Here is a 128,218-nt window from a genome sequence, read left to right on the forward strand (position 1 = left end):
GTGTAGGTGTCACCGAAACAGTTTTCTGTGATGTACTACTTTCCAACAAGGGAGCAGGTACAGTTACACATCAAGTTCTACTTTCCTCCCACTCACTTCTTTCGAGAGAAACTCCTTCTCTAGAAAGTTTCCGAATTTAGTAACAAAAGTCTTGCCTTCGGATCTGTGATAGAAGGTGTATCCAATAGTTTCCTTTGGATATCCTATGAAGACACATTTCTCCGATTTGGGTTCGAGCTTATCAGGTTGAAGCTTTTTCAGATAAGCATCGCAGCCCCAAACTTTCAGAAACGACAACTTTGGTTTCTTGCCAAACCACAGTTCATAAGGCGTCGTCTCAACGGATTTTGATGGTGCCCTATTTAACGTGAATGTGGCCGTCTCTAGAGCGTATCCCCAAAACGATAGCGGTAAATCAGTAAGAGACATCATAGATCACACCATATCTAGTAAAGTACGATTACGACGTTCGGACACACCATTACGCTGAGGTGTTCCGGGTGGCGTGAGTTGCGAAACTATTCCACAATTTTTCAAATGTACACCAAACTCGTAACTCAAATATTCTCCTCCACGATCAGATCGTAGAAACTTTATTTTCTTGTTACGATGATTTTCAACTTCACTCTGAAATTCTTTGAACTTTTCAAATGTTTCAGACTTATGTTTCATTAAGTAGATATACCCATATCTGCTTAAGTCATCTGTGAAGGTGAGAAAATAACGATATCCGCCACGAGCCTCAATGTTCATCGGACCACATACATCTGTATGTATGATCTCCAACAAATCTGTTGCTCTCTCCAAAGTACCGGAGAACGGTGTTTTGGTCATCTTGCCCATGAGGCACGGTTCGCAAGTACCAAGTGATTCATAATCAAGTGGTTCCAAAAGTCCATCAGTATGGAGTTTCTTCATGCACTTTACACCGATATGACCTAAACGGCAGTGCCACAAATAAGTTGCACTCTCATTATCAACTCTGCATCATTTGGCTTCAACATTATGAATATGTGTGTTACTACTATCGAGATTCAACAAGAATAGACCACTCTTCAAGGGTGCATGACCATAAAAGATATTACTCATATAAATAGAACAACCATTATTCTCTGATTTAAATGAATAACCGTCTCGCATTAAACAAGATCCAGATATAATGTTCATGCTCAACGCTGGCACCAAATAACAATTATTTAGGTCTAATATTAATCCCGAAGGTAGATGTAGAGGTAGCGTGCGACCGCGATCACATCGACTTTGGAACCGTTTCCCACGCGCATCGTCACCTCGTCCTTAGCCAATCTTCGCTTAATCCGCAGCCCCTGTTTCGAGTTGCAAATATTAGCAACAGAACCAGTATCAAATACCCAGGTGCTACTGTGAGCTTTAGTAAGGTACACATCAATAACATGTATATCACATATACCTTTGTTCACCTTGCCATCCTTCTTATCCGCCAAATACTTGGGGCAGTTCCGCTTCCAGTGACCAGTCTGCTTGCAATAGAAGCACTCAGTTTCAGGCTTAGGTCCAGGTTTGGGTTTCTTCTCTTGAGTAGCAACTTGCTTGCCGTTCTTTTTGAAGTTCCCCTTCTTCTTCCCTTTGCCCTTTTTCTTGAAACTAGTGGTCTTGTTGACCATCAACACTTGATGCTCCTTCTTGATTTCTACCTCCGCAGCTTTCAGCATCGCGAAGAGCTCGGGAATAGTCTTGTTCATCCCTTGCATATTATAGTTCATCACGAAGCTCTTGTAGCTTGGTGGCAGTGATTGAAGAATTCTGTCAATGACGCAATCATCTGGAAGATTAACTCCCAATTGAATCAAGTGATTATTATACCCAGACATTTTGAGTATATGCTCACTGACAGAACTGTTCTCCTCCATCTTGCAGCTATAGAACTTATTGGAGACTTCATATCTCTCAATCTGGGCATTTGCTTGAAATATTAACCTCAACTCCTGGAACATCTCATATGCTCCATGACGTTCAAAACGTCGTTGAAGTCCCGATTCTAAGCCGTAAAGCATGGCACACTGAACTATCGAGTAGTCATCAGCTTTGCTCTGCCAGACATTCATAACATCCGGCGTTGCTCCTGCAGCAGGCCTGGCACCCAGCGGTGCTTCCAGGATGTAATTCTTCTGTGCAGCAATGAGGATAATCCTCAAGTTACGGACCCAGTCCGTGTAATTGCTACCATCATCTTTCAACTTTGCTTTCTCAAGGAACGCATTAAAATTCAACGGAACAACAGCACGAGCCATCTATCTACAATCAAACATAAACAAGCAAGATACTAATCAGGTACTAAGTTTCATGATAAATTTAAGTTTAGTTAATCAAATTAATTAAAGAACTCCCACTTAGATAGACATCCCTCTAATCCTCTAAGTGATTACGTGATCCAAATCAACTAAACCATAACCGATCATCACGTGAGATGGAGTAGTTTTCAATGGTGAACATCGTTATGTTGATCATATCTACTATATGATTCACGCTCGACCTTTCGGTCTCCGTGTTCCGAGGCCATATCTGTATATTCTTGGCTCGTCAAGTATAACCTGAGTATTCCGCGTGTGCAACTGTTTTGCACCTATTGTATTTGAACATAGAACCTATCACACCCGATCATCACGTGGTGTCTCAGCACGAAGAACTTTCGCAACGGTGCATACTCAGGGAGAACACTTCTTGATAATTTAGTGAGAGATCATCTTATAATGCTACCGTCAATCAAAGCAAGATAAGATGCATAAAAGGATAAACATCACATGCAATCAATATAAGTGATATGATATGGCCATCATCATCTTGTGCTTGTGATCTCCATCTCCGAAGCACCGTCGTGATCACCATCGTCACTGGCGTGACACCTTGATCTCCATCGTAGCATCGTTGTCATCTCGCCAAACTTGTGCTTCCACGACTATTACTACAGTTTAGTAATAAAGTAAAGCATTACATCGCGATTTCATTGCATACAATAAAACGACAACCATAAGACTCCTGCCAGTTGCCGATAACTCGGTTACAAAACATGATCATCTCATACAATAAAATTCAGCATCATGTCTTGACCATATCACATCACAACATGCCCTGCAAAAACAAGTTAGACGTCCTCTACTTTGTTGTTGCAAGTTTTACGTGGCTGCTACGGGCTTAAGCAAGAACCAATCTTACCTACGCATCAAAACCACAACGATAGTTTGTGAAATAGACTCCGTTTTAACCTTCGCAAGGACCGGGCGTAGCCATACTTGGTTCAACTAAAGTTGGAGAGACAGTCGCCCGCAAGCCACCTATGTGCAAAGCACGTCGGGGGAACCGGTCTCGCGTAAGCGTACGCGTAATGTTGGTCCGGGTCGTCTCGTCCAACAATGCCGCCGAACCAAAGTATGACATGCTGGTAGGCAGTATGACTTATATCGCCCACAACTCACTTGTGTTCTACTCGTGCATATAACATCAACCTAGGCTCGGATGCCACTGATGGGTTTCGTAGTAATTTCAAAAAATTTCCTACGCACACGCAAGATCATGTGATGCATAGCAACGAGATGGGAGAGTGTTGTCTACGTACCCACGCAGACTGACTGCGGAAGCGTTGACGCAACGTAGAGGAAGTAGTCGTACGTCTTCACGATCCAACCGATCAAGCAGCGAAACTACAGCACCTCCGAGTTCGAGCACACGTTCAGCTCGATGACGATCCCCGGACTCCGATCCAGCAAAGTGTCAGGGAAGAGTTCCGTCAGCACGACGGCGTGGTGACGATCTTGATGCACTACGGTAGCAGGGCTTCGCCTAAACTCCGCTACAGTATTATCGAGGATTATGGTGGCTGGGGGCACCGCACACGGCTAAGGAATAGATCACGTGGATCAACTTGTGTGTTCTAGGGTGCCTCTACCTCAGTATATAAAGGACCAAAGGGGGGAGGCTGGCCGGCCACAAGGGGTGCGCCAGGAGAGTCCTACTCCCTCTGGGAGTAGGATTGCCCCCCCCCCCCCAATCCTAGTTGGAATAGGATTCGCGGAGGGGGAAAAGAGAGAGAGGGGGCCGGCCACCTCTCCTAGTCCTACTAGGACTAGGGGAAGGGGGAGGCACACAGCCCATGTAGGGCTGCCTCTTCGCTTTTCCACTAAGGCCCATCATGGCCCATTTAGCTCCCGGGGGGTTCCGGTAACCTTCCCGGTACTCCGGTAAAATCCCGATTTCACCCGGAACACTTCCGATATCCAAACATAGGCTTCCAATATATCAATCTTTACGTCTCGACCATTTCGAGACTCCTCGTCATGTCCGTGATCACATCCGGGACTCCGAACAACCTTTGGTACATCAAAATGCATAAACTCATAATATAACTGTCATCGTAACCTTAAGCGTGCGGACCCTACGGGTTCGAGAACAATGTAGACATGACCGAGACACGTCTCCGGTCAATAACCAAATAGCGGGACCTGGATGCCCATATTGGCTCCTACATATTCTATGAAGATCTTTATCGGTCAGACCGCATAACAACATACGTTGTTCCCTTTGTCATCGGTATGTTACTTGCCCGAGATTCGATCGTCGGTATCCAATACCTAGTTCAATCTCATTACTGGCAAGTCTCTTTACTCGTTCCGTAATACATCATCTCACAACTAACATATTTAGTTGTAATGCTTGCAAGGCTTATGTGATGTGCATTACCGAGAGGGCCCAGAGATACCTCTCCGACAATCGGAGTGACAAATCCTAATCTCGAAATACGCCAACCCAACATGTACCTTTGGAGACACCTGTAGTACTCCTTTATAATCACCCAGTTACGTTGTGACGTTTGGTAGTACCCAAAGTGTTCCTCCGGTAAACGGGAGTTGCATAATCTCATAGTTATAGGAACATGTATAAGTCATGAAGAAAGCAATAGCAACATACTAAACGATCGGGTGCTAAGCCAATGGAATGGGTCATGTCAATCAGATCATTCTCTTAATGATGTGATCCTGTTAATCAAACAACAACTCATTGTTCATGGTTAGGAAACATAACCATCTTTGATCAACGAGCTAGTCAAGTAGAGGCATACTAGTGACACTTTGTTTGTCTATGTATTCACACATGTATTATGTTTCCGGTTAATACAATTCTAGCATGAATAATAAACTTTTATCATGATTATAAGGAAATAAATAATAACTTTATTATTGCTTCTAGGGCATATTTCCTTCATTTGACACCGACATTGGTGCTTTCATTGAGAGTTCCACTGTGCCGGCACCGCAAGGAAGGATGCCTCTGAAGGAAATATGCCCTAGAGGCAATAATAAAGTTATTATTTATTTCCTTATATCATGATAAAAGTTTATTATTCATGCTAGAATTGTATTAACCGGAAACATAATACATGTGTGAATACATAGACAAACAGAGTGTCACTAGTATGCCTCTACTTGACTAGCTCGTTAATCAAAGATGGTTATGTTTCCTAACCATGAACAAAGAGTTGTTATTTGATTAACGGGATCACATCATTAGGTGAATGATCTGATTGACATGACCCATTCCATTAGCTTAGCACCCGATCATTTAGTATGTTGCTATTGCTTTCTTCATGACTTATACATGTTCCTATGACTATGAGATTATGCAACTCCCGTTTACCAGAGGAACACTTTGTGTGCTACCAAACGTCACAATGTAACTGGGTGATTATAAAGGAGCTCTACAGGTGTCTCCAAAGGTACATGTTGGGTTGGCGTATTTCGAGATTAGGATTTGTCACTCCGATTGTCGGAGAGGTATCTCTGGGCCCTCTCGGTAATGCACATCACTTAAGCCTTGCAAGCATTGCAACTAATGAGTTAGTTGCGGGATGATGTATTACGGAACGAGTAAAGAGACTTGCCGGTAACGAGATTGAACTATGTATTGGATACCGACGATCGAATCTCGGGCAAGTAACATACCGATGACAAAGGGAACAACGTATGTTGTTATGCGGTCTGACCGATAAAGATCTTCGTAGAATATGTAGGATCCAATATGGGCATCCAGGTCCCGCTATTGGTTATTGACCGGAGACACGTCTCGGTCATGTCTACATTGTTCTCGAACCCGTAGGGTCCGCACGCTTAAGGTTTCGATGACAGTTACATTATGAGTTTATACGTTTTGATGTACCGAAGGATGTTCGGAGTCCCGGATGAGATCACGGACATGACGAGGAATCTCAAAATGGTTGAGACATAAAGATTGATATATTGGAAGCCTATGTTTGGATATCGGAAGTGTTCCGGGTGAAATCGGGATTTTACCGGAGTACCGGGAAGTTACCGGAACCACCCGGGAGCTATATGGGCCTTAGTGGGCCTTAGTGGAAGAAGAGGAGAGGCGGCCAGGGCTGGGCCGCGCGTCCCTCCCCCCTAGTCCGAATAGGACAAGGAGAGAGGGGGCCGGCGCCCCCCTCCTTCTCTCTCTCTCTTTTCCACCTCGCGAATCCTATTCCAACTAGGATTGGGGGGGGGGGGGAGTCCTACTCCCGGAGGGAGTAGGACTCCTCCTGGCGCGCCTCTCCTGGCCGGCCGCACCCCCCCCCTTGAGCCTTTATATACAGAGGCAGGGGCACCCTAGAGACAGAACAAGTTGATCCACGTGATCATATTCTTAGCCTTGTGCGGCGCCCCCTGCCACCATAGTCCTCGATAATATTGTAGTGGTGCTTAGGCGAAGCCCTGCGACAGTAGTGCATCAAGATCGTCACCACGCCGTCGTGCTGACGGAACTCTTCCCCGACACTTTGCTGGATCGGAGTCCGGGGATCGTCATCGAGCTGAACGTGTGCTAGAACTCGGAGGTGCCGTAGTTTCGGTGCTTGATCGGTCGGGCCGTGGAGACGTACGACTACATCAACCAAACGCTTCCGTTGTCGATCTACAAGGGTACGTAGATCACACTCTCCCCTCTCGTTGCTATGCATCACCATGATCTTGCGTGTGCGTAGGAAATTTTTTGAAATTACTACGTTCCCCAATAGTGGTATCAAAGCCTTGGTTTTATGTGTTGATGTTATATGCACGAGTAGAACACAAGTGAGTTGTGGGCAATATAAGTCATACTGCTTACCAGCATGTCATATTTTGGTTCGGCGGTATTGTTGGACGAAGCGGCCCGGACCGACATTACGCGTACGCTTACGCGAGACCGGTTCTCCCGACGTGCTTTGCACATAGGTGGCTTGCGGGTGACAGTTTCTCCAACTTTAGTTGAACCAAGTGTGGCTACGCCCGGTCCTTGCGAAGGTTAAAACAGCACCAACTTGACAAACTATCGTTGTGGTTTTGATGCGTAGGGTAAGATTGGTTCTTGCTTAAGCCCGTAGCAGCCACGTAAAACTTGCAACAACAAAGTAGAGGACGTCTAACTTGTTTTTGCAGGGCATGTTGTGATGTGATATGGTCAAGACATGATGCTGAATTTTATTGTATGAGATGATCATGTTTTGTAACCGAGTTATCGGCAACTGGCAGGAGCCATATGGTTGTCGCTTTATTGTATGCAATGCAATCGCGCTGTAATGCTTTACTTTATCACTAAGCGGTAGCGATAGTCGTGGAAGCATAAGATTGGCGAGACGACAACGATGCTACGATGGAGATCAAGGTGTCGCGCCGGTGACGATGGTGATCATGACGGTGCTTCAGAGATGGAGATCACAGGCACAAGATGATGATAGCCATATCGTGTCACTTATATTGATTGCATGTGATGTTTATCCTTTATGCATCTTATCTTGCTTTGATTGACGGTAGCATTATAAGATGATATCTCACTAAAATTATCAAGAAGTGTTCTCCCTGAGTATGCACCGTTGCGAAAGTTCTTCGTGCTGAGACACCACGTGATGATCGGGTGTGATAGGCTCTACGTTCATATACAACGGGTCCAAAACAGTTGCACACGCGGAAAACTCAGGTTATACTTGACGAGCCAAGCATATGCAGATATGGCCTCGGAACACAGAGACCGAAAGGTCGAGCGTGAATCATATAGTAGATATGATGAACATAGTGATGTTCACCAATGAAACTACTCCATCTCACGTGATGATCGGACATGGTTTAGTTGATTTGGATCACGTGATCACTTAGAGGATTAGAGAGATGTCTATCTAAGTGGGAGTTCTTAAGTAATATGATTAATTGAACTTAAATTTATCATGAACTTAGTACCTGATAGTATCTTGCTTATGTATGTTTGATTGTAGATAGATGGCCCGTGCTGTTGTTCCGTTGAATTTTAATGCGTTCCTTGAGAAAGCAAAGTTGAAAGATGATGGCCCATGCTGTTGTTCCGAGCTGCAACAAGAGTAAAAGCATGTATGCAATGCTGTGTACCAGACTTGATGTGTGCCTTGCTATAAGTCTAGTAGGGAGGTACCAAAGTAATCCAGGAGTGGATCACTGGACAGCGGTCAAGAACATCCTGAAATACCTGAAAAGGACTAAGGATATGTTTCTCGTATATGGAGGTGACAAAGAGCTCATCGTAAACGGTTACGTTGATGCAAGCTTTGACACTGATCCGGACGATTCTAAATCGCAAACCGGATACGTGTTTACATTAAATGGTGGAGCTATCAGTTGGTGCAGTTCTAAACAAAGCGTCGTGGCGGGATCTACATGTGAAGCGGAGTACATAGCTGCTTCGGAAGCAGCAAACGAAGGAGTCTGGATGAAGGAGTTCATATCCGATCTAGGTGTCATACCTAGTGCATCGGGTTCAATGAAAATCTTTTGTGACAATACTGGTGCAATTGCCTTGGCAAAGGAATCCAGATTTTACAAAAGAACCAAGCACATCAAGAGACGCTTCAATTCCATCCGGGATCTAGTCCAGGTGGGAGACATAGAGATTTGCAAGATACATACGGATCTGAATGTGGCAGACCCGTTGACTAAGCCTCTTCCACGAGCAAAACATGATCAGCACCAAGGCTCCATGGGTGTTAGAATCATTACTGTATAATCTAGATTATTGACTCTAGTGCAAGTGGGAGACTACGAGAAGTTCAGAGTGCACCAATTGGACTCTAGCATCTCGTATGAATAAGGGTTAAGGCCGCTGATCCAAAACTAGAGCGAGGAGAAGGCAAAAAAGGTTGACAATATAATCCAGAATAATTATCTGGGAGTTGAAGAGGTAAAATGTCAGCACATTGCCTGGATTATGTAACATATATATTTTCTAAATCATACTAATGACACTAAATTGCAGTATGTTGAGGACCTGATGAGGCCTTTCATTCCAGCATGAGATGGTACGCTGGCCAAACCGAAGACTGGCGCTCAGGTAAATGAGTTACATAAGGCACAAATATATATTGTAACATTCCAACTAGTATGCAGTTATATGATTCTAACTGTTTCAAAGTCTCAGATTAAGGTACTCGTCGGACATGTATTGACTGATTTGCAAGAAGTTGCCTCCCTCGTGCGGGAGTCCGGTATAGAACAAAACCATAGGATGTGCACCCTTGAAAAGAAAATGGATGAGTGCCTTAGGCGTACCCGTACAAATGGCAAGCTCACGGAGGACCTCATCAAAGAATTGAAGGTAAGCCTAGAATTATGAGATTAGTATATATAATTGGAAATTTACATGTAAAAGTTTTTTTTCTAATTTAGTTTACTATCAAAACACCCTAGACTAACATGTATTTTTTAAAGAAAAAACACGATGGAATATTTCCAGGAGTGGACGACATACATCTATCTGACCTCGGGGCACCTTCACACCCAATGGAGGCCTCTGTTGAGAATGCTGAGTAGGCTTCTGACCAGGGGAAACAAAAGGATGTCACGGAGGTCGATGCTAAGCACGATTGTAAGCAGGGAATAAAAAATGATGACATGGAGCCCCCCATGAATAACCTTGATGAAGATTTTGACGTACGCATGTTAACTTAATTATGAAACAATCATTGTCGTTTCAGAAATAACATTTGATCTTCCACGTACAGGATGAAGCATTCGGAAGAGCTGCTTCAAATATCAAACAGGATCTCAGTGGTATTCATAAGCTTTTGAAAGAGGCGGATGATATCCAGGGAGCTCCTAGTTTTGATAACCAAATGCATTCCCAAGCCACCACAAGCCTTGAAGATTTCCAGGTGATGCACATTTTACCTATAATTGAGCAAGAATCTGCTAAAGGCTAACACACGGTTTATTTCATCTGACAAAATCCGTTCAACTGACGGAGTAAGCAGCACTCTATGAAGGCTACGGGATCGCGAGATCCTGAGGAGTCCCGTGCCTTCACAGATGATGACAGCCATGATGAATCCTTTGAAAAGCAGCAACAAGTAAGTGTGGTTGGATCGACGCCACCAAATCATGGGGGCGAAAAGAAAAGGGTGGTATTGCAATTATTTAAGGATGACGAGTATGCTTCGTATGACACTGAGAAGAAAAAAGAAAAAAAAAAGACTCCATCAGAGTGTACAAATGATTCCGAGGACACAAACAATAAAAAGAGGAAAATCGGCTCTAGCAACTTAAAAAAGAGGTCAGAAGTTCCTGAAACCCAGAGGGACCAGCTGAACGTGGTTCGAAAGGATTTCGTGGCGTCACTAATCAACACTACAAATCGTGAAAATCAAATGGTGTTAGTTGATGACATTGCCGTGCTATCAAAGCATTTGCAATGCCTCACCCATAAAGATGAATCTGAAGATGGCGTATGGTTGGGTACGAAGTAAGATAGTATTTCACAAATTTGTTTATGAAGTTCCATTTTTGTACAATACAATTAACTTGATTATTGTTGTAGGTGGTTGATGCTACGATCTAGCTCATGCGTAATGATCAACCAATTGACACAAGGGACGGCCAACTGGTTTACATTGAGAGGGTGGCCGGCGTCGCTAAGCTCGAAAGAGATGGTAGGATAGAGGAGTGCTACGAGGACTCTTTGGCAGGTATTCCTGGAACAACACAAGGAACCACCTACCTGAAACATGATATGGTATATTAAGCTAACGTAGAACAGATTTTTTTATTACTATGCATGTTGATCTAATTATCTATGCACTCGAAGTTTTCCTACATACGAAAAGTTTATACACCCACTGGTTCCTTGTGGTCGTAAACCCCATAAGGAAGGAGATTCAGGTTCTTGATTCACTTTTCTACTGTATGATACCCAAAGAAGTAAATAACGTGGTGAGAATTTCAACATATTTAACTATAAGAAAGGATTTAACATCGTATGGCCAATACGGAATATTAGTGTGCCAAAATCCGATGAGACGTCAGTCAACAATATTAGCTTTTGTTTTTGTTTTACATTGTTAATATCTGAAATGCTGATCTAACAACATAAAATGTTGCAGTTCTTGTAGTGCACTGTACATGCTGAAGAACATCGAATTATTTATGGGAGTAAAACTAAGGTTGCAATATGACGAAGTATGTAAAGTAACACCTCAAATTTTGTCATTTTCTGAAACATATGGAACGATACTAACATATCCTCGCATGCAGGCCTACATCGACAAATTCAGAAGAGAGCTACCTGTTGTGCTTGTCGATTCACCCTACAACAAAATGAAATACGGGACTAGGTTCAGGCAGTACCATGCTAGGCAATCGGATGCAGCTGCGGTTGAAGACGACGAGGATGCAAGCAGTTAGCCCAGCATTGTGGTTCATTCTTACATGTGGAGTGTACATTTGGCCATAAAGCGATAGAGTAAGGTGTGGTTGGGTTTTAGTCCCGAAGAAGGTTTCCTAGCCGTGTTATTAGTCCATTGCACATGAGTCAAGTTGTAAAACTTCAATAATATTGGTTACTATATTTTGCTTGAAATAAATTTGGTCTCTATGGGATCTCGTAGAAATCTATATTTGCTTTTTACTACCATGTGACAATAATGGTGCCGGGGGCAACCCTAGAAGAATAATGGATTATGATATGTCTATTTTCATACGAGAGAAAAATTTATTAAAGCATGAGCATAGCCTCACAAAAGAAGTCAAAAATACTGCCTGATTCAACACGCAATCCCAGCTATGTCTTGTAGGCAGGCCGCAAAGCCAAAAAAAATAGAGCATAGGATAACAAGAGTAAAAGCACGTACCATAGGAGCTGCAACGCTGCAAAGCTATGAATTGTTTATAGTACATTCCAAAATTAATAGCTTATCATCTCCATTGATCTCAAAATCTCACCTATCAGCCAAATTGAAAGAATACATGTTGAATGCAACGATTGAACGTTCGTAGATCAAGCAGTCGGGGGTGGACGAATGGGGCTGGCCGTCGAGGCCGGCGGCCGGCTTCATCTAGTCCCGCAGAACATGATCCATACCCAACCATCCTGCCATCGGACGAGATGCATGGCCAGATAGAAGCTGCAGCCATGGCTGAGAAATGATATGTAGAGGACGCAAACACCCAATTGGGGTGTGGGAAAGAGGTTGCCTATAACCTTGTGGCTATAGGCACCCGCATGGAGAACTGGGAGGTGGGATGGCGCCGACTCTTCGCCGGCGGCCACCGCAGGGAGGGCAGTGGGCCTCCTCTCGTGTTCGTTGAAAATGCGGTGCGAGATCGCGAGGGAATTGGGGTGGAGGAAGGGAAGGGCCGCGACGCGCGGCTAGATCCTGCCGGCGATGAGGGAGGGAGGGGCCGCGACGAGTGGCTAGATCCTGCCGGCGAGGATCATAACCGTAGTGGCGGCGAGGCATAAACCCTAGCGAACGGGATAAATATCGAACCGAAAATAGCCCTCAAATTCATACCGAGAATACCCTCGAAATATTTGGGAGGGAAAAACAGATCAGTTCGGAATATTTTTCTTCCGAAAATGCCCCTCGGGGTCTGATATAATACACGTAACATCAGTGTATTGCATCGGATCTGGACCGTCGGTTTTGCTCCGACGGACGGTCCATATCGTCCGGATGCACTGTAAAATGACTCTTTTTTTGCATATCACCGTTTTTAGAGTCTCTTTTTAAAAAAACTTTCATCATAACTTGGTTTGGATGCAAGTATATACTCGGTCCACTGCACACATACGAAATACTACAAGCAGCGTGATACTCTCTATCTTCAGCAACAATTGCTCGTGGCTCGCAGTAGCATTTCGTTAGAACTGTTGGGTTTAGTCCCACATCGATTGGGGGGAGACATAACACGATGGCAAGGATGTTCCCTCCTAACAGGCTAATCTTTTGGGAGGAGAAGGCCCAAGGCCTCTCATAAGTCGATATTGCTTCCTAGTTGGGTCTGGTTGAGGCATGTGGGTCGGAACGTTGGTGCTAGCGGATCCGGGATTGCAACAAGAATGAAGAAATAATAGCACACTAAGCCACCGCTTGAATGAGTGAGACATCTTCTTTCTTTTCCAGGAAATGAGTGAGACATCTAATCGATCGATCATACATAAGGACAAGGGGTAATGGGATACTACTAATCAAACGTTGGGACTTTGACTGGGTTTGATCGGCCCGACCACATTGATTGTTTGATCTTGATCGATATCCATCGCCGGACCGCCGTCAAATCCGCTGTTGCCGGAAGGGATCAAGCAACATTCCCCGCACTAGCTACGTACGTACCTACGTTTTCAACATGCCGGCTATATTTTGTTCTGGATAAGCCACCCACCATCTATGAGATCGGGGAGGTACATCTTCCCAACAGATCATAGAGCATGGAAGAAATGGACAGATAGTGGCTTTGCATGCGTACACGTGAGGACCGAATGTGTTGGCAGCACTCATCAAACCCTGGCGGTGGCCACCGCCAGAACCTTCAAGCTGATCCGCAAAACCTGCACAGTTTAGCTGGAATCCATGATTAATGATTTGTTCAGTGTATAGTTAGCTAAAGATTTGGTGTTGAAAACGGAAGCACGTCGTCCACAAAATGGCCAAGGCCGACGTGCCAACGAGACGATCCATGGTTGGAATTTCCAGGGGCAGGAGATGCGGCACTTGTAGCCGCCATATCCCACGACTCGTTGCGTGGTCGGAGTAGCCTGGTAGACCCATTGGTCATTCAGTCACTGAGTGCAGGTAGGCGTCAACAAGATCACAAGGCGCTATAGAACCATCGAGTAGTTGCTGCTGGCAAGAAGTGTGAACTGTGAAGGCTTTCTCTCTTTTTTTAGGGGAAGTGAAGCCTTTCTCGATCTATTTTTTCTAGGTTCCGAAGTATTAACTTTTTGTAAAGGTTAACACAAAATGGCGCTTCCCTAGAAATATAACCCCGTTGCAGGCCGGCTGTTGGCAAGGGAGGCCCGGATCACCCCGCAACGATGGCGGCGGCCACGCCTGGCCGCTGGAAGAGAACAACCACAGTGAGGACAACCATCCCGCACCTTGAGGAAACCACAACACATTGTACCAGCCCCCCGCCCCGTGTTAGATGACACGGGGGACTTCTCATGTCCACATAGTATGGTTTCTTTACATGAACACCTAAATGATCACATAAAATAAAACCTTCATGAAATGAACGTTTTTACTTTTATGTTTTATTTGATATCCCGTTGAGCGCCTTCTCAATGGGTTCTCAAAAATTTAAGATAGAGTACAAGAGTAAGACTGCAAAGCCTATACAAATCTAAATTAGCAGCTGCACAACTGCACATTTAGTAGTGAATCGCAAAGCACCAATTATGACAGAAAATTGTGCTTCCGGTAAAGCCGAAGTCGCATCACGAGTAGGCTCCAATAAAGTACAACTACGAAAATGAAAAGAAAAGCCCCATGAGGCCACTAAAAACAGAAATGTGCAAGCATGCAATAGGACATACCCTGTTTCTAGTAGTCACCCTATCACTTCACATACAAACTAGAAAAAGAAAAGTGAAAGCACACAATTGGACATATCATGCTTGTAGTAGTCAAGAGCAACTCCAACCCGCCCCTGCGTAACCCTCTCGGTATTTTTACATTTTCATTCACAGGCGTAACCCTGAGCGACCGAGGGGGCAACCCTAGCCGCTGACGCCTCAGCCCCCCCCCCCCCTCTCTTCTCCCCTCGCCGCCGCCGGTCCGCGCAGCCGGGCAGAGCCCGGTAGGCGCTGGCGGCGGCGGGGCCCCACCTCCTCCTCGCGCGAGGGCTCGGCGCGGGCGAGCGTCCTCGGGCGGCGGTGACGCGTTCATCCGAGGCGCAGCTGCGCGCGGGCAGATCCGGCGGCGGTGCTGCAGTGCCTCGTCCTGTGCGTGGATGGCCGGACACGGCGGGGGCTGCGGGATCACCCAGAGGCGACAAGGGCGACAATGGCGTTGGATCCGCGAGCAGCAGGTAGGGCAGCGTCCCTTGCTTATGCGGCGGCGGCCAGATCCATGGCCGGCATGGTACTCTTCCCCTCGGTGGAGTCTATGTCTGGAGTGAAGGAAATATGCCCTAGAGGCAATAATAAAGATATTATTTATTTCCTTATATCATGATAAATGTTTATTATTCATGCTAGAATTGTATTAACCGGAAACATAATACATGTGTGAATACATAGACAAACAAAGTGTCACTAGTATGCCTCTACTTGACTAGCTCGTTAATCAAAGATGGTTATGTTTCCTAACCATGGACAAAGAGTTGTCATTTGATTAATGGGATCACATCATTAGTTGAACGATCTGATTGACATGACCCATTCCACTAGCTTAGCACCCGATCGTTTAGTATGTTGCTATTGCTTTCTTCATGACTTATACATGTTCCTATGACTATGAGATTATGTAACTCCCGTGTGCCGGAGGAACACTTTTTGTGCTACCAAACGTCACAACGTAACTGGGTGATTATAAAGGTGCTCTACAGGTGTCTCCAAAGGTACATGTTGGGTTAACGTATTTCTAGATTAGGATTTGTCACTCCGATCGTCGGAGAGGTATCTCTGGGCCCTCTTGGTAATGCACATCACTTAAGCCTTGCAAGCATTGCAACTAATGAGTTAGTTGCGGGATGATGTATTACGGAACGAGTAAAGAGACTTGCTGGTAACGAGATTGAACTAGGTATTGGATACCGACAATCGAATCTCGGGCAAGTAACATACCGATGACAAAGGGAACGACGTATGTTGTTATGCGGTCTGACCAATAAAGATCTTCGTAGAATATGTAGGAGCCAATATGGGCATCCAGGTCCCGCTATTGGTTATTGACCAGAGATGTGTCTCGGTCATGTCTACATTGTTCTCGAACCGTAGGGTCCGCACGCTTAAAGTTACGATGACAGTTTCATTATGAGTTTATGTATTTTTGATGTACCGAAGGTTGTTCGAAGTCCCGGATGTGATCATGGACATGACGAGGAGTCTCGAAATGGTCGAGACATAAAGATCGATATATTGGACGACTATATTCGGACACCGGAATTGTTTCGGGTGATTTCGGATAAAACCGGAGTGCTGGAGGGGTTACCGGAACCCCCCGGGGAAGTAATGGGCCTTAGTGGGCCTGAGGGGAGAGAGAGGGCAGCAGCCCAGGAGGTGGCGCGCCCCCCCTCATGGGAGTCCGAATTGGACTAGGAGGGGGGCGTGGCCCCCCTTTCCCTCTCCCTCTCCCTCTCTTTCCTTCCCCCTCTCTATTCCTAGTTGGACTAGGAAAGGGGAGTCCTACTCCCACTAGGAGGAGGACTCCCCCCCTCTCCTTGGCGCGCCCCAAGGGCCGGCCGGCCTCCCCCTTGCTCCTTTATATACGGGGCAGGGGGCACCCTAGAACACACAAGTTGATCATCGCGATCGTTCCTTAGCAGCGTGCGGTGCCCCCCTCCACCATATTCCACCTCGGTCATATTGTAGCAGCGCTTAGGCAAAGCCCTGCGACGGTAGAACATCAAGATCGTCACCACCCCGTCGTGCTGACGGAACTCATCCCCGAAGCTTTGCTGGATCGGATCCCGGGGAGCGTCATCGAGCTGTACGTGTGCCAAGAACTCGGAGGTGCCGGAGTAATGGTGCTTGGATCGGTCGGACCGGGAAGACGTACGACTACTTCCTCTATGTTGCGTCAACGCTTCCGCTTCGGTCTACGAGGGTACGTAGACAACACTCTCCCCTCTCGTTGCTATGCATCACCATGATCTTGCGTGTGCGTAGGAATTTTTTTGAAATTACTGTGTTCCCCAACAGTGGTATCAGAGCCAAGTTTTATGGTTTGATGTTATATGCACGAGTAGAACACAAGTGAGTTGTGGGCGATATAAGTCATACTGCCTACCAGCATGTCATACTTTGGTTCGGCGGTATTGTTGGATGAAGCGGCCTGGACTGACATTACGCGTACGCTTACGCGAGACTGGTTCTACCGCCGTGCTTTGCACACAGGTGGCTGGCGGGTGTCAGTTTCTCCAACTTTAGTTGAACCGAGTGTGGCTACGCCCGGTCCTTGCGAAGGTTAAAACGGCATCAACTTGAACAACTATCGTTGTGGTTTTGATGCGTAGGTAAGATTGGTTCTTGCTTAAGCCCGTAGCAGCCACGTAAAACTTGCAACAAACAAAGTAGAGGACGTCTAACTTGTTTTTGCAGGGCATGTTGTGATGTGATATGGTCAAGACATGATGCTAAATTTTATTGTATGAGATGATCATGTTTTGTAACTGAGTTATCGGCAACTCACGGGAGCCATATGGTTGTCGCTTTATTGCATGCAATGCAATCGCACTGTAATGCTTTACTTTATCACTAAGCGGTAGCGATAGTCGTGGAAGCATAAGATTGGCGAGACGACAACGATGCTACGATGGAGATCAAGGCGTCGCGCCGGTGACGATGGTGATCATGAAGGTGCTTCGGAGATGGAGATCACAAGCACAAGATGATGATGGCCATATCATATCACTTATATTGATTGCATGTGATGTTTATCTTTTATGCATCTTATCTTGCTTTGATTGACGGTAGCATTATAAGATGATCTCTCACTGAATTATCAAGAAGTGTTCTCCCTGAGTATGCACCGTTGCGAAAGTTCTTCGTGCCCAGACACCACGTGATGATCGGGTGTTATAAGCTCTACGTCCATCTACAACGGGTGCAAGCCAGTTTTGCACACGCAGAATACTCAGGTTAAACTTGACGAGCCTAGCATATGCAGATATGGCCTCGGAACATGGAGACCGAAAGGTCGAGCATGAATCATATAGTAGATATGATCAACATAATGATGTTCACCATTGAAAACTAATCCATTTCACGTGATGATCGGTTGTGGTTTAGTTGATTTGGATCACGTGATCACTTAGAGGATTAGAGAGATGTCTATCTAAGTGGGAGTTCTTAAGTAATATGATTAATTGAACTTAAATTTATCATGAACTTAGTACCTGATAGTATCTTGCTTATGTATGTTTGATTGTAGATAGATGGCCCGTGCTGTTGTTCCGTTGAATTTTAATGCGTTCCTTGAGAAAGCAAAGTTGAAAGATGATGGTAGCAATTACACGGACTGGGTCCGTAACTTGAGGATTATCCTCATTGCTGCACAGAAGAATTACGTCCTGGAAGCACCGCTGGGTGCCAGGCCTGCTTCTGGAGAAACACTAGATGTTATGAACGTCTGGTAGAGAAAAGCTGATGACTACTCGATAGTTCAGTGTGCCATGCTTTATGGCTTAGAATCGGGACTTCAACGACGTTTTGAACGTCATGGAGCATATGAGATGTTCCAGGAGTTGAAGTTAATATTTTAAGAAAATGCCCGAATTGAGAGATATGAAGTCTCCAATAAGTTCTATAGCTGCAAGATGGAGGAGAACAGTTCTGTCAGTGAGCAAATACTCAAAATGTCTGGGTATAATAATCACTTGATTCAGATGGGAGTTAATCTTCCAGATGATTGCGTCATTGACAGAATTCTCCAATCACTGCCACCAAGCTACAAGAGCTTCGTGATGAACTATAATTTGCAAGGAATGAATAAGACTATTCCTGAGCTCTTCGCAATGCTGAAAGCTGTGGAGGTAGAAATCAAAAAGTAGCATCAAGTGTTGATGGTCAACAAGACCACTGGTTTCAAGAAAAGGGGCAAAAGGAAGAAGAAGGGGAACTTCAAGAAGAACAGCAAGCAAGTTGCTGCTCAAGAGAAGAAACCCAAGTCTGGACCTAAGCCTGAAACTGAGTGCTTCTACTGCAAGCAGACTGGTCATTAGAAGCGGAACTGCCCCAAGTATTTGGCGGATAAGAAGGATGGCAAGGTGAACAAAGGTATATGTGATATACATGTTATTGATGTGTACCTTACTAGAGCTCGCAGTAGCACCTGGGTATTTGATACTGGTTCTATTGCTAATATTTGCAACTCGAAACAGGGACTACGGATTAAGCGAACACTGGCAAAGGACGAGGTGACGATGCGCGTGGGAAATGGTTCCAAAGTCGATGTGATCGCGGTCGGCATGCTACCTCTACATCTACCTTCGGGATTAGTATTAGACTTAAATAATTGTTATTCGGTGCCAGCGTTAAGCATGAACATTATATCTGGATCTTGTTTGATGCGAGACGGTTATTCATTTAAATCAGAGAATAATGGTTGCTCTATTTATATGAGTAATATCTTTTATGGTCATGCACCCTTGAAGAGTGGTCTATTTCTAATGAATCTCGATAGTAGTGATAGACATGTTCATAATGTTGAAACCAAAAGATGCAGAGTTGGTAATGATAGTGCAAATTATTTGTGGCACTGCCGTTTAGGTCATATCGGTGTAAAGCGCATGAAGAAACTCCATACTGATGGACTTTTGGAACCACTTGATTATGAATCACTTGGTACTTGCGAACCGTGCCTCATGGGCAAGATGACTAAAACACCATTCTCCGGTACTATGGAGAGAGCAACAGATCTGTTGGAAATCATACATACAGATGTATGTGGTCCGATGAATATTGAGGCTCGTGGCGGATATCGTTATTTTCTCACCTTCACAGATGACTTAAGCAGATATGGGTATATCTACTTAATGAAACATAAGTCTGAAACATTTGAAAAGTTCAAAGAATTTCAGAGTGAAGTTGAAAATCATCGTAACAAGAAAATAAAGTTTCTACGATCTGATCGTGGAGGAGAATATTTGAGTTACGAGTTTGGTATACATTTGAAACAATGCGGAATAGTTTCGCAACTCACGCCACCCGGAACACCACAGCGTAATGGTGTGTCCGAACGTCGTAATCGTACTTTACTAGATATGGTGCGATCTATGATGTCTCTTACTGATTTACCGCTATCGTTCTGGGGTTATGCTTTAGAGACGGCCACATTCACGTTAAATAGGGCACCATCAAAATCCGTTGAGACGACGCCTTATGAACTATGGTTTGGCAAGAAACCAAAGTTGTCGTTTCTGAAAGTTTGGGGCTGCGATGCTTATGTGAAAAAACTTCAACCTGATAAGCTCGAATCCAAATCGGAGAAATGTGTCTTCATAGGATATCCAAAGGAAACTATTGGATACACCTTCTATCACAGATCCGAAGGCAAGACTTTTGTTGCTAAGTTCGGAAACTTTCTGGAGAAGGAGATTCTCTCGAAAGATGTGAGTGGGAGGAAAGTAGAACTTGATGAGGTAACTGTACCTGCTCCCTTATTGGAAAGTAGTACATCACAGAAAACTGTTTCTGCGACACCTACACCAATTAGTGAGGAAGCTAATGATAATGATCATGAAACTTCAGGACAAGATACTACTGAACCTCGTAGATCAACCAGAGTAAGATCCGCGCCAGAGTGGTACGGTAATCCTGTTCTGGAAATCATGCTACTAGATCATGATAAACCTACGAACTATGAAGAAGTGATGGTGAGCCCAGATTCCGCAAAATGGCTTGAAGCCATGAAATCTGAGATGGGATCCATGTATGAGAACAAAGTATGGACTTTGGTTGACTTGCCCAATGATCGGCAAGCAATTGAGAATAAATGGATCTTCAAGAAGAAGACTGACGCCGACGGTAATATTACTGTCTACAAAGCTCGACTTGTCGCAAAAGGTTTTCGACAAGTTCAAGGGGTTGAGTACGAGGAGACCTTCTCACCCGTAGCGATGCTTAAGTCTGTCCGAATCTTGTTAGCAATTGCCGCATTTTATGATTATGAAATTTGGCAGATGGATGTCAAAACTGCATTCCTGAATGGATTTCTGGAAGAAGAGTTGTATATGATGCAACCGGAAGGTTTTGTCGATCCAAAGGGAGCTAACAGAGTGTGCAAGCTCCAGCGATCCATTTATGGACTGGTGCAAGCTTCTCGGAGTTGGAATAAATGCTTTGATAGTGTGATCAAAGCATTTGGTTTTATACAGACTTTCGGAGAAGCCTGTATTTATAAGAAAGTGAGTGGGAGCTCTGTAGCATTTCTGATATTATATGTGGATGACATATTACTGATTGGAAATAATATAGAATTTCTGGATAGCATAAAGGGATACTTGAATAAGAGTTTTTCAATGAAAGACCTCGGTGAGGCTGCTTACACATTAGGCATAAAGATCTATAGAGATAGATCAAGACGCTTAATAGGACTTTCACAAAGCACATACCTTGACAAGATTTTGAAGAAGTTCAAAATGGATCAAGCAAAGAAAGGGTTCTTGCTTGTATTACAAGGTGTGTAGTTGAGTCAGACTCAATGCCCGACCACTGCAGAAGATAGAGAGAAAATAAAATATGTTCCCTATGCTTCAGCCATAGGCTCTATCATGTATGCAATGATGTGTACCAGACCTGATGTGTGCCTTGCTATAAGTTTAGCAGGGAGGTACCAAAGTAATCCAGGAGTGGATCACTGGACAGCGGTCAAGAACATCCTGAAGTACCAGAAAAGGACCAAGGATATGTTTCTCGTATATGGAGGTGACAAAGAGCTCATCGTAAACGGTTACGTTGATGCAAGCTTTACACTGATCCGGACGATTCTAAATCGCAAACCGGATCTGTGTTTACATTAAACGGTGGACCTGTCAGTTGGTGCAGTTCTAAACAAAGCGTCGTGGCGGGATGTGTTGGGTTTCATAGTAATTTCAAAAAAATTCCTACGCTCACGCAAGATCATAGTGATGCATAGCAACGAGAGGGGGAGAGTGTGATCTACGTACCCTTGTAGATGGACAACGGAAGCGTTTGGTTGATGTAGTCGTATGTCTCCACGGCCCGACCGATCAAGCACCGAAACTACGGCACCTCCGAGTTCTAGCACACGTTCAGCTCGATGACGATCCCCGGACTCCGATCCAGCAAAGTGTCGGGGAAGAGTTCCGTCAGCACGACGGCGTGGTGACGATCTTGATGTACTACTGCCGCAGGGCTTCGCCTAAGCACCGCTACAATATTATCGAGGACTATGGTGGAAGGGGGCACCGCACACGGCTAAGAATATGATCACGTGAATCAACTTGTGTGTCTATGGGGTGCCCCCTGCCCCCGTATATAAAGGAGTGGAGGAGGGGAGGGCCGGCCCTCTCTATGGCGCACCTAGGGGAGTCCTACTCCCACCGGGAGTAGGATTCCCCTTTCCTAGTCCAACTAGGAGTCCTTTCATGTAGTAGGAGTAGGAAACAAGGAAGGTGCGCAGCCCCTCCCCCTATTCCAATTCGGACTAGGCCTTGGGGGGGTGCGCGGCCTGCCCTAGGCAGCCCCTCTCTCTTTCCCGTATGGCCCAATAAGGCCCAATACTTCTCCCGGCGAATTCCCGTAACTCTCTGGTACTCCGAAAAATACTCGAATCACTCGGAACCTTTCCGATGTCCGAATATAGTCGTCCAATATATCGATTTTTACGTCTCGACCATTTTGAGACTCCTCGTCATGTCCCCGATCTCATCCGGGACTCCAAACTCCTTCGGTACATCAAAACTCATAAACTCATAATATAACTGTCATCGAAACCTTAAGCGTGCGGACCCTACGGGTTCGAGAACAATGTAGACATGACCGAGACACGTCTCCGGTCAATAACCAATAGCGGGACCTGGATGCCCATATTGGTTCCTACATATTCTACGAAGATCTTTATCGGTCAGACCGCATAACAACATACGTTGTTCCCTTTGTCATCGGTATGTTACTTGCCCGAGATTCGATCGTCGGTATCCAATACCTAGTTCAATCTCGTTACCGGCAAGTCTCTTTACTCGTTCCGTAATACATCATCCCGCAACTAACTCATTAGTTGCAATGCTTGCAAGGCTTAAGTGATGTGCATTACCGAGAGGGCCCAGAGATACCTCTCCGACAATCGGAGTGACAAATCCTAATCTCGAAATACGCCAACCCAACATGTACCTTTGGAGACACCTGTAGAGCTCCCTTATAATCACCCAGTTATGTTGTGACGTTTGGTAGCACACAAAGTGTTCCTCCAGTAAACGGGAGTTGCATAATCTCATAGTCATATGAACATGTATAAGTCATGAAGAAAGCAATAGCAACATACTAAACGATCGGGTGCTAAGCTAATGGAATGGGTCATGTCAATCAGATCATTGACCTAATGATGTGATCCCGTTAATCAAATAACAACTCTTTGTCCATGGTTAGGAAACATAACCATCTTTGATTAACGAGCTAGTCAAGTAGAGGCATACTAGTGACACTCTGTTTGTCTATGTATTCACACATGTATTATGTTTCCGGTTAATACAATTCTAGAATGAATAATAAACATTTATCATGATATAAGGAAATAAATAATAACTTTATTATTGCTTCTAGGGCATATTTCCTTCAGTCTCCCACTTGCACTAGAGTCAATAATCTAGATCACGTCATCATGTGATTTAACATCAATAGTTCACATCTTTATGTGATTGGTTCACATCTCCATGTGACTAACACCCAAAGGGTTTACTAGATTCAATAATCTAGTTCACATCGCTATGTGATTAAGACCCAAAAAGTGATCATGTTTTGCTTGTGAGAGAAGTTTAGTCAATGGGTCTGCCACATTCAGATCCGCATGTATTTTGCAAATTTCTATGTCAACAATGCTCTGCATGGAGCTACTCTAGCTAATTGCTCCCACTTTCAATATGTATCCAGATTGAGACTTAGAGTCATCTGGATCAGTGTCAAAACTTGCATCGACGTAACCCTTTACGACGAACCTTTTGTCACCTCCGTAATCGAGAAACATATCCTTATTCCAGTAAGGATAATTTTGACCGCTATCCATTGATCTTCTCCTAGATCACTATTGTACTCCCTTTCTTAACACAGTGTATGGTATACAATAGATCTAGTACACAGCATGGCATACTTTATAGAACCTATGACTGAGGCATAGGGAATGACTTTCATTCTCTTTATATCTTCTTCCGTGGTCCGGCTTTGAGTCTTACTCAACTTCACACCTTGTAACACAGGCAAGAAACTTTTTCTTTGACTATTCCATTTTGAACTACTTCAAAATCTTGTCAAGGTATGTACTCATTGAAAAAACTTATCAAGCGTCTTGATCTATCTCTATAGATCTTGATACTCAATATGTAAGCAGCTTCACCGAGGTCTTTCTTTGAAAAACTCCTTTCAAACATTCCTTTGTGCTTTGCAGAATAATTCTACATTATCTCCGGTCAACAATATGTCTTTCACATATACTTTATCAGAAATGTTGTAGTGCTCCCACTCACTTTCTTGTAAATACAGGCTTCACCGCAAGTCTGTATAAAACTATATGCTTTGATCAACTTATCAAAGCGTATATTCCAACTCTGAGATGTTTGCACCAGTCCATAGATGGATCGCTGGAGCTTGCACATTTTGTTAGCACCTTTAAGATTGACAAAACCTTCTGGTTGTATCATATACAACTCTTCTTTAATAAATCCATTAAGGAATGCAGTTTTGTTTATCCATTTGCCGGATTTCATAAAATGCGGCAATTGCTAACATGATTCGGACAGACTTAAGCATAGATACGAGTGAGAAACTCTCATCGTAGTCAACACCTTGAACTTGTCGAAAACCTTTTTGCGACAATTCTAGCTTTGTAGATAGTAACACTACTATCAGCGTCCGTCTTTCTCTAGAAGATCCATTTATTTTCTATGGCTTGCCGATCATCGGGCAAATCCATCAAAGTCCATACTTTGTTCTCATACATGGATCATATCTCAAATTTCATGGCCTCAAACCATTTCGCGGAATCTGGGTTCATCATCGCTTCCTCATAGTTCGCAAGTTCATCATGGTCAAGTAACATGACCTCCAGAATAGGATTACCGTACCACTCTAGTGCGGATCTCACTCTGGTTTACCTACGAGATTCGATAGTAACTTGATCTGAAGTTACATGATCATCATCATTAGCTTCCTCACTAATTGGTGTAGTAGTCACAGGAACAGATTTCTGTGATGAACTAATTTCCAATAAGGGAGCAGGTATAGTTACCTCATCAAGTTCTCTACTTTCCTCCCACTCACTTCTTTCGAGAGAAACTCCTTCTCTAGAAAAGATCCATTCTTAGCAACGAATCTCTTGCCTTCGGATCTGTGATAGAAGGTGTACCCAACTGTCTTCTTTGGGTATCCTATGAAGACATATTTCTCCGATTTGAGTTTGAGCTTATCGAGATGAAACTTTTTCACATAAGCATCGCAACTCCAAACTTTAAGAAACGACAGCTTAGGTTTCTTGCCAAACCATAGTTCACACGGTGTCGTCTCAACGGATTTAGATGGTGCCCTATTTAACGTGAATGCATCTGTCTCTAATGCATAACCCCAAAATGATAGTGGTAGATCGGTAAGAGACATCATAGATCGCACTATATCTAATAATGTACGGTTATGACATTCGGACACACCATTACACTATGGTGTTCCAGGTGGCGTGAGTAGTGAAACTATTTCACATTGTTTTAATTGAAGGCCAAACTCGTAACTCAAATATTTTACCTCTGCGATCATATCGTAGAAACTTTTATTTTATTGTCACGATGATTTTCCACTTCACTCTGAAATTCTTTGAACTTTTCAAATGTTTCAGACTTATGTTTCATCAAGTAGATATACCCATATCTGCTCAAATCATCTGTGAAGATTAGAAAATAATGATACAAACCACGAGCCTATTCATCAGACCACATACATCAGTATGTATGATTCCCAACAAATCTGTCGCTCGCTCCATTGTTCCGGAGAACGGAGTCTTAGTCATCTTTGCCCATGAGGCATGGTTCGTAAGCATCAACTGATTCATAATCAAGTGATTCCAAAATCCCATCAGCATGGAGTTTCTTCATGCACTTTACACCAATATGACCTAAACGGCAGTGCCATAAATAAGTTGCACTATCATTATTAACTTTGCTTCTTTTGGCTTCAATATCATGAATATGTGTATTACTACGATCGAGATCCAACGAACCATTTTCATTGGGTGTGTAACCATATAAGGTTTTATTCATGTAAACAGAACAACAATTTATTCTCTTACTTAAATGAATAACCATATTGCAATAAACATGATCAAATCATATTTATGCTCAACGCAAACACCAAATAACACTTATTTAGGTTCAACACTAATCCCGAAAGTATAGGGAGTGTGCGATGATGATCATGTCAATCTTGGAACCACTTCCAACACACATCGTCACTTCACCCTTAACTAGTCTCTGTTTATTCTGCAACTCCCGTTTCGAGTTACTAATCTTAGCAACTGTACTAGTATCAAATACTGAGGGGTTGCTATAAACACTAGTAAAGTACATATCAATAACATGTATATCAAATATACTTATGTTCACTTTGCCATCCTTCTTATCCGCCAATCACTTGGGGTAGTTCCGCTTCCAGTGACCAGTCCCTTTGCATTAGAAGCACTTAGTCTCAGGCTTAGGATCAGACTTGGGCTTCTTCACTTGAGCAGCAACTTGCTTGCTGTTCTTTTTGAAGTTCCCCTTCTTCCCTCTGCCCTTTTCTTGAAACTAGTGGTCTTGTCAACCATCAACATTTGATGTTTTTCTCGATTTCTACCTTCATCAATTTCCGCATTACGAAGAGCTTGGGAATCGTTTCCGTTATCCCTTGCATATCATAGTTCATCACGAAGTTCTACTAACTTGGTGATGGTGACTAGAGAATTCTGTCAATCACTATCTTATCTGGAAGATTAACTCCCACTTGATTCAAGCGATTGTAGTACTCAGACAATCTGGGCACATGCTCACTAGTTGAGCGATTCTCCTCCATCTTTTAGCTATAGAACTTGTTGGAGACTTCATATCTCTCAACTCGGGTATTTGCTTGAAATATTAACTTCAACTCCTGGAACATCTCATATGGTCCATGACGTTTAAAACATCTTTGAAGTCCCGATTCTAAGCTGTTATGCATGGTGCACTAAACTATCAAGTAGTCATCATATTGAGCTAGCCAAACGTTCATAACGTCTGCATCTGCTCCTGCAATAGGCCCGTCACCTAGTGGTGCATCAAGGACATAATTCTTCTGTGCAGTAATGAGGATAAACCTCAGATCACGGATCCAATCCGTATCATTGCTACTAACATCTTTCAACACAATTTTCTCTAGGAACATATCAAAATAAACACAGGGAAGCAACAACGCGAGCTATTGATCTACAACATGATTTGCAAAATACTACCAGGACTAAGTTCATGATAAATTTAAGTTCAATTAATCATATTACTTAAGAACTCCCACTTAGATAGACATCCCTCTAATCCTCTAAGTGATTACGTGATCCAAATCAACTAAACCATGTCCGATCATCACGTGAGATGGAGTAGTTTCATTGGTGAACATCACTATGTTGATCATATCTACTATATGATTCACGCTCGACCTTTCGGTCTCCGTGTTCCGAGGCCATATCTGTATATGCTTGGCTCGTCAAGTATAACCTGAGTATTCCACGTGTGCAACTGTTTTGCACCCGTTGTATTTGAACGTACAGCCAATCACACCCGATCATCACGTGGTGTCTCAGCACGAAGAACTTTCGCAACGGTGCATACTCAGGGAGAACACTTCTTGATAATTAGTGAGAGATCATCTTATAATGCTACCGTCAATCCAAGCAAGATAAGATGCATAAAAGATAAACATCACATGCAATCAATATAAGTGATATGATATGGCCATCATCATCTTGTGCTTGTGATCTCCATCTCCGAAGCACCGTCGTGATCACCATCGTTACCGGCGTAACACCTTGATCTCCATTGTAGCATCATTGTCGTCTCGCCAAGCTTGTGCTTCCACGACTACCGCTACCGCTTAGTGATAAAGTAAAGCATTACATCGCGATTGCATTGCATACAATAAAGCGACAACCATATGGCTCCTGCCAGTTGCCGATAACTCGGTTACAAAACATGATCATCTCATACAATAAAAATTCAGCATCATGTCTTGACCATATCACATCACAACATGCCCTGCAAAAACAAGTTAGACGTCCTCTACTTTGTTGTTGCAAGTTTTACGTGGCTGCTACAGGCTCAAGCAAGAACTAATCTTACCTACGCATCAAAACCACAACGATAGTTTGTCAAGTTGGTGTTGTTTTAACCTTCGCAAGGACCGGGCGTAGCCACACTTGGTTCAACTAAAGTTGGAGACACTGTCACCCGCAAGCCACCTCTGTGCAAAGCACGTCGGGAGAACCGGTCTCGCATAAGCATACGCGTAATGTCGGTCTGGGCCGCTTCATCCAACAATACCGCCGAACCAAAGTATGACATGCTGGTAAGCAGTATGACTTATATCGCCCACAACTCACTTGTGTTCTACTCGTGCATATAACATCAACATATAAAACCTAGGCTCGGATGCCACTGTTGGGTTTCGTAGTAATTTCAAAAAAATTCCTACGCTCACGCAAGATCATTGTGATGCATAGCAACGAGAGGGGGAGAGTGTGATCTACGTACCCTTGTAGATCGACAACGGAAGCGTTTGGTTGATGTAGTCGTACGTCTCCATGGCCCGACCGATCAAGCACCGAAACTACGGCACCTCCGAGTTCTAGCACACGTTCAGCTCGATGACGATCCCCGGACTCCGATCCAGCAAAGTGTCGGGGAAGAGTTCCGTCAGCACCACGGCGTGGTGACGATCTTGATGTACTACTGCCGCAGGGCATCGCCTAAGCACCGCTACAATATTATCGAGGACTATGGTGGAAGGGGGCACCGCACACAGCTAAGAATATGATCACGTGAATCAACTTATGTGTCTATGGGGTGCGCCCTGCCCCCGTATATAAAGGAGTGGAGGAGGGGAGGGCCGGCCCTCTCTATGGCGCGCCTAGGGGAGTCCTACTCCCACCGGGAGTAGGATTCCCCTTTCCTAGTCCAACTAGGAGTCCTTCCATGTAGTAGGAGTAGGAAACAAGGAAGGTGCGCAGCCCCTCCCCCTAGTCCAATTCGGACTAGGCCTTGGGGGGGCGTGCGGCCTGCCCTAGGCAGCCCCTCTCTCTTTCCCGTATGGCCCAATAAGGCCCAATACTTCTCCCGGCGAATTCCCGTAACTCTCCGGTACTCCGAAAAATACTCGAATCACTCGGAACCTTTCCGATGTCCGAATATAGTCGTCCAATATATCGATTTTTACGTCTCGGCCATTTCGAGACTCCTCGTCATGTCCTCGATCTCATCCGGGACTCCGAACTCCTTCGGTACATCAAAACTCATAAACTCATAATATAACTGTCATCGAAACCTTAAGCGTGCGGACCCTACGGGTTCGAGAACAATGTAGACATGACCGAGACACGTCTCCGATCAATAACCAATAGCGGGACCTGGATGCCCATATTGGCTCCTACATATTCTACGAAGATCTTTATCGGTCAGACCGCATAACAACATACATTGTTCCCTTTGTCATCGGTATGTTACTTGCCCGAGATTCGATCGTCGGTATCTCAATACCTAGTTCAATCTCGTTACCGGCAAGTCTCTTTACTCGTTCCGTAATACATCATCCCGCAACTAACTCATTAGTTGCAATGCTTGCAAGGCTTATGTGATGTGCATTACCGAGAGGGCCCAGAGATACCTCTCCGACAATCGGAGTGACAAATCCTAATCTCGAAATACGCCAACCCAACATGTACCTTTGGAGACACCTGTAGAGCACCTTTATAATCACCTAGTTACGTTGTGACGTTTGGTAGCACACAAAGTGTTCCTCCGGTAAACGGGAGTTGCATAATCTCATAGTCATAGGAACATGTATAAGTCATGAAGAAAGCAATAGGAACATACTAAACGATCGAGTGCTAAGCTAATGGAATGGGTCATGTCAATCAGATCATTCACCTAATGATGTGATCCCGTTAGTCAAATAACAACTCTTTGTCCATGGTTAGGAAACATAACCATCTTTGATTAACGAGCTAGTCAAGTAGAGGCATACTAGTGACACTCTGTTTGTCTATGTATTCACACATGTATTATGTTTCCGGTTAATACAATTCTAGCATGAATAATAAACATTTATCATGATATAAGGAAATAAATAATAACTTTATTATTGCCTCTAGGGTTAATACAATCCGGGAAAATGCGTTTTCGGTGTACTAGCCGGAAAGCTCCTGGGCTTCATTGTCTCCAATAGAGGAATTGAAGCAAATCCGGCCAAAATCCGAGCTCTGTCACAGTTGGCTATCCCAACGGACCTCAAGCAAATCCAGAAATTAACCGGATGTGTGGCAGCTCTAAGCCGCTTTATCTCCCGCTTAGGAGAAAAGACATTACCCCTTTATCGCCTCCTTCGGCGCACCGAACAATTCGAGTGGACGGATGCTGCCACAGCCGGAATAGAAGAAATAAAGCCATACTGGCAACCAACCCAATCCTGGCCGCGCCAAACATCGGCGAAGCAATGCTGTTGTACATTGCGGCAACACATCAGGTTGTAAGCGCAGTGCTCGTCATCGAACGAGAAATGGACGGACATAAATTTCCCCTCCAAAAGCCAGTTTACTATGTATCCACCGTCCTCACTCTATGCAAATCATGGTACCCACATTATCAAAAGATAGCATATGTGGTATTCATGGCATCCCGGAAGCTGCGACACTACTTTCAAGAGTGTTCAATCACAGTGGCCTCGGAAGTGCTACTTAATGATATTATAAACAACCGTGACGCCACGGGCCGGATTGCCAAATGGGCCATTGAGCTCCTCCCGTTTGACATAACATATAAACCTCGGCGAGCCATTAAATCGCAAGTATTGGCCGACTTTGTCGCCGAATGGACGGAAGCCGAACTCCCTAAAGAGTACGGCGCATACTCAAATTGGATCATGCACTTCGACGGCTCCAAAATGCTGGCTGGTCTAGGGGCTGGCGTCGTCCTGACGTCCCCAACTAGAGATACAGTTCAATACGTACTCCAGATTATGTATACAGACTCCAACAATGTAGCCGAATACGAGGCCCTTTTACATGGTCTTCGGATGGCAGTATCCATGGGCATCCAACACCTGGAGGTGCGTGGGGATTCGAACCTCGCAATATCCCAAAGAAATGGAGACTTTGATGCCAAGGATCCGAAAATGGCGGCCTATCGCAACACCGTCCTAAAGATGTCAGCTCGGTTCGAGGGGCTCGAATTTCACCATGTGGCCCGGGAAAACAATCAGGCGGTAGATGTCCTTGCATGCATCGGCCAAAACGCGATGCGGTCCCCCCTAACATCTTTTTGGAGAGGCTGTTCAAGCCATCCGTGGTATGGAAGGGGACAGCGGTAACAATAATCCGAACCCGGCCACAATGCCCGATACCGAACACTTTGACATAATCGGAGGCTCTGCCACCGAGATAACACCTTCAGCCCACGTAATAATGGCCATCATCGCCCCATGGACAGAACGATTCCTGGCCTACTTAACTAGGCAGGAACTCCCCGAGGACCAAAATGAGGCACGCTGCATAGTGCGGCGATCTAAAGCCTATAGGGTCCATGAGGGAGAGCTTTATAAGAAAAGCACCACCGGAGTCCTTCAAAGATGCATCTCCGAAGAGGAAGGGCGGAAGCTTCTGGCAGAAATTCATGCCGGACTCGGCGGCCACCATGCCGCAGCCCGGGCCCTTGTAAGCAAGGCCTTCCTTACAGGTTTTTATTGGCCAACGGCCCGGGCAGATGCACAAGACTTGGTCCAACGCTGCATCAGTTGCCAGCTTTTTGCAAACCAAAGCCATATGCCACCCACCTCCCTCCACACGATCCCCATTACATGGCCCTTTGCGGTCTGGGGGCTTGACATGGTTGGACCCCTTAAAGGGGAAACCCATAAACAAAAATACTTACTGGTGATGGTGGATAAATTCACCAAATGGATAGAAGCCAAACCTGTTAAAACGGCTGAATCCGGACCGGTGATAGACTTCATATCCGGGGTTGTACACCGTTACGGCGTCCCCCACAGCATCATCACTGACAACGACACGAACTTCACTGCTGATGAGGTAAAACTCTGGTGCAAAAACATGGGCATTAAGCTCGATTATGCTTCTGTCTATCACCCACAAACTAACGGTCAAGTCGAGCGAGCAAATGGTCTTATCATGAGCGGCATCAAACCCAGATTATTGCGGTCCCTAAAGGAATCTAACACGCACTGGGTAGAGGAGCTCGACTCCGTACTCTGGGGCTGCGGACCACGCCAAATCGTACTACCGGATACACACCCTTCTTTATGGTGTACGGTGCAGAGGCGGTTCTGCCCTGCGACATACTTCATGACTCACCTCGAGTGCGCATGTACGAAGAAAGAGAAGCCGAGCTCGATCGGCAGGACAGTCTGGACACCCTGGAGGAGGAGCGCGACGTGGCAAAAGCCCGTTCCGCATTTTATCAGCAACATGCTCGAAGATACCAGAGCAGAGAAGTACGGGCCAAAACTTATAACGTTGGCGAGCTAGTTCTACGCCTGCCGGAGAAGAAAAAGACCAAGCTCGAGCCCAAATGGGAAGGTCCCTTCATCATTGACCAAGTTCTGACCGGTGGAGTGTACCGTCTACGGGATGCATCGGATAATCGACTTGAGCCGAACCCATGGAACGTAGCCAGGCTCCGAAGATTCTACGCCTAGTGCCAGACTCTATGTTCGTCTCCTTCCTCTGTCCATTTTTTGCACATACATTATCTGTCCTTTATTTTTCTCTTTCTTCTCTTTTCTTTCCCAAGGCCTTCAAGGGCCAACTTGTGCCTTGCCTGCACACCATTGGCACGCTAGCCGCGCTCATTATACCTGGGGGCTTCTTACACAGAAGCTTAATTATTTATCCGGGCTTCATGCCCAACACATGTGTCATTCTTCCGCATGTACCTTCTCTTCGCCATTATATGCATCGATATGACTTAAGTTTTGGCCAAGCTGGGTTGCCTGGCTCTTGTATTTATGCCCTACGTTCTCGTTAATTCGGCTAGGGCATAAGGGGAGCACCTCTGCGATTGTTACTGCCGGGTCAGCCGGATGTGTACCTCAGACTGGGTGAAGCCGAAAGCTAGCGTTCTTAAGGGAATATTAGGTCGGTGAACAAAAGATGATTTTTATTTATTTTCCATATGTGCCCCCAGATGTTTTTTCCTGCGTCCCTTTTCGCAGTCCGGACATGCACTTTAGGGCATGCGTGCCCAGGGAAAGGAACCATTAACGGAACTATTCTCCCTGGAAGATGTTTCTTACTACCCATGTAATATAACATAACTAGTTAGGTACTTGTCTGTTCAAGCACTAATGACCCCTACGCCTGGTTTCCACGCATGCCCCGGTTCTTATATAACTGAGCGGGTATTCGGATACACTCCGGACTATCGGGTCCCGAGGTTGAAGCGAAAAGATCCGCCATGACAAATGATTTACAATCCGGCTAGAAGGCATTATACATGTCACTTTAATTACATAGTCACTTAGACTGACTGAATTCCTCTTCTATACCATCCAACAGGCTGTCTAGCCTACAATCATGTTGTGAATACTTTGCGGCTAATTCTACTTGCCCATATACTAAGCTAACGGGGATCTCTTTCCCATCGGGCCCCACAGGTCCGACCTCGGCCATGTGGTTTGGGTTAGCCTTGGTATATCGCATCTTCACCATGGCCCAGGCTTCCCTGGCACCTTGACGGCAGGCCGATATCTTCCATAAGTGGAAGCGCCGCCGTGCTCCCTTGAGCTTCTCCGCAAGCTCTCCAAGGCCTTCGGGCAGGGAGACGGATGGCCACAAGGCCTGGGCAATACCTTGCATCACCGGCCGAGCTTGTTCGTGCAGTTGTGAGAGCTCGGGTAGAGGATCACCAGCTGACCCGGGCATTTCATCCGCGGGGCGACCCATCCGCATACCTACAGACATAACTCTGTTAGTTGGCTTCTTGTCGAACTCTTTTTAAAAGTTTGCTCAAGCACTTACTAAAAATGCCGCGTCGAAGCCGCTTATTCTCCTTCACGGAGTCTGACAGCTGAGCACGAACATCCTTTAGTTCTATGCTCAGCTGAGTGTTGGCATCTTGGAGAATATTTTTCTCCTGCCTCACTTTTGTAAGCACACGCTCACCAGCCTTTCGCTGTCGTATGGCATGTTGCTCCTCCGGATTCACTTCGGTGTCATCTGCAATATTTATTGTTAGAATTGCGTGCATACCACATCCTATATGGTACATGTCATTCTTTAAATCAGGTGTTACCGGAGGAGGCCTTTTCGGACTTCTTCAATGCGGCCATTGCGGCCTGCAGCTGGGCTTTGCACTTTTCCAGCTCTTGAGACAATTGAGTATTCTTCTCTGTAAGAACCTGCACAAATAATGATCCTTAAATCAGTTGTGCCAACTGTTTCAAGTCTCAGGGGCTACTGCTATACATAATCATCAAATTTTCTTACCCGTATATCCTTTACATATTGATCCGTGGCTCTGGCAAGACCATTTTGAGCAGCACGGATGTACGCGTCTCCTGAGTTGAAGGCATCAAAAGCCTCTTGGGAGAAACAAGCATCGCGGAGTATGGCCCGGCGACGCCTGTGATTCATGGCGCTCTCCACTTCGGAATTTGTGGCAGATATTTTATCCGCATCCTCTGGCGGAGGAGCATCTGGCGGGTACCCCGTGTTAGCTTCCGCCTCTGGGTCCAGCCCTAGAGTCTGGCTAGTAGAGGCGTGATCGGCGATCTCTCTGGATATAGTCTGACAAGCGCTTTTCCTTCATCGAAACATGGGCATTACTGCGTTTTAAAACATGATGATCACAGAGTGAGGTTTTGTAAAATACCTCTGCGCCGGCGTCTCCGTTCAGACAGCCTTCCTTTTCATCCTGCCCGGCTTCGGCGCCCCTCGTTGGCGATTCGCCACGGACCCAGCATAGTGTCCCGAGGACCTTCCCTGTAGAGCACCGTACAGATACGGTGGGTGAAGTGCGCATAAAGGGATACTTCTCAAAGGTTGGGACCCTAGTCTCACTTACCTACGAGACAGGGAGTAGCCCCGGATAGTCGGCTATAATAGCCACCATGGCCTCATCGCAGCTTAATTGATAAAATATCCTGTCAATCAGCTCCACGAATATGTCTGGATCCTCTTGAAGGCCGGGGTCGAGGGACCGTCCAGGATCCTCTGGTTGTGGAGGTGGGCTGTAGATCTCCCTTACTTCCTTACGTAGCTCCTGCGGTAAACAGGCAAGGTAAGATATTTATTGAAAAAATATGAAAAGAAGGGGTATAAAAAGTGACGGCTTACCCAGTTCGGAGGGTTGTACATGGAGAATCCGTCCCGTGGCTTGATGCGGAGGAACTCCTCTTCTTCTCCTTTGTACAAACTGGTCAGAATTTTCACTAGAGCGGCAATGGAGTCCGGTCCTTTACGACCACAGTGGGTGGCATCATTTTCCCCATTGAAATCCCACATGGGGTGGCCTCGATATTGAAGTGGTTGCACCCCCCGCATAATGCATATTGCCATAACCTCGGGCATGGTCAGTCCTGATTGGGCCAACAACTTTATCCGGCCCATCAGATAAAATATGTCTCTATCATCTTCCTCCTGAGGGCTCCGTGCGCGCCAGCTTAGGCGTTTCTTCAAAGGAGCGTTGTTGAACTCAGGAAGACCAATCCGGATAGGATCCGGGAGGGGAACATCCTCCATATAAAACCACACTGAAGGCCAGTCTTCGGATGTCTTCTTCGGGGTACCGGATAGGTATCCGGTCCCGGCGATGCGCCATACTTCGGCTCCGCCCACTTGATATATTGATCCCCTCTGTGTACGGGGGACAAGGCAGAACAAGTTTTTCCACCGCGCGAAATGAGCTTCATAGCCCAGAAACAGCTTGCAAAGGGCTACGTAGCCAGCAATATGCAGAATGGAGGCAGGGGTGAGGTTGTGTAACTGGAGGCCGTAGAACTCCAGGAGCCCTCGGAGAGACGGATGGATTGGAAATCCGAGTCCCCTCAACAGATAGGAGACAAGGCATACCCGCTCTCCCTTAGAGGGGTTGGGAAAGCTCTCCGCTTGCTCCCCTCCATTATAGGTGGCGAGCCCGGCTTGAACCGGGACCATGTACGCTGGAGGGAGAAATCCCTGGGTCTGTAGCTTCACTAATTGACTGTGCGGGACGAAACACTTCTCCCAATCTCCGGGCTTGGGGCTGCGGGAGCGAGAGGAGGAGCTGCGCTGGTCGGCCATGCTGGAATGGATTTTTTCGGGCGCGCTCTGATGAATACTCGCTAGGGGAGGATCGTGTGGTTTGGATCTAAGAATCCCCGTCTCTTTAATAGACAGTTCATTCACATAGCTAGGGGGTAAATGTAAAAACACCCTGGCTCCTCACATTCGCTTGACACGTGGAAGGTGGCCATTATTGGACGCAGAAGCCAAGGAGCGCAACATTTACAAGAAGCCGGACACTATTAACAGGTACTCGGAATTTGGAGAAGAACTCGCCTTGCAATGCCGAAGACAACATGCGCGCCAGACTCATCGTCATTGAAGCCTGGTTCGGGGGCTACTGAGGGAGTCCTGGATTAGGGGGTATCCGGACAGCCGGACTGTAACCGTTGGCCGGACTGTTGGACTATGAAGATACAAGATTGAAGACTTTGTCTCGTGTCCGGATGGGACTCTCCTTGGCATGGAAGGCAAGCTTGGCAATACGGATATGTAGATCTCCTTCCTTGTAACCGACTCTATGTAACCCTAACCCCCTCCGGTGTCTATATAAACCAGAGGGTTTAGTCCGTAGGACCAAGAACAACAATCATACCATAGGCTAGCTTCTAGGGTTTAGCCTCTTTGATCTCGTGGTAGATCAACTCTTGTAATACTCATATCATCAAGATCAATCAAGCAGGAGTAGGGTTTTACCTCCATCGAGAGGGCCCGAACCTGGGTAAAAACATCGTGTCCCTTGTCTCCTGTTACCATCCGCCTAGACGCACAGTTCGGGACCCCCTACCCGAGATCCGCCGGTTTTGACACCGACAACATGGTCAATAGTTTTTCTATACATATTTAACATTTTCAAATGTTTGATTAAAAAAATTCAAATACAACTTTGGCATTTTTTTAATACATGGTCAGCATTTTTATGCACATTTAACATTTTTCAAATGGTTGATTAACATTTTTCAAATAACAGTACCATACAATCCTTGTTTTGGGTGGCCCAACCCATTTATTTGTTTGTTAGTTCTGGGAGAAAATTAGAAAAGGAGGGTTTCCACCATTTTCTTCTCAAGCTTATTAGTTTTCGAGAGAGTAGAGTAGTGATCAATCAGGGCCGTGGGATCCTGATCCAACGGTGACCATGCATAGCATAGCCACTCCGAGTCTCCTGCCTTCAATCCCCCTCCCCTCCGAGCACGGCAACCACTCTCCATGGCGATTCTCGAGACCCATCTTCCTCATGCACAGGAATTCAAATGGAGGATCCTCACATCTCCCCCCTTCGCGGCATGGTGTGCGTTGTCCCCTCACCCAATCTCGCGCTTCAATCTCAGCCCGACCATCGACACTCTCCTCCCCCGTTGCCGCTGCCGCTGGAGGAGAGCGTCATCGCGGTCGCGCGTGAGCGTCAATCTCACTTCAGCATTACCGTTGTCGCACGTTCAATTCTTTCTGCTAGCTGTACCTTCAGTTCACTCCTGCTCCAGTTTTCCTCTTTTTTCTTTTTTTGATTCCTTTTGTTTTTTAACCGATTTTCTCTACTCTTCGATGCAACATCAATTTCTTTTCTCGGTTTTCACCGGTGTTTTCTTTCCTTTCTCTGTTTTCCTTGTTTTTCTCATTTTTCCCTAGTTTATTTTTTCCTTTGGTTTACTTTGCTTATGTCTTCCATTTCCTTGATTTTCTTTGCTCTTATTTATTTCTCTTTCTTTTTCACCAGTTTTCTTCGGATTCGTATTTTGTCTATGTTTTTGTTTAAGCTTTTCATCGGGTTTTTTTCTTTCTCATTTTTCTTCCATTTTTGCTAATTTCTTGGTTTGCGTAATTTTTTTTGTTTCTCAATCGGTTTTCACTATTTTTCATTGTTTTTTCACTTGTTTCTTCCATTTCCATTTTGGTTTTTTGTTTATTTTTTATTTTCATTCATTTTTTATTTCTTTTAGTTTTCATTCTACACTTTTCATTCTACACTTTACATATACGCCAAAAACACTTTTCTAATACAAGGTTAATATTATTTCAAAAAAAAATTCAACATTTTTATACATATTTTAATATTTTCCAAATGCTTGATTAACATTTTATAAATACAAGATTAACATTTTTAATACATGATCAATATTTTTATGCAGATTTTAACGAAAATCCTTTATTAACCTTTTTAAGACATAATATTTATATTTTTAGTACATGGTCAACATTTTTTCTGTACACTTCAACATTTTTAAATGCTTGGCTAACATTTTCAAATGCTTGATTAACATTTTCTAGATACATGATCAACTTCTGTCACACACATTATATATTTTCTTTATACATTTTTCGTATACATGAGAAACATTTTTCATACACATTTATCATTTTTCAAAGGTTCGCTTAACATTTTTTTAATACATTGTCATCATTTTTTATATTCACATTTCAAAAAATCAAATGTTGATTAAAATTTTAACTTTTTTCAATAAATGGCCAACAATTTTTCTATACCTATTTTTCCAAATGTTCGCTCATATATAGGTTGGTAAAATTTTCAGTTTCGCTTAGTAGGGTCGCCGTTTGTGGCTAGGGTACCCGCATGATCCCATTTGTATTCCTTTGAACATTCCCTTTGATCAATAAAGCATTTTCTTACCTTTCAAAAAAAAAAAGCTTATGTCATCTATATGAATGAGACCAATTTAGATCTTGACTAGATGAGTTCTAGGCACTCCCATTTTAAAAAGTGTTTTCCTTGAACTGCGGGCGTTTTAATTAATAAAATAAAAGTTTGAAAAGGAGACTTTCCAATTTTTTCTCAAGCATCTATTTTTCGGGTTAATCTCGTCCGTGGGATCCAGATCCAGCGATGGCAGTAGCAAAGCCACTCTCAGTCAGTCAGCCTGCCCCCAATCCCCCTCCCCTCCGAACACGGCGATGGCGCCGCCGCACGCCGGCGCTCCATCGCGATTCGCGATCCTGATCCTGCCCCATGCACAGGAATTCAAGCAGAGGATCCTCACATCTCCTCTCGTTGGCGGCATGGCGTGCGCTGTCCCCTCACCCAATCTCGCGCTTCAATCTCAGCCCGGCCGTCGACGCTCTCCTCCCCCGCTGCCGCTGCCGCTGGAGGAGAGCGTCATCGCGGTCGCGCGTGAGCGTCAATCTCACTTTAGCATCACCGTTGTCGCGCGTTCAGTTCTTTCTGCTAGCTGTACCTTCAGTTCACTTCAGTTCAGTTCTTTTATTTAGACAAAATTCAGTTCTGTTCAGTTGACAGTAAAATCCCCCTTTTCTACATCATAATTGGGCCGATAACTGCATAATTTCTGGGCTTCACTGATTATTTACAAGTTGATTTCTTCTCCTGTATTGCTGTTCAGAGTTGAAGAGTTTCAATTCCTGATGTACCATTTCATGTTCAAACTCTAAAACTAGAGAAACCGAGTATTTAACCGAAAACTACCACATTTCATGAAAACGTGCCCAGAAACTACCACTTTATGATTTTGTACGAAAAACTACCATTTTTTCCCTAATCTTTTGCTAAAAACTACCAAGTCTGAAAAGTGATGGACTAAACCCGATTAAGATAGGCTGGGCCCACCCATCAATGCGGGAAATAGCCAACACCGTTACTTTGACCGTGAATATGTGGGGCTCATATGCCAGTTCCATCTCCTTGCTCTGAAATTCCCCACCGAGGATTCAGATCAGGGGCGCCGCCATGCCGCAGCTCAGGCCACACTCCACCTCCATCCCCTCAGCACCTCCATCCTCCAACCATCTACCCAGCCACCACCCTCCCTCCTCCCCCGGTGAGCAGTGTGCCTCCCATCCTCCCGTCGGCGAGTCGTGCTACTACCCGGTGTCCGCATCGATGGGCGGCAACAGGCCCGATGCGCTTCACAACCGCCGCGCGGCGCAAGGCCACAACCACGAGCAGCCGCCATCCTCTGCTCGTCGTATCGGACCGAGACCACCAAAGTGAGGGGCGCCGCCATGGCTGAGGACTCTTGTACATGGCGCTGTCACCATTGCCCCTCCTCTGTCTCGCCCAAGACCTCCTACTCCTCCCTGCGGCTCCCACGACGCCCGCAACCCCTCGGCCACAAGAGCCTCACCGGCGAGCTCTTCTTTCTCCGCCGCCGCTGGGTTGAGGGGAATGAACATACAGCTGCTGTTCCCTCGGTCTCACTTTTTCACTCACACGTGAAATATCTGAAGCTGAGGAGGGAGCTACGTTTTGTGCCCTCTCTTGGTTACATGAGCGAAGATAGTGCTTTGGCTCAATTTTGCCCGCTGGGAATGCTGATATTATGCTTTGGAACCCCTCTTGGCTGACTGTTCCTACTAAATTCTTCCTACGTTCTTTCATCTGTTCTGTGGCCGTGTGCTTCCAGGAGCTAACACAGATACTAGATGTGCTTTCATCTTGGAGGGGCCTTCATGCAACCATGGCGCAGGAACCTTTTGTTGTATCTGTTCACTAGATGTACATTTCTTTCACTCTGATCTGGAAAACCAGATCCTACGGTTTTCCCCGCAGCAGCACTAGTGGGTCGACAGTAGTTATAGGACGATGACTTCATCAAAGTAACGGCACAGAATGCCGTCATCGTCCGCCGTCGGCTCTGTTTTCACCCGCAACTATGTCTCCCCGACTCGCAACTGGGACTAGATTTCAGATCTCGAGATCCGATCACCCAGCCATAGGTCGACCACCTCCGATGTAGGAGATGACCACCACCGCCGTCGCCGAATCGATGAGATGCATCAGTTTGAGGACGTAACGGCAGCCGCTCGCCTAGACCCGAAGGTCCTAGATCGAGCTCGGGACGCGCCCCGGCCGCCGCCGCCGCCACCTCTTTCTAATCCCTCGGCTGCAGCCAAGCCCCCCGTCGCGCACCGTCCACCTCTGCCCGCCATCCTCGTCGCAAGGAGATCCAAGTTAGGCTGCCGTCGCTTCGGATCTTAGGACGCCAGAGATGGTACGCCGCCGCCGCGCCACAGGGCCTGCGCCCAGCGACGTTGCCGGCGGGGGTGGAAGGAGGGAGATGCGCGGTTCCACTATGGCCAGTCTTATCTCAATATCTTGATGAGGCCACATACTTTTCCAGTACAACTAATTATTGAGACCGAGCTAGCTTTTGTACTGATGGCGCTGTACTGATTGATTTAAATGGTCACCTAATAATACTCCTATATATGTGGTGGTTGGAATGTCCAACTATAGAGATCTTCGTGCATTATTTTTTAATTCATGCCTAGTGTGAAATCTATATAGAATAAAGATAGAGCAAGCTTTAGCGGCGAGCCCCTACATACACAGTGCACACGTTGGTCTGATCGCCATGACTTCCTCCTGGATGTTGCTTTCCCTCGTCTTCCTTCTGGCTACCTCGTAGGCGCGCGCCGGCGGGTTCAAGCACATCCACCTGTACATGCACGAGATCTTCACGGGCCCGAACGCCACGCTGTTTTCGGTGGTGCCGCCCCTGCACCGGGGCGACAACGCAAGGTTCGGGATGGTCGGAGTGCTCGACGACGAGCTGCGTGACGGCCCGGACCCAAGAAACTCATCGCTGATCGGCCGGTTCCAGTCCCTCTTCGCCTTCGCGGGGCTGGTGACGCCACCGGGCATGCAGACGGCGACCAGCCTCGTGTTCACGGCCGGGGAGCACGCCGGGAGCACGCTGGTCATGGTGGGCAGCATCGTGAGCTCAGAGGGGCCCTACGTACGAGACCGCGGTGGTGGGCGGCACCGGCGCGTTCAGGATGGCGCGCGGGTACTGCGTTCTGAAGGCTGTGTGGAGCCCGACGCCTGAGTCCACCGTGTACGAGGTAAAGCTGTTGTTGAAGATGGGGGGAAGCCTGTTGGCGAAGATGGATGCCTGGAAACGTACGTACGCGCGCACTGTGAAATCTTCAACTGTTAATTGTTACTGGGAACTAGATTAAACTGAACTTATGTGATTAAGCACTGGAGCTGGAGGCCTTTCTACTCAGTTTTTCATTTAATTTAGATCTTCTTCAAAGTATTTAGTAACTTCCAGTTAATTCATATGTTCCAAAGAGATTTGTTTTTATGTATCACTACTTGAAGTTGTGCGAGGTATGGCAGTAACAGGCTTCATTTTCTTCATCTTTTTTACTCTGGTTCCTGGGAACACTGCAAATGACCCATAATAGATACTCGTATTCAAGAGGACGACTCTAAACTTGGTGCTGGGATTGTGCATCCTACTCACCGGTTTGTCGAAGGAGCTAGTCTCTTAATTAGTCCGATGGTATGTTAGGTTGAAATGTTCAGGTCAATACGGCGGCCGGGTTCATTTTCACCGAGTTAAATAAATGTTCGAGCCCAACCAGGCTATGTTTCCTTCAACAAGGCTCCATTTTCCTGAATCTTGAATATAAAGCCTTCTTTGAAAGGAGAAGATCTAGCCCGTTGTAAATATTGCATCGTCATACATCTCCTTGGCATACATATACCCTCTCTAACACTAAGCTCCTTAGAGCATCTCCAGCCATTGGCCCCCCAGGGGGCGCCTAAAATCGCCGCTTGGGGATGAGCCGGTGCAAAAATTGGGCCTGGGGGCGAGTTGGTCCCCAGCCGCCGGCCCCAGGGCCGCCCCCAGGCGTGTTTAAAAATAAAAGATGTATAGCAAATTTCGGCACAGTTCGGCGAAGTTCGGCTAAAACACGATAAATTTCGGCCAACTTGGGCATATATTTCGACAAAGTTCGCGGATTTTCATTACATAGCAAATATATAAACTAATCTAAAAAAGAAACTGGCTGAAGTCGTCGCCGTCGCCGCCATCCTCACCGTCGTCGTCGTCCTCGGCCTTCTCCTCCTTGACGCGGGCGCCCCTGCTGGACCCGGCATCGCCATGGCGGACTGGTGGCGGCGGCGACGCGTCGTCGTCGTCGCTGTCGTAGATGACGACGACTCCGCCTTCGTCGCGGCTGCGTCAGCGCTCCGCGAAGCGGTGCAGGACGGCGCACTGGCGCTCCTTTGCCTTCTCCAGGCGCTCCTTCTCCATCGCTATGGAGTCCATGTGCGCCCATTCCAGGGCCGCCTCGTCGTCGTCGAGCTCCGTCTTCACCGGCGCGCCCGGCTCCGTCTTCACCGACGCGAACCCCGACTCCGTCTTTGGCTTGACGAAGCGCGGAGGAAGAGCCGACGAGGAGGCGCGCCGGCCACCCTCGTTGATGACGATGCCGGCGCAGCGAGTGCGCCGGCCAAGCGGCGTCTTCGCCGCGGGCTCGGCCTTGACGCCGAGCAGGGCCGGAGTACCAGAGAAGTGCGAGGAAGAGCGCGAGGAGGAAGAAGAAGAGGAGGACCCAAACCTCCTTGGCGCCCATGGCCCGGCGCGTCGGTGGTGCGCCGGGGCGGCCACCCTCACCGGGGGGTACGCCAACGGCGGGTCGTTGCCGCCCTCGAGGTACGTCAGCACGCCCTCGAGTGTGCGGCCGGGGACGCCCCACCACAGGTGGCGCCCCTCGCTGTTCTTCAGGCCGCCGACCACCGGCGCGCCGTTGGTGGACGCCATCCCCTGCTGCTGACGGCGCTCGAAGTACGCCGCCCAAGCCGCGTGGTTGTCGGCGGCGCACTGGGGGAGGGAGAGCTGGGCGTCGGTTAGGGAGGCGCGCACGACCTCGACCTCCTCGGCGAAGTATTTGGGCTTGGCCACGGCATCGGGCAACGGGGGAATGGGCACCCCCCCCCCCCCCCCGCCGTTGCTGAGCTTCCAGCCCGTCGGCCCTGCGCGCATGTTCGGCGGCGCCGGGATGTTCGCCTGGAATAGGAGCCAGGAATCCTGTTCGCGAAGCGAACGGTGGCCGAAGCCGTTGGCCGCCGCCTTGTCTCCGGGGAAACGCTCTGTCATCGGGAGAGGGGGGAGAGGGAGAGGGAGGGGCTGGCGGTGGCGCTCGGGAGAGGTAGAGGGAGAGGGAGGGGCTAGGTGGCGGCGAGGGGCGGGGCTGGTGTGGGCACACAAGAGTGGAGGCCACCGTCTATATAGCCGCATCGCGCCCGTGTGTACGCGTGCGAGGGAGGGGAGGCGTCGGCGCGCCGTCCCGTGGAAGGCTGACCGGCGGCAGCCTTGCCATTGATTCCCCGCGGGAACCGAGGCCGTTGGGGGAAGACGAGGTGCCGTGTCGCTGACGCGGCTGGACCGCGGCTTTTTCGCGCCAAAACAGCTCGCCCCGGCGCCCCCGGGCGCCCCCAGCGCGCTGGGTTCGGCCAGGGTCCGCCGGCGCTGTTTTCGGCCCAGGCTGGCGAAAATCGGGCTCCTAAGGGCACGATTGGGCTGTTTTTCGGCGCCGGCGCGAAAAAATCGCCTGGGGAGGCCTTCCTGGGGGCGCGGCTGGAGATGCTCTTAGTTTTAAAAGCCCCACATTCAATTGAGGTCTCCGGTTGAAAGCGAGTCACCCGATTTTGACATGGTCAACTATTTCTCAAAGCTTTCTCATCCAATTCTTTTATACTATACACTATGCTTCCTAATTTTTAAGGCCTCACGGTTAATTGGGTCTTCAATTTATAATTGGATCACCCGATTTTGACCGGGTCAATAATTTGTCAAAGGGCTCTCTCATTCAATTCTTTTAATTATGTATGTTCTCCAATTTTTAAGCTCTTTCATTCAGTTCAGGTATTCAATTTTGGATTTCGTTTACGACTTTGACCGAGCCAATGATTTTTTAAATCAACAGCACTCGGCGTATAAAAACTTATTAATCCCGTGCACCCTCCCACCACCTAGAAAAAAAAGCAACCATGTGATATTGTAGCACCAATATAGTACATGCAACCACCGACGCAGAAATTTCCCTATATAAATATACGTTGGTTAGCCGATAATTAATACATACAACACTATGAAAGTTCATCAAATCACCGCATTATAAATAAAAGTAAAAACACTCCATCATCTCCCTCGCCCTCCAAACTAAATATTCCATGGGTTTCAAAATATAAAGGGTATTAGTTCTTTGAAAAATTAAATATTTTTAACTTTGACCAAGTTCAGAGCAAAAAATATCGACGTCCACAATATTAAACAAAAAAGTATGGAAATTCATTGCATGATGAATCTATCACACCGACTTCGTATTATGAATTTGGATATATTTCTCTACAAATTTGATCAAACTTAAATAGTTTGACTTTTTAAAAAAGTTATATACCTTATATTTTAAAACATAATGTGTTTTTTAAGAAACCGAACAACACTAACGGCGCAACAAAGCGAGCCCAACCCTTCTAGTATAATATTAAACCATGAATGCCCATCCTCTTCCAGCTTGCCAACAAAATAATTGAAGTGAAAAGATTCCCAATCATGCACGTCCTCTCAAGATTCTTTTTATTTGTGTCTCTATCTAGCACTTAGTAGTTTATATAGCATGTGTCTAGGCAAGACATCACTTTCTAGTTTATATAGCATGTGAACCCTAGAGTGAGGCTTTTGGTGCTCGGCCTACAGACAGGCCGGAATCTGGTGCGTTTCTATGGGCTTTGGGATTCTGAAGCAATCACTTCGTTGCAGCAGTGTGACAGGCCTAGTGGGCGACATACAGTCTATGTTACTCCTATATTCGCACGTATTGTGTTCGGCCCACCAACCATGGTTGTTCCCGGGCCTCCTTGGAGGCACTACGTGGCCTGCACCGGATTTTTGGGACAGGTTTGGTGTTTCAAAACACAACAGGTAAAATGGGCCCCGTGACCTTTGTGGAGCAGGTAGAGCCACGGGACGGGGTTGCCTCGGCATCCCCTTTTCTTCCACAGATCCTCACCGCAGCGGCCGCTCTGTTCTTCCATAGACGTGCACCGCGGCAGCGATTCTGGACCAGCAAGATATCCACTGACGGCCTCGAGCTCGACGGGTAGGTTCATTTTGTTGAGCTGGTTGCCTTCTTTCATTCTTTGCGTGTGGATTCGACAGTGTTCGATTGGAAACTTCTTTCCTGATGGGGCTATATTTGATTGCAGCAGGGGGGAGTCGTGCCTGCTGGATGGAAATGGTTCTGTGTTCCAAGTGGAGTTCCAAGATTCCATGAGTGCACCAGCTCTAGAGATCGAGAAGGGGGGCGAAGCACAGGAAGCTGGAGATGGACAGAGATATGAGGTGTGCTCTGAAGCTATGAGCGGCTGGACATGGAAGTTAGTGTGGTTTTCCCTCATATTAGTTTTGCACCTGCTCAGTGTAGTTTTTTCTTGGTCGTGGGTGTACTGGTTATATGATATTTGGTGGAAATAGAATTTTTTGCTGATGGACACAAACCTTGGCACCGTTGTAGGTGACTTCCCTGGCTGAAATGTTCACCGTAATTTGACCGACCATCTTTTTCATTCACTCGTAGTCATACAAGCCTATTCTGGGAGTTACTCCTTGTGGCTTGTTTAGTACGCCGAGCTCTAGACTATCAAGAATGAACAACTGAGTTGCAAACATGCGAAAAGGGTAACCATGAGAGTGCACACAAAATGGTTTAATAATAACTAATGCTTTATTTGTTGGTCGAAAAGATGTCATACCTGCAAGAACAAATGGCAGCCAACTATATGCATAGTTGGGTTCCTCTTTGAAACATCAGTTTTGAACTTCCTCACAGCTTGTAACAAATGCTTCAGTACATAAGCACTCCTATTCCAATCTCTGATCTTGCCCACATCATTGAGTCCTGACCAGAATTCTATTGATATATAATCGTTTTTGGCTGGCTGCGACAAGGCGATCATAATACCGTGTATTTTCACCACTTCGCATCAGCTAGGAGAAGAAGAAATTTAATAAAGAAGTTGAGGAATGATACAGGTGGCTGGGTTGAGGGGAATGATAACATGTGTCCGCTCATCAAAGATTACTTCAGTAGCCTTTTCACATCTAGCGAGGGGGATATTGACCCGACTGTACTAAACTCTATTAAACCATCTGTTTCGAACTGTTGGAAATATGCCCTAGAGGCAATAATAAAATGGTTATTATTGTATTTCCTTGTTCATGATAATTGTCTATTGTTCATGCTATAATTGTATTAACTGGAAACCGTAATACATGTGTGAATACATAGACCACAACATGTCCCTAGTGAGCCTCTAGTTGACTAGCTCGTTGATCAACAGATGGTCATGGTTTCCTGATCATGGACATTGGATGTCATTGATAACGGGATCACATCATTAGGAGAATGATGTGATGGACGAGACCCAATTCTAAGCATAGCACAAGATCGTGTAGTTCGTTTGCTAAAGCTTTTCTAATGTTAAGTATCATTTCCTTAGACCATGAGATTGTGTAACTCCCTGATACCGTAGGAGTGCTTTGGGTGTACCAAACGTCACAACGTAACTGGGTGGCTAAAAAGGTGCACTACGGGTATCTCTGAAAGTGTTTGTTGGGTTGGCACGAATCGAGACTGGGATTTTTCACTCCGTATGACGGATAGGTATCTCTGGGCCCACTCGGTAATGCATCATCATAATGAGCTCAATGTGATTAAGTAGTTAGTCACGGGATCATGCATTATGGAACGAGTAAAGTGACTTGCCGGTAACGAGATTGAATGAGGTATTGGGATACCGACGATCGAATCTCGGGCAAGTAACATACCGATTGGCAAAGGGAATTGCATACGGGATTGCTTGAATCCTTGACATCGCGGTTCATCCGATGAGATCATCGTGGAACATGTGGGAGCCAACATGGGTATCCAGATCCCGCTGTTGGTTATTGACCGGAGAACGTCTCGATCATGTCTGCATGGTTCCCGAACCCGTAGGGTCTACACACTTAAGGTTCGGTGAAGCTAGAGTTGTTATGGGAAATAGTATGTGGTTACCGAAGGGTGTTCGGAGTCCCGGATGAGATCCCGGACATGACGAGGAGCTCCGGAATGGTCCGGAGGTGAAGATCGGTATATTGGACGAAGGGTATTGAAGTCCGGAATTGTTCCCGGGGTACCAGGTGATGACCAGCGTGTCCGAAAGGGGTTTCGGAGGCCCCGGCAAGCGTTGGGGGGCCTTATGGGCCAACGGGAGAGGGCACATCAGCCCACTAAGGGGCTGAGCGCCCCTCCCACCACATCTCACGTGACTAGGAGAGGTGGGGGCGCCACCCCTAGGCTGCCACCCCTCCCGGCTTCGGGGGCAAGTTTCCTAGGGGGTGGGGGCGCCCAAACCCATCTAGGGTTTCCCCTGTGGCCGCCGCCCCTCCCCTAGGGAACCCTAGGGCGCCTACCCCTCCTCCCTTCCCCCTATATATAGTGAGGGAGAGAGAGGGCAGCCACACCCCTTCCCCTGGCGCAGCCCTCTCCCTCCTCCAACACCTCCTCCTCGTCCGTAGTGCTTGGCGAAGCCCTGCCGGAGAACCACGAGCTCCATCACCACCATGCCGTCGTGCTGTCGGAATTTTCCCTCAACTTATCCTCTTCCCTTGCTGGATCAAGAAGGAGGAGATGTCCCCGGGCTGTACGTGTGTTGAACGCGGAGGCACCGTTGTTCGGTGCTTAGATCGGATTCGGCCGCGATCTGAATCACTTCGTGAACGACTCCACCGACCGCGTTCTTGTAACTCTTTTGCTTAGCGATCTTCAAGGGTATGAAGATGCACTCCCTCTCTCTCGTTGCTAGTATCTCCTAGATTGATCTTGGTGACACGTAGGAAAATTTTGAATTTGTGCTACGTTCCCCAACAGTGGCATCATGAGCTGGTTCTATTGCGTAGATTCTATGCACGAGTAGAACACAAGTAGCTGTGGGAGTTGGTTTTGTTCAATATGCTTACCGTTACTAGTCCTATCTTGTTTCGACGGTATTGTGGGATGAAGCGGCCCGGACCGACCTTACACGTACACTTACGTGAGACAGGTTCCACCGACTGACATGCACTTGTTGCATAAGGTGGCTAACGGGTGCCAGTCTCTCCCACTTTAGTCGGATCGGATTCGATGAAAAGGGTCCTTATGAAGGGTAAATAGCAATTGGCATATGCCGTGTGATGTGATATGGCCAAGAAGGATGTGATGAATGAAATATATGTGATGTATGAGATTGATCATATTCTTGTAATAGGAATCACGACTTGCATGTCGATGAGTATGACAACCGGCAGGAGCCATAGGAGTTGTCTTTAATTATTGTATGACCTGCGTGTCACTGAATAACAACATGTAATTACTTTACTTCATTGCTAAACCGTTAGCTATAGTAGTAGAAGTAATCAGTTGGCGAGACAACTTCATGGAGACACGATGATGGAGATCATGGTGTCATGCCGGTGACGATGATGATCATGGAGCCCCGAAGATGGAGATCAAAAGGAGCAAAATGATATTGGCCATATCATGTCACTATTTGATTGCATGTGATGTTTATCATGTTTATGCATCTTATTTGCTTAGAACGACGGTAGTAAATAAGATGATCCCTCATAATAATTTCAAGAAAGTGTTCCCCCTAACTGTGCACCGCTGTGAAAGTTTGTTGTTTCGAAGCACCACGTGATGATCGGGTGTGATAGATGCTAACGTTCACATACAACGGGTGTAAGCCAGATTTACACATGCAAAACACTTAGGTTGACTTGACGAGCCTAGCATGTACAGACATGGCCTCGGAACACAAGAGACCGAAAGGTCGAACATGAGTTGTATAGTAGATACGATCAATATGAAGATGTTCACCGATGATGACTAGTCCGTCTCACGTGATGATCGGACACGGCCTAGTTGACTCGGATCATGTATCACTTAGATGACTAGAGGGATGTCTATCTGAGTGGGAGTTCATTAAATAATTTCATTAGATGAACTTAATTATCATGAACATAGTCAAAAGGTCTTTGCAAATTATGTTGTAGCTCGAGTTTTAGTTCTACTGTTTTTAGATGTGTTCCTAGAGAAAATTTAGTTGAAAGTTGATAGTAGCAATTATGCGGACTGGGTCCGTAAACTGGGGATTGTCCTCATTGCTGCGTAGAAGGCTTATGTCCTTAATGCACCGCTCGGTGTGCTGAACCTCGAACGTCATCTGTGGATGTTATGAACATCTGACATACACGTTTTGATGACTACATGATAGTTCAGTAATGTTAAATGGTTTAGAATTGTGGCGCCGAAGACGTTTTTTGAAACGTCGCGGAACATATGAGATGTTCCAAGGGCTGAAATTGGGATTTTAGGCGCGTGCCCACGTCAAGAGGTACGAGACCTCCTACAAGTTTCTTAGCCTACAAACTAATTGAGAAAAGCTCAATCATTGAGCTTGTACTTAGATTGTCTGGGTACAAAAATCACTTGAATCGAGTGGGAGTTAATCTTCCAGATGAGATAGTGATGTTTCTCCAAAGTCATTGCCACCAAGCTACTAGAGCTTCGTGATGAACTATAACCTATCAGGGATAGATATGATGATCCTTCAAATATTCGCAATGTTTAACACCACGAAAGTAGAAATCAAGAAGGAGCATCAATTGTTGATGGTTAGTGAAACCACTAGTTTCAAGAAGGGCAAGGGTAAGAAGGGATACTTCATGAAATGGCAAATCAGTTGCTGCTCTAGTGAAGAAACCCAAGGTTGAACCCAAACACGAGACTAAGTGCATCTGTAATGAGGGGAACAGTCACTGAAGCAGAACTACCCTAGATACTTGGTAGATGAGAAGGCTGGCAAGGTCGACAGAAGTATATTGGATATACATTATATTGATGTGTACTTTACTAGTACTCCTAGTAGCACCATGGTAATATATACCGGTTCAGTTGCTAAGTGTTAGTAACTCGAAATAAAAGGCTACGGAATAAATGGAGACTAGCTAAAGGTGAGATGATGATATGGTTTGGAAGTGTTTCCAAGGTTGATGTGATCAAGCATCGCATACTCCCTCTACCATCGAGATTGGTGTTAAACCTAAATAATTGTTATTTGGTGTTTGCGTTGAGCATAGACATGATTGGATTATGTTTATCGCAATACGGTTATTCATTTAAGGAGAATAATGGTTACTCTGTTTATTTGAATAATACCTTCAATGGTCCTGCACCTAAAATGAATGGTTTATTGAATCTCGATCGTAGTGATACACATGTTCATGCCAAAAGATATAAGATAGTAATGATATAGTGCCACCTACTTGTGGCACTGCCATTTGAGTCATATTGGTATAAAACGCATGAAGAAGCTCCATGTTGATGGATCTTTGGACTCACTCGTTTTTGAAAAGATTGAGACATGTGAACCATGTCTATTGGTATATACGCATGAAGAAACTCCATGCAGATGGACCGTTTGGACTCACTTGATTTTGAATCACTTGAGACATGCAAATCATACCACATGGGCAAGATGACTGAAAGCCTCGTTTTCAGTAAAATGGAACAATAAAGCAACTTGTTGGAAGTAATACATTTTGATGTGTGCAGTCCAATGAGTGCTGAGGCACGTAGTGGATATCGTTATGTTCTTACTTCACAGATGATTTGAGTAGATACTGAGTATATTTACTTGATAAAACACAAGTCTGAATTATTGAATGGTTCAAGTAATTTCAGAGTGAAGTTGAAGATCGTCGTGACAAGAGGATAAAATGTCTATGATATGATCATAGAGATGAATATCTGAGTTGCGAGTTTGGTACACAATTGAGACATTGTGGAAATTGTTTCACAACTAACACCGCCTGGAACACCATAGTGTGATGGTGTATCCGAACATCATAGATGCACCCCATTGGATATGAGCCATACCATGATGTCTCTTATCGAATTACCACTATCGTTCATGGGTTAGGCATTAGAGACAACCACATTCACTTTAAATAGGGCACCACATAATTCCGTTGAGATGACACCGTATGAACTATGGTTTAGAGAAACCTAAGCTGTCGTTTCTTGAAAGTTTGGGGCTGCGACGCTTATGTGAAAAGGTTTCAGGCTGATAAGCTCGAACCCAAAGCGGATGAATGCATCTTCATAGAATACCCAAAAATAGTTGGGTATACCTCCTATTTCAGATCCGGAAGCAAAAGTGATTGTTTCTAGAAACGGGTCCTTTCTCAAGGAAAGTTTCTCTCGAAAGAATTGAGTGGGAGGTTGGTGGAGACTTGATATGGTTATTGAACCGTCACTACAACTAGTGTGTAGCAGGGCACAGGAAGTTGTTCCTGTGGCACCTACACCAATTGAAGTGGAAGCTGATGATAGTGATCATGAAGCCTCGGATCAAGTCACTGCCGAACCTCGTAGGACGACAAGGACGCGTACTGCTTCAGAGTGGTACGGTAATCCTGTCTTGGAGGTCATGTTGCTAGACAACAATGAACCTACGAGCTATGGAGAAGCGATGGTGGGCCCGGATTCCGACAAATGGCTCGAGGCCATAAAATCCGAGAGAAGATCCATGTATAAAACAAAGTGTAGACTTTGGAAGAACTACTTGATGGTCATAAGGCTGTTGGGTACAGATGGATTTTAAAAGGGAAGACAGACAATGATGGTAAGTGTCACCATTAACAAAGCTCGACTTGTCGCTGAGATGTTTTCCGACAAGATCAAGGAGTTGACTACGATGATACTTTCTCACTCGTAGCGATGCTAAGAGTCTGTTAGAATTATATTAGCAGCTACTGCATTATTTATGAAATCTTGCAGATAGGATGTCAAAATATAGTTTCCTCGACGATTTTATTGAGGAAAGGTTGTATCTGATACAACCAGAAGGTTTTGACAATCCTAAAAGATGCTAACAAGTATGCAAAGCTCTAGCTATCCTTCTAAGAACTGGAGTAAGCATCTCGGAGTTGGAATATACGCTTTGATGAGATGATCAAAGATTTTGGATTTATACAAAGTTTATGAGAAACTTGTATTTCCAAAGAAGTGAGTGGGAGCACTATAGAATTTCTGATGAGTATATATTGTTGACGTATTGTTGATCAGAAATGATATAGAATTTATAGAAAGCATATAGGGTATTTGAAAAGGTGTTTTTCAATGGAAAACCTGGATTAAGCTACTTGAACATTGAGCATCAAGATCTATAAGGATAGATAAAAAACGCTCAATAATACTTTCAAATGAATACATGCCATGACAAGATTTTGAAGTTCAAAATAGATCGACGAAGAAGGAGTTCTTGGTTGTGTTATAAGATGTGAGTATTGAGTAAGACTCAAGACATGACCTCGGCAGAAGAGAGAGAATGGACGAAGGTCGTCCCCTATGCTTCAGACATAGGCTCTACAGTATGCTATGCTGTGTACCGCACCTGAAGTGTGCCTTTCCATGAGTCAGTCAAGGGGTACAAGAATGATCCAGGAATGGATAACAAGACAGCGGTCAAACATATCCTTAGTAACTAGTGGACTAAGGAATTTTCTCGATTATGGAGGTGGTAAAAGAGTTCGTCGTAAAGGGTTACGCCGATGCGAACTTTGACACTAATCCGGATTATTCTGAGTAGTAAACCGGAATCGTATAGTAGAACAGTTATTTGGAATAGCTCCAAATAGAGCGTGGTAGCTGCATCTAGGAGATGACATAGAGATTTGTAAAGCACACACGAATCTGAAAGATTCAGACCCGTTGACTAATAACCTCTCTCACAAGCGAGATATGATCAAACCCCATGGGTGTTGAATTCATTACAATCACATAGTGATGTGAACTAGATTATTGACTCTAGTGCAAGTGGGAGACTGTTGGAAATATGCCCTAGAGGCAATAATAAAATGGTTATTATTGTATTTCCTTGTTCATGATAATTGTCTATTGTTCATGCTATAATTGTATTAACTGGAAACCGTAATACATGTGAATACATAGACCACAACATGTCCCTAGTGAGCCTCTAGTTGACTAGCTCGTTGATCAACAGATGGTCATGGTTTCCTGACCATGGACATTGGATGTCATTGATAACGGGATCACATCATTAGGAGAATGATGTGATGGACGAGACTCAATCCTAAGCATAGCACAAGATCATGTAGTTCGTTTGCTAAAGCTTTTCTAATGTTAAGTATCATTTCCTTAGACCATGAGATTGTGTAACTCCCTGATACCGTAGGAGTGCTTTGGGTGTACCAAACGTCACAACGTAACTGGGTGGCTAAAAAGGTGCACTACGGGTATCTCTGAAAGTGTTTGTTGGGTTGGCACGAATCGAGACTGGGATTTTTCACTCCGTATGACGGATAGGTATCTCTGGGCCCACTCGGTAATGCATCATCATAATGAGCTCAATGTGATTAAGTAGTTAGTCACGGGATCATGCATTATGGAACGAGTAAAGTGACTTGCCGGTAACGAGATTGAATGAGGTATTGGGATACCGACGATCGAATCTCGGGCAAGTAACATACCGATTGGCAAAGGGAATTGCATACGGGATTGCTTGAATCCTTGACATCGCGGTTCATCCGATGAGATCATCGTGGAACATGTGGGAGCCAACATGGGTATCCAGATCCCGCTGTTGGTTATTGACCGGAGAACGTCTCGATCATGTCTGCATGGTTCCCGAACCCGTAGGGTCTACACACTTAAGGTTCGGTGAAGCTAGAGTTGTTATGGGAAATAGTATGTGGTTACCGAAGGGTGTTCGGAGTCCCGGATGAGATCCCGGACATGACGAGGAGCTCCGGAATGGTCCGGAGGTGAAGATCGGTATATTGGACGAAGGGTATTGAAGTCCGGAATTGTTCCCGGGGTACCAGGTGATGACCAGCGTGTCCGAAAGGGGTTTCGGAGGCCCCGGCAAGCGTTGGGGGGCCTTATGGGCCAACGGGAGAGGGCACATCAGCCCACTAAGGGGCTGAGCGCCCCTCCCACCACATCTCACGTGACTAGGAGAGGTGGGGGCGCCACCCCTAGGCTGCCACCCCTCCCGGCTTCGGGGGCAAGTTTCCTAGGGGGTGGGGGCGCCCAAACCCATCTAGGGTTTCCCCTGTGGCCGTCGCCCCACCCCTAGGGAACCCTAGGGCGCCTCCCCCTCCTCCCTTCCCCCTATATATAGTGAGGGAGAGAGAGGGCATCCGCACCCCTTCCCCTGGTGCAGCCCTCTCCCTCCTCCAACACCTCATCCTCCTTCGTAGTGCTTGGCGAAGCCCTGCCGGAGAACCACGAGCTCCATCACCACCATGCCATCGTGCTGTCGGAGTTTTCCCTCAACTTCTCCTCTCCCCTTGCTGGATCAAGAAGGAGGAGACGTCCCCAGGCTGTACGTGTGTTGAACGCGGAGGCACCGTTGTTCGGTGCTTAGATCGGATTCGGCCGCGATCTGAATCGCTTCATGAACGACTCCACCGACCGCGTTCTTGTAACGCTTCCGCTTAACGATCTTCAAGGGTATGAAGATGCACTCCCTCTCTCTCGTTGCTTGTATCTCCTAGATTGATCTTGGTGACACGTAGGAAAATTTTGAATTTCTGCTACGTTCCCCAACACAAACTATACGAATGATCTCTTGATTATTGATTTTACTAGATATGATGCCAGGAAATCTCTTTTCTAAATTGGTGATATGAAGGCGCCTGGTCCCGACGGGCTTCATGCAATCTTTTTCAAGAGATTCTGGCACATAGTAGGAGATGAACTCACAAATGAGGTCCTTGATGCAATTAAAAAGAGCAAGATTCCAGATGGTTGGAACTCAACTAATGTGGTTTTAATACCAGAGGTTGAGAGCCCTGAGGTAATCACACAGTATAGGCCTATCTCTTTGTGCAACGTAGTCTATAAGATCATTTCTAAGGTACTTGCAAAAGGACTAAAAACAATCCTTCCAGAAGTTATCTCACCTACTCATAGCGCTTTCGTAACGGGTAGGCTTATTACGGACAATGTACTTGTGGCCTACGAATGCTTCCATGTAATAAAGAAAAGAAACCATGGGTCTAATGGTTATTGTGTCATGAAGTTGGACATGAACAAAGCTTATGATCGCGTTGAGTGGGGTTTCCTGGAAAAGGTGATGCTGAGAATGGGATTTCATGAGCTCTGGGTGAACATGATCATGGAATGTGTTTCCTCAGTTACCTACAAAGTTAGGTTTAATAATACATAAACGGAGGAATTCACCCCCACAAGAGGACTGAGGCAGGGGGATCCCTTGTCCCCCTACTTATTTTTCCTATGTTCTGAAGGCTTGTCGAGTCTCTTGTCACGTGAAGAAGATGTTGGAGGTATAGAGGGAATTCATGTCTGTCGTAATGCTCCTTCTATCTCACATTTGTTATTTGCAGACGACTCCCTTATCTTGATGAAAACAGACACACAAAATGCCAACACTCTGAAAAGGGTGCTTGAGATATATTGTTCTAGCTCGGGACAGATTGTGAGTAATGCTAAGTCAAGTATCTTCTTCAGTCCTAATACCAATGTCATCACAAGGGAGAATTGCTGTAGAGAGATTAATATTGTGACTGAAGCACTTTCAGATACCTATTTGGCTCTACCAACAATGGTTGGGGTGGACAGATCTGATTGTTTTCAACACCTGATATGCCAGATTGAAGGGATGGAAAGGAAAAACCCTGTCCATGCAAGGTAAAGATATACTAATTAAGTCTATTGCACAAGCTATTCCTTCATATGCTATGTTTGTTTCAAGCTGCCAAAAGGAATTTGCAAGGCAATCACAGATGAAATTTCTGGTTTTTGATGGGGAGACAATGATGACCAGAAGAAAATGCATTGGTTTTCATGGTGGAAGTTGTGTATCCCGATGAAGAAAGGGGGATTGGGGTTTAGGGACCTTCACAGTTTTAACCTTGCTATGTTGGCAAAACAATGTTGGCGACTTCTCGAGAACCTAGATTCTTTATGTGCGCAAGTTCTTCGTGCTAAATATTACCTAGATGGAAATTTACTTAAAGTTGGTCCTAAGAAGGGATCATCTTACACTTGCCAAAGCATTGTGCCAGGCATTCGAACTTTCCAGCGAGGATGCATTTGGAGGGTTGGTTCTCGAATACACATTAACATTTGGCAGGACCCTTGGATCCCAACCAGTGCAACTCGGAAGGTAATTACCCCTAGAGGGACAATATTGTTGTCAAAAGTGGAGGAGCTTATTGATCCTTACACTGGGAATTGGGATGATGTGCTTTTGAGAGACTATTTCTCACCAGTAGATGTGCATAGGATATTGTAAATTCCGCTTAACACACATATGACAGAGGACTTTGTTGCTTGGAACTATACAAGGTCTGGTACCTTCTCAGTACGATCTGCTTATTACAGGGAGTTGGAACACCATTTTGGTCCTCGTCTTATAAGAGCTGATGAGCAAGGTAATGTCCATATAAACAAGCTATGGAAAGATGCATGGAAACTTAAGGTGCCTGGCAAAGTAAAACACTTCACATGGAAAGTGCTTCATGGAATTCTCCCATGTTATGGCATTCTTGCTGGCCGACATATCCCCATATCGCCACAGTATCCTCGATGCTCAGTCAATGCAGAAGATGTGCAACACACACTCTTTGGCTGCCGTATGGTAAAGGAAGTTTGGAAATGCTTAGGCCTTCTTGGAAACTGTGAATAAAGCAATGGCAGAAGATAGATCTGGTGCCATCACCTTGGAGATACTGCTCAAACTTACAGAGACAATCGATGGTCTCCCGATGGCGGAACTGGCAACAGTTGCAGCGTGGTTTCTATGGTGGCAACGACGCCGACTTGTGAAAGGAGTGGACATCCAAGGCCCAGATAAACCGGCAATGTCAATTAAAGTACTTGCAACAAACTATATCCAATCTTTGATGCCCAAGTTGCCGGTGAGGACGGGTAATCATATGTGGAAAAAACTACCTCATGGTGTGGTGAAAATGAATGTTGACGCATCTTTTCATGCGGACACACTGTCCGGAGCTAGTGGTGTAGTTCTACGTGATGACCGTGGCGATTTCATCGCCGCTGCATCCTAGTTCATCCCGCATGTCCGTGATGTTGATGCTGCTGAACTATTAGCAAACAGAAATTGTATGTTCCTTCTGGCAAGTATGGGATGCAATTCGGCAGAGGTGGAATCCGATAGCTCCTTTGCAGTTGAATTAATAAATTTGATGGATGAATATTTGGGACCCGATGTCGTCGTTGTTGCTGAATGTAAGCAGCTACCTCTCGATTTCTTAAAGTTATCTTTCAAACATTGTTTTAGAGAAGCGAATCAGGTGGCTGACGAGTTAACAAGACACTCCTTTACTACTACATCTCCTGGTTCTTGGGATGCTGTTATCCCTGGTTTTATTTCTCATTTACTTGTAAACCATATGACTATTATATGAAAAATAAAGTCTATTTGCTGTAAAAAAAAAGACTAACCATCCGAGCTACAGCTTTGCTCGCTTCTCTTAAAAAAAGGTTTACTTCACGCTGCCCCCCCCCCCCCCCCCCCCCAATCGCCTTCTGCCATATTTTCAGTGTCGTCGTCGAACTCGACGATCCCCGGGTCGGACCTCTGTCTCCCGCCACCTGCGGTTGACATCACCGCCCGCCTAGTTTTGTCGTCACCTATACCTGCGCCACTGCCAGGTCAAGCTTAGTCTATCTTTCACCTCCTCTCTGCCTCACTCCATGTAGCACTCGACTTCCACCCTTCTGCCATCCCTTGAGTGTCTTTTTTGGGCTCAGGACGATGTGCATGTGTCTGCCTGATCAAAAATTCGATGTCATGGAGCGTGGAAAACGGTCGATCCCACTGCGATTGGAAGCAAACAATCGATCACACATGACTTAAATGGGTCAAGGTCAGTGCGGCCCATTCAACAAGGTACATTTATTTGAAAATTTGTTTTGAAGAAATTGTATTCAAAGCTACAAAAATAAGTAAAAAAATATTTGTTGTTATAAAAAATATTTACACATATAAAAATTTAAAAAATTAGAAATGTTATTGTTCCATTTTAAATGCAATTTGAAACAATGTTTATGTACATTGAGAAATGTTTGTGTCCTTTTTAAAAAGTAGTCACAACTATTTAAAAAATTATCTACTAGGGACATGCAAGATTTTTCGAAGATGAATTGGACGATGAGGGGTTTTAATAATTGAGCGACCAACATGACGGATATTCATACCTTTTCCATTGGCAGTGTGAATGTGGTCTTGGCCACGGTACTTCTCCCGCATGGTCACCTTCTCGAGTTCGCCGGTGATGTGGTTCGTAGCGCCATTATCGACATACCAGTTTGTGTCCACGCCATCTGATCCATCCACCGCAGCAACCACCTTCTCATCCTACGAGGAGTCATCATCATCGTCGAATCGGTACCGGCAATCCTTTTGGCCGAGTGACCAGGTTTGCCGCAGGTCTAGCACCGGATGGCATCGGGGCGTGACCGGTTGGAGTTGTTGCAGAGGCCCTGGTTGTTGTTGGAGGAGGGCCGTCCGCCACCGTCGTTGTTTCCATGGGGGTTGATGTTCCTGGTGTTGAAGCCACCGTTGTGCCTGCCCTTGCCGCGCCCCCGATGACGAGAGATGCCACCACACTACTAGGAAAAGGGCTATAGATGGAATTGACACTAATGGCGCACCAGACATATGGTGCGCCATTACTATATACTAATGACGCACCATGTGTTGGTACGCCATTAGTGTGGTAGCCACTAATGGCGCACCACGTCCACGGTGCGCCATTAGTAAAAAAAAATCTAATTTTTTCAAAACTACTAATGGCGCACCGTGGGAGTGGTGCGCCATTATGGCGCACCACATCCACGGTGCGCCATTAGTAAAAGAAAATTAAATTTTTTTTTAAATTTTTGTCAAAACAACTAATGGCGCACCATGCCACGGTGCGCCATTAGTAACTTGGCCACCACTTCCACCGAATGCACCCCCCCCCCCCCCGTGGATCGCCTTTTCAGTTTTTAAAAAAATAAAAGAAAATGATGAAAATGTCAAAACAATAGAAGAAAATAAGTTTCCCATGTGATATGTGGTCTAGTTGTTGGGAAAATTTGCAAATATGAATTTCGACTTCATTTGCAAAATCTCTCGAGAATTTGTAAAAATGGGCATAACTTTTGCATACTAACTCGGATGAAAAAGTTTTTTATATGAAAAATCATCTACTCGAAAAATTACATCCGAATTTAACATTTCCAGAATCCTCAAAAACCTAACAGAAAAAAAGATACGGGGCTTTTAAAATCTCGAGACGCAAAAAAATTCAAAAAAATTCAAACTTACTAATGGCGCACCTGCCCGTGGTGCGCCATTAGTATCTTCCCGCCTTCAAAATTCAAAATAGGTCAACAAAATAAAAAAAAAGTTACTAATGGCGCACCTGCCCATGGTGCGCCATTAGTATCTTCCCGCCTTCAAAATTCAAAATAAGTCAAAAAAATAAAAAAAAAATATTAATGGCGCACCTGCCCATGGTGCGCCATTAGTATCTTCCCGCCTCCTCTCCTCTCCTCCACTCCATCCCCTCCTCTCCTCTCCTCCACTCCATCTCCTCCTCTCCTCCACTCCATCTTCCCTTCTCTCTTCCACCATACTACCCTCCTCCTCTCCGGCGACCTCCTCCTCCTCTCCGGCGACCTCCTCCTCCCTCCTCTCCTCCCCTCCCCTCACGATTTCTCCTCCCTCCTCTCCGGTGAGCTCCTCCTCCCTCCTCTCCGGTGAGCTCCTCCTCCCTCCTCTCCGGTGAGCTCCTCCTCCCTCATCTCTGGTGAGCTCCTCCTCCCTCATCTCCGGTGAGCTCCTCCTCCCTCATCTCCGGTGAGCTCCTCCTCCCTCCTCTCCGGTGAGCTCCTCCTCCCTCATCTCCGGTGAGCTCCTCCTCCCTCCTCTCCGGTGAGCTCCTCCTCCCTCCTCTCCGGTGAGCTCCTCCTCCCTCATCTCCGGTGAGCTCCTCCTCCCTCATCTCCGATCACCTCCTCCTCCTCCTATCCGGCAAAAGAACACGGCAAAAGAACGTACAAGATCCAAAAACGGGAATAAAATTTGAAATAATATCGTGCAAAAAAATGAGCAAAAAAATGAGCAAAAAATGGGCAAAAAATCGCAATCCAGATCCAAATTCAAAATTCAAAAATAGCAATGGCGCACGGTGGGGATTAGACGGTGCGCCACTACTATTTTCCCGCCTTCAAAATTCAAAAATACTAATGGCGCACCATGGTCTATACTAATGGCGCACCAGTGGCCTGTACTAATGGCCTGTACTAATACCAGATACTAATGGCGCACCAGTGGTGCGCCATTAGTAAAAATTACTAATGGCGTGCTAGTAATGGCACACCAGTGATGCGCCATTAGTAGGCAAAATTGGTGCGCCATTAGTAGGCCTTTTCCTAGTAGTGCCACGACCGCGCATGGCCATGTTGGCGGAAGACTTGAAGCCGCCGCCAGAGTGACCCCCTTGGTAGAGGGCAACCCGCTGGTCGAAGTTGCTGATCATGGAGAATAGGTCGTCGAGCGAGACGGGCATGGTGCGGGCATCGAGCGCGGATACGAGGGGCTGGTACTCCATGTTGAGGGCGGCGATGATGTAGGAGACGAGTTCCCCGTCTCCGAGCAGCTTGCCGGCTGCCGTGAGCTCATCTGATAGTGAGCGCATGTGCCCGAAGAAGCTGGCCACGGGATGCGTCCCCTTCTGCACGTTGGCGAGGACGACACGGATGTTGTTGAGGCAAGACAGTGACTGGGACAAAAACATGTTCGCCAGTGATGTCCAGAGATCTTGTGCATGATTGATCGTCGTGACCTGCACAAGTACCTCCTTGGAGAGGTTATTCAGAAGGTATCCGAGTACCTGCTGCTCCTCGCGGATCCAGATCGGATGAAGGGGATTCGGTGAAGCTTCCTCCTTCCCGTCCTTGTCCTTGGTGACGACGAGTCGGGCCGGCTCAGGCATGGAGCCGTCGACATACCCGAAGAAGCCCGCACCACGGAGCTGCGGCGTGACCTGAGTCCGCCAAAGGATGTAGTTGGTATGAGTCAACTTCTCGGTGACCTGACCAGCGAGGTTGTCCGGTGCGGCGCTGGAGGATGCCATGGTGAAAGCGGGGGTGGTGTGGATGGGGATAGTAGATGCGATGTGGAAGAGTTAGGTTGATACCATGTGAAAACTTGGGTTAACGTTGTGTCTTTCTCTGACCGACGGCTTCGTGTTAATATACCAGGGTGCAACTCTCAGATCACGTACATGGTTGAGATTACAACTTGTGGTACAAGGGATAAGAGGATAGAGAGATAGAGTTGTTACAAAGATAAACTATATGCTAACAAGTAACAACATGAACTATCTTCGCCGGACTACCCTTGGATTGCACATCATCAACCTGTCACGACTAGGCAGCTTATACATTGCTTAACATCCTCCCTTAATTACAACTTTGCCAAATTGAGATTACGCTTGAATTTTTCAAAACTTCTTGTGGGTAATGGTTTTGTGAAGCCATTTGCAACTTGATCTCTGGAATGCACAAAACGAATTTCTAACTGCTGATTTGCAACTCTTTCTCTGACAAAGTAGAAATCAATTTCAATAGTCAACACCCATGATGGTAGTATGCCTGCCTTGAGCTCCCCGCATATGGGTCGGCGTTCCTTCTCCCACCGGCCATCTCCAGCAGCAGCATCCCGAAGTTGTACACGTCGGACTTGCTGGATATGATACCGAAGCTCCAGGATATCATCTCTGGGGCTATGTAGCTGACGGTTCCCCACATGGCGCTTGGTGGGACGAATTTGTCACCCCTCTGGTATAGTTTGGTGAGCCCAAAATCAGCGACCATTGGAATGAAATTGCTGTCAAGAAGGATGTTGTGTGGCTTGATGTCAAAGTGCAGAATCTGCATGTCGCATCCCTGGTGTAAGTAGTTGATTTGGCAATGCCTAGAGCAATTTCGTTGAGCGTGTCACATGAGAAGGTCTTCAGCAGAGAAGATGTACTTGTCCAGAAATACGTGCATGTACTTGTAGACTAAGGCCCTTCTCATTTCCTCCGAGCAAAACTCCACTAAACGCACCACATTGACGTGGTGGATCCGGCCGATGGTAGAGACCTCGCTGATGAAATCTTCTCCATTGCAGTTTGAGTTGTCCTCTAGCATCTTCACGGCGACATGGACACTGCCTGGAAGTAGCAGGCCCCTGTACATAGTGCTGTAGCCCCCTTGGCCCAGTTTATCTTTGAAATGGCTTGTGACTGCAACCATGTCTATGTAGGCGTACCTCGTTCAGCCAATCATTTGTTGAATCATGAGGAACTTCTCAACTACATCAATTATGATCCTTGTTTTCCAGTACTTATAGGCTAGGAATATACATACAGACAGGGGTGCCAACATGAACTTGCATTGTACTGCCAAACAAGTATATGAATGTAAGCTAGATGAACGTGGAGGCATATGCTTGTCCAACATTTGTGACCATGATGATTAAAAGCATGTAAATTCTTTTTTGAAAGTAAAAAGCATATTATTCTCACATACCGAAAAATAACCTGGTGATAGAAATACCAGATACTATGGTTACAACAGCGAAAATCAAATTTGTTCTGTAGTGGGGATCTCTAGAGTACTGGGTCATGCATTCTACGAAGTGCACTTCACTCCGGAGAAAAGCACGAGCCCAATTCATGATGTTTGCGCCAGATACTTGCTCTTTGAAGTAGCTGCAGATCATACAACTGCAAAGAAAAGGATTTAGAACAGAGCACGGTGTTTAGATAGGGCAAATTCCATTTGCATACTAACTCGACCCCGTTTGCGCAAAACACCAGTGTTTGACTCTCTTTAAATTTGGCTACACGTTGCATTTTGGACTATTGATTTTAAATTCAACATGATCTTGACCTGTGCCCGACAGGTAGGGCTGGACGTCCGAACGGGCTAATGGGCTCGGCTCGGAGCTCGCTCCAGCTCGGCCCGACTCAGCTCGGCCCGAGAGCTAAATAGGCCGAGCCGAGCCACGTGAAATGGGCCCGTTGGCCGACCGAGCCGAGCCTGTTTTGGCCCGGTCCAGCTCGGTGGCTCGTCTGAAGCCGAAGCCCAGGACGCGACGCAATCACGCAGCCCAGCAGAGGAGCGCAACCAGCCCAACCCAGCGAGTCGCGTCGTCTCCACTGTCTCCTCCCGCTAGGGTTCGCCGCCGCCGCCGCCGCCGTCCCACGCTTCTCGCCAAGCTATTTCCTGCATGCCACCACGACGCATCCTGCCACCGGTGTCGGCACGCACGAGCGCATCCAGCGGCCGCAGCGCACGCACGCATCACCAGCCTGTTGATTGATTCTTGGACACAAGTACAAAACTTGAAGCACGTTGATTGAATCCTGGAGTTGGCTGGATGTACACGTACGAGAGGAAGCAAGATCAACTGCTACGGAGGCTAGCCACCTGCGTTCGACGCACCAGACGCCCGACCTCGCCACGCCGGCACGTCTCCGTCGTGCTCCCCTCAACGCCGTCAAGCCAACCTCGCCTGAGGCGCCCGTACACCCACGCACCCAGCCTCCAGAGGCAAAACGAGCTGCTCAGGCTGGACCGAGCCATAGGCAAGACGAGCCGAGCCTCCAGATGCGGGCTCGTTCAACTAGCGAGCCGAGCCGAGCATGGCTCGTTCATGGCGAGCCAAATCCAGGCTCGGACCGAACTCGGCTCGGCTCGGCTCGTGTCCAGCCCTACCGACAGGCTAGCCTGATCAGATCGAAGAAAAAAAAACTAGAGCCAAGTGCAATACACAATTGAATTGCACAGTGGTGTGAGAAAACCAAACCCCAGTGTTTTGGGGTTAAATTAAGTTGTGAAAATGCAAATTACTCTTTTTTATAATTACAACAAAAAACAAATTGCTGGAGTGACAAACTTTGTAGTGTAATTGCAATGTCATAAATTATTGCTATTGTAATTGCTGGAGTGACAAATTTTTGCGGTTAACTACTTCCCGGCTGCCACCGCTAGTGTAATTCCCCAAGTTAATTCTTCAAGAAAATAAGAAGAGAAACTAAATTTGGGAGAAAATGGATTGTTGGCACTCAGGCAAGCAATGGGCTTGTATGCACCCAGACATAAAATGGATTGTCTGGGTTCAAGTATACACGTAAGGCACCCAGACATAAACATGTGAATTGATTGTTGGCACTCAGGCAAGCAATGGTCTTGTACGCACTATTATTTGTTACTGCTCTCGAACAATTAGCGAGACATGCTGTGTAGGGGCTGCGTGTGACAAAATCAAAAAGGGAAGGTGAATCTGAAACATTTTTGCCACATTGTCCTGAATAAGGAACGTGACTCCACAGTGGAAGAGGGCAGCTGCTACTGGTATTGAAGTTGGGATCCATGACCCAGAAGTAGGAACCGGTGTGGTTGATGGCAATCACATAGTACGTTCCTGTGTAGACGTGAATTGTAGCCTTGCTACTACTGCAACCCAACTCGCATGTTCGGAAGTTGGGGTCACATGGTATGTTCCTGTGTTGATGTGAATCATAGCCTTGCTGCTGGCGCAATCCAGCTCGTATGCTTCAACAGCGCACTCAAGAGGATCACCTCGCCGACGGAAAGGAAATGATATGTCTTGGACATGACATGATGATCTGCTACAAAAACAGCAACAAGGGAAAAGACAGTGCAGGCTTGAGTAAGGGTGTAACAGTCGCTGAATCTAAGTATGTCCAACAGTAAAATACCTTGTGCTGCTCATGTTCTTTGATACTAGAAACTGGATGGTTTTATTTTATTTTACCAGGCTGAACCATGAGAAGGGTTGAGTCCTGATTTGTGATGTTTCTTTGAAATGAGACGATGACAACTGTGTTATTCATGGCGTCCAAAAGAGAGAAGCGTTTCTAGACCCAGGAACAACACCTTGCGGTTCGGCACAAATCAATTTTTCAAGTTAAACTCTATATATGCAGCTAACATAGAAAATCTTACATATGTGAAATATAAGGGTGTCATATTAGAGAAGATTGCAAAATGCAAAAGCATGCCTGCATAAAAAATATTGAAAATTTCTTATCACACACTGCACCATTCAGCTTTTATTTAATTTATAGAAGTATGAGGGTATGCTCATAAATATTTCATAGAAATATAGCATGTTCAATTAGCTAATAAATAAGATACATGAAGAAGCAAACTCTATAGTTGGCGTGTCAATACCAAACTTTCGACAAATCTTACAAAGAACAACAATTATATATTTGTTTCATCTAGGCGAGTATGCTAATCATGCATGCCGAAGATATACCTCACCAGAGCTATGATGAGCACGACATTCCAAAGAAGAAAACTCCCTGAAGAATTTGGATATCTTTGCGCATACATCATTACTTTCTGAGGCCTCCCATGACAACTTCAGAATCATTCTTCTAAGCATTGGTGCACATCTAACTATCAGTCTCAAAAAATCGAACTCATGATCCTCTCCTTCGAAGCCATCGATCTCCACTTCTTCGAGAGTAGTCAAGGAGATAGTTTGGGACCTCCAGTCTGTTGGCTCACATGGACAATCTGATTCACATCCTTCATCCACCTAAAACAAAAAATAAACGTCAATATATAACTACAAATGTATTGTTGAGATAAGTAATCAGAAGTGAGAGTTACCGTACCAATCTCTGTTGGGCAACCTTAAGCCTCCGAATAGCGGTACGAATTCGATCCATCCCAAGGAGATGAAACACCAATGCTCCAAAAGCATGCCCGTATGTTGTGAGAAGTAGCTCCAAAACAGAGAAGGAAGCAACCATGTGCTTCTCTACCTCATGCGCAAAGTTGTCCGCCACATCATGAACAATAGTTGAGCCCTGAAGAAAAATAAAAATTGGCAGGATAGATAATCATTCACAAAGATTATTTTACTCGGAGCTTGCAGTAAATTGATAAGGAGAACCCTCTCGCAAGAAAAAAAAGGTAGGAGAGCGGGCTCACGGCGGAGGCACGAATGTGCAGCGAAGGCAGCTCTCCTTGTCCCTCTGTCTGTAGAGTCACCTGCTCGAGGTACCAAAGACCAAAAACAACATGCGCCCCATAGTAGTAGCAGCAATTCCACGAGACCTTCTCCACCATTGGTGCCGAGACGGAGATGCACCACCGGAAACTGGCCCTACCCCGACGGCCAAATCAATGCCGACGGCTGCCGTCGGCCTACTTTGCGCTATGCCGACAGCCACGTCTTGGCCGTCGGCGTATCTTGGCCGTCGGGCTACCACGAGCTAAGCCGACGGCACCCGTCGGCATACATATGTCGTCGGCCCAGCTGCGAACATGGCGACAGCAACCGTCGGCATACCCAGGCCGTCGGCATACCCGTGGGCCCGGTGACCCCGCCCGTGACCAGCGGCTAACGTCGTCAAATCTATGCCGACGGCCTGGACGGGCGGCCGTCGGCATATATCGTCATGCCACGTCACCGATCCGCGGCGCACCGTCCACGAGCTAAGCCGACGGCTGCCGTCGGCATACCCGCCATGTCAGCGATCCGCGGCCCGCCGCCCGCCGCATAAAACCTGGCCGTCTCTATGCCGACGGCATAGCCGTCGGCATAGGTAGACTTTTTTTTCATATGTATTTTTTAAAGCTTTTTTATGTATTATTATATAAACTAACATGTAGCATGTTAAATATAAACATACATATGAATATATATGTAGTTTGTATTTTTTTCATATATTATGAATATATATATATATATATATGGTTTGTATTTTTTCGAGCACGTTAATAATGTGTGGTCATGTTCTTTTGAATATAGATCATTATATTTTATTAAAATCAAAAACAGCTATGCCGACAAAAGTTTTGTGGCGGTTGCAAACGCCCGACACCCGTCTCCAGAGTGTGACCCCCCTCACGTCCGCGGTGTGCCCCCCTCATGGACGGCGCCGGCACCTGGAGGGGGGAAACGGACGCGTCGGGTCTACACGGTGGATGTAGCTGTGGGTTTGGCCCGGATGTTGCTCCCGGGTGTCCCTACGGGCGACCTGACACAACCGGGTGCAGAGGTCCACTGGTCAAAACCCGTCTGTGGGAAGTCAAAAGGCTAGATCTCATGGTCAACCGCTCCACGGTTAGGCGGGACGGGGGCCCTGGGGGGGGGGGGGTAGCAATGCCACCGGAGCATCGTACCGGACCCTCATACATGCGAGGTGGTGTTGTGGCATGTTCAAAGAGGCGACACGCATCTCAGGGGCGTGGCCCCCCTAATGGACGGCGCCGCCGCCGGCACCTGGAGGGGGAAAACGGACGCATCGGGTCTACACGGAGGGGATGTAGCTGTCGGTTTGGCCCGGATGTTGCTCCCAAGTGTCCCTCTGAGCTGACCTAACACAACCGGGTGGAGAGGTCCACTGTTCAAAGCCTGTCCATGGAAAGTCAAAGGGCAAGATCTCGTGGTCAACCGCTCTAGGGTTAGGCAGGACAGGGGCCCCTTGGGGGGGGGGGGGTAGCAATGCCACCGGAGCGTCGCACCGGGCCCTCATACATGCGGGGTGGTGTGGTGGCATGTCCGAAGAGGCGGCACGCGTCTCTGGGGTTTGGCCCCCCTCACGGACGGTGCCACCGCCGGCACTTCGAGGGGGGAAACAGACGCGTCGGGTCTACACGGAGGGGATCTTGCTGTGGGTCTGGCCCGGATGTTGCTCCAAAGTGTTCCTGTGGGCTGAACTAACACAACCGGGTGGAGAGGTCCATTGGTCAAATCCCGTCCGTGCAAAGTCAAAGGGCTAGATCCCTTGGTCAAACGCTAAAGGGTTAGGCGGGACGGGGGCCCTGGGGTAGCAATGCCACCGGAGCGTCGCACCGGGCCCTCATACATGCGGGGTGGTGTGGTGGCATGTCCGAAGATGCGACACGCATCTCTGGGGCGTGGCCCCCCCTAACGGACGGCGATGACACGGTAGTAGCCATTCTGCGGTAACGATGCGGCGTGAATATTATTAAATACTCGGAGCGCGATAAAATCATGAGTTTTTTTGCACGGCGTGGGCACATGTGCTATAGGAACGATAATATTTTTTCATAATTTTTGGTGATGGAGAAGTATCCGAAAATTTCCCTCTACGCGGATTGCCCTTCGCGCGTCTACGGCTGTGGCCGGCGGCCTCCGGGTGCTAGCATGCCGCCAAATCTTGCGTAGGCGGCCTCTCACAAGTTTGGAAGTGTTGTGGTGGTTGCAAACGCCCGGCACGCGTGTCCGGGATGTGCCCCCCTCACGGACGGCGCCGCCGCTGGCACCTGGAGGGAGGAAACGGACGCGTCGGGTCTACACGGAGGGGATCTTGTTGTGGGTCTGGCCCGAATGTTGCTCCAAAGTGTTCCTATGGGCTAACCTAACACAACCGGGTGGGGAGGTCCGCTGGTCAAAGCCCGTCCGTGCAAAGTCAAAGGGCTAGATCCCGTGGTCAAACGCTACAGGGCTAGGCGGGACGGGGGCCCTGGGGGTAGCAATGCCACCGGAGTGTCGCACCGGGCCCTCATACATGCGGGGTGGTGTGGTGGCATGTTCGAAGAGGCGGCACGCGTCTCCGGGGTTTGGCCCCCCTCACGGACGGCGCCACCGCCAGCACCTGGAGGGGGAAACGGACGCGTCGGGTCTACATGGAGGGGATCTTGCTGTGGGTCTGGCCCGGATGTTGCTCCAAAGTGTTCCTATGGGCTGACCTAACACAACCAGGTGGAGAGGTCCACTGGTCAAATCCCGTCCGTGCAAAGTCAAAGGGCTAGATCCCGTGGTCAAACACTACAGGGTTAGGCGGGACGGGGGCCCTGGGGGTAGCAATGCCACCGGAGCATCACACCGGGCCCTCATACATGCGGGGTAGTGTGGTGGCATGTCCGAAGAGGCGGCACGCATCTCCGGGGCGTGGCTCCCCCTAACGGACGACGATGACACGGTAGTAGCCATTCTGCGGTAACGATGCGGCGTGAATATTATTAAATACTCGGAGCATGATAAAATCATGAGTTTTTTTGCACGACGTGGGCACATGTGCTATAGGAACGATAATATTTTTTCACAATTTTTGGTGATGGAGAAGTATCCCAAAAATTCCCTCTACGCGGATTGCCCTTCGCGCGTCTACGGCTGTGGCCGGCGGCATCCGGGGGCTAGCATGCCGCCAAATCTTGCGTAGGCGGCCTCTCACAAGTTTGGAAGTGTTGTGGTGGTTGCAAACGCCCGGCACGCGTGTCCGGGGTGTGCCCCCCATCACGGACGGCACCGCCGCCGGCACCTGGAGGGGGGAAACGGGCGCGTCGGGTCTACACGAAGGGGATCTTGCTGTGGGTCTGGCCCGGTTGTTGCTCCAAAGTGTTCCTATGGGCTGACCTAACACAACCGGGCGGGGAGGTCTGCTGGTCAAAGCCCGTCCGTGCAAAGTCAAAGGGCTAGATCCCGTGGTCAAACGCTACAGGGTTAGGCGGGAGGGGGGCCTGGGGGGTAGCAATGCCACCGGAGCGTCGCACCGGGCCCTCATACATGCGGGGTGGTGTGGTGGCATGTCCGAAGAGGCGGCACGCGTCTCCGGGGTTTGGCCCCCCTCACGGATGGCGCCACCGCCGACACCTGGAGGGGGGAAACGGACGCGTCGGGTCTACACGGAGGGGATCTTGCTGTGGGTCTGGCCCGGATGTTGCTCCAAAGTGTTCCTATGGGCTGACCTAACACAACCGGGTGGAGAGGTCCACTGGTCAAATCCCGTCCGTGCAAAGTCAAAGGGCTAGATCCCTTGGTCAAACGCTACAGGGTTAGGCGGGACGGGGGCCCTGGGGGGTAGCAATGCCACCGGAGCGTCGCACCGGGCACTCATACATGCGGGGTGGTGTGGTGGCATGTCCGAAGAGGCGGCACGCGTCTCCGGGGCGTGGCCCCCCCTAACGGACGGCGATGACACGGTAGTAGCCATTCTGCGGTAACGATGCGGCGTGAATATTATTAAATACTCGGAGCGCGATAAAATCATGAGTTTTTTTGCACGACGTGGGCACATGTGCTATAGGAACGATAATATTTTTTTCATAATTTTTGGTGATGGAGAAGTATCCGAAAAATCCCCTCTACGCGGATTGCACTTCGCGCGTCTAAGGCTGTGGCCGGCGGCCTCCGGGGGCTAGCATGCCGCCAAATCTTGCGTAGGCGGCCTCTCACAAGTTTGGAAGTGTTGTGGTGGTTGCAAACGCTCGGCACGTGTGTCCGGGGTGTGCCCCCCTCACGGACGGCGCCGCCGCCGGGCACCTAGAGGGGGGAAACGGGCGCGTCGGGTCTACACGGAGGGGATCTTGCTGTGGGTCTGGCCCGGTTGTTGCTCCAAAGTGTTCCTATGGCACTAGTAGAAAAAGGGTCAAACGTGAAGCACATTAGTGCCGGTTTGAATTAGAGCCGGCACTAATGTGTACAGTAGTGCCGGTTCGTGGCGCCGATCAATAGTACCGGTTCGTGGCGAACCTTTAGTACCGGTTCATGCCACGAACCGGTACTAAAGAGGCTGTGTCAGCCTGCGGTCAGGCTATGGCCCCACCATCACCATTTAGTGCCGGTTCGTATCACGAACCGGTACTAATGAGGTTATGGCAACCTGTTTTTAGTCCCACCTCGCCAAGAGAGAGACAGTAGGAACGGTTTATAAGCCGTGAGTGCACAGACAATGATGAAGAGTTGCAATGCTCACCTACATGTTGATTAGCTTCAAGCCTTGCGGAATAGCATAGATTGCACTGAGCTATGTGCAGTGCAGTCTACACTATTCCGAATGGCTTGAAGCAAATTAACCAGCATTGCATCTCTTTTTTTATTTTTAATAACTTATTTAAACTCCGGACTTCTTTTGTGTTCAGTATGCAGCATTTAAAGCGACGTCATCAATTTCCAACATGTTCTGACATCATTTGTTGTTTTTCGGTCATTTACCTAATTGTTTAGAGAGCTAAATGACCGTGAAATTGAAAATCACTACAAAATGAATCCTGAAAATGTTAAAACTTGGCATGGTATCATCATATCACCCGCATAGCATGCGCGAAAGAGTAGAGAGGGTCACGGCAAAAACTGGACGCACTTTGTGTATAAACTGGACAAACTCTTTCCGAGTATCAGGGTTTCGGAGTCCGGAGTGGGTACTAATGTGCATCCCACCAATCAGGAAGAATCACACGGATCGTGTGTTTCTTTCTAGCTCTTGCGAGTCGTTGGATCAAGGGTGTGTTTCTTCCTATCTCATGTGAGTCGTTGGATTGAAACTACCACAATCACTTTGTGAGCCAGACGACCCTATATATATAGCCCACCTCTCGCCTTCCATGCATAAGTCTTTCAGTTCATCGACTACATACATCTACCAGTTCATCGACTGCATACATCTACCAGTTCATCGACTCAATACAAATCATTCGGATTCGCCATCATACGTCCAACCGTGCATTTGATATGCATATATATGCATCACGAGCCATGGTTGGGCTGTATGATGGCGATACCGATTGGTTTGTTCTAGATCCGACATAAAAGGTTTGATGCAACTTATTTTTTGTGACATAAGAGCTATCTCTCCTCCTACCTATTTTAGTTACACAACTACCTATTTGTGCCAAATTTTCACTTTTGCTGTTGCTCTTGCATCATAAGCATCCATTAATATTAAACATAAGAAAAAAGAATCACTGGAAAATGTATTTTTAAAGTTAAGTTATTCACAAACTAGTGATTCACACAAATTTCAAATAACTCAAAATTTAAACTATTCAAATTTAAAAACTACCGGCACTAACTGAAAGTTTCTAAAAACTATAAAAAATATTCACAAAGAAACTCTAAATACAGCAAAAAACAACTAAAAATAAATAAAACAAAATAAATAAAGCAGAAAAGAAAAAACTAAATGAAAAAAGCCCACCTACCGGGCCACAGCGGCCTGCATACGACTAGAAACCCAACCTGTTGTTGGGCCAGGATGCAGGCCCGCAAGCCCAATAGGCCCCACAGGGCAGAGTAGCAGAGGTAGGCCCAGAAGACCTGCTTTAGAGAGGAGCTCGAGACAGCAGCGGCGGCGGGGCTTATAAGCAGGTGTGAGCGCCCTTCGGCTAGCAAGGTGGGACTAAACTTCTGCGCCCCTCGCCTGGCAGCGCACACCCTTTAGTACCGGGTCGTGGCACCAACCGGTACTAAAGGGGGGGCCTTTAGTACTGGTTGGAGCCACCACCCGGTACTAAAGGGGGTCGCTTCCCACTGCTTGGGCTAGCCAAAACAGACCTTTAGTACCGGTTGGTGGCTCCAACCGGTACTAAAGGTGCCTTCTATATATACAACACTTCGAAAAATTTCATTCTTCCCCTTTGTTTCTTCCCGATCGATCGACGCCGCCCCCATCCTACGCCGCCCCCGTCGCGCGCCGTTGCCGTCGCCACCCCCATCCTCGTCGCCGCCCTCATCCCCGTCGCCGCCCCTGTCCTCGTCGCCGCCCTCATCCCCATCACGCCCCGGGCCGTCGCCTCGCCGTCGCCGTCGCCCCGCCGTGAGCTCTCCCCCTCTAACCCCTCTCCGATCCCTCGCCCCCGGTGGCCGCCGCCCCTCCCCGTGCCCATACACACACACAAGCATGAACACACACACACACGCACACTTCCTTAATTAAGTTAATTAGTATATACGTATTTTGTATGTTTAATTAGTTTAGATTTTTCAGATTATTATTTTTTCACTAGTATATATGTATGAATGCATGTTAGATGGATATAATTAGTGTTTAATTAGTATGGAATTTTTTTATATAATGTTGTTTTTCTGTTTTTAATGGATGTATAGAAGTTGTTTTTTCTGTTTTTAGTGTTAGATGCTTAATTAGTATGAAATAGCATATAGAATTTTGACATATGCAATGATAGCATAATTAGTGTTACATTTGCATATAGTATTTGTTGTCGACGATGCCCGGCCCGCATCCTCGCCGTCGACCCGTTCGCGACGACGTCCTGCTTCAGAGGCCCCATGTCCGGGACTGGGCTCCGCCGGGCTGGCACTGGGAGGTGCTACCTTCAGGGGCACGACGCTTGGTGAGGAACACGGCCCCGGGTCCCGTCGTCGACCCTCATCTCCTTTGGTGGCATTCGCGTGGGCCACTTTCGGTGCGGAGGGAGCCGGCCCCGCCGGAGGTGGTACGTCGCCGTGTCAGGGAGGAGGACGAGCACGTCCATCGCTACATGGCTGCTATGGACGTCAGGTTCTCCAATACCTGGCAGGTTCTTTGGGGAGATCACCCGAGCTATGATCCAGTGATGGTTCCTTCACTTTGGTTGCCCACCGCCTAGATTACTCTCTAGTATTCGATCTTTATTAGCTAGCTAGCTAGTGATGTATTCGATATATAATATTCAAGATGATTTATTCGAGATTATATATATTATTTGAGACGATGTATTCGAGATTATATCTATTATTCGAGACGACGTATTCGAGATTAAATCTATTATTCGAGACGATGTATTCGAGATTATATCTATTATTCGAGACGATGAATTCGAGATTATATCTATTATTCGAGATTATACTAAATTGTTTTATATTTCTTTTGGCATAGTTAAATAAAAGCTATGGCGGACAATACCGACAGAGAGAGAGAACAGACCATGTTCGATATCATACGCGGGCCAGATGATGATCAGAATGAAGAAGATTTTGACGGCTCCGAATTTCTAAACAACACCGGAGAGGGTGATATGATATTCGATCGCGACGACCGAGAAGATGAAGTCATGAACTACGACGAAGAACATGTTGATCCTGAAACAACAAACACCGGCGAGGTATATATATTTATATAAGCAGGAATCTGGTGATCATCGCATGTTTTAAATGAGTTGAAGATATATTAACGAATCGATCTTTCTTCTTTCAGCCATCTGGATCGAGCAAATCTTCAGGCAAAAGGACGAAACGAGGCCCGAACAAAAAGTTGAAGGAGGGCGTAAAGTACAATATCGAGGCATTCAAACCTAATGGCGAACCATTAGCACCTAAGAAGATTGCGGACAAGTTCGTTCGTCAGTGCGGAGTTCTTGTGAAGGACCAACTCCCGATCTCCCTTCAAGAATGGAGAAAGCCAGCAAATCCACGTCCAGATGTTACTTTTGTCGACGAGAATCAAAAAAATCTTCTTTGGGATACTCTCATGGAACATTTCACCCTACCAGATAATTTCACAGAAGCAGATGTGCGGAAAGTCAAGGACGCTGCTTTTAGGAAGATGGCGGTTGCATTCAAGAACCACAAGAGAATGACGTGGGAGAAGTATGTCAAGGGAGGAAGGAAGACTCCAGTATTCGAGGGGATACTAGAGAATCAAAGTGCTCATTGGGACGATTCATGAAATTCAAGGATTCAGAATTAGCTAAGGAACGGTCGAGAATAAACAAGAAGAATGCCGAAAAAAAGGATAAGTTCCATAAGCTGGGGCCAGGTGGCTACGCGGTGGCAATGCCTAAGTGGGATAAGTCTGAGAAAGAGATGGAGGATGCAGGTGTCACTCCGATTACTAAGAGCTGGCCCCCCAGGTGCAGGACTTGGTTCTATGCGCATGGGGGGAGTTGGACCCGAAGACAGGCAATGTTTCGACGAAGGCATGTCTGAACGGAGCCGACGATGCGCTACTTGTTGCAATAGAAGAGGCTCGATCGGGGGTGTTCCGGCCCAACAGAGAGAACGACGAGCTTACGCGTGCCTTGGGAAATCCTGAACACCCGGGAAGAACACGAGGCAAGGGCGCTCTTCCGTGGTATGAGGGGTTTTCGGACTGGAGCGCCGACTACAGAACCCGTGCGAGAAAGAAGATTGCGGAGGAGAAGAAGAGGAAGATGGAGGAGGAGCAGAGGAAGCGGGACTATGAACGCCTTCAAAGCCTAGAAGCAAGTCAAGCGGAATTGGCAGCTAAATTCCAGCGGCAGCAGGAGCAGATCGACTCACTTAGCCAGCAAAGGGGGTCTCAGCATCTGCAGTAGCTAGTGGATGATCCAGCATTGGATACCACCGCCACATCCATGCCGAGAAGCAGTGTGGGTTCCACCCTGGGCGACGCAGTAGTGCTGGATAGATACCTCGTGGATGACATCACGGAGAACACTAACTGCGAGCTACACTTCAAAATGAAGAGCATATCCATGAAGGTGGCGGACGCTGTTGCTTTTTCAAATTCCCCCGAGGCAACCTTCCATTGCAACCCGATTCCAGCGGGCTATGCTCGTGTCTTGGTTGATGAGGTGGTGGACCCATATTCGGAGCTACAGCTTGACATTCTTGGAGGTGACGACGAGCACACATTGGGAGAGGCCATACATCGTGTCATCCTATGGAGAAAGGATTGCATCATCTTTCGAAGGCCACAGACACCGCGTCACCCGACTCCTCGTCGAAGTCCGCCACCGAGTCAGCAGACTCCCGCTCCTCCAAGTCCACCAACGCGTGAGGCCACTCCTCCTCCAAGTCCGGCAAAGTGTCAGGCCACTCCTCCTCCAAGTCCGACACAGCGTTAGACGTCCACTCCTCCTCCAAGTCCGGCACAACCTTAGGCCACTGCAAGTTCGGCACAGCTTCAGGCCACTCCTCCTCGTCCAACTCAGCCCCGTCAGCCGTCTCCGCCGCCTCAGCAATCGCAGAAGAGACACCCCGCAGCTATGGTGCGTAGCGGTACGAGTCGATGTCATAGTACAGGAAGTACAGGCGGAGGCAAGCGATATAAATATGGTCCAAACCTCAGTACTCCTCTTCCTGTGAGGGCTTACGACAGGACCGAGGAGCAAACCAATGCCATAGTGCAGGCAGAACTCGACGCCCATTTTGGACCGAAACCGCCACCGCCGCCAAGGGAGAAAGTGCCTGTGGAAGTAGTTCACCACTTCATTCGTATGGCTCAACCACCAGCTCCTAAGCCTGTTCACACAGACTATGAGCGCCACATCAGGAAGTTACATCGACGACGTCTACAGAAGGAGGCGAGCTCGAGCTCGAGCAAACAACAAGCAGCTGTCAAAAAATGCGGGAAAACCGTTGCCCAGCTGGGAAAACAGGCGGCGCAATCGATCCCCCCGCTTGTTGTGCCGCCAACAACACGTGACAGTACGCGCGCCCAATATTATTGTGGCCAAACAGTTTACGTTCCCGAGGTGGGTGATGTGGTAATAACCCAGGAGCATATAATGCAGGCTGAAGAACTCAAGATCACTGTTGGACAACTCCTCGAGATCGAGGACATGCCTGGGTTTACAGAGGAGGAAATAAAACGGAAATATGTCCGGGGCCAACCTTTAGTCGCGCCAGAAGATGTCAACAAGCTCCCAACGAGAATGTATGAATTCCATCAATGGTACATGGACATTACCAAGAGATCCAATCGAGAGTCCCTCATGGTGGATGTCAAGAAGGATGATTACTACCATGAGAAAGCTGTGGCCATTGAGTATTCTGAACTGTTTCAGTTATACAATCAAGACGCACTCGACAAATCTATCGTCAGTTGCTATTGTCTGTAAGTGATTTCTTTCTGTAATTTAAGTCTCAAGCAAGTTGTAGTGATCCTTTTGATCAATCATTACCTGTAATTATCCTTACTATATTCTTTTCTGTGGTATTATGCAGGATGAAGATGTATGAAATGAGAAAAGGTGGACGCTATGGCATTGGGTTCATTGACCCAAACACCGTTAATGAATACACATGGAAAATGAACAAGTATTATGAAAAGCGGGTAGAGGACAGCATGCTAGAGTTCTTGAAGCGCCTCAAATACAATGAAGATATACTACTTCCTTACAACTTCCAGTGAGTCACACTTTCTTGTACTACAAATTCTCTGTTTTTGCCTACTAGCTAGCTACATGTTTTTTCTTACATATGCCCGCTTAATTAAGACATGCAAACGTGTGTGCATGCAGATTTCACTGGATCTTGTGTATCATTAAAGTTGACGCCGGAACAGTTGAAATACTGGACTCGCTACTCAAAGCAAATAGTGACTATAACATCTTGTTTGGGATAGTCAACAGGTAATTTCAATCATTATTAACTATATATCTCGGCCTATTTAGTTCGTCATTTCATGATATGAACTATTTAATAACCTATTTATTCATTTTCTTTGTCGGCGGGCAGGGCTTGGGCAAGGTTCATCAGCGTTATGGAAGGCGAATGGAAACCAAAGCTGAAATGGTTTTGATCCAAGGTAAGTAATTAAGTAGTACTAGCTAGCTAGCTAGCTGCCATCTCTTTAATTATCATGCTTGATTAATTATTATCTGATCAAATTAAATTCTATTCTCATAATAAAGGCCCTGAAGCAGGCGCAGGGGACTGATCTGTGTGCATTCTGCATTTGCGAGAACATTCGCATGATGGCGTCCGAAAGGAGCAGATCTCAAAGACAGGAATGGGTACACTTGTCAGAACACTATTCACAATTTTTACACCATTATCGATATCTAGTCACACAACTAATACACATGCATATTGATCTCCTTCTTAACAGTTCAAAGAGGTGCGGGACAAGCTCCTAGAAACGGAGCGCGTAGAAGCACTTCAAGAGGAAATAGCGGGATTTTTGCTCGACCAGGTCATAAATCCGAAGGGAGAATACTATTACCCGCTACCGCCCTCATGAACCACTTCCAATTGTCATCGTGCTCCGAAGGCACCAATTAGGCTAATGCCACTGGCTCCGAAGGCAACATGCATATGTAGGAGAAATTGTATATAGCTATACATGTGTGTATGTGTAAATTAATATGGTGGTTTGTGAGGCATTGATGATATATATAAGATTGGTTCTACTAGAAATTCTATTTATACATATATATATGCATAACATGTACAATGTGTAGTACCGTAAAATACCAGCAAACGAAAAAGAATTAAAATGGAAAACACAAAATTAAATGAAAAAGAAATCATAAAACGAAAAACCCCACAACCATTTAGTACCGGTTGGTGTTACCAACCGGTACTAAAGGGCTCCCGGCTCCCGGAGCTGGCTCGTGCCACGTGGATCCCCTTTAGCACCGGTTCGTTCTGAACCGGTACTAAAGGGGGGGAGCCTTTAGTGCCGAAACTTTAGGGCCGGTTCCTAAACCGGCACTAAAGGGCCTTACGAACCGGTGCTATTGCCCGGTTCTGCACTAGTGTGGGCTGACCTAACACAACCGGGCGGGGAGGTCCGCTGGTCAAAGCCCGTCCGTGCAAAGTCAAAGGGCTAGATCCCGTGGTCAAACGCTACAGGGTTAGGCGGGAGGGGGGCCTGGGGGGTAGCAATGCCACCGGAGCGTCGCACCGGGCCCCATACATGCGGGGTGGTGTGGTGGCATGTCCGAAGAGGCGGCACGCGTCTCCGGGGTTTGGCCCCCCTCACGGACGGCGCCACCGCCGGCACCTGGAGGGGGGAAACGGACGCGTCGGGTCTACACGGAGGGGATCTTGCTGTGGGTCTGGCCCGGATGTTGCTCCAAAGTGTTCCTATGGGCTGACCTAACACAACCGGGTGGAGAGGTCCACTGGTTAAATCCCGTCCGTGCAAAGTCAAAGGGCTAGATCCCGTGGTCAAACGCTACAGGGTTAGGCGGGACGGGGGCCCTGGGGGTAGCAATGCCACCGGAGCATCGCACCGGGCCCTCATACATGCGGGGTGGTGTGGTGGCATGTCCGAAGAGGCGGCACGCATCTCCGGGGCGTGGCCCCCCCTAACGGACGGCGATGACACGGTAGTAGCCATTCTGCGGTAACGATGCGGCGTGAATAGTATTAAATACTCGGAGCGCGATAAAATCATGAGTTTTTTTGCACGACGTGGGCACATGTGCTATACAAACGATAATATTTTTTCATAATTTTTGGTGATGGAGAAGTATCCGAAAAATTCCCTCTACGCGGATTGCCCTTCGCGTGTCTACGGCTGTGGCCGGCGGCCTCCGGGGGCTAGCATGCCGCCAAATCTTGCATAGGCGGCCTCTCACAAGTTTGGAAGTGTTGTGGTGGTTGCAAACGCCCGGCACGCGTGTCCGGGGTGTGCCCCCCCTCACGGACGGCGTCGCCGCCGGCACCTGGAGGGGGAAACGGGCGCGTCGGGTCTACACGGAGGGGATCTTGCTGTGGGTCTGGCCCGGTTGTTGCTCCAAAGTGTTCCTATGGGATGACCTAACACAACCGGGTGGGGAGGTCCGCTGGTCAAAGCCCGTCCGTGCAAAGTCAAAGGGCTAGATCCCGTGGTCAAACGCTACAGGGTTAGGCGGGAGGGGGGCCTGGGGGGGTAGCAATGCCACCGGAGCGTCGCACCGGGCCCTCATACATGCGGAGTGGTGTGGTGGCATGTCCGAAGAGGCGGCACGCGTCTCCGGGGTTTGGCCCCCCTCACGGACGGCGCCACCGCCGGCACCTGGAGGGGGAAACGGACGCGTCGGGTCTACACGGAGGGGATCTTGCTGTTGGTCTGGCCCGGATGTTGCTCCAAAGTGTTCCTATGGGCTGACCTAACACAACCGGGTGGAGAGGTCCACTGGTCAAATCCCGTCCGTGCAAAGTCAAAGAGCTAGATCCCGTGGTCAAGCGCTACAGGGTTAGGCGGGACGGGGGCCCTGGGGGGTAGCAACGCCACCGGAGCGTCGCACCGGGCCCTCATACATGCGGGGTGGTGTGGTGGCATGTCCGAAGAGGCGGCACGCATCTCCGGGGCGTGGCCCCCCCTAACGGACAGCGATGACATGGTAGTAGCCATTCTGCGGTAACGATGCGGCGTGAATATTATTAAATACTCGGAGCGTGACAAAATCATGAGTTTTTTTGCACGACGTGGGCACATGTGCTATAGGAACGATAATATTTTTCTCATAATTTTTGGTGATGGAGAAGTATCCCAAAACTTCCCTCTACGTGGATTGCCCTTCGCGCGTCTACGGCTGTGGCCGGCGGCCTCCGGGGGCTAGCATGCCGCCTAATCTTGCGTAGGCGGCCTCTCACAAGTTTGGAAGTGTTGTGGTGGTTGCAAACGCCCAGCACACGTATCCGGGGTGTGCCCCCCCTCACGGACGGCGCCGCCGCCGGCACCTGGAGGGGGAAACGGATGCGTCGGGTCTACACGGAGGGGATCTTGCTGTGGGTCTGGCCCGGATATTGCTCCAAAGTGTTCCTATGGGCTGACCTAACACAACCGGGTGGAGAGGTCCACTGGTCAAATCCCTTCCGTGCAAAGTCAAAGGGCTAGATCCCGTGGTCAAACGCTACAGGGTTAGGCGGGACGGGGGCCCTAGGGGTAGCAATGCCACCGGAGCGTCGCACCGGGCCCCATACATGCGGGGTGGTGTGGTGGCATGTCCGAAGAGGCAGCACGCATCTCCGGGGTTTGGCCCCCCCTAACGGACGGCGATGACACGGTAGTAGCCATTCTGCGGTAACGATGCGGCGTGAATATTATTAAATACTCGGAGCGCAATAAAATCATGAGTTTTTTTGCACGACGTGGGCACATGTGCTATAGGAACAATAATATTTTTTCATAATTTTTGGTGATGGAGAAGTATCCCAAAAATTCCCTCTACGCGGATTGCCCTTCGCGCGTCTACGGCTGTGGCCGGCGGCCTCCGGGGGCTAGCATGCCGCCAAATCTTGCGTAGGCGGCCTCTCACAAGTTTGGAAGTGTTGTGGTGGTTGCAAACGCCCGGCACGCGTGTCCGGGGTGTGCCCCTCCTCACGGACGGCGCCACCGCCGGCACCTGGAGGGGGGAAACGGGCGCGTCGGGTCTACACGGAGGGGATCTTGCTGTGGGTCTGGCCCGGTTGTTGCTCCAAAGTGTTCCTATGGGCTGACCTAACACAACCGAGCGGGGAGGTCCGCTGGTCAAAGCCCGTCCGTGCAAAGTCAAAGGGCTAGATCCCGTGGTCAAACGCTACAGGGTTAGGCGGGAGGGGGGCCTGGGGGGGGGGTAGCAATGCCACCGGAGCGTCGCACCGGGCCCTCATACATGCGGGGTGGTGTGGTGGCATGTTCCGAAGAGGTGGCACGAGTCTCCGGGGTTTGGCCCCCCTCACGGATGGCGCCACCGCCGGCACCTGGAGGGGGGAAACGGACGCGTCGGGTCTACACGGAGGGGATCTTGCTGTGGGTCTGGCCCGGATGTTGCTCCAAAGTGTTCCTATGGGCTGACTTAACACAACCGGGTGGAGAGGTCCACTGTTCAAATCTCGTCCGTGCAAAGTCAAAGGGCTAGATCCCGTGGTCAAACGCTACAGGGTTAGGCGGGATGGGGGCCCTGGGGGGTAGCAATGCCACCGGAGCATCGCACCGGGCCCTCATACATGCGGGGTGGTGTGGTGGCATGTCCGAAGAGGCGGCACGCATCTTCGGGGCGTGGCCCCCCCTAACGGACGGCGATGACACGGTAGTAGCCATTCTGCGGTAACGATGCGGCGTGAATATTATTAAATACTCGGAGCGCGATAAAATCATGAGTTTTTTTGCACGACGTGGGCACATGTGCTATAGGAACGATAATATTTTTTCATAATTTTTGGTGATGGAGAAGTATCCCAAAAATTCCCTCTACGCGGATTGCCCTTCGCGCGTCTACGGCTGTGGCCGGTGGCCTCCGGGGCTAGCATGCCGCAAAATCTTGCGTAGGCGGCCTCTCACAAGTTTGGAAGTGTTGTGGTGGTTGCAAACGCCCGGCACGCGTGTCCGGGGTGTGCCCTCCCTCAGGGACGGCGCCGCCGCCGCCACCTGGAGGGGGGAAACGGGCGCGTCGAGTCTACACGGAGGGGATCTTGCTGTGGGTCTGGCCCGGTTGTTGCTCCAAAGTGTTCCTATGGGCTGACCTAACACAACCGGGCGGGGAGGTCCGCTGGTCAAAGCCCGTCCGTGCAAAGTCAAAGGGCTAGATCCCGTGGTCAAACGCTACAGGGTTAGGCGGGAGGGGGGGTCGGGGGGGGGGGGGGGTAGCAATGCCACCGGAGCGTCGCACCGGGCCATCATACATGCGGGGTGGTGTGGTGGCATGTCCGAAGAGGCGGCACGCGTCTCCGGGGCGTGCCCCCCCCCCTCACGGACAGCGATGACACGGCAGTAGACGGATCAGGCACTCGCATAGTTACCAGATCAGGCACTCGGTAACGGTACCCCTCAGTCAGTTGCTCTCCTATGTATCACCTTTCGCGAGACCATAGAAAATATTTATATCATAAAGAAATGTTGCTGACCATAGAAAAAATTCGGTTCAAAAAAAATATACGTGATATTTTAGAAAATTGTTGTACAATATAAAAAGAAGATCATGTCATTAAAAATAATGTTTCAAACCATTAAAGAAAATGTATGGTACATTTTAAATAATGTTCGTGCATGTAAAAAATATGTATACCATGTATCATTTTTAATATAATTATATACCATGTATCATTCAAAATATAATTATATACCATGTACGAAACTTTTCAATGCGCATGAAAATAATATACACTAAAAATATATTTGAAGACAGTTAATAATATATGCCACGTGTGTAATTAACATGTATACGGCTAGTTTGTAATTAATATGTATAAAAAAAATACACCTATGCCTACGGCTTAGCCGTCGGCATATATGCCACGTGGCGTGGTTAATATATGCCGACGGCTAAGCCGCCGGCATAGGTCCCCTTATCCACTCGCGGCCAATGGGGGTGCTTCACGCGGATCGCTGACGTGGCATCTATGCCGACGTCAACCGTCGGCATAGAGTGCCTTATCCCCTCGCTCACCACCCTGTCCACTCGTTCTCTCCCCTAGCTACTGCCCCCGACCCCGAGCACACCCGAACTGCTCGCCGCCGCCGCCGACGTCCCGGCCCCTTGTCACCGCCGCCGCACTCGCCCCGCCCCCTGCCGCCGCCCACTCGCCGCCGCCGCACTCGCCCCGCCCCCTGCCGCCGCCCACTCGCCCACGTCCCCTGCCGCCGCCCACTCGCCTCGCCCGCGCCCCCTGCCGCCCCCACCCGCGTCGCCGCCGCCCCATCCCACTCCACCTCGTCCCCTGCCGCCGCCGCCTCACCCCCCGACTCCCCACCCCCTAGCCGCTGCCGCCACGCTCGCCCCCGCCCCCTGTAGCTGCCCACTCCACCCTGCCCCCTCGCCACCGCTGCCCCACTCGCCCCTGCCCCTGCGTCGCCGCCGCCCCACTGGCCCCCCACCCGCGCGCGCCGCCGCCGCCTACTCCACCTCCTCCCCTGCCGCCGCCGCCGCCCTGCCCCGGCCCCGGACGCCCTGCCCCGCCCTCGACTCTCTGCCTGCTCCTTCTCCAGTGAGGTGAGCTAGCTTTTTCTCAATTTATTTCATTTGTTAGATGAATGCCACTGTTAGATGCATGAATGGATATTAGATGCATGGTTGAATGGATATTAGATGTGTATGCTAGATATATGAATAAAATGTAGTTTTTTTGTTTTGCTTAGATGTGTATGCTAGATATATGAATGGATATTAGATGTGAATGGATATTGGATGAATGGATATTAGATGCATGGATGAATGGATGTTAGTCAAGTTAACAAATGTTTTACACACTTAGTTTGTTAAATATAGATGAATAGATTTTGGTTAAGTTTGTGATAGATGGATGGATATTGGTCAAGTTAGTATTTGGTCAAGTTAGTGTTATGGTCATGTTGATTCATATATAAGAAGAAAATCGAGGCACTTGGTTTCTAAAATACTTAATAAAGATTTTTTTGCAATTTGACATGTTGTTTCATGTCGATTCATAATGTTGTGCCAAATGGTTAATGTGAGGTGAAGACCTAATTTTTTTCACTTGATGGAATTAACAGGATTTGTGGTGTTCCCATCTTCGTGGAGTGACCGTCGACGTTGGAGGTGTTGGTCTAGGATCGTCCCTCCTTTGATCGACTACATCCTCTACATCAGAGGGTGAGCAACAATTTCATGACCTCGTCCACTTTTTTTCCATGTCACTAGATTAAATTTTCACATCAAGTCGCATAACTTAGGTCTCCCGTCCGAAAGGGTTGCATCGATAAATATGCATTCAATTGCATATTTATCACTGCAGCTCTTTCGGATTGTCCAGCGCTTTCCACGGACAGCCCGAGGATGTGTAGATTGGGTACGTTGTTCATGCTCTACCCCGTTCCGAGACAGGATTTCGGCGGCGCCTCCCTGTTGTTCTCCGGATGCACATTCTCTCGGCATTTTGCCGAGACGTGTATTTGCAGAACAGCGGGGAGGTGCTGCCGAAATTTTGTCTCGGAATGGGGTAGAGCATGGACAACGTACTCAATCTACACATTCTCGGGTGGGATTAGGACCCATCTTTACCTATTAGAGATGTAGGTGGATTAAATGTTGTTTCTCGTCAACCTTGTAAAAAATAAAATACTGATGTGAGTAATTTAAATGAATCCTTAATTTTGTTGTGTGGCTTCCAATAAAGCAGAGATGGCAGATAATCAGTGGATGTATAGTGGGTTTTTCCATCAGAATCAAGTAACAACAGAGTGGGTCGAGAAAACTGATGTGTTTTTGAAAGAGATATTCCGTAGTCCAATGAGGATGGTGCCAGAATGCCCGTGTGCCAGATGTAAGAGGCGTATCCGCAGAGATAAGAGTGAGATGACTAAGCACCTTCGCACGCATGGATTTATGCCCAACTTTAATATGCCGATAAACTTTGCCCAGCGGGACCGTGGTAGAGAGGATGTGATACGACAATGCGTCGCTGGTTATGAGGACGATGGGGTTAGAGACATGCTAGATGATGTCTTTGCTGCACAGCCGACACCTCCGTCACATTCAGCGAATGAACCGGAGGAGCCGGAGGAAACCGCAAAGGCCTTCCTGGAAATCTTGGCCTCGTCAAAGAAACCTCTCTATGAGGGTGCCAAGCTGTCTGTGCTGGATGCCATCTCGCAACTGATGGCAGTCAAGGCTGAGTACGGCTGTAGCCGAGGTTGCTTCGAAGCATTTCTGGGAGTATGGGCTAACAGCCTGCCTGAGGGCCATGAACTGCCGAAAACCATGTACGGTACGAAGAAAATCATGAAGGCGCTCTCGATGGACTATGAGAAAATACATGTTTGTCCAAAGAATTGCCTTTTGTTTAGGCATGAGTATGCGGATGACAAGTACTGTAGGAAGTGTGGTTCCTCTCGGTATATTGAGGTGGTCGATAAGCATGGTCAGAAGCAGCAGCTAAAAATCCCTGTGAAGGTTCTTCGGTATCTTGATTTTATAAAAAGACTGCAGCGCCTTTTCATCACCGAGGAGTCTGCCAAAATGATGAAGTGGCACAAGGAAGGGAAAAGGTACAATCCAAAAAAATTTGTACATCCATCAGGAGGTGAAGCATGGAAGTCATTCGATATAGAGTACCCGGAGGAAGCAGCCGAGGCTGGGAATGTCAGAATTGCTATAACAGGTGATGGGTTCAATCCATATGGTATGTCGTCTAATCCATACAGCTGTTGGCCCGTATTTGTTATTCCGCTGAATCTCCCTCCCGGCGCCATAATGCAACGCAAGACCATGTTCCTGTCGCTTATAATTCCCGGGCCTGAATATCCGGGGAAGAATTTAAGTGTGTTTATGCAGCCGTTGGTGGATGATTTGCACCATTCTTGGTAATTCCCGAGGTTGACATACGACCGACATCTGCAGAAAAATTTCTTGATGAAAGTTTGGCTACAATATTGCATGCATGACTTTCCCGGTTATGCCTTGTTCTGCGGATGGTGTACAAGTGGAAAGATGCCTTGCCCAGTGTGCATGCAGGCCTTGATTTTCATTTGGCTGAAGAAGGGTGGCAAGTATGTTGCATTTGACCTGCATCGACAGTTCCTCCCTCCAAACCATCCTGATAGGGAAGACAAGAAGAACTTCACAAAAGGCAAAGTTGTCCATGAAGTAAACGAGATTCCAACGTTTTCTGGTGCGGATGTGCTTGCTCAGCTGAAAGCTCTTAAGCCTGCTGGTGAGGGGAAAGGCAAAGGCAAAGGCAAAGGCAAAGGCAAAGCCACAGGCGAAGACGAGGGCAAAGGAAAAAGTAAAGGGAAAATTTTTGAAGGATATGGTGAGACGCACAACTGGACTCACATTACCCCCTTCACGCAGCTTCCCTATTTTAAGGACCTCAAACTTCCATACAACATAGACGTGATGCACACCGAAAAGAATGTCGCAGAGTCCCTTTTTCACACGATCCTCAACATTCCTGATAAGACAAAGGATAATGTTAATGCTAGAGTTGATCAACAGAATATTTGTGATAGACCACGTCTACACATGCAGCCTCCCACAGGCAGTCGAAAATCTTGGTTCAAGCCAGATGCTGAGATGGAGACATTCAAGTGGCTGAAACACGTCGTGAAGTTCACTGATGGTTATGCGTCGAATATAAGTAAGGGGGTCAATCTTTCAACGGGCAGAGTGACCGGGCTCAAGAGTCATGACTATCATGTATGGATTGAGCGGATTATGCCGGTGATGGTTCGGGGCTATGTTCCCGAGCGTGTCTGGCGTGTGCTTGCGGAGTTAAGCCATTTCTTCCGCACGCTTTGTGCTAAAGAAGTATGTCCTGAGAAGATAAAAGAAATGCATAAGAAGGCGCCGGAGTTGATATGCAAGCTAGAGAAGATCTTCCCGCCAGGATTCTTTACTCCGATGACACATCTCCTTTTGCACCTCCCGAACGAGGTATTGTTGGGGGGCCCTGTGCAGAATCGTTGGCAGTACGGCCCTGAGAGACAGAACAAGCATCTGAGACAGAAATGTGGAAACAAAGCTAAGATTGAAGCTTCCATAGCTGAGGCAGTTATCCTAGAGGACGTGGTAGACCTCAGGACAGCCTACTATCCAGACCATGTTCCCACGTTGCACAATAAGGTGTCTCGATACAATACAGAAGAACCCAAGTATAAACCCAAGTTTCCTCTATTCATCGGGCAAGGTAGTAGGGCTGGATGCTCGAAATCTTATCTCATGCCACGAGATGAGTGGGAGGATGTCATGTTCTATATCTTGCACAACATCAAGGAAGTTGAGGATGAGTGGATGAGGTAATACCTTTGCACCATTCTTTTAGTCAATTCGTTATGTTCACTTTGCCTAGTTCTTATACCGCTTTTCTTATTGTAGTCGATTCGTTGAAGAAGAATGGACGGGAATGCTGCCTCCTTCTGAAGCGAAGGCACTTGCTCTTCTCCGAAAGGGTGCTGATGGAAGGAAAAATTTCGTTGCGTGGTTCATCGAGAAAGTAATTTTTCACACTTTCAATTAAACTCATGCACCCTATAATTTCAATTAAACTCATGCACCCTATAATTTCAATTAAACTTGTAGTGAAATGATCCGACCGAATCAATGGATGAAGAATTGAGATGGGTTTCCATGGGTTTTGATCCTGTCGTCATGACATGTGAAAAGTATGATATGAATGGGTATCGCTTCCATACAGAGGAGCACCAGAACAGTCGGCCTGATCCCAAAACCATAAATACCGGAGTCTTCACTGAAGGAGATAATAAAGTAGATTACTACGGAAGGGTAGGAAAAATATACGAGCTTACATTCAAACGTGGCCGCGAACACCTAAGTCTCACTGTGTTCAAATGCCGATGGTTCGACCCCAAAAAGGGTCTGAGACATACGCCTTCTGTTGGTTTAGTTGAAGTTAAACCATCAACCGTCTATGCCGGAGCTGATCTCTTTATCGCCGCTACCCAGGCCACACAAGTATATTATCTGCCTTACCCATGCCAGAAAGAGTACCTAAAGGGTTGGGAAGTTGTGTTCAAGGTGTCGCCGCATGGTAAGCTACCGGACCCGAATGATGATGATTACTACAACATAAACCCCATGACATACGAGGGAGTGTTCTATCAAGAGGAACATGATGATGTGGTCCGAAACAACAAGGATGATGACTTGGGTTATGTTGACCTGGACCCAAACGACGACGACGCACGGATTGATGGTGAGGCAGTTGTGAATCAAAGAGACATAATTATGCTTGAAAAGTTAAATGAAGATGCTGACGATGAGGAAGAGCCTCCACCTCCGTCAGACAATGAAGAAGATATGCGTGATAGTGATGATGAGACCGGTCCACAAATAGATTACAATAGTGATGATTCATATGGGTTCTAGAAAATGTAAGTTCTTTTAATGATCATTACAATAGTATGCTTAATGTGCTCTTCTGGTATTAATGTTTTTCCTGTATGCTTGTTTAATTGATATCCTTACTAATTGTTTATTCTCTTCTCAATGCAGGTTTGCTAATCATGGGCAAGTCCAGCAGCGCTAGTTTCCTCAGTAAATTTAAAGGACTTACTCGGAGTGGACGAGCCCACAAGGTTCCCTCCCGACTACGCGAGGATGACACCTCACAGGGAGGTGGAGGGGTCGGGGGAGGAGACCCTAGAGGAGGAGGCGATGGGGGGAGAGCCCCTAGAGGAGGAGGAGGTGGGGGGGAGAGGCAACCGGGGCAAAAAACTCCGGGCCGTGTCTGAAATAGGAGGGTCTTCTTTGATGCCCTCCTATACAGAGGCACCTTCTGAGTCTAAGGAGGAGGAGTATGTTCCTGATGGCGAGGAGGAGGAGGCCGAGGAGGAGGGTGAGGAGGAGGAGGCCGAGGAGGAGGGTGAGGAGGAGGAGGCCGAGGAGGAGGGTGAGGAGGAGGGCGAGGAGGGTGGAGGGGAGGTTGATCCCGCGTTGTGGGGTGACTTGCCACCGGGTTCTTCGCAGGGGTGGCTACGTGGTAATGCCGGACTACCTACACCACCTTCTATCGAGGAGCACAAGTGGCTCATTGAACCTGTGGGGACAGAGTAAGTGCCTCTCAATCATATTTTCAACACATGACAACATTTTCTTATTGTACACATGGCAATCATTTGATTCTTTTGCAGAAACTGGATCCTTCGCAGAAAGGGCCGTAAACCGAACGGCCTTATCACTGTCCTGTTGAAGGAGTTTTGGCCTGGCCTATTCTGCCCGCGGCCAGACAGGGACCCGCAGCAGCGGGTTTTGGCCACGAGCTGGGCCCACTACGAGGCTTGCAGCACCGCGGACTACGGGACGACCGCTAAGGCCGTGATCACCAAATTTTGGGTAAGTTCTCTTCTGAATCACTTGTCTTCAGTTTCGTTCATAGTTTATCATTGAATCACTCAACTCATGCCTTGTTTGCTTCTGGTTTATGCATGATTGCAGCAACTCTATAGAGTTCTTGACGAGCACAAGGCCAGAGCCGACGTGGTCTTGCTTGCGGCTGCGAAGAAGAAAGCTCGTCAGTTGCAGTACGAGGTGCGCTGGGTTGCCGTCTCGCAGTACTACCACTACTACCTGCACCAAAAGATGACCAAAACTCAAGCGCAGAAGCTACGACTTACCTTGAGCAAGGAGCAGTTCATGATGGTAACTATTACTAACTTTTCATTGTTTCAAGCAGTCAACTATATGTTTCGTGCTCACATGTCATGCTTCCAAAATTTGCATAGGTTGTTCCTCGTTGGTGCTGTGGAAGGCATGACGGATGGGCGAGTTTGGTGGATAGGTGGCTCGGTGCCGATGCAGAGTTTGCTGCCAAGAGCATCAAGGCCCGGGCTAACCGTGGAGACGACGGAACACACGGCCAAGGAAACAGGAACCACTGGGGCTTCAAGGCCATGAAGGTATATCTATGTGCATGATGCATTTTTGTTCTTCTTTACGTCATGTTCTTATGTATGGCTGACTTCTATTTGACATTGTAGGAGGACAAGTTGAAGAGGCCGCTCTCAGACATGGAGTCGTGGAAGCTGGCCCGCGAGCGGAGTCATCGCAAGGAGGGCGAGAGCCAGTACTACGGCAAGACCGAGGAGCACCTGGGGTCTTACATTCATCACTATCAGGAGTTGCATCCGGATGTTCCTGTTGCTGAGGTCGCCCAGTCTCAGATCGACGACACGGCGGTGGTGGCCATCCAGGGGAAGAAGAATGGCCGGTATCCGTGTTAGAGAGTATGGGGCGTTCACAGACTCCCTTAGCCCGCCAGCATGCTGTAAGTACTTCCTCTTTATCTTTTTCTATCTTGCATTCTCAGTTTATTTTCAGCATTGCTCACTTAGAAACAACCTAAATTATGTAGGCATATAAGGAGTTTGTCGAGCATAGGAATCTCGAGGTGTGGGAGTACTTGAAACGAGTGAAGGCAAACGATGATTACAACCGTCAGATGATGACGGTTAGTTTTGCCCTCTTAAAACCAAGCTAAATTTTTGCACTTTCATTCCTTCTGATCTTCTAGTTTGCTTGTTTAACTAACATTCAGGCTATGTTGGCATCTTGGACTAACCGCACGGATCCACCACAAATGGGACCCCCACCACCACCTGCGGGAGAACCCCCACACGTGCCCACGTTCGATGAATGGGTGGCACTAGACAGTGATGGTCCGGTTAGTACATTTGCCTAACTACTAGCAAACTAGTTCTCGTTCATGAAACACTATCATATCATATTTACCGTTAGAATCTTTTCTGAAACATGTAGGGGACCGGTGGCTCGACTCCTGCTCCGTCGACCCCAGTCACTCCGATCTGGCAGAGTGGTGGTGGTCGCGATGGCGGTTTTGGCGGAGGTGGTGGTGGTGGTTTTGGCGGAGGTGGTGGTGGTTATGGCGGAGGTGGTGGTTTTGGCGGAGATGCTCTTGCTTGATGATTCCGTGCATGTGGCCATCGTGCCATGCCTTTCATATTCCTACTTTTATCATGTTTCATGTCTTGCACTATTTTTATGTTCATGAACTTCCGTCGGTGATGATCTTTAGATGATGTGATTAACTTGAGTATGTTTAGATGATGATGGTGAACTTGAGTATGTTTAGATGAACTTGAGTATGTTTACATGATGAATTGTCATATTTCTGCATAATTTCATATTGTTCTGTTTTGAAATGCTGTCAAATGAATTGGAAAAGAGAAAACAGGGAAAATAAAAAAAAACTATGCCTACGGCAAAGCCGTCGGCATATATACGCCCAGGAGTTACCAGGGCTTGCCACGTAGCACATCTATGCCTACGGCAAAGCCGTAGGCATATATGAAAATCTATGCCGACGGCTTTGCTGTAGGCATAGCCCTGCTGCCAGGAGAAACCAGGAGCTGCCACGTGGCAGAGATATCTATGCCTACGGCTTTGCTGTAGGCATAGCCCTGCGATGTGGCATTGCGTGATTCGTCAGCGCTTTTGCCACGTGGCAGAGATATGCCGACGGCAAAGCCGTCGGCATAGATTCATCTATGCCTACGGCTTTGCTGTAGGCATAGCCCTGCCACATGGCATTGCGTGATTCGTCAGCGCTTTTGACGGCGCCGTCCGTTGCCGTCAGACGAAAAACACTGCCGACGACTATACTATGCCGACGGCTGACGTCAGGCCGTCGGCATAGGCACCTATGCCGACGGCTATACTATGCCGACGGTCTGACAAGACTACGCTGACGACATCTACGCCGACGGGGCTATGCCGACGGCCTAGTGGCCTATGCCGACGGCCCGTGGCCGTAGGCATAGCCCGCGAGTCCGGTAGTGATGATGCAGAGCTTGGAGGTGGTGAAGGACACGGTCAACTGCTTAAGCGCGGGGGCAACAATGCTGACACTGTGTGTAGATCTACGGTCTACGACAAGCTCCAGCAATGACAGCGAGTTGACCCTCAGGGAGGTCTCGTTCAACACAATGCCGTCGAGCTTAAGCGTGCGCAAGCGAGGGCAGCTGGAGAGCAAGGAGTCGAAGGCGTCATTGCAGCAGGACAGGCACAGCGTCTTGAGCACAGGGAACTCGACGCCGGCGGGCACGCGTACGGCGGAGAACATGTGCAACGCGATGGACGTGGCGCGGCGGAAGCAAGGCTGATCGACGACCGGGAAAGGGCCGAACAAGTACGGTGAGAGATGGAAGAAGAGCTCCTCCGGCTCCAGCCTTACGGCTGCGCGCAGCAGCGAGTTCACGCTGTTGGCGTCGACCTGCTCAGGTGGCTCCGGGACGTGGATCTTGAGGAGGGAAGCCACGGGAGAGACTCGGCCGAGCGCCGGTTCGATTGACACATTTAACTCACGGCGAGATAAAAGATCTGCTCTCTGTTTGTGTTGAGTATGGAGCTCGGGGAGCGATATACACCTCCTCCCATCTGGAGTTTCACAACATAGATGGCTGGAGTTTGGGAAATGGATAGTTTGTTTATATGACCTTTCCTTGGTCCAACATATTTGCACAGGTAGTATCTTTTCCAAAAAAAAGTACTAGGATATTTTCACAAGCCTGAGTCATTCAACAACTACTTTCAGAAAACTGTTGGTTCTGAAGAACAAGTGGGGTCAACATTTCTCTGATCTCATCAAGGATCAAAATTAAGAGACACTAAAGAATCACGCCAACAAGTTTGCGAAAGTTAGCCTATGACATACATCCTGAACATCCCTCTCAAACCTTGTTCTGTGATAAAGGTTGGTAACTCGGAGAAACTTAGTGTCTGCCATGCGTGCTCTCCTTGTGGGATGAGCAGACACTCGAGAGCTGTGGCTGGGATATCGCCGGCTGCCATGGTGATATTAATTTCTGGCGAAACTGACGGCGTGCATCGGGAAATCGTTCAGGGTGGGTGGTCTTGAAGGAAAGCTCAGCGGCTATAACATCAGGGAAGCGCTCCTTATATCCATTGGAGCCTGCATAAGCAGCAAGCAATTGGACCGGGATGCCAAACTACTGCCAGTTCAACTTTTTTACTTGAGAGCGGTAACTTCGACCGGGCGATGGACTGATTAACACGGCTCAGGGAGTTGGTTGTAGCTAGCTAGGGTTATTTTTTGGTCATCCTGGAAAGTAAAATCCGAAGAAATGTGGTCACTTATTATCCATTTTTCTGCCTTGTAATTGATTATTAAATGGAAACGAGATTTTCTGATGCAATGCCGGCGAACCATGCACAGTGGCACGCCGCAGTCACCCTGTGACTTTTTCTTTTGCTTCTTTATTGCATTTTTCTGTGCTTACAATAAAAGATATAGTGTGCATAAAAACCTAGAACAACTATTACAAACATAATAGATGAGCACAAAACAAAGAAGTCTATGGAAATAGTAGGGGTATAAAGCAGTACCTTAACATGCAAAAAGCACATGGCCACAGCTCTGTCTTCAGTTCCATCTTGTTTCCACATCCACGGGCATGTCATTCTGGTATATGGCCTCACCTTCACGTTTCCCTGAAAAATATCTTGCTTGGCCATCATCATCTGGATCAGGCTCACCTTCTGTGCCTTGCACATTACATCTCTGTTTTGTGTATGTAAAACGTACATTGCGGGAACTCTTTGAAATCTCTCGGCGATGCATTCAATAGATGATGATTGGCAGCAGTCCCCGACAATGCATGGACACTTGCTAGTGAGCTTGTGACCAACAATATCAGCGTCGTGTTGCCGAAAAAATACATCTTAAATATTATGAAACCCCTTAGCACAAGACCTCTTGACTTGGTCCAGTCCATGGAAGCAGCTCCCTCATTCAACTGAAGCAATTCTAGCGAAATAGATGATCTGCACAAGATCTTTCTACCTTATGAGAAAAACAAATAACCTTGCAAGTTCATGAACTAGGAGATTTATTTGATACGTTCATACTTCCCATGTTGTACATGAACATTGTGACACAATATATTCACACAAACCAGAATTTGCTGCATAAGAAATATTTATCTGCACGTTGTGGGGAAAAAAAATCTCATATTCACCTTATTGAAGCCTAGGGTGCACTTCGGATTAACACCTTCATATCCTACTGGTGTCATTTCAGTCAGAACTCCAACTCATAACCTATGCTGAAAACACACGAAGAAACTGCATAAATAAACTTGCTGCATGAAGATTGTTACCTTGTTCATGATTGTAGTTATGCTAGGGTCACAGGAAAATATGTGCATTCTTTTCAGAGTCGTCGGAGATGGTCGGTTCAGCTGGCAACCCACAAAGGGCAAACACAACAGTGAAATCCAAGATGCCATGATTGGATTATCCAGGATTATACAAATTGCACAGAAAGTTTAAAATACCAGATGATTATACAGCCGAGATAGTCTATTGATCATATCCACCCACAACTTTGGGATCTAACATCTTCCTACTGTCAGAACTGCAGCAACTGTTGCAGTATGATTATATATGCACAATTTAAAATAATCATTATTTAACTAAAATTCTCAAGTTCACATCCGAGGTTTGACAAGAACAAAACCACACACATATTTCTATATCCGCCATTTTTCTGCTACAATGATTGCTTACCATATATAACTGGCACTAAAAAACTTAAATAAGAGACAACTAATTAGCAACAGAAAACTTGCTTCCTTTATTCCTTCCTCTACACATTACAACTTCACGAAAATTGCTGAACTTAACAAGACTAGTAATATCGACTGCAAAATATTGTTGCATTAAAGTTGCAGCACCAGACTATTCTGTTAGAGCTGCAAGTAGTCTTGGCATCGGCGGCACATCAATCTCCTGTAGGCCCTCGAGAACCCGGACCACTTCACCCATCGTCGGCCGATCAAATTCATTATCTTGGATGCACCAGCCTGCAACTTTGCAAATCCTTTCAGCCTCTTCCAAACTGAAGTCACCATGTAACTGTGGATCCACCAATCTCTTTACATCTCCGCTGTGAAGCTTGCTGATGGTTTGCACAGGGAAATATCCAACATGTTGGTCCACATTGCTGCTGCTATTGGTGTAGTGTGATGTCTCGGGTGACGAATTCCTCCTTCCTGATATGATTTCCAGCAGCACCATGCCAAAGCCATAAACATCAATTTTTGGTGTCACCGCAACTCCGCTAAGCCACTCTGGGGCAAGATAACCTGTAGTTCCTCTGAATGAAGTCAGAATTCGGCTAAAATCCCTTCCCACAAATGCTGCCAGCCCAAAGTCTGCAACTTTAGGAACAAATGATGCATCCAGAAGTATGTTCTCTGGCTTAATATCACAGTGTATGATGCATTTGTGGCAACTCTGATGCAAGTAGGACAATCCTTTGGCAACTCCTAGGGCTATTTGATATCTAGTGTTCCAATTTAGAACAGCAGCAAAAGCAGCAGCATTTCTCTTTTTAAATAGATGGTCGTCAAGAGACCCATTTAACATGTGTTCATACACAAGTAATCTTTGATCACCTTCACAGCAGAAACCAATCAATTTTACTAGGTTGATATGTTGGATTAGTCCAACTGAGCTCACCTCAGCCCTGAATTGCTTCTCTCCTTGATGGGCACCATCAAGCCTTTTGACTGCTATAGTAGTCTTTGAGTCACTTAACACTCCCTTGTATACTGAACCAAAACCACCTCCTCCCAGCTTTTCTGAGAATTTTTTAGTAGCACGAACTAAATCAGTGTATCTAAAGGCTACAATCCCACCAGCACTCCCTTGATTGTCAGAGTATATTGGCAGCAAAACACACCACTTGAATTTGTTCCTCCAAATCAGTAGCAACAGCATGAGCATTAGTAACCCGACACCAATAATGATTGCTGCAGTAACAACCGCAACATTTGGTTTTCTTTTGTTTTTTCTTAAATTTGCCGAGAAATCTTCGGCAGCAAAGCGGAGATAAAGAACATCTTTGGAAGTGTTATCGATGCCATCATCAAAAGTTGAACTAAGCAATTCCCCATTCCAGACAGAGCATTTGTTATTGTTATAGGAATAAGCAGTGCAGGAGCATGAACTGAGACAAGCTTCTTCGCATTTGCTCTGAGTTGTAGCAGCAGCTATGATTTGTGGGTTGTAGGGCCGTGTAACTTGAGCAACCGGATGGAAAATGTCTGTTGAAATTGTGATGTTTTTTTCAATAGTGCAATGTAACAGTGTATTTCTGATGCATCCTCCTATTCAATCCTCAGACTCCAAATCCTGCGGTGACTTCTTAGAGAAGCCCTCCATACAGTCACATGATGGATGCGGCTTGCCTCTGCATACCGCGAAAGGTCCACAGGCAGCAGGTGGATCGCAGGGATCATCAGGCTGGGCATATATTGTTTGCCAAGCTTGATTTGCTTGGGACCAAAGATTCAACTTTATCTGACCAGAGATGTCTAGTGAGACAAACATGGAAGATGATTCATCATGTGAAGTATACATGTAGTACTCTTCTTTGTCCGTATTGACATATACTAGGTTATATAAACCTTTAGTCCGAGGATCCAAACTTAGCAGTGAATTGACTAATGGTACCAACGATGATGCTGTGGAGGATGCATAAAGCCAGTATTCTATGGAGGGGTTATGGTGCTTAAGGACAATTCCCCTGGTGCCTTCTAGTTCGATACTGTATGAGCCGAGACCTGGATCAATAAGGCTCTTCTTTGAGATGCCATAACAACTAAAGCCGGTGACCTTGTCCCTACCAAACTTAACACCAGCAAGCCAAACATCTGTTGGGTTATCAAAGCTCTGCCACACCGGTAAGTCAGATGACGGGCTCTCTTTGAGGACAAGGTTTCCATTGTTCAAGAGAACAGCAGCACTAGTGATGTTTAGGCTGTTGTGTGTCCTATTATTGACAATGTGAGTGGACCAAACTATAGATTGAGTGTTGCTACCATGGTTTACTACGATGGCAAGATTGCCATCGTTTGAGATCTTGAGCTGTGCTGAGTTGAGGTTGGGGTGGGTGATGGGCTCCTCTCTATTAGCGATCCAGAAGGTAGTCAAAATTGGGATTTTATTAAACCATATGCCAAGGTACCAGCCGGATCTTGAGGAGGTGGCGTTGCGGGATGACTTACTGATACTGCTGCTTGCTGCGGGCTGGAAGAAGCCAAGGGCGGACTTGCCGTTTCTGGAGACGAGCTTGTCGCCAACGGCGAGCGCTTGGCCTGCCATGAGAGTGTCCTCATCTACGGCTGCAGAGAGGCACCAAGGAGTAGTGTGCAAGAGGAGAAGACCGAGTAGTATGTAGAGGGGAGCCATGGAGAAGAAGAATGAATAATTGGGAGAAGAGAGGACGTATATATAGAATGGAAAGGCCAAGTGTTCACATTGGGACAGAACTACCATAAACACCATAGCTGGTCAAGTCAATCGCGAGGCTTCCACCAACCACCTGAGCCAAATTAGCCTTCCTTGCATGGTTCCCTTTTGTTGTGTGTGTGTGTGTGTGTGTGTGTGTGTGTCTTGTTTTTTCTTTGGGGTTGTTGAGCTGTGTGTCCTCAGCATTGAACTTTTGTTTGGGTGCGGGTGTGGCGTGTTTTTTTCTTTGCAACCTTGTTGGACTCTTCTTGTGGTGGTTGCTTTATATATAAAGCGGAGCAAAAGCTTTTTTCGGTAGGTCGGAAATAAGTAACAGCGAGGAAGCTTCCTTTTATATTTCCTCCAATCGATTAATTGCTACAACTGGAAGTATGTCATGTCAAGAAACCCTCGTGACATGCGGCTTGTCAGTGGCCAGCCAACAAAGAAAGCAATGAATGGCCTGAATGGTCATGCTGTTAACTGTTAACCTAAACCAACAAAAAAACTCACTTGTTCAAGGGTTATATTTGAATATATTTTTTAAAATCGAACCCACAAATATCTGTTTCCATGAATACTGCAAATGCAAATTCCATGCATATCAACACAAAAGCTCCCTAGAAAGACAAGCACAAGTGTGACCACAAAAATACAAGAAATGTTGTAAGCCGGAGTTAGAAAACTTAACAAGCTACCAAAGTTTCAGAGATCTTCAGATTCATCAATTTCTAGTGCCTTCTTGTATCGAGGGTGTTGGCCGAGTCTTGGCCTAAACACGTCTTGGCATGAACAAGCACCGTGACAAACAAAAAACAAAACCAATAACCTACCAAAAATATTGTTTAAGAATTTGAGCTGTAAAGGAAAAAAATATTTGTATATGCACTTTGGAATTGATCATCTATGCAAGTTAGTGAAGAACCGAAGATTCAACTTATGATGCTTTCAAACATGTTATCTAACTAGAAGTGGATGTGTGTCTTCGTCACGCCGAGCTGTTTCTACCGCATAGAGATGGGAAACACGAACAGAGACGGCGGCTGCAGCGTCACTGGTGTAAGGTTAGGGAAGGGGAATGGAATGAATCCAATATTTTTCCAGACAACTAATAGATAGCCAGTCCCCAGCCTTGCATTCTGGATCTGGGTATTCATACTATTATTGGAGCATATCTCTGCTTGCTTCACCAACTTCGCGCACGGCATAGACCAATTAACAGCGAGATCGGTCCATGGCAGAATTGCTGCTTCTTCCTACCAACACGCGCTTGTCTAGACTGCTGCTGGTTGATGCCAAAGTGAAGAGCGAGACCAACATCAAGAGTCTACTTCTTGACGTCGATACATTCATGATTCATCGCGGCCAACACATCATTATTCGCTGAGACTTGAGAGGGCCTCATTTGTTCACACCTATTTTTGAAGCTTTTTGGAACCCACATACATGCATGCTGGCCCACAGGTCAGAACATCGACCATGCCCGCACGTGGTTTCTGTCTAAAATGTTTCTTCTCTTTCTCAATAATTGTACTAGGCAGCAACACTCACTGTATGTCGCTGTGGAGGAGCAGGAGCAGCTCTTCCCCTTCATAATTGTACTAGATAGCGCGGGGCAGCAACACGCGGTTTCTGTCTCCAATAACCCTTCTCCATCTCAATAATTCCACTTCATAATAGTCCCTCCCTTCTCGATCTCAACTTCACTCAATGTGAGACTCCGACTCTACAGTTCTTCTCCATACCGCTTCTCACGTACGGCTTGCTGAGAGAAGGCCATGCGAAGAGTTGGTCACCATTGGCAGACGTATTGTCAAGAAATGAAGGGGTTTGCATCTTGCTCTGAAGACGATGGCTGGCTTGATGAGCTCTAAACAACAAGTGCAGGAATGGCAGGTCATAGAAAATAGCAACATTGGGATAATGACAGAGGCAAGTGAAATGCATGATTTAATGCATGACCCAGAGAAACATATCGTGGATGAATGTGCAACTATAGAATAGTTGGTTCAAAGTTCAAACACTGATTCAGTATGTATGCTATATAGTAGCTTGCAAACACTGAGGCTAAATAGTTGCCAGAATCTGCAGCGGTTACCTGAAGGTATAAGTGCAATGAGGAAGCTCGTTCATCTCTACCTTCTTGGATGCCCTTGTTTGTAACAGATGCCCCGAAACATCAGTCTACTGAACAACTTATGCACACTAACGACATTTATTGCGGACACCAAAGCTGGTCATGGAATCGAGGAGCTCAAAGACCTGCAGCACCTTGGCAACAGGTTGGAGCTGTACGATTTGAGGAAAATAAAGAGTGGGTCAAATGCAAAAGAAGCCAATGTCCATGAGAAGCAAAATGTAGGAAAAGATGACATGCTTGAAGATGAGGCATGTAACGCGGAACAAGTGTTGGAGTCTCTCACCTGATAGTAAGCTGAAGATTTTGGAGGCCTGCATCCCTCAGGGTTCTCGATATCAATGCTTGCAATGGCCTGAAAAGCGTTGGCTGATAGGATGGGTGGCCTTACTTCCCTTGAGCGATTGATGATTGAGTTTTGTCCGGGGATAGAGGAATTCCCGCAGGGTCTCCTCGGGCAGCTCGCGGCCCTCAAATTTCTAATGGTAGTTGGCTGCCCCGGCTTGGAAAAGCGTTGCAGAGAAGGTGGGAGTATTTCCGCTTGCTCTCCTCTATCCGGAAAATAAGCATTGAATCCGGTGAACTAACAGCAACAGAAATAGTAAAATGGACAGAATCTGGCCTGAAGAAGCTGGTAAGGAGGCTCCTGCCCTCCTGTGACCACTCTTTAACTCTGACTCACCACCTCTTTCTAATGCAGCATGGCTTTTACAGCCTTTCAATCACCTTCACATACTCTTCTTTTTGTTTGTTAGGATCCGAGATGGAACTAACCGTGGCCCCCATCTTCTCAGCTTCGTCCGTTCGATCCCTCTGCCTGGAATCATCATGCAGCAGGCGGCAACCGACACTGTCTCGGCCTCCGCTCACGACTCATCAGTCTCCAACACCTTCTCCTCCCTTGCCATCATCAGCACCGACGAGCCGGTCTCTCCTACCAGGCTCACTTCAGGTAATGACCAACACTCTCTCTCCTCTTCCCCGATCAAACAGAACGCTACTCCCTCCGTACCAAAGTTATTGAAGTTCTAGGTTAGTTTTAACACTCTGTCCTTGTGCATCAACGTAGGACGAATGCCAAAGGAAGGAAGGAAGTCTGAAGACGCAAAGGCTCACTTTTATGAGTTACTAGGGAGAAGGTGTTACTGCGTACACTGCTATTTCCAGTGGTGATATTTCGATGCTTATGTTAGCTTGTGAATATCCTTTCTCCATGCCGAGTTTAGATAAAGGGGGAGAAAATGAATGTTGGACAGTTACTTCAATTGTTCAAGCAATAGTCTATACTCTATACTGATCGCCACAGCGATTTCTTCAGAACATCTCTGCTGTAATTCCTATGAGTTGGTGTGCCTGATAGAGTCTGAATCTTAACTATGAGAAATACGGAGCGTGGCATTTTGGGCCATCGTGATTATGTGCCCTGTAAATTCTTCCTGCTGACAATGTTAAAGCATCTTTCGTGAGCATGTTTTACCAATTTTGGTTAGTGGTACTGATAGAGATATAGACAGCTTCAGAAGCCACCATTTGTGGATCAAGCTGTGGTGTCTCATAGTATGTGAAGATTATGTCATGTGTGCGTTTGTTATGTCAGCAGATTTGCCAGTTTAAAATTCGGAGCTGGAAGACAGGTAGTAACTTTATGAGATGCTAGTTCACTTGTATGTACGGATTTAAAGGTTGGTGTTGAAATCAAGTCTCACTGAAAACTTTTCTCATGTATATAGCTTAAAATCAACCTCCTTACTGACATACATAGGCAAAAAAAGAAGCACACATATCAACATGAGCTAGGTTCACTTTTAAGAGTTATGCTGACACTGCTCTTTTCAATGGTGATATTTCTCTGCATATCTCAGCTAATGAATATCCTTTCTTCAGGCTGATTTTTTATAAAGGGGAAGAAAAAGAATGCTGCACCGTTACTTCGACTGTTCAAGCAATAGTCTATACTCTATACTGATCGCCACAGCGATTTCTTCAGAACATCTCTGCTGGTATTCCTATGAGTTGGTGTGCCTGATAATAGCTGAATCTTAACTACGAGGAATACTGGAGCCCGGCGTTTTGGGCCATCATGATTATGTGCCCTGTTAATGTAAAAAAGTTCCATTGTAAATTCTTCGTCGTGTGACAATGTTAAGGCGGCATCTTCCGTGAGCATATTTTACCATTTTTGGTTAGTGGTACTACTACTGATAGACATATCCAACTTGAGAAGCCACCATTTATGGATCAAACTACGGTGTCTCATATGTGAAGATTATGTGATAAATGTGTTTGTTATGTCAACAGTTGGTGGGGGGCCGGTGGTATAGGACGACGCGTAATAGATGGCTCGTTTAGGGATCCTCCATAATGGTATAACGCCACCCCTGCCTAGCTTCCTTTGTAGTTCGCCGTCAAAGTCGGAGCTGCGCTGCCTAGTATGAATTGGTTGGAGTGTTGAGGCGCGGCTATTAGGGCTGTAGTTTTTTTCTTCCTTTTCTCTTTCTTTGATCTTCGGATCTGGTCCTAGGACCTTCACCACCTTGTTGTTTTCCGCTGCTTCCTGCTATTATCAATGAAATGCCAGCGATAGTAGATCTTTCAAAAAAAATGTCAACAGATTTGCCAGTTTAAGAATCAGACTCGGAAGACAGGTCGTAAGTAACTTTGTGAGATGCTTCACTGCTACAGATTTAAACGTTGTTGTTGAATTCAAGTTTCACTGAAAACTTTTCTTATGTATATAGCTTATTAAAATCAACATCCTTACTGACATGGGCAAAAGAAGCAGACATATCAACATGAGAGAGAGGAACCGAAAACCTATGCAAGCAGTGGTGTGGTGTAGTAAGTAAGCAAGTACCTCCTAACCTCCTGATCTTGTATTGTGAGACGATCCGCTACTGGTTGCTGCCGTTGGGGTGGACGGGGCGGCGGCCGGCGTCATCGTCGGCAGCGGTGGGCGGACAGCCGGCGAGCAGCGGGCCACGGAGGCGTCTGATGGGGTGCGAGGCCCAGGGGGTCTACTTTTGGGGTACCCCTACTTTCGTCATGTGTGAAGTCAACTTCCAACAAGGCCTGCTAGCTTACTTTATATTGAAATAAAACAAAAATAAAACTAGGTCTGCTTGCCAGAGCCCATCACGTTTCCCGGCCCATGACCAAAGCTTAACCCGGTCCGAGCTACAGCTTTGTTCCCTTATCTCTTGTATAAAAAGGTTTATTTCACGTTGACGGTAAAACAAACCTTCACCTTCTGCCTTTCTCTCAGTGTCGTCGTCCAACTCGACTATCCCCGGGTCGAACCTCTGTCTGCCGCCACCTGCAATCCACATCACCGCCCTAGTTCCGTCCTTGCTTATACCTGTGCCACTGCCGTGGGATCCTGATCCAGCGATGACCATGCATAGTATAGCAGAGCCGCTCTCAGTCGCCTGCCCCCAATCCCCCGCCCCTCCGAGCACGGCGACGGCGCCGCCGCCCGCCGGCGCTCCATGGCGATTCGCGAGGCTCGTCTCTTTCCCAGGCGTTCAAGCAGATGAGCCGCACATCTCCTCCCTTGGCGGCATGGAGTGCGCTCTTCAATCTCAGCCCGGCCGTCGACGCTCCCCTCCCCCGCTGCCGCTGCCGCTGGAGGAGAGCGTCATCGTGGTCGCGCGTGAGCGTTAATCTCGGTTCAGCATCACCGCGGTCGCGCGTGAGACCCAGCACATGCAGCGTTAATCTCTCTCTGCTAGCTGTACCTTCAGTTGAGTTCTTTTTAGATAGTTCAGTTCAGTTCAGTTAATAGTAAAATCCCCAGTTTCCGCATCTTAATTTGGCCGATAACTGCATATGTACATATTATAGAGAGGTGAATATTTTCTGTTCAGAGGTGAAGAGTTTCAATTCCTGCTGTAAATCTACTGCTCAACAGTTTCCACTGCCACGTTCCTGCTGTAATTCTTGCTTGTACCATTTCATCATGTTCAAACTCTCTAAAACTAGATGAGAAACCGAGGAGAGGCCTCAACTAGGGGATGGTTGATAGCTACTCTCTTCACTGCTATGTTCCTCCTCCTCCTCTACTGTTTAGTAGGCATTATTGAGAATACCAAACTACATACTTCTTGAGCATCTACACATGCCAATGGCTCTCTGAACTGGTTCTTAAACAAGAACTGAATTTTTTTTGTTGTGCGCTATATTTACACATGAGCGAAACACCCTGATTCTTACCTCTATAATAGTCTTCAAAAAGGGTTGGATTTGAGAGTGGACCTTTTTGATCTGCAGTCTGCATCGCCTAGTAATTAATAGTACATCTCATTTTGGGGGCACTGTATGTGGTTGTTTTGCAGGTACTAACCAGCTTTATTACCTGGGTCCCTCTGCTTGTGTGAATCAGACTGTTTTTTGGCATTGAAGCCCCTGCAGTGGGTGGTTGATGAGTAGTAATTGTGTGTGATGCAGAAAGAAAGAGAGAGAGAGAGAGAGAGAGAGCGCAGTGATGATTTGAACAGGGCCTCACTTTCCACTCGCTTGTGAAATATTTGCGTCTCCTGCTCCAGGGTGTAGATGTATTTCTGAGGCAGTGTGCTACTATTCTTCAAGAGTTCTACAAGGTAGTAATACATAATCACTCTTGTCTCTTCTACTAATTGGGGTGTGGACATAACTTTTGTCTCTTGAACTTCCTCCTTAATCTGTGTACAAGTGCATAGTCAGTCTTTCATTCCCAGTGGGTGCTTGGTTTAGACTAATTAATGGATCAATAATCTCTGGACAAAGTTATGTGTGAAGGAAAAAAATGGCTGGATGGAAGGAGGACTGGAGGCTGCACAGTGCATGCACTCAGCAGGTCACATGTGAACAGAATGCAGAGCAGAGGACGCACTCTCTCTCAATTATTGGGAGCTCTCACTCCCAGCCTCAGTCTCACACTCTCACTCCCAGATCTGGTTCCTCCCGTCTTTCCCCTCCTCATCCTCCGTCGATCCAGCCACCACCCACCGCCGGTGCCCCACGCTACCGCTGGCTGCCGTCTCCACCTCCAACCCCTCACCGCCAGAGGGGAAGAAGAAGAGCACAAGCAGCTGGCAGATCGATGCAGTGAATCGAGGAAGACGCCACCGCCAGTGGTTAGTCTAGTCCATCCCCCCCCCCCCCCCCCCCCCCCCCCCTCAGGGGAGGATTCCAACCTATAGTTTTCCACCGGATGGATGGATGGATTTCAAGCGCAATGTGTATGCCATGGTTGCCTAACTTTACCATACATTATGCAATTAGGAGTGTTCTTTATTCCTGCAGGATTGGATGTTTCATTTCAGTTGCTTTTACTCCTCATCAAAGCTGTAAGTTGTGATATGCTATTTTTTTTCTTGGAAAGAATTGTGATATATTCCAGATTTAATTGGGGAGAAAATGGTCAAAATATGCTGTAGGTTTATGTGGTTGTGATTGTTTTGTTTGGCTCCACACAGAGGAAACCTGAATGTTAGTAGTATAATTGTCTTCTCTCATCAGCGAAGAACAAGAAGGGCTAAGTTTCCTTTTTGTTATGCAACGCCCAGGTCGCGATATCTCATTTTGGAATTTGGAGTCACGGTGTGTGGTTGTTTTGCATGCAGGCGCATGAATTTTCAGTACCTGGGAGCTTGAACAAGGACCAACCAGCTTAATTACTTGTTCCCTGCTTGTGTCGCGTGCAAATCGAACCAGGCGCGTCGTCGCCGCGGGAAGGGTCTACTTTACAGGTTGGTTGTTTTCCCCTTCTTCCTAAGTCGCAGCCCCGCGCTGCTCTGTGTCGAGGCCGTGGTGGCCCGCTCATGCTAGCTCCTGCTGTTGCCAGTCATGTGTGTGCTTGTCTTGTGGTGAGGGTAAGTTGAGATTTGGCTGAGACTAGACTAGAGTACTAGACTGCTGCTTGATGCCGCTGAAGAGTGGGAGAGACAGATAATGATTAATGAGGAGAGATCGATGTTGCACTGCTGCTCTACTTGTTTCGTTACTGATGTTGTTGTCCCTGATGCTCTTGTTACTACTGATTTTACAGGTTCATCACAGCCAAATGAGCTACTGTGTTTGGAGAGACAGAGCGAAGTTTGATGGTTATATGGAATTAACAACATAAAATGTAGGTGTGTGAACTTGGTGAGTGAGATTAGGACACTTGGTTCGAGTTGAACTGCACAAACAAATAAGGGGGATCATCTTTTGATGTTGGTACTCAAGTGAGAACTTGGTGAGTGAGATTAGGACACTTGTTTCGAGTTGTCGGAAACCTCAACAAACAATGCGGAGGCTGTTGTTGGGCAGCTGGTGATGACACTCGGGGCAGCGCTGGCGAAAGAGGCGGCAACCTATGGTGGGGCGCTGCTGTGCAAGGAAGCTGCGGCCCTGAGGGGTCTCTTCGGCAAGATCCGCCAGTCCAAGGCAGAGCTGGAGAGCATGCAAGCATACCTTTTTTTTCTAAAAAGGCTTTCGCCCCGCTTTATAGATAAAGCCCAACATCCAACATAATTCGACCACAACACACACACACACGCACAGGTCTGAACACGGCAAGAAGTCAAGAGGGTTAATGCTGAGGGCACAGCTCAACAAGCCCTGAAAAGCAAAAAAAGGCACGCACACGGAGGCGGAGCGGTTCAAGGACACCGACAAGACCACCGCCATCTTCGTCGGCGAGATCAGGCGCCTCGCCTTCCAAATTGAGGACGTTGTCGATGAGTTCACCTACAAGCTGGAGGACTCCAAGCACGGAGGCTTCGCCGGCAAGATGAAGAAGCGGCTCAAGCATATCAAGACCTGGCGGCCAAGCTCCAAGAAATCGAAGCGTAGCTGCAGGATGCAAACCGGAGGAAGAGGGATTACGCCATCACCGGCAGGTCTGCTTCTGCTTTTAGATTGACTAATCGAGGTCAAGCTTTGCACTTCACCAAGGATGAGGACCTTGTGGGGTCGATGAACACAAGGAGAGGTTGATACAGTGCTTGAATGGCTATGGTGAATGTTCGGAGCAGACCACTCTGGTTGATCACGTGTACAACACCGTGAAAGAGGATTTCGATGCCGCGGCATGGGTAACTGTGTTGGAAAGTGACCGTATTGAGGATCTGCTGAAGAAGATCGCTGCAGAGTTCGGCATTGCAATCGACGTCATCAACATTGAGATGAGAGGCCTAGCAAAGTCCATCCACCAGTACCTTCAAGGTAAATTGTACATTATGGTCCTGGGTGATGTTTGGGCTGAGTGCTTTTGGTCGGAGATAAGGGATGTCTTCCCAACATCTAACTGTACCGCCGAGTTGTTATGACATCAAGAAAGCAGACAGTGTTGCCAACCAGGGAGTCCGCATATGCAATTCACTTGGAACCAGGTTCAAAAAAAAAATTCACTTGGAACCACTACAAGCACATCACTCCTGGGTGTTGTTCTGCAAAGGGGCATTTTGGAATGATGATGACAAAAAGTGCCTGTTGGAGCTGCAGGAATTGGCTTGGAAGTTCATAGCAAAGTGTCAAGGCTTGCCTATTGCTATTGCTTGCATTGGCCGCCTACTCTCCTGCAAACCCCAAAATTCCGCTGAATGGGACGATGTGTACATGTGTTTGGATTCACAGTTTGCGAAAGATGTGATACGTGATGGTCATTTGATCCTAAAGGTCAGCTTGGAGGACCTTCCATATGATGTGAAGAATTGTTTCCCACACTGTGCATTGTCCCCAGAAGATTGTGGATTAAAGAGGAGAAGAACAGTGAGGAAATGGATTGCAGCAGGGTTTATCATGATTAAGGAAGAGAACAGAACATTGGAGGAAGTAGCAGAGGGATACTTGGTTGAGCTTGTGAACCGAAGTCTATTACAGGTAGTGGAAAGGAATTATGCCGGACGACTTAAAGAATGTCGGATGCATGATGTCATACGCCTTCTTGCCCTCAACAAAGCCAAGGAGGAATGCTTTGGTAAAGCTTATAATAGCTCTGCTGCTACTGGGACATTATCTATTAAGGGTGCACGCCGCATATCTATTCAGGGCAAAAACCATGAACACCTGAGCCGATCAGGTGCCACACAGCTCCGTGAGCTCCAAGTATTTGAGAGGTCTATCAATGTTGATCAGTTGAAGCCTATCCTAACATCTTCAAATTTGATGTCGACATTGGATCTACAAGGTACTTGTATCAAAATTCTGCCCAATGAGGTATTTGACTTGTTTAATCTGCGTTATTTGGGTCTTAGAGATACGCAGATCCAAATCCTGCCTGAAGCAGTTGGGAGGTTACAAAACTTGGAAATCTTGGACGCTTATGATTCTAAACTGAACTACTTGCCAAAGAGTGTTGTAAAGCTTCAGAAGTTGAGGTACCTGTATGCGGGCACTCCCACCACATTGGAAACTGTAAATATATCCGGTGTCAAGGTGCCTAATGGCATGCAGCATTTGGCAGGATTGCGGGCTCTTCAAACTATCAGTGCCACTCCAGAGTTTCTGCGTGAAGTTGGAGCTTTGACAGAGCTAAGAACATTTTCTGTCTGCAACCTAAGAAGCGAACATTCTGTTGACTTAAGCAATGCTATCACCAAAATGAGCCATCTTGCCCATCTGCAAATTAGCGCTGCAGTTGAGGATGAGGTGATGCAGCTTGAAGGGCTATATTTACCTCCAACTCTTTCTTGGCTTGGTTTAGCAGGGCAGCTAGAAAAAACAACGATGCCTCAGCTTTTCTCTTCTTGGTCACACCTTAATAGCCTCACTCGGTTGGACCTGGCATTCTCCAATATTGATGAGAGAACCTTTTCCTGTCTGCACGTGTTAAGTGGTCTACGCTTTCTTCTGCTAGTGAAGGCTTTTGAAGGGAAGAGGTTGGATTTTTATACAGAGTCATTTCCAAAACTTAGTCAGCTGTGGATATATGGCGCACCACAGCTCAATCAAGTTAGAATAGAGAAGGGCGCGATGCAAAACCTCACCCAGCTATGTTTCGGAGACTGTCCCGAGCTGAAGTTTCTTCCTGATGGCATTGAACACCTTGCAGCACTTGAGAAATTAGTTCTGCATAACACATCAGAAGAGTTGATAGAGAAACTCCGGCAGAAGAGAGATTCAGATGAGCGCAGCGAAGATGCAATGAAGATTGGCCACATAAGGAACGTTACAGTTCGACTGACGCAGAAAGGACTTGCAGAAAGGATTAGGTGATACATCGTCACTGCTCCAAGGTTAGGGTTTGGTGTTTCGTCTCCACTCTTCTGTGCATATACAGACAGTATTTTTTTATGAACCTTGTCATATATTTGCCGAATTAAAGCAACTAGTAGTTGCTCCTAGTAGTGAGAATTTATTACGAGCTTGTAACCTAAATTTGACATGGTCTTTCTGCATGTTCATGTGTATCGTCAGCTGACTCCATAGGACATAACTGGTAGGGTCGATCATAGAAACAAGTTAGTGATCAAGTGGATGTTCGTTAGTTTAAAGAAAAAGGATGTACGCTTTCAATCTTGTGTACTCGACTGATTGATTATCCTCAACTGACTGACTCAATTTGCAATTATTACCAGATTCTGCACTGCAATGCAAGGAAGCTCTGTGGTCTCTTTGTTACCACTCCGAGTTTTTGCCTATCTTCGATCCAAGGCGCAAACGTGGGAGGCTGTGTAGCAATGCCAGCGCATGGGTGAAACGACTATGTCTGCTCGTCCGTTAATGGTAGTTTCTGTTGCCTAGCTTCTTTCTTCTGCATATATGCAGTTGATTCTTCAGGAGGAGTAGCGCGTCTTCACCGATCCGTCTTTCGAGCTTTGCAGTTTGTGTACTGCCATTCGCACTTGTAATACTGAGCAGCATACAAGTATCTATTCCTCATTATTCAGCAGGCATATATGCTACAACTTTGTTCATGAGAGCATGCCCATGTGCTGTTGGAAACTCAATTTAGAACTATGTAGCTGTAAACTGAAGACTGCATTCGATGAATCCGCGATGAAGCTGAGGGGCTGAGCATGTACGTGCTGGAAAACGGCCTCGAGGGCATCTGCAGGCCATCGGTCCAAGCCTCCAAAATCTCTATGACCTCGCTCATCGTTGTCTGGTCCCGAGACCTCATCTGAATACACCATAACCTGACAACACACAGCTTCTTCTATAGCTCATGCATGTCAGAAGCAACAGATGATATCTCCTCGCCCGTTTCTTCCCGAGTCAGCCGATCATACACCCATGTTGCTGTAAATTAATGACTGCATTCGATGAATCTGCGATGAAATCAGGGAGCTGAACTGACCTCTGTTATTGATTTTTTTTACGGTTCTTATGTGTCGCATCAGAATCGGAATGTATGTAAGTTAGCTTCTCAGTGATGTTGATCGAATGTTCATCCATAATATAAAGTTCCTCTGTTTTTCTGAGAAAAGGAACACAAAGATATCTAAACAGATATTTGTTTCTACAACAAAGAATAGAGGTGCCCTGCACTTTTTTTATCTGTCCCATCACAGGGGGAAAATATCCTTCCAGGAAATCTGCCAGTGGTTCAGACATATATTTCAACCGAAATTTGTACTCCCTCCGTTCCTAAATATTTGTCTTTCTAGAATTTCAAATGACTACTACATACGGATGTATGTAGACATATTTTAGAGTGTAGATTCACTCATTTTGCTCCGTATGTAGTCACTTGTTGAAATGCCTAGAAAGACAAGTATTTAGGAACGGAGGGAGTAGTATATAAGAGTAATAAGTAAATAAACAATTGTATATGTTTCTACAATAATAAGTGCATGACCAGGAAGGCAGTTTGTGACAGGGAACGCCACTTGCTAGTAGCTTCAGTCTTAGGGTAATATATCACAGGACCACCATATTCAGCATTGCCGGAGCTGGAACACAAGATTTTTCTGCCCTGTCTACTGGGTAACTGACAGTGTCCACACATTCTTCAGACATTGCAACATCAGCGTTGCTAGAATTTCCACACTGCGACGGCACCCTTTGTCGCACACACACAAGTACCGTTTGCTGGATTGCACCAAGTCTATGCATCCACTACAACACGGCCGGGGGTCCCATCAAATCAGAGTTGGAATTATTACTTTTCCTGCCTATGATCGAAGACAACATGTAAGAAGATCAACTGTGGCCTGTGGTTCTGTTCTTGAATGCATTATTTAATTCCATGACCGCGACAATTTCGTAGCGGCAAAGAGGAAAAAGACAAGAACTATCTATCTATGTCTTCGTGCACTTGGGGGTGCGCAATCCTGAAGGGGAGAATATGAGGGACTCTGCAACAATGCCAATTATGCAGCTGGTATATGAGAAACTCAACCTGGAATGATGTTGATGTAAATTAAAACTGCGTTTCAACAAATTCGTGATGAAATGGGAGACCAATGGTTTTATGGATCTACCATATGCAAAAGAAAAATCGTATGTAAGCTAGCTTCTCAGTGACAATGTTCATCATGTCACTGCTAGCAGAATAAGATAGAAGAAATTCTCTGAAAATGTTTCTCAACAAGAAAAAGGCGTTCTTTTGTCACCTCTCACAAACTTATTTGTATAGAGAGTTTATTGTTCAAGAAATATTTTCCCTTAGACTTTGTATTGAGACTAATGAACAAACAAATAGATTGATGTAAGGTTTAAAACTTATTTAAAGTTGCCATGCACAGCAAGCAAGGCAGCTTGTACAAAGCATTTATACTGGGTCGGTACAATTACAACCATAACTTTGACTCCCGCTGTTCTAAAATATTTGAAGTTCTAGGTTTGTCCTAAGTCAAACTTCTTTCAATTGACCAACTTTATAGAAAAAAATTGCTAATATCTGTGTTATGATGAATCTAATGAATTTAATTTAGTGTTGTAGATGTTGGTATATTTTTCTACATACTTGGTCAAACTTAAAGAGGTTTAACTTAATACAAACCTAGAACTTCGTATATGGTGGAACAGAGTCTGTTTCAGTCCCAGCATATTATAGGACCATATGTCAGAATTGCTGGAGTTGGAACAAAAGACTTTTGCTTACTCTTCTGCCCCATCTGCTGGGTAACAACAGTGCCCACACATTCCATCTCCAGGCTGGCAATGTCACTGTTGCTGGAATTTCCATACGGCGCCCCTTGTTCCACGCACAAGTGGCATTTGACAGGACTGGGTTGCAGCAAGTATATGCAACCACGACAACACGGCATAGGGTTCCATCAAATCAACCAGTAGATCAGCTGTATTTCCATGACCGCGGTGATTTCTTAGCTGCAAGATGAAAAATACGTTCGCGTTCTTGGCGGTGCGCAGACCTGAAGGAGGGAATATGACAGGCTATGCAACAATTCAAATATGTGTGAATTTTCTGTTGCCTAGCTAGTTTCTTTGGCATGCTCAACTTTGTTCATGAGAGATTGGTCAACCTGCAGGAGAGATGTTGCGATAAACTAAAACTGTATTTCAATGAACAAGGTGATGAAATTGGAGAGCTGAGTTGTGCTTCTGTTATCCAGCAAAACAAAAACAAAAACCTTGCCTTATCTGTCGCACCGGAATCAGAATGTTTATCAGCAACAATGCTCATCCATAATGCATGTTACTGACAGCAGAATGAAATACAATTTTTCTCTAAAAATGTTTCTCAACAAGAAAAAGGCGGCCTTTTGTCACCTCTCACAAACTTATTTGTATCAAGAATTTACTGTTGAAGCAATATTTTCCATCAGAATTTATCAAGAGCAGTGAACAAACAAATAAACTGATGTAACATTTCAAACTTATTTGAAGTTGCTCCGCGCAGCAACCAAGGCAGTTTGTACAAAGCCTTTATACTGGGTTGGTACTGTTACAACCGTAACTTTTACAGTGCATTACTCCATGATACATACATATACATGCATAAATTATAGTACCACACATTGTATATATACCTCACACATCGTCTTCCTCTGACACCACACTCAATTCCTCCTCCGAGACAGCCGACAGCTCGGAAGTGAACTGGTAAGAGTCCTCCACATGGATGTGCCCTTCGTCGCAGAAAAACGGCCTCGAAGGCATCTGTAGGCCATCAACCCCAGCCTCCAGGATCTCAATGACCTCGCTCATCGTCGGACGATCACGAGATCTCATCTGAATACACCACAATCCAACAACGCATAGCTTCTTCTCTAGCTCATGCATGTCAGCAGCAACATCAGATATCTCGCCCACTTCTTCCCGAGTCAGCCGGTCATACACCCATGACGGGTAGTACGCCTGGCTTGAGGACCCCATGTTTGGATCAGCGTTCCTTCTCCCGCCGGCCATCTCCAGCAGCAACATCCCGAAGCTGTACACATCGGACTTGCTGGATATGACGCCGAAGCTCCGGGATATCATCTCGGGGGCTATGTAGCCTACAGTTCCCCGCATGGCGCTCAGTGGCACGGAACTGTCACCCCTCGGGTACAGCTTGGCGAGCCCGAAATCAGCGACCTTCGGTACGAAATTGCTGTCAAGAAGGATGTTGTGCGGCTTGATATCAAAGTGTAGAATCTGCATGTCGCACCCCTTGTGTAGGTAGTTGATCCCCCTGGCAATGCCTAGAGCGATCTCGTTGAGCTTGTCCCATGAGAAGCTCTTCTCGGTAGAGAAGATGTACTTGTCCAGAGAACCATTGGGCATGTACTCGTAGACTAAGGCCCTTCGCATTTCCTCCGAGCAGAACCCCACTAAACGCACCACGTTGACATGGTGGATCCTGCCGATGGTGGAGACCTCGCTGATGAAATCTTCTCCATTGCAGTTGGAGTTGCCCTCTAGCATCTTCACGGCGACATGGACATCGCCTGGGAGTAGCACGCCGTTGTACACGGTACCATAGCCCCCTTGGCCCAATTTATCTCTGAAATGGCTTGTGACTGCAACTATATCTGTGTAGGAGTACCTCGCCGGGCCAATCATTTGTTGAATCCTGAGGAACTTCTCAACTGCATCAATTATGATCCTTGTTTTCATGTACTTGTAGGCTAGGAATATCCATACAGCCAGGGGTGCCAACAAGAACCTGCACAGTACTGCACAACAAGTCGACAGATATGGACATAAGTTAAAAGAATGTAAATTCTTTTTCGAAAGTAAAATGCGTATACAATTCTCACATACCAAAAAAGAACTTGGGGATAGCAATAGCAGATACTATGGTTGCAACAATCAAAACCAACTTTGTTGTGTAGTAGTGATATTTGTGATCTTTGGTGTTGTCAGTCACGCATTCTAAGAAGTGCACCTCACTCCAGAAAATAGCATGAGTCCAACTAATAATGCTTGTGCCAGATATTTGCTCCTTGAAGTAGCTGCAAATCATGCAATTGTAAATAAATTATAATGAAGGCTGACACCGTCAGGTTGGTTTAACAGCCCCAAATCAGTTCTTCAAAAGAATAGGGAGGTGAGAAACTAAAGTCAGGAGGAAATGGAAGGGTGATCACCTGATTGAATTGTTGAGGCATAAATTGATGTTCTCTCTTAACATCTCAGATGCAGAACGTTCCGAGTAAACCGGGACAGGAAACTGGACAGTAAACCCCTTAGAAATGTGCTGTGTGATTTCTGCATAACTTGCATTCTGTAGCTGTCGCCAATCAGAAGAGTACTCGTCACCAAATGGAATTGTGCCCAAGTATCCACAGTAAGGTTCAAGATCATCAACCATACAAGACTCGTAATCAGACACCCAGACATAAACATGTGAATTTTTGGCACTCTGGCAAGCAACAGGCTTGTATGCACTTTTATTCATTACTGCTCTTGAACAATTAGCAAAACATGCTCTGTCATAACTTCGAGTGGCCAAATACCGAAAGCCATGTGGTGAAATTGAACCAATTCCGTAGTGTCCAACGTAAGGAACATGATTCCACAGTGGATGAGGGCAGCTGCTACTGGTATCGAAGTTGGTGTCCATGACCCAGAAGTAGGAACCGGTGTAGTTGATGGCAGTCACATAGTATGTTCCAGTGTTGATGTGAATTGTAGCCTTGCCACTGGTGCAACCCAGCTCGTATTCTTCAACACCACACTCACGAGGATCACCTCGCCGACGGAAAGGAGGCAATATGTCTTGGAGATGTCCACAGGAGAAAGGTGAGCACCCATAATCTCCTCCCTGGACATGATCTGCTGCAAAAACTACAACGAGGGAGAAGACAGTTAAGGATTGTAGGGTAATAGAATGATGAGATGCACCAGGGTTCCCCATGAAAGCTTCACATATGCACTATGGACTTCATATCCTAGTTACTTATGTTATAGAGTACTAAGGGGGCAAGGAATCGACATCAACTAGTTGATCATATCCAGCTGTATATACCAATTAATAGTGTGGTTGGGATACTGATTATGACTTCATTGGTATATACATGAAGTTCAGAAGAAGAGGAAGATATTTCTCTCCCATTGTGTAGCTAAGAACAAAAGACGACTCAGGCTTGGAGTCTTCTGTCCCATGGCCGTTTTCTCCAGAGATGGCAATGACAACATACAAGAACTTCCAGGCAATGCAAAATACCAATTGACACATATTTATTGCTCATGGCCATTTTCTCCAAAGATGACAATGACAACATACATTTATTGCTCATGCAACGAGGGACTGGACTGAAGCAAGTCTGCAATCACACTCAAACCACTAGAGCACGGCAGGCGTTAGCATTTCAAATCTACTCCTCAAATCAGTAGAGCACAACTCTGACTGCTTACCTATAGATGACAAGGAATAAGTGATGCTGTTTTTTTCTTTTTCTACTTGCCACATTTTCTCCCTCTCGGTTACAGAAGTACAGAAAGATGAGCAAATTACTTGTCATAGCCCTTCTGCTGCTGCCTCTGATCAACCACGGAATCTACTTGGCCACAGCATGGGATGATCAAGATTTCTTCAAATACTGCCCACCGTCCCAGTGCAGCCAACATGGCCCAGAGATCAGGTACCCTTTCTGCCTTGAAGCCAGCAATAAATCGTCATCATCATCATGTGGATGTGCCGGCAGATCAATCAGGAAGTTAACATGCTCTGGTCAAGACACCATCCTAGTTCACCCAGTTCTTGGCTCGTACAGTGTCCGCGCTATAGATTACAGACGTTCTTCCATGAAGCTCATCCCGCTTGTAGACCCCTGTTTGGTGCTACAGCAGAAGCTTGTCATCTCCAGAAGCTCATCATCTCCACAGGCTGATGTAATTATCGATGAGATGCCAGGTCTTTACCTATGGAATTCTTCCTTAGTACGCTGTTTAAGAGAGTTTGCGCCTGGTGCTGCCGATGCGATTGCTGGCCCAGTCTCCTGCCTTAGCAACACAACAAACTTCTTTTATTTGGTGAATGGTTATGAAGACATGTCTATTCTTCCGTTGGACTGCAAGGTCGTCCCACTCTCAGATGGTGTTGGTGGCGGTCTGATACCTATGTTTGACGACCCAATGTCAGACAACTTCCCAGTGTCCTTCAAGGAACACACAGAGAGAATCCTCAGTTTTGCTGAGAAGACAGTGTATTGGTTTTATGGTTACTCCTATTGCGTACACTGTGAACGCAGTGGGGGACGCTGCACGTTCAGCTCACAAAGGGATAGAGAATTCTGCATGCCCGGCCCACATGGTATGAGTCAAAAACCATATATAACATCATTCTTTTTTATTCTATACTAAAGTTGTGAAATCCATTAGGATTTTACTTTACTCCCTCCATTCCCTTATACAAGGCCACAAACTCATATTCCAGATACCAAGATAAAACTTAATGACTCCTTTGCAAGTCAACTTTTCTTTTCGTTATCCGGGATCATTAATACACCACAAGCACGCAACGAATGAGTGGGAAGGAAGTGACTGAGTGCAATTATGACTACATGCATGTAAGTATTAAAAAGTTGATAGTACGAGGAAACATCATTAATTTTGCCTCGATTACTGTTGGTGGCCTTGTATTGATGCAAAATGTATTTTTGATAGTGGCCTTGTATAAGGGAATGGAGGGAGTACAATTTACTCATTCTACAGCTCCATGTGTCTGAATCTCCATGGGATTTTCGGTCAACTAAGTTTTTTTCAAAATTAGCATCACAAATCCTGCTCAAGCAATCACACTGAAGGACCCGGACAAAAATCTGAGCAATAATCCAGCAGGAAAAAAATGTTTTGCCCATCTATCGGACACTAGTGACCTTAAATAATCCGGAACTCTTTAGTCATTATTTATTCTACAAATTTCTATGCAATACTCAATTAACATGCATGGCTGCACCTGCTGCTGCGCTTGAGGAAGCTGGGATTGATGGAATTTGGGCAGGTTTAGAGGGAGCGGCGAATTGGGGAGGACATAGCAGAGTAAGGGAGAGAACCGACTGCCACTGGGTGCACATGCAAGTGCAGGCATTTTCTGAACAAAAGTTACCCAGTCAGTCAAAAGGCCTTAAGTTGACTCTAACTGTTGTATGCATGGCAAAAATGTTAGAAAAACTAATAGGCCAGTGGCACTATCATAAATAGCACCAAAACAATACAAATTTCCCCAAAAAGGAAATTTGGTTGATAAGTTGTGACAGATTTTCTCTCTCTCTCTCTCTCTCTCTCTCTCTCTCTCTCTTCTAGAAAAGGCATCCATAAATAGCATGGTATATTTGTTCCTCATATACTAGGGCAATGTACTGCAGCCACGGTAGGCAACACTCAATTTGTTTGTTCTACATTTGTTTGTAAATATAATTTCTTTCTGCTTATCTCATTCTCTTTCTTGGTATTTGCAGGTTCACGTACCAAAGTCATTGCAGGTACTGCTCCAACCAAGTCTTTTTAGCTTCAAAATATAAAGGAAAAAATAAAAGCTTTCTGTTGTACAAATTCTTCTTGCTGGTTACTCTGACTCTTGACATCCTCTTATCATAACAAATAGTACTAAATAACGGCTTTTAAGTCCTGGTGCAATATGCCGATGACGTATTGTTTGCTTATTCAGCTACATCATCGGTGGCCGCATTTGTCGTTCTTTTGGTGACGGTGGCCACTGTGCTTTATCTTTCACTCAAGACAAGATATAATGCAGAGATACATATGAAGGTTGAGATGTTTCTCAAGACATATGGAACATCAAAACCAACAAGGTACACTTTCTCTGAAGTTAAGAAGATGGCAAGACGGTTTAAGGAAAAAGTAGGGCAGGGAGGATTTGGAAGTGTGTACAAAGGCGAGCTACCAAATGGAGTGCCTGTGGCAGTCAAGATGCTAGAGAACTCTACAGGAGAGGGAGAATCGTTCATCAATGAAGTTGCAACCATCGGACCAATCCACCATGCCAATATTGTCCGCCTCCTGGGATTTTGTTCTGAAGGAATGAGGCGGGCGCTTATTTACGAATTCATGCCTAACGAGTCACTGGAGAAATACATATTCTCTGATGACTCTAATATTTTTCAGAATCTTCTAGTACCAGACAAGCTGCTAAATATTGCTTTAGGCATCGCCCGAGGAATGGAGTACTTGCATCAAGGGTGCAACCAACGCATCCTCCACTTTGACATTAAGCCTCACAATATCCTGCTCGACTACAACTTCAATCCAAAGATCTCAGATTTTGGCCTGGCGAAGTTGTGTGCAAGGGACCAAAGCATCGTCACCTTAACAGCAGCAAGAGGCACAATGGGGTATATTGCACCAGAGCTATACGGAACTTTGGGGGGGTATCGTACAAGTCAGACATGTACAGTTTCGGCACGCTGGTGCTAGAAATGGTCAGCGGGAGGAGGAATGCAGACCCGAGAATCGGGAGCCAAGACGATGTTTACCTCCCAGAGTGGATTTACGAGAAAGTGATCAATGGGGAGGAGTTGGCTCTTACCTTGGAAGCAACTCAAGAAGAGAAAGATAAGGTGAGGCAGCTGGCAATGGTTGCACTGTGGTGTATCCAGTGGAACCCAAGAAACCAGCCGTCGATGACAAAGGTCGTTAACATGCTAACAGGGAGGCTGCAGAATCTGCAGATGCCACCAAAGCCTTTCGTCTCATATGAGAATGAACCTATGCCATAAATCAAAAGAGGGACTGCCATACTCTATCAACATTCAAGGTACTATGTCTACACGTGCGTTGCAATAGCACCCACTTTGTTTTTATTCTTTCAGTCCATTAGATCTGGAGATGTATGAATAATCACTGGCCACTACCATGTAATAGTGCTACTGGTTGTCTGTAAGATACACAATTTGCCATTGGTCTTGAGTTTCAACAGCTGCTTCCATATTTATGTCCAAAAACTTGATACAGAGTTGTGTACAGTACAATAATGTGTTGATTACCTTAGTTGGCTGTTACGTCTGTTAATCTCCACTCCCATATTTCTCCTGCTGCAGAGCTTTCCTTTGCCTGACAGAGCTTTCCTTTGCGCCTTTTCGGCACAAAGTGGATGTGGTCCATCCATGAGCTCATCCCTAATTTGATAAAATTCCATCGATGCATCATACATCCACATCAGTTCGAGCTTCGCTTATTTCAATTTGTAACAAACAAAATATGAAACTGTGGGTGGAATCGAAAATCTAAGCAGTGGTGTGGTGAAGTAGTACCTATTGGTCATGGATTTGAGTGGAAACGACCCAAGAAGAGAAAGAGACTACCATAGCAGTGGAACCCAAGAAACCGGCCACCGATGACAACATGGAGGTTGCAGAATCGTCTCATCGGAGAATGAACCTATGCCGTAAATCAAAACAGGGACTAGTATACTCTGTCAACACAGTGTTCCGATAGTTCCAGTCCATATTAGGTGTGGAGATGTATGAATAATCACTGGTCACTACCATGTAACAGTACTCTACTGGTTATTCACAATTGGACTTGTATTTTAACAGCTACTCCCATATTTTTTATCTCTAAAAGTTGCAAATAGCATTGATTACCTGAATTATTCGGTCTCCACTCCCGTATTTCTCTGCATTGCAGTCCGTCCACATATGACAGTTTGTGATACCTGGCGGAGCTTTTCCTTTCCAGCACAAGGTGAATATTAATCCACATTCACTTATTTCACATATCTCATCTACAAATCAGTATAGTAACATCAATTTGAGCTTCAATTGTTTCAGTGTAATAACAAACTTAATCAGAAACTGTGGGAGGGGTCGAAACTCTTTTGCGTAGTAGTACCTCTTGATATTGGACTGTGAGAGGAATCGAAGCGCGGCTGCTGCTGCTTGCTGCCGTTGGGGAGGACGTGGTGGCGGACTGCTGCTGCCTGACCGCCGATTCAGTCAACGATGTGCAGGGCGACGGCCGGCTGCGGTTGCTTCTGCTGCTGGGTTGGGAAAACCGGCATATGCTTACTGCCGTTGGGGCTGGAAGTGGTGGGCGGCGGCCGGCGTCATCGTCGGCGGCGGTGGGCGGAGAACCGTGGAGGCGGATGAGAATGGATAGGATCCGTTTGCGCGGCCAACCGTGGGCCCTGCGTGAAGCCTACTTCTCACAAGGCCTGCTAGCCACAGCCCATCACGTTTCCCCGCCCACGACCAAAGCTTTCCCTTCTAAGCTCCAACTTTGTGTCGAATAGTCGAGGAAACACACATCTTCGCCCTACCCTGTGTAAGGTTCCTACTACCTCCATAAACGAGATCTAGGTTTGGATATGTATTGGCTGTCCTCCCTACCTCCCACACAGCAATTCGAATTACAAATCTCGCTTCAGCCTGGCCGAAGCCACCCGTTCCTTCCTATCCTCTCTTTGATGATGATGGGGAGTATATAAACGCTCTACCGTTACACCCACCTTAGCAAGCCCAGTTTGGGCTTGCAAGCCACTGGGGAACCCTCTTGCTACAGATGGGCCGACCCGCTGGCCCAAGACTTGAGTTGCTCGCTTCCCGCTTCTCTCTTCGATTAGCTATGTCTTCAGTGTTGACGCCCGGGCTGCTGACATCCCTCCGTTCTTGAAGCATGGCTTGAATCCAAGCCGGAGCCCGCGGAAATAACTGGCGCAAGGCATCCTTGTCTTCCCAAGTTGGTTCGGTTTGCAGATCGCCACTCCATTCCACCAAGATCTGAGCAATGGAGCGATTGTTCTTGCGCCACATACGTTGTTGCAACACTCGGACAGGGACTCGGAGCGCATGATCAGGTGAAGGAAGTTCTTTCTGAACCGTGTACCTAGGAGAAATAAACTGCTTCAATTGAGAAACATGGAACACTGGGTGTACCTTGCTGTCCTGAGGAAGATCCAGACGATAGGCCACTTCACCAATGCGTTCAATCACTTGAAATGGACCAAAATAACGAAAGGATAACTTCTGGTTAGTTCTGGAAGCCACTGACTGTTGTGCATATGTTTGAAGTTTCAAAAAGACCATATCACCAGCAGCAAATACTATGTCAGTTTTTTTCTTATCAGCTTGCATCTTCATTCTCTGCTGAGTTGGTAGCAAGTGTTGCCTGACAGAAGCCTGTACCACAGCTCTAGAATCTAACCATTGTTGAATATCCTGAGGATCTATAGTGTCTTGAGCTGAAATCCCAAAGTACCATAAAGAACTGCAAATGGAGATTTCCCTAAGGAAGAGTGCCAATTTGTGTTGTACCAAAATTCACAAAGGGATAACCACTTGCACCATTTCCTAGGATGAGCAGAAATAAAACATCTGAGGTAGCATTCAACTTGTTGGTTCACTCTCTCAGTTTGGCCATCAGTCTCAGGGTGGTAGGCAGTGCTCATGTTAAGAGTTGTTCCTGTCCTTTCTGTGAGGATTTGCTAGAACTGACTGGTAAAGACAGGGTCTCTATCTGACACAATAAACAGGGGCATGCCATGCAACTTGTAGATGTTATCCAAGAACAGCTCAGCAATCTTAGGAGCATTGTAAGGATGTTTGACTGGGATAAAGTGGCCATACTTGGTGAACTTATCAATGACCACCATGATGCAATCAAAGTGATCAGAAGGAGGGAGGCCATATATAAAATCCATGGTAACTGTTTCCCAGGCCTTGTTTGGAATAGGCAAAGGGGATAAGAGACCAGGATAGTTGATCCTCTCAGGCTTAGCTTTCTGACATATTACACAGGATTGCACAAACTCCTTAATAAAAGCCTTCATCCCATTCCATTTAAACAGAGCATGTATTCTTTTGTAAGTAACAGGGAAACCAGAGTGCCCACCAACTGGAGTAGCATGAAAAGCATGGCAAATCTTGGCCTGTAGTTGTACATCATTGCCAATCCAAATGCAGTTTCTGTATCTGATTAATCCATTAATCAATTTATAGGAAGGTTTTGATGTTGGGTCCACAGCCATTTGTTGTAACAATTCCTGAGCCTTAGCATCATGTTCATAGTTGTCCACAATTTCCTGCAACCAAGAGGGCTGAGAAGAAGATATGACCATTACTTGGGAGGGTGGATGGGGTCTCCTGGACAAGGCATCTGCAGCAGAGTTATATGTGCCCTTCTTGTACATGATCTTATAGTTGAGCCCAAGGAGTTTGGTGAAAACCTTCTGCTGCCAGGGTGTGTGCAACCTTTGATCAGACAAGTGAGTCAAACTTTTCTGGTCTGTTTTGATCACAAACTCTTGGAATTGCAGATAGGGCCTCCACTGTCCCACTGCCAGTAAAATAGCCATATATTCCTTTTCATAAACAGATAATCCCCTATTCTTTGGACCTAATGCTTTACGACAAATGCAAGAGGATGTCCCTTCTGTATAAGTACTGCTCCTATACCAGTATCACAGGCATCAGTATCTAGTACAAATGGTAAGGAGAAATCAGGTAGGGCCAGGCCAGGTGCTTGTATTAGAGCTTCCTTGAGAGTGACAAATGCAGTTTCAACAGTTGGAGTCCGAACAAACAGTGTGCCCTTCTTTAGTAATTCAGTCAAGGGTCTATTAATCACACCATAGTTTCTAATGAACTTCCTGTAGTACCCAGTGAGGCCCAAAAATCCCCTAATCTCTTTGACATTGATAGGAGTGGGCCAGTTCTGAACAGCTAGAATTTTGGAAGGGTCAGTAGAAACTCCCTTGTCACTGATAACATGTCCCAGATAAGCAATTTGTTGCTATGCAAAGGAACACTTGCTCAACTTGACCTTCCACTGCTTCTCTTACAAGGTGCTCAGGACCTTTTCCACGTTCAACAAATGTTCCTTCAAGGTTTTACTGAAAATCAAGATATCATCAAAGAATACCAAAACAAATACCCTTGGAAGGTACCAGGGTCAAATTCTCTGCTGGAGACAACCCCCGTAGGCTTTGCTGGCACCAGAGTAGGAGAGAGGTCGATAGAGCAAGGAGAGAGACGAATGAAGTGCTCGGAAGATGACCTTCTTCCGCCACACCACGGCATGCGTTTCCAGTTTTTTCGCCTAAGTGGAATCGAGGAACCCTGAAGAGAGAGGTAACGGAGGAGATGAGCCGTGTGTGTTAGTGGAGAAAATAACTTGAAGGAGACCAAGGGTGTCATGACGATAATTTCTTAGGGAAAAATGATGAAACTATCTATTTTTTCTAGCAATAAACAAAGCTTAATTTGCTGATGTGGCAGGTTGCTTAGGTGGATAGGCTGCATGTCAAGAGAAATAAGGTAGTGGGGATGAACTATTTAGATATTATAGATTATAGATAAGCTGTAACCATTGTTCTGCAATATTCAGCAGGCATGCATGCATGGTGCAACTTTGTTCATGAGAGCATGGCCATATGCTGCTTGAAACCCGATCTGGAATTATGTACCTTTAACTTAAACCCTGTTAAAATTTTCTTTTGGAATTATTTGTTGGACTGGAATCGGAATGTATGTAAGTTAGCTTTCAGTGATTTCGATCGACTGTCCATCCATAATGCAAAGCTCCTCTATTTTTTCTAAGAAAAGGAACACAAAGTTGTCCAAACAAAGATTTGTTTTTCCAGCAAGGAATATTTTCTCTTTCCCTCACCTTTCCCATCACACGGCGAAATCCTTGCAAGGACATGGCCTCAAGTGGTTCAAACCTTTTTTTGTGGGTCCGAATTTAAATTCTAATAGTAATAAATAAAGGAATCCAATAACTCCCGAACGTTCGGATTTTGAGCATTTCGTCCCGAACGTTTTTACATGGCAACTTTAGTTCATAGGAGGTGGCAACTTTAGTTGACAGGGGATGGCAACTTTGTCCTTTTTCGTCTTTTGTCAGAAAATTGCCATGTTTCCCTAATCTCACGTAAACTAAACTTGCCATCTAACCCGTTCGGGTTGCCATGCTTAACTCCCGAACTCTTCGGGAGTTATCATTACCGTAATAAATACGCAATTCTATAATTTAAATTATCTGAACTTTTTTTCCTAATAGCAAGTTCATGGTCAGGAAGGCAGTTTGTGCAGAAGCTGCCACTTGCCACTAGTACAAAGTTGTGGACAATAAAAATAGCAGCTTCAGTCTCAGGGTGGACAATGTCAGCATTGCTGGAGTGGGAGCAGAAGACTTTTCTGCCCCATCTACTGGGTAACTGACAGTGTCCACACGTTCTTCAGACATGGTCTACGTCAGTGTTACCGCAACTTCCACATGGCGCCTCTTGTCGCACGTACAGGTGGCATTCAACAAGACTGGTTTGCAGCAAGTCTATGCAACCACTACAACACGGCACGGGGTTCCATTAAATCAGAGTTGGACTTTCCTTTTTCCTGCCTACGACCAAAGATGACATGTAAGAAGGTCGAAGACAACATGTAAGAAGATCAGCTGTGCTCTGTTCTTGAATGCATTATTTGATTCCATGACCGCGACGATTTCTTAGCGGCAAAGAGGAAAAATAACTATCTATCTATGTCTTCGTGCGCCTGGAGGTGCGCAATGCCAATTATGCAGCTGGAATATGAGAAACTCAACCTGGAATGATGTTGCTGTAAACTAAAACTGCGTTTCCAAAAATTCGTGATGAAACCGGAGACCAATGGTTTTATGGATCTACCATATACAAAAGAAAAAACGTATGTATGCAAGCTTCTCAGTGACAAGGTTCATCATGTTACTGCTAGCAGAATAAAATGAATAAAATTCTCTGAAAATGTTTCTCAACAAGAAAACGGCATTCTTTTGTCACCTCTCACACACTTATTTGCTACGTTGCGTGGATACTTTAGAAAGTGCGCGTATCCAGCCGGATACTGCCCCGATACTCGGATGCTGCCCCGATACTGCCCGATACGTATCCCGTAAGTATCCCTCGATATTTTAATTTAAAAAAAAGAAAATAATGTTAGATACTCCTAGGATACTTCTGCGATACGTTTTGGATACCTGAAACCCCTCGTTCGACGTGAAATCCCCTCAATAATAAAGGCACACCTTTTGAAGCTTCCCAACATGGACGTGAGTTCATGTGAAAACATGTCTGTCAATGTTTTTTGTTCAATTGAAAGGTGAGCAAGAGAGAGTCGATGCATTGATTGGAACAACAAACCTAGGCAAATCTCACTGCCAATTAATGAAAGTGGATTAAGTGCAAGAAAAGAAAGGGGTAACCGTATTAAGGAATGCTTTGACCTATAAGCTCCTTAATTTTTTTCTTCATATTTGTAATAATTAATATATGTAACATCTATATATAAACGTATCCCCGTATCCATGTTTTTTGAAAATTGGCGTATTGGGCGTATCCCCGTATCACGTATCCGATACGTATCCAAGTATCCGTGCAACGTAGCTTATTTGTATAGAGAATTTATTGTTCAAGCAATATTTTCCATTAGAATTTGTATCGAGAGTAATGAACAAACAAAGACAAAAACTGCATTTCAGTTAAACTCCCCCTTCAGGTAGATGGAGGAGAACTACATCACTGCCGCGTGTGAGGCCCAGCGCTGGTAGGCAACATCCCCCTTCTCTCTATGCTGTATCTCCAGTTCAGCTAAAATCCCCATTTCTGCATCTTAATTTGGCTGATATAACTGCATATGTACATCTACTGCTGAGGATATTTTCTGGGTTTCACTAATTATTTAATATAAGTTAATTTATTCTCCTGCATTGCAAAGCTGTTCATAGCTGGAAGAATTTCAATTCCTGATGTAGATCTACTGCTCAAGAGTTTCCGGTGCCAAGTTTCTGCTGCTTGCTAGGGACTTTGATAGCTAGTATTCACTTCACTGCTATGTTCCTCCTCTACTTCTCGAGCATCTACATTAGCCAAAGGCTTCCTAAACTGGTTATTAAACAAAAACTGAATTTGTTGTGCAATATATTTACATGCATTTTCCCTGCCTCTGCTTGAATGTATATATAAGCTGTAATCAGTACTTCGCAATCTATAAGTATCTAGTAGTCACTACTCAGCAGCCATGGTGAACTTCGTGGCCATATGCTGCTGTAAACTAAAGAGTGCATTCGGTGAAATACATTCTGTCACATAAAAATCGGAATGTAAGTTAGATTCTCACTGATGTTGATTGTATGTTCATCCAATAATGCAAAGTTCCTTTTTTGTCTGCAAACATATTTGCTTCTACAAATGTATTTTCTCATCTCTCCCATGACAGAAAAGAAAAGACAATCCTTCCAAGGACTGGTTCAAACATTTATTTTGATCGGAATTTGCATCTAGGAGTAATAATATGTAAATAGATAAACATTTCTATATTCCAAACTTAAAATGAAGCTACTCTATTTATTCCTCTAGTGACATGTGCACTACCAGGAAGGCAGATTCTGACAGGGGCTACAACTTTTCAATAGTACAAAGCAGTGGACAACAAGGGTAGCAGCTTCAGTCTCAGCTTCAGGACCATATCAGCATTGCTGGAGTTGGAACACAAGACTCTTCTGCCCCATCTACTGGGTAACAGACAGGGTCTACACAGTCTTCAGTCATGCTTAACGTCAGTGTTACTGCAATTTCCACACGGCGCCCCTCGTCGCACGCGCACAAGTGGCATTCGACAGGACTGGGTTGCATCAAGTCTATGCAGCCACTACAACATGGCACGGGGTTCCATTAAATCAGAGTTGGACTTTTCTTTTTCCTGCCTACGACCGAAGATGACATGTAAGAAGATCAAAGACAACATGTAAGAAGATCAGCTGTGCTCTTTTCTTGAATGCATTATTTGATTCCATGACCGCGACGATTTCTTAGCGCCAAAGAGGAAAAAGAACTATCTATCTATGTCTTCGTGCACCTGGAGGTGCGCAATCCTGAAGGGGAGAATATGAGGGACTCTGCAACAATGCCAATTATCCGCAAAAAAAAACTATGTAAGGTTGCTTCATAGTGACAATGTTCATCATGTTACTGCTAGCAGAATGAAATAAAAGAAATTATCTGAGAATGTTTCTCAACAAGAAAAAGGAATTCTTTTGTTACCTCTCAAAAACTTATTTGTATGGAGAGTTTTATTGTTTAAGCAATATTTTCCATTAGAATTTGTATCGAGAGTAATGAA

At 46.5% G+C, this 128,218-nt stretch overlaps 3 protein-coding genes, 1 long non-coding RNA gene and 6 pseudogenes across 9 annotated transcripts; 4 read left to right on the top strand and 6 right to left on the bottom strand.

Annotated features, from left to right (window-relative positions):
• The first annotated feature begins 41,932 nt into the window (after positions 1-41,932).
• LOC147988434 (pterocarpan synthase 1-like) lies at positions 41,933-42,783 on the top strand (annotated as a pseudogene).
• A 20,377-nt stretch (positions 42,784-63,160) lies between these two features.
• LOC125532546 (rust resistance kinase Lr10-like) lies at positions 63,161-65,164 on the bottom strand (annotated as a pseudogene).
• A 535-nt stretch (positions 65,165-65,699) lies between these two features.
• On the bottom strand, positions 65,700-66,438 carry LOC147988435 (uncharacterized; annotated as a pseudogene).
• A 407-nt stretch (positions 66,439-66,845) lies between these two features.
• LOC147988436 (uncharacterized) lies at positions 66,846-94,966 on the bottom strand. Its single transcript, XM_087534829.1, has 6 exons — positions 94,766-94,966; positions 94,587-94,649; positions 93,202-93,746; positions 67,550-67,706; positions 67,231-67,425; positions 66,846-67,151 (listed from the first exon to the last, which is right to left on the bottom strand). The coding sequence occupies exons 1-6, from the start codon at positions 94,964-94,966 to the stop codon at positions 66,846-66,848; spliced, it is 1,467 nt and encodes a 488-aa protein (XP_087390955.1).
• LOC125532547 (uncharacterized) lies at positions 89,048-91,623 on the top strand. The gene is made up of 7 exons (XM_087542623.1): positions 89,048-89,705; positions 89,897-89,979; positions 90,371-90,453; positions 90,535-90,736; positions 90,839-91,042; positions 91,126-91,299; positions 91,381-91,623. Exons 1-7 carry the CDS (start codon positions 89,054-89,056, stop codon positions 91,621-91,623), a joined length of 1,641 nt encoding a protein of 546 aa, XP_087398749.1. The 5' UTR covers positions 89,048-89,053.
• An 866-nt stretch (positions 94,967-95,832) lies between the features above and the next one.
• Positions 95,833-98,638, bottom strand: LOC125538042 (G-type lectin S-receptor-like serine/threonine-protein kinase At2g19130 pseudogene; annotated as a pseudogene).
• A 1,336-nt stretch (positions 98,639-99,974) lies between these two features.
• Positions 99,975-101,773, bottom strand: LOC147988437 (uncharacterized). Its single transcript, XR_015615155.1, has 3 exons — positions 101,098-101,773; positions 100,773-100,963; positions 99,975-100,544 (listed from the first exon to the last, which is right to left on the bottom strand). It is a non-coding gene; the product is annotated as an uncharacterized LOC147988437 (long non-coding RNA).
• A 2,425-nt stretch (positions 101,774-104,198) lies between these two features.
• Positions 104,199-111,294, top strand: LOC147988438 (disease resistance protein RPM1-like; annotated as a pseudogene). Its single transcript, XR_015610434.1, has 6 exons — positions 104,199-104,460; positions 106,071-106,135; positions 107,040-107,247; positions 107,417-108,163; positions 108,199-110,008; positions 110,351-111,294. The product of XR_015610434.1 is annotated as a disease resistance protein RPM1-like (transcript).
• Positions 111,295-113,526: 2,232 nt separating this feature from the next.
• On the bottom strand, positions 113,527-121,245 carry LOC125531342 (rust resistance kinase Lr10-like). 4 transcript variants are annotated; one of them, XM_087544270.1, is made up of 6 exons: positions 120,713-120,835; positions 120,380-120,506; positions 120,113-120,244; positions 115,253-115,952; positions 114,927-115,117; positions 113,527-114,838 (listed from the first exon to the last, which is right to left on the bottom strand). In XM_087544270.1, exons 4-6 carry the CDS (start codon positions 115,726-115,728, stop codon positions 113,712-113,714), a joined length of 1,794 nt encoding a protein of 597 aa, XP_087400396.1. In that variant the 5' UTR covers positions 115,729-115,952; positions 120,113-120,244; positions 120,380-120,506; positions 120,713-120,835; the 3' UTR covers positions 113,527-113,711. The 4 variants fall into 4 exon arrangements, with proteins under 4 accessions (XP_087400396.1, XP_087400392.1, XP_087400399.1 ...); XM_087544266.1 differs by lacking the exons at positions 120,113-120,244; positions 120,380-120,506 and adding an exon at positions 120,960-121,245 and having other exon boundaries at positions 120,713-120,852; XM_087544273.1 differs by lacking the exons at positions 120,380-120,506; positions 120,713-120,835 and having other exon boundaries at positions 120,113-120,253.
• Positions 116,554-119,984, top strand: LOC125531341 (rust resistance kinase Lr10-like; annotated as a pseudogene). The gene is made up of 3 exons (XR_015616891.1): positions 116,554-117,420; positions 118,568-118,591; positions 118,777-119,984. The product of XR_015616891.1 is annotated as a rust resistance kinase Lr10-like (transcript).
• Positions 121,246-128,218: the final 6,973 nt, after the last annotated feature.

Source organism: Triticum urartu, chromosome 1A (genome assembly GCF_056163025.1).
Source record: "Triticum urartu cultivar PI428250 chromosome 1A, HENAU_Tu73, whole genome shotgun sequence".
In the NCBI taxonomy this organism is placed as follows: domain Eukaryota; kingdom Viridiplantae; phylum Streptophyta; class Magnoliopsida; order Poales; family Poaceae; genus Triticum; species Triticum urartu.

Excerpts from the sequence above, each read along its gene's own strand:
- LOC147988436 (XM_087534829.1), bottom strand. The coding sequence starts at position 94,966 with ATGTACGTTTTACATACACAAAACAGAGATGTAATGTGCAAGGCACAG. Across the intron at positions 67,707-93,201 it reads ACCACCTCCAAGCTCTGCAT|CATCTCCGTCTCGGCACCAA; the intron begins CATCACTACCGG and ends TTTCCGGTGGTG. Across the intron at positions 67,426-67,549 it reads TGCACATTCGTGCCTCCGCC|GGCTCAACTATTGTTCATGA; the intron begins GTGAGCCCGCTC and ends ATTTTTCTTCAG.
- LOC125531342 (XM_087544266.1), bottom strand. The coding sequence starts at position 120,830 with ATGTGGATTAATATTCACCTTGTGCTGGAAAGGAAAAGCTCCGCCAGG. Across the intron at positions 115,118-115,252 it reads TGCCTCAACAATTCAATCAG|CTACTTCAAGGAGCAAATAT; the intron begins GTGATCACCCTT and ends CATGATTTGCAG. Across the intron at positions 114,839-114,926 it reads TATCCCCAAGTTCTTTTTTG|TACTGTGCAGGTTCTTGTTG; the intron begins GTATGTGAGAAT and ends CTTGTTGTGCAG.
- LOC125532547 (XM_087542623.1), top strand. The coding sequence starts at position 89,054 with ATGAATGGGTATCGCTTCCATACAGAGGAGCACCAGAACAGTCGGCCT. Across the intron at positions 89,706-89,896 it reads AGACAATGAAGAAGATATGC|GTTTGCTAATCATGGGCAAG; the intron begins GTGATAGTGATG and ends TTCTCAATGCAG. Across the intron at positions 91,043-91,125 it reads GCAAGGAGCAGTTCATGATG|GTTGTTCCTCGTTGGTGCTG; the intron begins GTAACTATTACT and ends AAATTTGCATAG.